The 144,179-nt window shown below is 43.3% G+C and overlaps 1 protein-coding gene across 1 annotated transcript; it reads right to left on the bottom strand.

The window, feature by feature from the left end:
- Positions 1-33,451: 33,451 nt before the first annotated feature.
- LOC120054936 (single-stranded DNA-binding protein 2-like) lies at positions 33,452-123,143 on the bottom strand. The gene is made up of 17 exons (XM_039002695.1): positions 123,046-123,143; positions 79,227-79,299; positions 77,081-77,142; positions 76,629-76,713; positions 45,184-45,273; positions 40,200-40,259; positions 39,900-39,963; positions 39,741-39,811; positions 39,450-39,517; positions 37,260-37,308; positions 37,044-37,079; positions 36,615-36,669; positions 36,245-36,315; positions 36,074-36,152; positions 35,788-35,816; positions 35,494-35,592; positions 33,452-35,162 (listed from the first exon to the last, which is right to left on the bottom strand). Exons 1-17 carry the CDS (start codon positions 123,099-123,101, stop codon positions 35,133-35,135), a joined length of 1,077 nt encoding a protein of 358 aa, XP_038858623.1. The 5' UTR covers positions 123,102-123,143; the 3' UTR covers positions 33,452-35,132.
- Between the last annotated feature and the right edge of the window lie 21,036 nt (positions 123,144-144,179).

Raw genomic sequence — 144,179 nt, 5'->3', positions numbered from 1 at the left:
AGTTGACGTACCCTAAGTTGACTGTGCCTTTAAACAGCTTGGAAAATTTCAGAAAATGATGTCATGGCTTTAGAAGCTTATGATAGGATAATTGACAGCATTTGAGTCAATTGGAGGTGTACCTGTGGCTGTATTTCAAGGCCTACCTTCAAACTCAGTGCCTCTTTGCTTGACATCATAGGAAAATAAAAAGAAATCAGCCAAGACCTCAGAAAAAAATTGTAGACTTCCACAAGTCTGGTTCAACCTTGAGAGAAATTTCCAAATGCCTGAAGGTACCACGTTCATCTGTACAAACAATAGTACGCAAGTATAAACACAATGGGACCACGCAGCCGTCATACCACCCAGGAAGGAGACGCGTTTGGTCTCCTAGAGATCAACGTACTGTGGTGCAAAAAGTGAAAATCAATCCCATAACAGCAAAAGACCTTGTGAAGATGCTGGAGTAAACAGGTACAAAAGTATCTATATCCACAGTAAAACGAGTCCTATATCGACATAACCTGAAAGGCCGCTCAGCAAGGAAGAAGCAACCGCTCCAAAACCGCCATAAAAAAGCCAGACTACAGTTTGCAACTGCACATGGGAACAAAGATCATACTTTGAGAAATGTCCTCTGTTCTGATGAAACAAAAATAGAACTGTTTGGCCATAATGACCATCGTTATGTTTGGAGGAAAAAGGGGGAGGCTTGCAAGCCGAAGAACACCATCCCAACCGTGAAGCATGGTGGTGGCAACATCATGTTGTGGTGGTGCTTTGCTGCAGGAGGGACTGGTGCACTTCAAAAAATAGATGGCATCAAGAGGCAGGAAAATTGTGTGGATATATTGGAAGCAACATCTCCAGACATCAGTCAGGAAGTTAAAGCTTGGTCACAAGTGGGTCTTCCAAATGGACAATGACCCCAAGCATACTTCCAAAGTTGTGGCAAAATGGCTAAAGGACAACGAAGTCAAGGTATTGGAGTGGCCATCACAAAGCCCTGACCTCAATCCTATAGAAAATTTGTCGGCAGAACTGATAAAGCGTGTGCGACCAAAGAGGCCTACAAACCTGACTCAGTTACACAAGCACTGTCAGGAGGAATGGGCCAAAATTCACCCAACTTATTGTGGGAAGCTTGTGGAAGGCCACCCGAAACATTTGACCCAAGTTAAACAATTTAAAGGCAATGCTACCAAATACTAATTGAGTGTATGTAAACGTCTGACCCACTGGGAATGTGATGAAAGAAATAAAAGCTGAAATAAATAATTCTCTACTAATATTCTGACATTTCACATTCTTAAAATGAAGTGGTGATCCTAACTGACCTAAAACGGAATTTTTACTAGGATTAAATGTCAGAAATTGTGAAAAACTGAGTTTAAACGTATTTAGTAAAGGTTGTCTATTGTTCAGCGAATAGCCCATCCTGCTTGTGAAAAACTAATAATAATACTTTTTCACCTTTACACATGTTAAAAATTCCAATTGATAAAATGTTTTTAGCCACAATCGGCCCCAAACCCAATTAATACATTTGGGCATTCGGGCTAGAATGTTGAGGGTTTGAAACCTCCTTGCTTGTTTCATTACATTATGCCGGTCTCAGAGCAAATAGCCTGGATTGTTACTCCCATCTCGTTCCTCGCTCTCTTCCACGCGTCATTCTCCACCTGAGTGGCTCGCTTGTGGGCGTGCTGGCAGGATGTACTGTTTTTATTCTGTATATATGAATTACAAATCAGCCTTTACTTAAATCATGTTTCTAGTCTATTGCATAGTTACAATGTGTAATCATTGATGTCCCAGGAGCAGGAGTGGTAAACACTGTTGAAGTGTATAATTGTAATACATACATGCAGACACAGCATCATTCAAAGAATGGAGTTTGATACACCTAGTATTGGATATGACTGAGAAAAAAAACGTGCAAAATAGCAATTATCATAACAAAAGAATATGCACAATTGTTTGTATCTACATTAACTAACATATTCCTCGCAATTGTACATTTTTTGCTTGACTAGTTATGATGTTAGAATAAGTTAAATTTACTTCCAACAATGTTTTGTCAGCCATTTTTGCTGAAGAAAGTCACCAGGAACGGGTGGCTCGCGTCAAATTCGTCATTGGAACCACTCGATATGATCGGTCAAATAACAACCGTGGGACTCAAATGCATAATGAGTGCTCTAACTCCCCCTTGTGGAATGAAGGCGTGACGCTGGGTACCTCTAAGTCCCGCGGTGTAAGCTCGCAACTTTTAAAGGAGGAACCACTGTATTCTACAATGTAGAAAACAGTAAAAATAAATTAAAATCCTTGAATGAGTAGGTGTGTCCAAACTTTTGACTGGTACTGTACATTCATGTGTTTTTATAGGGAAAATATGATCTATACAATATTTAAGTTGATTATAGATCGTTAAAAAAAACCATTCCTGGTGGCACACACCATTAATGTGATTGACTCGAAAACAACAGCGCTCATTAACACTCGCTTCAAGCATTTTTGTTAAGAAAAACACTGTTCACTGCTGGGTCCATGCATATGTGACGAAGTGGATGATTATAATAGTGCATATGAAACATTGTAAGTGTAGGCTTACACATCTATGTAATATAGCCTATAGTAGCAACAATTATTTATGTAGCAGTGTACTGGTCTGCAAGAGGGGCTCCAACAAGAAGCTCCTCATTAAATGTACTTGTAATCTTGAATTACAAGGTTGACTTCCCTGCTCTTCTCCCCTCCCCCCCCAAAAAAAATCACCAGGCTCACAACACTGTGAGCTAATCTTCCAGGGCCTGGTTTCCCGATAGCGTTGGAACTAAAGGCGTCCGCATACATAGGTTCGGTTAGCTCCTAGCAGAATTCAGCTAGGCGAAGTGAACGTCTGTGCTCGCATACTCCCTTAAAATACCTTTGCTTGAAAAACAAGGAAATATTGCTTGAAAAACAAGGAAATATTACTGCCGTAGCCAGCACACTTCCTCAAAATAGTATGATTTAATCTAAGATAACGCAAGAAATCTAATTCATTTCAAAGTTTTTGCAGAGGAGGTCTTAGTCGCTCAATTTACATCTAACTAAGATGTTTGGTGCAGTATTTCTCAAGTGAAAAAATGTGCATGAAAACTAGTCATCTGCCGTTGAATTAATTGAAGAATCCCTACTGTTGACCAATCACCCACGAAGGGGCGTAGACTTCAGCTCCTGAACTTCGACAAGCCTCAAAACAGCTGAAGAAACCCCCTGCAGAACACCAAAACGTCACAAAATGTCATAATATATGCATTACCTGTTTTGACTGGGAAGCATGCGGTAAGCTTTAGACTTTTGAGTGTTTTAACGATGCAGCTTTCCTGCACTGGCCGAAGATGTAACCAGCTTTCCCCAAAACACCACACAGGAAGAACGTTCGCTATGTGTCGTTGAGTCATGTGTCGATACTGATAGAATCGAAAGAAAGGCAGCACTGCTCTCAGATCATCTTTCTTCATTTAAATCTTACCTTAACATTATAATTATTGGCGATGGATTATTCAGCTCCTAGAGCAACCTGGTCTAGGAGCATTTTGTATTATTGTGTACGGAAATCCGAGACACTCCATTAACCTAGGTGCCTAACGCTAATGTTAGGTAGGCTTTGTCTTTTAATGCAGTCATCTCGGTTTTCATTTTAAGTATAATTTTATCCTTTGCTTGTTTGTAACAATTGGAAAGACATTGGCAACTTTGCAGTTGTAGTCAATTTTGTTGTGAAGTTGTCAGTGGTCACAGAGAGACAAACATCTTGATTCTGTTTAGAGGAGATAATTCTGTGTATAAAGTGACACGGTAAGGAAAAACGCATCTAATGACACACTTAGCTGTCCTATGAGTGGTCTGAGGCAGTCGGTAAATAACGAGCTTTTTCAAGTGCAACTTTAATATTGATGGTTTTGGAAAACAGCTCAGAGATTTAATGATGCTCCTACAAATGTTCTAACAATGAACTTAGCCTAGATGCTTTTGGGGAACCGGACCCAGGTGAAAATTGGTGTGTGCTTTAGTAACTTTGATTAGCAGATGGTGACGTTCGACTGCTGTTAATGCTGCATTCAAAACAACTGGGAACTCGGAAATCTTCAGACTTCAGTGTGTTCAAGACAACTGGGAAAAATCGTTTTGAACGTTCATCCAACTCAGAATTCCAAGTCGGAAAGTCAGGAATCAATCTAGAGCCCCGACTTTCCGACTTGATGACTGATGACATGATTTTACCTCGTTTTTATCTGAGTTTCTGAGAAATGCAGAGTTCATGTGCTAGTCCCAACTAGGAAAGTCTGACATTACCAACTTGCTAACTGGTTGTAATTATACACGTGCCGCATTCAATAAATCAGCAAGTCAGAAATGTCTGAGTTCCGACTAGCATGTGAATGCGGAAATGGCACCATAAGGAGGATCCCACAGAGTTTCTAAACCCAGAGGAGCAACATCACAAGACTTACGGGAACGCTTGCGAAGCAGACCAGGGTTTGGGGTTAGAGAAGTCAATACGAGAACTGAAACATTCTTCCACAAATACAGGAGTTGTGTGTGTCCTATCAAATGAGAAGAAAAATGCATCTCCAAATTGAAGCGTAGGACTGGCTCTTGGGCTGCATTTACACATTTTGCCACTAATTGGTATTTTGACCAATCAGGGTTCCCTGTGTAAAGGCAGCCTTAGAACCACAGTCTGTATGATTTTCAGTCACTTAATTAAAAAAATATATATATAGGCAATCACTTTATATATCCCTTGAAAATGCCTACCAGGACTATTTGTATTGTCCTCCCTAGCAGTCAGAGACCACTATGATGACACACAAAATGCGTTTGATGGATCGCTGGAAAAGAGCAGGAATATGCTTTTGTAGACTACAGTCCAAGCTGTCTTCCAATGGTACGACTGCTGTCGGCATCTAAAGATGATCCAACTTGAATAAACACTTGGAGTTAAGGATGACAGCAGTGGTGTAGTCTACGGCGATATGGATATAACTTATTATTGTTATCTACATAGTACATTGATGTGAATCACTGCTGCTCTCATTTAGCTATTTGTGCCTTACGGATTGTGGTGGTTGTGGATGGCTGTTCACAAATATAAATATTTGAACCCAATAATGGTTGATTTTAAGAAGTTAACGGCCTACCCTGGCCAAACTCTCCCCTAAACCGGACACCGCTGGGCCAATTGTGCGCCGCCCTATGGGACTCCCAATCATGGCCGGTTGTGATACAGCCCGGGATCGAACCAGGGGCTGTAGTGACACCTCTAGCACTGAGATGTACCGCTGCGCAACTAGGGAGCCTATCAATAATTTTTTTGAAACCAGTGGACAGCCAGTGAAAAATGTGCTCTTACAACAACTGCACAGTGCGGATCCCAGCCTGTGGAATAAAAGTGGGACTTTTATTGCGCAATCTAATTCATGCTGATAAAAACATTCAATCCATAGGCCTAATGGACACATGTTCAAACTCTCACACTTTTGATAGACTTAAAAGGGCAATCTGTAGTTGCTACATCCATTTTTGGACTTGGATATATACACCGCTCAAAAAAATAAAGGGAACACTAAAATAACACATCCTAGATCTGAATGAATGAAATATTCTTATTAAATTCTTTTTTCTTTACATAGTTGAATGTGCTGACAACAAAATCACACTAATGATCAATGGAAATCAAATTTATCAACCCATGGAGGTCTGGATTTGGAGTCACACTCAAAATTAAAGTGGAAAACCACACTACAGGCTGATCCAACTTTGATGTAATGTCCTTAAAACAAGTCAAAATTAGGCTCAGTAGTGTGTGTGGCCTCCACGTGCCTGTATGACCTCCCTACAACGCCTGGGCATGCTCCTGATGAGGTGGCGGATGGTCTCCTGAGGGATCACCTCCCAGACCTGGACTAAAGCATCCGCCAACTCCTGGACAGTCTGTGGTGCAACGTGGCGTTGGTGGATGGAGCGAGACATGATGTCCCAGATGTGCTCAATTGGATTCAGGTCTGGGGAACGGGCGGGCCAGTCCATAGCATCAATGCCTTCCTCTTGCAAGAACTGCTGACACACTCCAGCCACATGAGGTCTTGCATTGTCTTGCATTAGGAGGAACCCAGGGCCAACCGCACCAGCATATGGTCTCACAAGGGGTCTGAGGATCTCATCTCGGTACCTAATGGCAGTCAGGCTACCTCTGGCGAGCACATGGAGGAAAAGAAATGCCACCCCACACCATGACTGACCCAACGCCAAACCGGTCATGCTGGAGGATGTTGCAGGCAGCAGAACGTTCTCCACGGCGTCTCCAGACTCTGTCACGTCTGTCACATGTGCGTGTGAACCTGCTTTCATCTGTGAAGAGCACAGGGCGCCAGTGGCGAATTTGCCAATCTTGGTGTTCTCTGGCAAATGCCAAACATCCTGCACGGTGTTAGGCTGTAAGCACAACCCCCACCTGTGGACGTCGGGCCCTCATACCACCCTCATGGAGTCTGTTTCTGACCGTTTGAGCAGACACATGCACATTTGTGGCCTGCTGGAGGTCATTTTGGAGGGCTCTGGCAGTGCTCCTCCTTGCACAAAGGTGGAGGTAGCGGTCCTGCTGCTGGGTTGTTGCCCTCCTACAGCCTCCTCCACGTCTCCTGATGTACTGGCCTGTCTCCTGGTTGCGCCTCCATGCTCTGGACACTACGCTGACAGACACAGCAAACCTTCTTGCCACAGCTCGCATTGATGTGCCATCCTGGATGAGCTGCACTACCTGAGCCACTTGTGTGGCTTGTAGACTCCGTCTCATGCTACCACTAGAGTGAAAGCACCGCCAGCATTCAAAAGTGACCAAAACATCAGCCAGGAAGCATAGGAAACTGAGAAGTGGTCTGTGGTCACCACCTGCAGAACCACTCCTTTATTGGGGGTGTCTTGCTAATTGCCTATAATATCCACCTTTTGTCTATTCCATTTGCACAACAGCATGTGCAATTTATTGCCAATCAGTGTTGCTTCCTAAGTGGACAGTTTGATTTCACAGAAGTGTGATTGACTTGGAGTTACATTGTGTTGTTTAAGTGTTCCCTTTATTTTTTTGAGCAGTGTATATCCATTGATTCTTGAAGAATATAACTTATAAATGCCTCATGAGCTTAGTTCAACTGTCACACTCCATGAGAACCCAACATATAAGCTTGTTTTTCTTCAATGTTTGTAAACATTGTAAATGTAAACAATGTATAGCCTCATAACATGGTTAAAACAATCATTTTGATATCATGGATGGTCAGTCATTGCATCCATAGTTCTGTCTATTCATTTGAGTGGTTAGATTTCTCCATGCCCATCCCTCAGTTTTTTTTTACCAAAATTTGCCCTTTAAACAGCTGCATATTATCAAGATATCAAAGTGTCACCAACAAAAAGTGAAACAATAGACCTATAGCAAATGCAGAATTCATTTTTCACATGTAAATAGCACTTTCAGAAGTGCTCAAAGCATGCCATTCCATAAGCGCAGCATTTATTTTTCAACTCAAATCAATGAGCCCAATCTGTCCTCCGTAACAAAATCCTAAAGCACAGAGTAGGGCTGGCTAATAAATCCTTAGTTTTGGTGTTATGCTCCGGTAAAACAACTAGGCTAATCTATACTTCCAGTCATTCCAATAAATGTTATACTCCTTGATCTTGTAAATATGGAATTCTGATAGACTTTGGTTTTTAATGTAAAGATATAATTGAATTGTATTATTATTATATGTAGTAGAAAGCAATGGATTAGAAGAAGCCTACATAACCAACCCATGAAGTTAAATTTAACATCCATATATGGCCAGCTATGTAAACTTTAACATTGATTTATCCTGCAATAGATGTGGTTCAATTGGTAACATACATGTGTGTCTTCTAATGCCGCTTAAGGGCAAAGTAATATAAAAGTAACTGAATGTAATCAGTACGTTACTGGGTTTGGGTAATCCAAAACTTGTCACTGACTACAATTTTGGACAGGTAACTAGTAACTGTGACAGATTACATTTAGGAAGTAACCTACCCAACGCTGGCTATCAATCATGTTAACCATATTCAAGCATGTGATAAAATACCATATAATAATACCAATGTAATAAAACACAAGTAATAAAATACCAATAAAGCTAAAAGACTAGTGGGGCGTTCACATGCTATTGGAGTTATCGGAAGCTCAGAGTTCATACTGGAAAGTTTCACTTGAAAGACCTTCCAAATTGTAATTACAAGTGGGAAACTTGGAGAAAATGTTACCCGAGTTGCCGAGCCGAGTTGTGACGTTTCACCATTTTAACCAAAAGATGACAACGAATCAGTTTTTGACAGTTATCAATGTGGATAATGCAGATAATTTGACCGTATTGTGAATGTTAGGTAAACTAGCTAAATGTATATGGTTGATGAATTGGCCCGACCTCAAAAGCGCTTAATCATGTCGGTCTTACGACTTCCCACATACGCCCCAGCTCAGCACAGCTGAAATCTCATTCTTGTAGGCTAATTAGCTATATACTTAAACTTACCATTTGCATGGGAAAAAGTTCTGGGATAGGCTACATACAGTAATTTGTGGCGCTTAAAAAAAAACGCACCCGTTTAAGACATATTATGCTTAAAATAAACTATAACCGTAGGAAATAGGGATTGTCTTTGTGTCCGGACAATAAACATAGGCAGAAGAACAATGACATGCATCAAAAGCTACTTTCACATTATTTAGGCAGGCGCCCAGTGCCTTAAAAGGATGATCATTGGATTGGGTCCAAGAGTCATAACCGAGCAACAGCTCGGTTAACCGCTGAATTGCATTGAATTCTACGACGGGCAGAAATCTTAGTTCGAGTCTGGAAGTTTTCCTCGCAACCTATACATGCCAGAATGTTGAATAAAATGACATGCTGCTTTACCGGTTGTCCATGCGGCTGGTCCTTTAGGCCGTGGGCGCGTGAGCACATATCCACAAGAAAGTATAACTACATCAACTTTTCAAAGCACTGGTAGTGCATTCAGATTTATATCACCTGGAGCATGAGCACAAGATACAAATTCATGCGTACCTGCCGAACACATGCATACATCGTTCTGCGCATGCTTCAACGTCGGGTTTCCAAGCAAGGCTAACGGCAATATACTGTTTTAGAAATACTTACATTTAAAGGTGTTACCACATCAAAGTAAGGTGTGCATACAACTTACCTAGGTAAATAATAATGATCGTGAGTCAAGTTGAGGTAGTCAACATCTTTCTTTAAACAATGCTCAGCAAGTGTTGAGAACACTCAAAGTTGAGCATTAGTGCACTTTCGACTGGATAAGTTAAGTTTCACTTTGAGATGTCTCATCATGTGCTAATATTTAGCTTGTGTCAGCTGATCATCATAATAATAACTGCGTGGCGAATATCAACGGGACTTTCCTTGTAAACATGTTTTGATTTGGGCTTTGAAGTAGTCCAGCAGTCAAATTGGTGAAATGCTCGCTTGATTTACTTTCACCCAGCCAACTAACGTCAACTTCATAAATGGCCTAAATTTCAACAACATAGAAGAAACAATACAGAAAAGGTTTGTAGGTCATTTTATGTCCTACACATGAGAAACATGAGCTGTCAGAGCTGCCAATTCTCATGCATTGGCCGTGATATACGCATTTGACCCTCTTCTCACGTTCTCACAGCACACCTCTTATATCTCATTGAAAATTACTGCTTTTATTTGTCTAATTAGTCCATTAACTTTTCAACTAGACGCGGAGGGGTGGACATCTCCTGCTCTGACTGCAGCGCGAGGACTTGACCGCCTGTGAGTGCTTTGGGACGGGGCAGCACCCGCTGCTCGTTGAGAAGAGTAAGAACGATACGTGCTTTCACGTCAAAGTCTCCAATAACACCAGAAAAAGTCGCTAGATTTGTCGCTAGTCACTTTTTGGAAAATGTGTCGCTAGAGGGGTCTGAATATTCGCTAAATATAGCGACAACGTCGCTAAATTGGCAACAATGCGCATTGCGCATGTTGCGGTGTCACTACAGCCTGGGGTTCATTGACCGGGAGTTCCATTGAGGCGGCACATAATTGTCCGAGTTAGGGGAGGGTTTGGCCTGGGGGGGCTTTACTTGGCTCCCCGTGCTCTAGTGACTCCTTGTGGCAGGGCTGGTGCCTGCAGGCTGACACTGATCATCAGTTGAACAGTGTTTCATCCGACACATTGGTGCAGCTGGCTTCCGGGTTAAGCGAGCAGGTGTTAAGAAGTGCGGTTTGGTGGGTCATGTTTCGGAGGAAGCATTACTTCACCTTTGCCTCTCCCAAGCCCGTTGGGGAGTTGCAGCGATGAGACAAGATCATAATCACGAAAAAGGGGGTCAAAAATTAAATAAAAATAGTTTTATTATCTATTTATTAATTTAGTCTGATCAGTGGAACAATTCTCATTCTTAACAGTGGACTAAATAATAGGGTAATTACCGTCAGCAAGAACACTACTGTTATTCCCCACACTTATTTTATTATTCCACTTCTTCCCAATTTTCCCAGTGTAATCACATATTTGAAATCTGATATGCCTACTTGTGTCTTTGAAAATTAATGATATAAAGCTATGTATTATTGCAGCTATTTATGGAAAGTTTTGGATAAGTCTTACAAAAAAAGCATTGGATATGAAATGCTCAAGGAATCAAATATAATTTTTGACATTTTAGTATTGTGCACAAGCTAGGCAGTAAGTAGGGGGACTCACAACTCATAAACACATATTTTGTCTATGTCGAGTAAGATGATGGCAAGGATCTTCAACTAGAGGCACAATTACCTTGACTAACCTGTACCCCCGCACATTGACTTGGTACCGGTACCCCCTATATATAGCCTCGTTATTGTTATTTTATTGTGTTACTTTTAATTTTCTAAATATTTTCTTAACTCTTTCTGAACTCTATTTCTTGAACTGCAAGTAAGTTCTTGAACAAGTAAGTAAGCATGTCACGTTAAGGTCTACACCTGTTGTATTCGGCGCATGTGACAAATAAAATTTGATTTGATAAGTAGTAAGTAAGTAGCTTTGCACGAGCCTTCCCAGTGGGCAAAACCTGGTTGAAAAGACGTCAGTATTACGTATTTTTATGAAGTCTTATTCTGTTCACAAACTTGTTGAAAAATGAAGATTTTTTTATGTCTTTTTACTGAACAGCATATGACTTCTTTTTCTTACCGCCATAAGACCACTTGGTCATAATTGCTATATTATGTAGCCTACTGGTCATAGTTAAAACCTCATCATAACCTGGTAACTTATTACCTACACTCTTAGAAAAAGGGGTTCCAAAAGGGTTCTACAGCTGTCCCCATAGAAGAACCCATTTTGGTTCCAGGGAGAATACTTTTTAGTTTCCATGTAGAACCCTCTGTGGAAAGGGTTCTACCTGAAACCAAAAGGGTTCTACCTGGAACCAAACAGGGTTCTTCAAAGGGTTCTCCTATGGGCACAGCTGAATAACTACTTTAGGTTTTAGATAGAAAAAAAGGTGCTAAGAGTGTACTGTAACAATTATTGCAGAGAATAAAGTTGGATATTGAAAATATTGTTAATTACATTTCTATTTGTTTCCATAATCAACAATTAAAGTTAATCTGCAACACAGTCTTACATTTAAAATAGATCAAGCAATGGCAAAAACAATATATATATATTTTTTCACACATCGGCATACAGTAATTGTTTCATAATTCACCCACAGCAATTGCATGCATAGAAATACTGGGAGTATATAAAGACCCAATGTTTATGATAAATAAGAGTGGTGATATAGGGTAGATCCTCATCAAGGACCTCTGAGCACAGAAGGCGATCAGGAGTGTCGTGGCCCTCTTGAAGAGTCGTGTGATGGGTCAGATCTGCAGTGAAGAGAATCAGCGCATTACAACTTTATCCATTTGAAAAGTACAAGCTAGAAAAGGACATTCTTGAAGAAACTTCGTGGACTCAGCTGCATAAAAGTATTTCCATGGTACTAGTTCAATAATTTTGTGGCAGTTATAGCTTAGATGTCTTTAAAAAATAGTACTTTGCTCATATACTATACAGTTGAAGTCAGAAGTTTACATACACCTTAGCCAAATACATTTAAACTCAGTTTTTCACAATTCCTGACATTTAATCCCAGTAAAAATTCCCTGTTTTAGGTCAGTTAGGATCACCACTTTATTTTAAGAATGTGAAATGTCAGAATAATAGTAGAGAATTATTGATTTCAGCTTTTATTTCTTTCATCACATTCCCAGTGGGTCAGAAGTTTACATACACTCAATTAGTATTTGGTAGCATTGTCTTTAAAATGTTTAATGTGGGTCAAACATTTTGGGTAGCCTTCCACAAGCTTCCCACAATAAGTTGGATGAATTTTGGCCCATTTCTCCTGACAGAGCTGGTGTAACTGAGTCAGGTTTGTAGTCCTCCTTGCTCGCACACGCTTTTTCAGTTCTGCCCACTCATTTTCTATGGGATTGAGGTCAGGGCTTTGTGATGGACACTCCAATACCTTGACTTTGTTGTCCTTAGGCCATTTTGCAACAACTTTGGAAGTATACTTGGGGTCATTGTCCAGTTGGAAGACCCATTTGCGACCAAGCTTTAACTTCTCGACTGATGTCTTGAGATGTTGCTTCAATATATCCACATAATTTCCCATCCTTATGATGCCATCTATTTTGTGAAGTGCACCAGTCCCTCCTGCAGCAAAGCACCCCCACAACATGATGTTGCCACCCCCGTGCTTCACGGTTGGGATGGTGTTCTTTGGCTTGCAAGCTTCCCCCTTTTTCCTCCAAACATAACGATGGCCATTATGGCCAAACAGTTCTATTTTTGTTTCATCAGACCAGAGGACATTTCTCCAAAAAGTACGATCTTTGTCCCCATGTGCAGTTGCAAACCGTAGTCTGGATTTTTATGGCGGTTTTGGAGGAGTGGCTTCTTCCTTGCTGAGCGGCCTTTCAGGTTATGTCGATATAGGGCTCGTTTTACTGTGGATATAGATACTTTTGTACCTGTTTCCTCCAGCATCTTCACAAGGTCCTTTGCTGTTGTTCTGGGATTTATTTGCACTTTTTGCACCAAAGTGCGTTCATCTCTAGGAGACAGAACGCGTCTCCTTCCTGAGCGGTATGACGGCTGCGTGGTCCCATGGTGTTTATACTTGCGTACTATTGTTTGTACAGATGAACGTGGTACCTTCAGGCGTTTGGAAATTGTGGACTTGTGGAGGTCTACAATTTTTTTCTGAGGTCTTGGCTGATTTCTTTTTATTTTCCTATGATGTCAAGCAAAGAGGCACTGAGTTTGAAGGTAGGCCTTGTAATACATCCAGGTACACCTCCAATTGACTCAAATGATGTCAATTAGCCTATCAGAAGCTTCTAAAGCCATGACATAATTTTCTGGAATTTTCCAAGCTGTTTAAAGGCACAGTCAACTTAGTGTATGTAAACCTCTGACCCACTGGAATTGTGATACAGTGAATTATAAGTCAAATAATCTGTCTGTATAACAATTGTTGGAAAAATTAGATGTCCTAACCGACTTGCCAAAACTATAGTTTGTTAACAAGAAATTTGTGGAGCGGTTGAAAAACGAGTTTTAATGACTCCAACCTAAGTGTATGTAAACTTCCAACTTCAACTGTACATACTTTGCGTCCTTCTCCAATACGGCTCAGTGGCATATTTCGGGACTTTCCAGAGGGCCTGCAACACATCAACCTCCTGAGTTTTCTGGCTTTTCATGACACGTACTGTAAGATTATTATTTCTTTATTTTACGATTGGCATGTTGTGGGCATGCAGGACATGACATAACAGTAACGCACAGTAAAATATCTTTAACAGTCAGAATCTACTAAAAGTGGTAGCAAAGGCATGTTTTCTCCTTTGTCCCTTCATATTGAAGTGGGACATCAATCTGAAACATTTTAAGAAAGATGATATCAAAATTAGACAGTAGTTGGATAATAAAAGTGCTCAACTCCTCTCTAAATGGTAAAGTTTTGTAATATTCAAACCACTTTTGATAAACACACCGCTCCATAATCCTGAGGACATTGTCCCGGACAGAGGTTCCCCAATTGAGGACAGCTTGGCAATTAAAGTATGTGTAAAGAGGCAATAAAGATATAATAAAATATTATATTGTTCAAAAGTTATGTCTGTCATATCATTCCTGCAACAAACATTGTTAGAAATGGGTGAAATTTGCAAATCTCTTCATCTTCTCTGCAACTGCACACATGTGATAGTTTGAGTGAGCGACAGAGCGAATGAGCAAGAGAGAAATGGGAGAAACTTTACATGACTCACCTGGGAAAAAAGGCGAGTTAAAATTGTACTTGATTTGCTTTACAATCTTATATTATTAGAAGCTGTGCTATTTCAATTGGATCTACTTACACAAAAGAGTTCCAAAAGGGTAGAACCATTTTTGGTTCCAGGTAGAACCGTTTTGGGTTCCAGGTAGAACCCTCTGTGCAAACGGTTCTACATGGAACCCAAAATAGTTATAACTGGAACCAAAGGGTTCTATCTGGAACCAAAAGGGGTTCTTCAAAGGGTTCTCCTATGCGGACAACCGATTAACCCTTTTAGGTTATAGATACCACCTTTTTTTCTGAGAGTGTAAGCTCAGACAATCATGAGCAGCTGAATAGCATGTCTCATGGGGAATCCTGTCTCAGTGAGACCTGATGCAGAGAAAAAACGTTCATGATCATCAGCATAGCTAGTACAAACCTAGCTCTTACAAAACTGGTTAATAGGAATCAATACACATTGAAGATCAGAGTATCAAACATAAATATTTTGCAAACAACTTACTGTCAGTGAGTATGGATTTAAGGAGAGGTGGTTCTGCTCTCTCCTTTCCCTGGGATGTGGCAGAATAGGTCAATGGTAACTGAGTGGGTGGCCACACAGCTGTAGAAGCCATGCATCAGGCCATTGACATGTTTCAGGAATTGTAAAGATATGGTTAATCATGATTCATCTTACCTACCTATCAGGCCTGACCTACCTACTTGGCCTGGCGGCCGGACATACCTACCTGTCAAACTGACTGGACCTACCGACCGACCTACCTATCTGGCCGGCCGGTCGGACCTAACTATCTGGCCGGCCGGTCGGACCTAACTATCTGGCCGGCCGGCAAGACCTAGCCATCTGGCCGTCCGGACCTAGCTTTCTGGGCAGCCGGCCAGACCTAGCTATCTGGCCAGCCGGACCTAGCGTTCTGGCTGGCATGGTCGGACCGAGCTATCTGGACGGCCGGACCCATCTATCTGGCCGGACAAAAGGTATTATCTAAGTGCGTTTCAGAGATATCAAATCAAATCAAATGTATTTATATAGCCCTTCTTACATCAGCTGATATCTCAAAGTGCTTTACAGAAACCCAGCCTAAAACCCCAAACAGCAAGCAATGCGGGTGTAGAAGCACGGTGGCTAGGAAAAACTCCCTAGAAAGGCCAAAACCTAAGAAGAAACCTAGAGAGGAACAAGGCTATGAGGGGTGGCCAGTCCTCTTCTGGCTGTGCCGGGTAGAGATTATAACAGAACATGGCCAAGATGTTCAAATGTTCATAAATGACCAGCATGGTCAAATAATAATAATAACAGTAGTTGTCGAGGGTGCAGCAAGTCAGCACCTCAGGAGTAAATGTCAGTTGGCTTTTCATAGCCGATCATTAAGAGTATCTCTACCGCTCCTGCTGTCTCTAGAGAGTTGAAAACAGCAGGTCTGGGACAGGTAGCACGTCCGGTGAACAGGTCAGGGTTCCATAGCCGCAGACAGAACAGTTGAAACTGGAGCAGCAGCACGGCCAGGTTGACTGGGGACAGCAAGGAGTCATCATGCCAGGTAGTCCTGAGGCATGGTCCTAGGGCTCAGGTCCTCCGAGAGAGAGAAAGAAAGAGAGAATTAGAGAGAGCATACTTAAATTCACACAGGACACCGGATAAGACAGGAGAAGTACTCCAGATATAACAAACTGACCCTAGCCCCCCGACACATAAACTACTGCAGCATAAATACTGGAGGCTGAGACAGGAGGGGTCAGGAGATATGAATGTCATCTGTTACTAGCAAGTTAATGACTTCATGAATCTTGTTTCTTAGGCTACATGTGTTAATGTGGGCTATTTAAAAAAAAAATCTGTCCTGCTTGATTGTTTATATTGCATTTTGTTGATAACTGGGATGATCTGATGCTCAAATAATGTAAAACCATTCCCATACATCTTCAAATTACAGGGTTTGAGAAACAAATACATTTGTAGTAAAACAGTTTTTAAAATGATTAACTCCTCAATTTGTATTTACAGAGCTGTTGCTTTGGGTTCAGTGTAAGTATTGGACGGTCGAAGTCCAATAGAAGTAGTCTGGGAAGTCAATTGGGTATAGCAGAGTATGGCAGTCACCATACCCTAGATCAGTGGTCACCAACCTGTTGATCGCGAACGCCTGGTCGATCTCCAAGGCATTCCTAGACATTCACAAAATACACTGCTCAAAAAAATAAAGGGAACACTTAAACAACACAATGTAACTCCAAGTCAATCACACTTCTGTGAAATCAAACTGTCCACTTAGGAAGCAACACTGATTGACAATAAATTTCACATGCTGTTGTGCAAATGGAATAGACAAAAGGTGGAAATTATAGGCAATTAGTAAGACACCCCCAAAAAAGGAATGGTTCTGCAGGTGGTGACCACAGACCACTTCTCAGTTCCTATGCTTCCTGGCTGATGTTTTGGTCACTTTTGAATGCTGGCGGTGCTCTCACTCTAGTGGTAGCATGAGACGGAGTCTACAACCCACACAAGTGGCTCAGGTAGTGCAGTTCATCCAGGATGGCACATCAATGCGAGCTGTGGCAAAAAGGTTTGCTGTGTCTGTCAGCGTAGTGTCCAGAGCATGGAGGCGCTACCAGGAGACAGGTCAGTACATCAGGAGACGTGGAGGAGGCCGTAGGAGGGCAACAACCCAGCAGCAGGACCGCTACCTCCGCCTTTGTGCAAGGAGGTGCACTGCCAGAGCCCTGCAAAATGACCTCCAGCAGGCCACAAATGTGCATGTGTCTGCTCAAACGGTCAGAAACAGACTCCATGAGGGTGGTATGAGGGCCCGACGTCCACAGGTGGGGGTTGTGCTTACAGCCCAACACCGTGCAGGACGTTTGGCATTCGCCAGAGAACACCAATATTGGCAAATTCGCCACTGGCGCCCTGTGCTCTTCACAGATGAAAGCAGGTTCACACTGAGCACATGAGCACATGTGACAGACGTGACAGAGTCTGGAGACGCCGTGGAGAACGTTCTGCTGCCTGCAACATCCTCCAGCATGACCGGTTTGGCGGTGGGTCAGTCATGGTGTGGGGTGGCATTTCTTTGTGGGGCCGCACAGCCCTCCATGTGCTCGCCAGAGGTAGCCTGACTGCCATTCGGTACCGGCATGAGATCCTCAGAGCCCTTGTGAGACCATATGCTGACACATGCACATTTGTGGCCTGCTGGAGGTCATTTTGCAGGGCTCTGGCAGTGCGCCTCCTTGCACAAAGGCGGAGGTAGCGGTCCTGCTGCTGGGTTGTTGCCCTCCTACGGCCTCCTCCACGTCTCCTGATGTACTGGCCTGTCTCCTGGTAGCGCCTCCATGCTCTGGACACTACGCTGACAGACACAGCAAACCTTTTTGCCACAGCTCGCATTGATGTGCCATCCTGGATGAGCTGCACTACCTGAGCCACTTGTGTGGGTTGTAGACTCCGTCTCATGCTACCACTAGAGTGAGAGCACCGCCAGCATTCAAAAGTGACCAAAACATCAGCCAGGAAGCAGGAACTGAGAAGTGGTCTGTGGTCACCACCTGCAGAACCATTCCTTTTTTGGGGGTGTCTTACTAATTGCCTATAATTTCCACCTTTTGTCTATTCCATTTGCACAACAGCATGTGAAATTTATTGTCAATCAGTGTTGCTTCCTAAGTGGACAGTTTGATTTCACAGAAGTGTGATTGACTTAGAGTTACATTGTGTTGTTTAAGTGTTCCCTTTATTTTTTTGAGCAGTGTATTTCTGTAAATCAAACGATAAAGCCTTGCGTTCCTATTTTTTGTTTTGCGCTGTTGGTGGTAGGTGCATTTGATTCAGCAGCCCTAGTGCCAGGTGTAAGGACCGATGCTGGAGTCGAGAAACAGGTACGGGGAATCAAACATTTAATGAGGAACAGACAAGGACCAAGACAGGAACAGCGTCAGCACACGGGTAACAAAACGACATATGAACATTAATGTGGAAGCGAGGAACAGAGCTGGGGGACAGACAGATATAGGGAAGGAAATAACACAGGTGATTGAATCCAGGTGAGTCCAAATGATCGCTGATGCGCGTGACGAGGGAAGCAGGTGTGCGTAATGATGGTGGCAGGAGTGTGTAATGCTGAGGAGCCCGGCGCCCTCGAGCACCAGGGGGGAAGAGCAGGATCAGGCGTGACACCAGGAAGTCAAAGTGTTCCCATTTTGAACCATTTCATGGGTGCATTCCAAACACTTAAAAGACACACCCTCTCCCCTCAGCCCTCAAATTAAGTGGACACTTCTGATGACGTATCATGACGTCTGACGAGTTTACACTTGCAGGGCAAGGGGCGAAGGAGGAAGGAATTCATTTTTAAATGAACCGCCTTGCCCGGAAATTCGTCACTTGTTCATCCTGCGACGATTGTGTTTTCAGCCACCGGTAGCTTTATAAGCGCTAGAAGTCAATTCATTGCATTTCCACTTATATTAACTATATCATTATTTATATACGCCTACGGTATGATAGCTAGCAAATTAATTAGCTAACTAACGTTAGCCTGCCTAGCTGGAACTTCTAAAGAAGGAAAATGTTTATTTCTACAATTTCCAAAAGCTAACCAAACAAAAACATAATTACTTTTACGAGACGTGTTTGTGCATTAGTAGCACAATTTCTAACGTGGGGTGGCTGAGGATTTTAACAAAGCAAATTTGAGGAAAAGGCTGCCGAAGTTCTGTCAGCATATCGACTATAGTGCTTTGAGAGACTATTCAAGGACCATATCACCTCTACCTTACCTGTCACCCTAGACCCACTTCAATTTGCTTAACACCCCAATAGATCCACAGACAATGCAATCGCCATCACACTGCACACTGCCCTATCCCATTTGGACAAGAGGAATACTTATGTAAGAATGATGTTCATTGACTATAGCTCAGCATTCAACACCATAGTACCCTCCAAGCTCATCATTAAGCTCGAGGCCCTGCATCGGAACCCCTCCCTGTGCAACTGGGTCCTGGACTTCTTGACGGGCCGCCCTCAGGTGGTGAAGGTGGGAAACAACACCTCCACTTCGCTGATCCTCAACACTGGGGCCCCACAAGGGTTCTTGCTCAGCCCCCTCCTGTACTCTCTGTTCACCCATGACTGTGTGGCCAAGCACGCCTCCAACTCTAATCATCAAGTTTGCAGACAACACAACAATAGTAGGCTTGATTACCAACAATGACAAGGCAGCCTACAGGGAGGAGGTGAGGGCATCAACAAGACAAAAGGAGATGATCGTGGACTTCAGGAAACAGCAGAGGGAGCACCCCCTATCCACATCGAAGGGACTGCAGTGGAGAAGGTGGAAAGCTTCAAGTTCCTCGGCGTACACATCAATGACACACTGAAATGGTCCACCCAAACCGACAGTGTGGTGAAGAAGGTGCAACAGCGCCGCTTCAAACTCAAAAGGCTGAAGAAATTTGGCTTGTCACCCAAAACCCTCACAAACTTTTACAGATGCACAATTGAGAGCATCCTGTTGGGTTGTAGCACTGCTTGGTACGGCAACTGCACCTCCCGCAACCGCAGGGCTCTCCAGAGGGTGGTGCGGCTTGCCCAACGCATCACCGGGGGCAAACTACCTGCCCTCCAGGATACCCACAGCACCCGATGTCACAGGAAAGCCAAAAAGATCATCAAGGACAACAACTAGCCGAGCCACTGCCTGTTCACCCCGCTATCATCCAGAAGGTGAGGTCAGTACAGGTGCATCAAAGCTGGGACAGAGAGACTGAAAAACAGCTTCTATCTCAAGGCCATCAGACTGTTAAATAGCCATCACTGCTGCCTATATACATAGACTTGAAATCACTGGCCATTTTAATAAATGGAACACTAGTCACTTTAATAACGTTTACATATCTTGCATTACTCATCTTATATGTTGATATACTTTATTCTATACTATATTTTAGTCTATGCCGCTCTGACATTGGTCGTCCAGATATTTATATATTCTTAATTCCATTCCTTAGATGTGTGTATACGTTGTGAAATTGTTAGATATTACTGCACTGTGGGAGCTAGAAACACAAGGATTTCGCTACACCCGCAATAACATCCGTTAAACACGTGTATGTGACCAATAAAATATGATTTGATGATTTGATTTGAGAAGGAGGCAAGGAGAGAGGACGTGAGGAATCAAGGAAATGCAATGGAGATTCTCCACTTTCCCCCATTCCTCACCTCCCTCTTAAAGTACATTGGAGGAGAGGAGTGAAGGTTCCTCCCCTCAGGCTACAATGTACATTCAAGGAGCGACAAGGAATGGATTAAACGAGGACAGAGGAAGCAAGAATTTGCCAGCTAGATTTTAGACACAGACACACACATAATGCTTGAAGAGTTTACTGATTATAATGATTTCATAATTGGTTATATTATTGTCAGTGATTTTGTTGACAGAACCCATTGTATTATATCAACTATTAAAACATAAAAATGCTTTTGATTATCTTTTCCATTCTTCAGGAATGTTTAGCATGGCCGTAAATGATAGAGAAGTTGACCTGGCAACTAGTCATGACAAAGAAACATGTGGTATCCATGTTTCTTGTGACATTTTGAATGACATGTAGATGTTTTATTGTTGCTAGGTGGAGCTACGGTCTCATTGCGCCTACATTGCCTTGCAAAAGTATTCATCCCCCTTTTTCCTATTTTATTTCATTACAGCCTGTAATTTAAATAGATTTTTATTTGGATTTCATGTAATGGACATACATAAAATAGTCCAAATTGGTGAAGTGAAATGCTAAAAATGACTTGTTTCAAAAAAATAAGTAAATGGAAAAGTGGTGCGTGCACATGTATTCACCCCATTTGCTATGAAGCCCCTAAATAAGATCTGGTGCAACCAATTACCTTCAGAAGTCACATAATTAGTTAAATAAAGTCCACCCGTGTGCAACCTAAGTGTCGCATGATCTGTCACATGATCTCCGTATATCTCCACCTGTTCTGAAAGGCCCCAGAGTCTGCAACACCACTAAGTAAGGAGCACCACAAAGACCAAGGAGCTCTCCAAACAGGTCAGGGACAAAGTTGTTGAGAAGTACAAATCAGGGTTGGGTTATAAGAAAATAAATATGAAACTGAACATCCCACGGAGCACCATTAAATCCATTATAAAAAAAATGGAAAGAATATGGCACCACAACAAACCTGCCAAGAGAGTGCCGCCCACCAAAACTCACGGACCAGGCAAGGAGGGAATTAATCAGAGAGGCAACAAAGAGACCAAAGATAACCCTGAAGGAGCTGCAAAGCTCCACAGTGGAGATTGGAGTATCTGTCCATAGGCCAACCTTAAGCCGTACACTCCGCAGAGCTGGGCTTTACGGAAGAGTGGCCAGAAAATGCCATTACTTAAAGAAAAACATTAGTGTTCGCCAAAAGGCATGTGGTAGACTCCCCAAACATATGGAATTGTATTCATTTATTTCACCTTTATTTAACCAGGTAGGCTAGTTGAGAACAAGTTCTCATTTGCAACTGCGACCTGGCCAAGATAAAGCATAGCAGGTCGACACATACAACAACACAGAGTTACACATGGAATAAACAAACATACAGTCAATATTACAGTAGAGAAAAAAAAGGAAAACAAAAAGTCTATATACAGTGAGTGCAAATGAGGTAGGATAAGGGAGTTAAGGCAATAAATGGGCCATGGTGGCGAAGTAATTACAATATAGCAATTAAACACTGGAATGGTAGATGTGCAGAAGATGAATGTGCAAGTAGAGATACTGGGGTGCAAAAGAGCAAGATAAATAAATACAGTATGGGGATGAGGTAGTTGGATGGGCTGTTTACAGATTGGCTATGTACAGGTGCAGTGATCTGTGAGCTGCTCTGACAGCTGGTACTTGAAGCTAATGAGGGAGATATGAGTCTCCAGCTTCAGTGATTTCTAAAAAAAAATGTTTTATCCCCTTTTCTCCGCAATTTTCGTGGTATCCAATCGCTAGTAATTACTATCTTGTCTCATCGCTACAACTCCCGTACGGGCTCGGGAGAGACGACGGTCGAAAGCCACGCGTCCTCCGACGCACAACCCAACCAAGCCGCACTGCTTCTTAACACAGCGCGCCTCCAACCCGGAAGCCAGCCGCACCAATGTGTCGGAGGAAACACCGTGCACCTGGCCCCCTTGGTTAGCGCGCACTGCGCCCGGCCTGCCACAGGAGTCGCTGGAGCGCGATGAGACAAGGATATCCCTACCGGCCAAACCCTCCCTAACCCGGACGACGCTAGGCCAATTGTGCGTCGCCCCACGGACCTCCCGGTCGCGGCCGGCTGTGACAGAGCCTGGGCGTGAACCCAGAGACTCTGGTGCAGCTTCAGTGATTTTTGCAGTGATTTTTGCAGGAAGGTACTCTGGTCAGATGAGACAAAAATGTTGCTTTCTGGCCATCAAGGAAAACACTATGCCTGGCGCAAACCCAAAACCTTTCATCACCCTGAGAATACCATACCCACAGTGAAGTATGGTGGTGGCAGCATCATACTGTGGGGATGTTTTTCCGTCGGTAGAGACTGGGAAACTGGTTAGAATTGAAGGAATGATGGATGGCGCTAAATACAGGGAAATTCTTGAGGGAAACCTGTTTGTCTTCCAGAGATTTGAGACTGGGACGGAAGTTCACCTTCCAGCAGGACAATGGCCCTAAGCATACTGCTAAAGCAACACTCGAGTGGTTTAAGGGGAAACATTTAAATGTCTTGGAATGGCCTAATCAAACCCCAGACCTCAATCCAATTGAGAATCTGTGGTTTGACTTAAAGATTAGCTTCTGGGATTGCGGAACCCATCCAACTTGAAGGAGCTGGAGCAGTTTTGCCTTGAAGAATGGGCAAAAATCCCAGTGGCTAGAGGTGCCAAGCTTATAGAGACATACCCCAAGAGACTTGCAGCTGTAATTTCTGCAAAAGGTGGCTCTACAAAGTATTGACTTTGGGGGGGTAAATAGTTATGCATGCTCAAGTTTTCTGTTTTCTTGTATGTTTCACAATAAAAAATATTTTGCATCTTCAAAGTGGTAGGCATGTTGTGTAAACCAAATTATTCAAATCCTCAAAAAATCTATTTTAATTCCAGGTTGTAAGGCAACAAAATAGGAAAAATGCCAAGGGGGTGAATACTTTCGCAAGCCACTGTACCTATACTTTTATTCCTGTAACTACACATGTGAATCTGTAAGAAACTATCAAACCATTTTGAACTTTTGACCTTGATGTCACACATTGGCCCCTTTATTTATAGGAAGACCCACATACAACAATTGCACATTGACCCACTTATGTGGCTTGATTTGTGGGTTAAATTTGTGACCTGAAAATAAAGCTGCTTATTTTAATTTTCAGTCCTTTAAATTATTTAGAATTGCTTTCAGACTTTGTCCCAGATACCTAGAACAGTTTGTCTTTCTGTGTTCTCCCTCATGTAAAGTGAAAAATGGACTGTCAGAGGTGGGTGCTGGAAACACTTCAAGAGGTGCAGATTCTACACATTTCCCGTAGGCCTAGTCCTAGAGGAGTTGGAACTTGATGTTTTATCTATTGTATTGTGGTACATGTTTGCTCCCATCTAGTGTACTTTTTATATTTTATATATGGCTCCCCTGTTCTCACTATTTTTGCCAATTCTTATTCAAGGCTAGAAATGTTGTGTATCTCTTATACTTCTAACATGCATTTTGATAGAATATATTTATTTCACCTTTTTTTATTTATATTGCCTACTGTTATTTACTATGTACTGTCCACCAATGAACATTCTGTAACAACTCCCTCTTCAATCAGGGTTGATTGGATCATGATTTGTTTAAAAGAATGCATGTTGTGTCATAGTATCATTGTACTCCCTGACTAAGGCCATGCTGCTGAAACATGTCAGAGTTTTAAAGGTTTTGTTCTATTGAACATGCCATAACAATAAATACATTTTAATTAAATGAATTGTCCTAATATTAAACAAATAAAAAGAGTGCCTTGGTCCTCTTTTTGGGGGGTAATTTAAAACCCCTGTAACGCTCGTCTTTAGGTGGAAGAGAGGAGGATCAAGGCGCAGTGTGGTGAATGTTCATGATGTCGAATTTTAATGATATCCAATAAAACAGAACACTGACAAAATACAAAATAACAAAACGACGTGAACAGACCTGAACTTGAGAACATAAAACATGAACGCACGAACAGGTAGGAACAAACGAAACGAAACAGTACCGTGTGGAGAAACAAACACAGACACAGCAACAATCACCCACAAACAAACAGTGAGAACAGCCTACCTTAATATGGTTCTCAATCAGAGGAAACGTAAAACACCTGCCCCTGATTGAGAACCATATCAGGCTAATACAATGAACCCAACATAGAAACACATAACATAGAATGCCCACCCAGCTCACGTCCTGACCAACTAAACAAGGCTAAACAAAGGAAATAAGGTCAGGAACGTGACAACCCCTTTACCAAAGAGCACTTTCAACCTACAACGTTCTACTGTATCCCAGTAGTGCTTCCCTTCCTTTTTTCTACAAGTTGATCTGTCCAAGCTTTTACGGTAAACTTTAAATTCATTTTCTGAGAATGATAGAGCACCCCCCCAATGTCCATTTGCCATTTCAAGTAAGTACATTGGAATATATTCAATTGGAACTTTTACATCTGTGTGCCCGGACACAATATGTATCTTTGCTGATCACTCACTGTGCACTGTAGTGTAATCTGGCTGCACATCAAGTAAGCATTGACCGACTCCATGTTTAGGTCTTGTCCAGACCGACGTCTTTTTTTGGGGGTCTGTTTTTTGGTGCAGTAGACTTCTATGATTGGTTCAGATTTGGTCCAGTCCAAACCAATCATAAATATCTATGTTTAACAAGTTTGGACAGCACAGTACAGGACAACAGAGTACAGTACAGTAAAGAAAAGTATAGTTCAGTACAGTAGAGCAGGGGTTCCCAAACTTTTCCCCTCTGGCCCCCTTCCAGCATTCTGGAACATCGATCAGATTTGGTCTGATTCACCAAATGTGTACTTGTTTGGGGGCGGAGCTAGGGTTGTGGCAGTCATTAAAATTTGTCAGATGGTTTTTGTCATGCAAAAGTCTGCGGTCTCACAGTAATTGACCAGTAATTAACATAAACATGTTTAACATCTCCAGGCTCCACTCATACAAGCAGCATACACGCCTCTGATGCATGTCATTGGAACATCTACATTTAAAAAAGTATAATAAATACAGAATTCATTTTTGGCAGGTCTAAAGAAACAACATGATATTGTTGGGTTCTGAGAATATGAAAATATACTTATTCATGTCACTGATGGAGTACTAAGGTTTAGAGGGTCTACACCAGAAGTTAAGGGTTATAGGAGGAAGGTATATAGTGTGTGCAACTAAGCTTGGAATGTGTTGAGTGCAGGGAAGTGATTACATGTGGCAGGCATCGATAAGGGCAGAGAGCCATGAATTAGTAATGGAGTGGGGTTGAGGTCAGGTCACCTTAAATATCAGTGCTTGTGTGAAATGGTTTTTTTGTCTGAATTACAGCTGTATCGTCCCTTTAGGAAGAATTAAACTTGGTTAAGCTTCTCCAGTGTCCATGAGTTATTTACTCTGAAAATAAGAACCTAACAATATGAAGAAAATGTATTTCAGAAGAACAAAACATTAGTTGGCCTGCTGTATGTTATCTGGCTATAAGCCATGCTGTAGGCTTGTTCACATTTTGCAGACAAGATCTGCATATAAGTACAGTGCCATTATTTTATATTATATGATTTTATAGTAAAAATAATATAATTGAACTTAGCTGAATAAAATATAATGGATATTTTTCCCATTCCGGAGCAAGTGTGTGCATATGAAGTGGCTATGTTGAGCGTAAAAGTGATCATTTGAAGCAGGTCCTATGTGCTAGATTTTTAGTTATTTGGCAAATTTAGTTGTGAATGATACAAACCTTAGAATGCCTTAGAAATAAAAAGATGATATATGGGCTGCATGATGCGTTTATAGGCTATTTAAGCAATAAGGCACGATGGGGTGTGGTATATGGCCAATATACCACGGCTAAGGGTTGTTCTTATGCATGACCCTAAGCGGAGTGCCTGGATACAGCCCTTAGCCTTAGTATATTGGCCATATACCACAAACCTCTGAGGTGCATTATTGCTTTTATAAACTAGTTACCAACGTAATTAGAGCACTAAAAATACCCTGTACTATATGGTCTGATATACCACGGCTGTCAGCCAATCAGCATTCAGGGCTCAAACCACCCAGTTAATAATAATGATTTGAGAAAGTTGGCAAAATAAACTTGCACTCTAGTCCTTGCCTCAGGCACACGCTGTTCTCTCATCAAGTGATCATATTTTCACCCATCAGACTATCCTCAATTTAATCATGTCTTTCCTAATATGTAAAATTAGTTTAGATTTAGAATGGCACATTATCAAATGGGCAAGAACAGGGGCAAGACAAGAAAGACGTCATCCGTATGCCCTGGATTAGTGAATGGAGGCCACTTTCCCACGTTAAGTTTTTCGCTCAGGTAATTTTGCTGCGCCACAGGTAATATTTCGCACACACTATGTATACCATGGGCTCTCCAACCCTGTTCCTGCAGCTACCCAGTGCTTAATTTCGGAAACCCAAGTGAAATCTGTTCAGGAACATCGATTGTAATATGTTTTCACAGCTAAACATATGTAATTAAACTGACAGTCCCTCTCTCTGAAGTAGAGGGGAGGAGATGGAAACTCACCATGATGAGATATTCTGTAGCTAAAGGTAATGCGTGAGTCTATTATTTATGAAAAAAAAAAAAAATCCCTATTACTTGACTATTCAAAATCTAAGTCACAGAAATGTTTAACTTCTTATGGCTGGTGGCAGTATTGAGTAGCTTGGATGAATAAGGTGCCCAGAGTAAACTGCCTGCTACTCAGGCCCAGAAGCTAAGATATGCATAGTATTATTAGATTTGGATAGAACACACTCTGAAGTTTCTAAAACTGTTTGAATGATGTCTGTGAGTATAACAGAACTCATATGGCAGGCAAAAACCTGAGAAAAAATCCAACCAGGAAGTGGGAAATCTGAGGTTTGTAGGTTTGCCTATCCAATATACAGTGTCTATGGTGTCATATTGCACTTCCTAAGGCTTCCACTAGATGTCAACAGTCTTTAGAACCTTGTTTCAGGCTTCTACTGTGAAGGATGAGGGAATGAGCTGTTTCAACCAGGTGTCTGGCAGAGTGCCATGAGCTCACTCAGGCGCGCCCTCGTGAGAGGTAGCTGCGTTCCTTTTCATTTCTAAAGACAAAGGAATTCTCCGGTTGAAACATTATTGAAGATTTATGTTGAAAACATCCTAAAGATTGATTCTATACATCGTTTGACATGTTTCTACGAACTGTAATGGAATTTTTAGATTTTTCGTCTGGCCTGCCGTCATGAATTTGGATTTTTGAACTAAACGCGCGAACAAAAAGAAGGTATTTGGACATAAATTATGGACTTTATCGAACAAAACAAACATTTATTGTGGAACTGGGATTCCTGGGAGTGCATTTTGATGAAGATCATCAAAGGTAAGTTAATATTTATAATGCTATTTCTGATTTCTGTTGACTCCACAACATGGCGGGTACCTGTATGGCTTGTTTTTGTGTCTGAGCGCCGTACTCAGATTATTGCATGGTGTGCTTTTGCCGTAAAGTTTTTTTGAAATCTGACACAGCGGTTGCATTAAGGAGAAGTTTATCTAAAGTTCCATGTATAACACTTGTATCTTTTATCAATGTTTATTATGAGTATTTCTGTAAATTGATGTGGCTCTCTGCAAAATCACCGGATGTTTTGGAGGCCAAACATTACTGAACATAACGCGCCAATGTAAACTAAGATTTTTGGATATAAATATGAACTTTATCGAACAAAACATACATGTATTGTGTAACATGAAGTCCTATGAGTGTCATCTGATGAAGATCATCAAAGGTTAGTGATTAATTTTATCTCTATTTCTGCTTTTTGTGACTCCTCTCTTTGGCTGGAAAAATGGCTGTGTTTTTCTGTGACTAGGTACTGACCTAACATAATCAGATGGTGTGCTTTCGTCGTAAAGCCTTTTTGAAATCGGACACTGTGGTGGGATTAACAACAAGTTTATCTTTAAAATGGTGTAAAATACTTGTATGTTTGAGGAATTTTAATTATGAGATTTCTGTTGTTTGAATTTAGCGCCCTGCACTTTCACTGGCTGTTGTCAAGTCGATCCCGTTAACGGGATCTCAGCCGATCTCAGCCGTAAGAAGTGAACTGCTGCTCAGGGTCAGCTGGCTGGCTTCACTCTGTCAAAGTACTGGACAGCAATATTACAGACAGGAAGAAGAGACATTAGAAATGTAGGAGTAAAATAATGGTAAGTAAGCATGTTATAGGAAATTTGTCGCAGCTACCTTATTGGAGGAGCAATTTTCTCAACAGCTCTTTTTTCTCCAACTCTATCGATCACCATGTCAGTATCCAGGGCCATTAGCATGCCCTTCTCAGTGGAAATCAGCATGAAGGCCTCTAGGTGTTCTTGTGAGAGATTGCTCCTGAGTCTGCTCTTGATATACTTTAAGGTAAAGAAACTTCGCTCACAAGCTACCTGGGTCACTGAGAAAGTGAGTAGGAACTTGTATCCAAGGCCAAGGATATGGTATGCATCAGTCAGCAGGTTGTACCGTCTCAGCATCTGGTAACAACACAGTCGATATTCTTTGCAGGATGAGCAGCATTTATTCTTCATTTCCACCTCATCTTCATTTCCATCAGGGACATCCTCCAATGTCCTGGTCATGGAGTCCTCCAATCCTGAACTTTTCAGTCTTTTCTACTGTACAGCGAGGCTCCTCAGCTCACACTGCAAATTGTCAACAGTTGCTCGGCTATCAAATCGAAGCAAACATTTGCTGAAGCTTTTGAAGGGCTGTCTCTGGAAGACCATTGGATGTTATTTGGGAGAAGTTTCTAGGGTCCAAAAGGGCTAGGTCAACATATAGAGTGCCATGAGACAGAAATCTCCTGTGGATACTATCTGTGACTGTATCCATAATTTGGATTGTGGACTTTATAGGCACTCTCTGCCTCTGTCAAAGCTTCATCTTGAGCCATCTCTCCAGACATGATTTTCTTCTTTCTTGCCCTTTTCTGTGGCAGAGTGGCTTCCACCTCCTTCAACTCTGTGTCTTCATCCTGTTCTTTGATCTTCTTATTTGCAAACTGAACAAATGTGTCTGTAGTTGCCTTAATGGTGTCAAAGTCTCTTGACATGCCTTTCAGGGTTTCCTGTGTAGCCACAACCATTCGATGGGCAGACAGGATGTCCATCCCACTTGTCTGCAGTTATTTGGACAGTGGTGACGTGTTCTCAAATATCCAATGAAATATTTGAGCTGTCAGTATTGTCTCATACCGGAGAAGAGCCTCAGTAAATCCTCTTGCCTTCACCCGAACAGTTGTCTTCATGTTGGCCTGTCCTTGTATGGCTGATAGTGTGAGGAGTACTTCACCATAGAGACCCTGGTCTGGTTTTCCAAAGGATCCAAAGACCTTCTTCAAAGCACTATCCTTAGCCCACCAGTGTGTTTCTCCGATTGGAGATAGGTGTCTGTGTCGCCTGTCCTGGCTCTTCTTCTCCCACACATCCATCCTTTGGTAGGATTCACGGAGTAACACAGCAATGTCGCTAAGGAGAGCAAACAGTGACCCACTTGCTAAGATTTCAGTTCAATTTCAGTTGTGTCAGACAACCAGATTAAGGACATGTGTATAGCACCATACATGCACTTGATTGGGGGACTTTGAGGATAACAGAGTAGAGAAGCCCTTATTTTTGCCCTGCATATTGGATGCTCCATCCGTAGCATTGCCAATGCACTTGCTCATGTCTAATTTTAGTTTATCCACGGCATGTGTCAACAACTGGACAAAGTACTGTTCAGTGGATGCCTCACACTTCACAACAGCCACAAGCCTCTCTTGTACGACGTCTGTCACATGTCTCACAATGACAGAGCACTGGTCTTGAGAAGTTATGTCCTGAGTTGTGTCGATCTGGACAGAGAACATTCCAGCTTGCTCAATTTCACTTGACATGGTCTCTTGGATAATGCTCTGAATTGTGTGAATGACGGTTTTGAACGTCTTTTTTTGAGAGGAGTGTGATTAGAGAACCTCTGCTTCTTGCCCCAGACCGATGTAGGTTCTTGCTTTTCTCAATGCATTCAGTGAGATCTTCTTTCAAGCAGACGTCATACTTTCCAAGGCGGTATTATCATCTCCAAGAAATTACTGTGATCGATACTGGTGTCCTCTAATGTATACGCAGCCTCAGACTGATTCCCCTGTAACTGAGCCCCCTCTTGCCAATGACTTTCACTCTATGTCTACGACACGTTCCAGCACCTGCCTTCTCCTGCATACCTGCTCTCTGTGGGACATAAATTATGGACTTTATCTGCCACCGACACCTGACTGCCACCGAGCAGACTTTGAATGTCTGCTTTGGAGGACCTTAAAAAGTATGCTTCAGCACTACTTCTGTGTGTGTTGCCCTTCTCATGCTCTTCTACCCTTTGGTGAACATGTTTCCAATCTGTCATTCCACTCATAAAAATACTGCTGTCAGTAGGCTTCGCAAATGCCACACAAATTGAACAGTATAACGCATGGCTTTCTTCATTGTATGACAGCCATTTCCGATTGGTGCCGTCTTTAAAACAGAAAACTCTCTGTACCACAGAGTTTTTTGATTTCTGCAAAAAAATGTTTTTAGGTCATCTGACTGGGGTCTCTTGAAATAATCAAAAGTTGGTCTGGCATCCTGGCATTCCCTGACTCTCTCTTCCACTGAAACTGGACTGGGCCTGTCATCAACCCCAAAGGTCCTCTCTTCCACTGAAACTGGGCTGGGCCTGTCATCAACCTCAATGCTCTCTTCCACTGAAACTGGACTGGACCTATCATCAACCTGAATATGAATAAAATAGTGTAATGACCCTGGGTTTATAAGCCGGAAATCAACTCTACCGCTTGAGCATGCTTTTGCGGAACAGTCGATAGCGCGCCGGACTTCGGGCTAGAAGGTCGAGGGTTCGAGACCTGCTCCCTGCTGTTTCATTACATTGGTGTCAGAGGTGATCGGACCTTGCATCCACGACAGTGCGTGTGCCTGGCCGGTGAGCGCGTTCCTGTAAGACGTAGAGTCGCAAGCTAGCGCGAGGACGCGCTCTTTGAAAAGAGGGAGTAGTGTAACGACCCTGGGTTTATTAGCTCGGATATCAACTCTGCCGCTTGAGCATGCTTTTGCGGCACAGTCGATAACGCGCTGGACTTCGGGCTAGAAGGTCGAGGGTTCGAGACCTGCTCCCTGCCGTTTCATTACAATAATATATAAATTAACTAATAAAGGCGACATTTTGAAAAACTATAAAAACACAGCAGCAGCCAACTATTTCATGTCAAGTGAATGAATGACAACTTTTTTGTGTGTGGCTTTACTCGCCGTTCACACCGGACTGTTGGCATGATGATGAGTTTCAATGCATTGTCTAGTAAGAGGTGAAGTGGTAGGAACTGTGGCGATGAGGATCATAGCTAGCAAATCACTGTAGCCATATTCTCAAGCACAAAATATGAATTTGAGAGGGAAAGGACTTGATTCGATTTACAATATGTATACTATTTGCAACCAATGGCTGTATAGACATGAAATAAAATTTGCTAATTAACGTTTGTATATGTCTAATGCAATTTAGCGTTTAGAACGACAAGGCAAAAACAATCAGAATCAAATGAAAATGCTTATTTTAGCTAAGTAAAATTATACGACAGTAAATCACTGATACTCAAGTGATTGCCATTTCCCACAAAAATCCCCATAGGATGGCGAAATCTAACGTTAGGCATTCAGAGCTTTACTAGGCGTCAAATTTGAGTTTTTCCGCTGGCGGGTTTGAACACCAGTAAAACACCAGTAACTGTACGTCTTTACCTCAATTCTTTCTTTCTGGTACATTTACACATCTGTAGCTGACCAATAGTATTTGCATTTCACTCATAAATTCTGATATAACATGTTGTATTTGTAACACATATCTACCACTTCGGTGGCACTGTCTTTGGCTTCGCTGTTCTCTCCGTCTACTCTTTTACCTGCGAACCGGGTTGTGGCATCTTCCTCTTGCCAGTCTAGCACGTCGATGTTAGCGGCGGTGGCAATGGTACTAGTACTACTCCCGAATAAGTCGGTTAGTTTTTTACATTTACTTGCTTTGAGTGAAGACTTTTGAATCTTTTGTCTCTTAACTTTTCAGCCCCACCCTTACGTTTTTTACTTTGCTTTTCCATTTTCTATTGTAGCTAGTTCTCGAGCTGTTGCATAGACGTTCGTTTTCAATAGACCATAGGGCCTGGGGGAAAGGAGCCCATTGGCCCGTGTCGCTCAACCTTCAGCCAACTTTTTTATTAGTAGTAAAACATGTATAAGGCAGGCGGCCCACCGGCCCAGAGGTCCCAGGCTGTAACCGGGAGACCCATGAGGCAACGCACAATTGGTCCGGGTTAGGGGAGGGTTTAGCAGGCAGGGATTTCCTTGTCCCATCGTGCTCTAGCAACTCCTTGTGGTGGGCCGGGCGCCTGCAAGCTGTATTCGGTCATCAGTTGGACAGTGTTTCCTCCGACACATCCCGAGTCTGTATGGGAGTTGCAGCGATGAGACAAGACTGTAACTACCAATTGGGGAGAAAAAAGGGGTAAAAAGTAAAATAATTGAGCTGCCTGTGTAAACACATGCATGCACATTAGACATACACAAGGAGTCAACATTTTTAATGAGGGAAGAGAAGCTTTATACCAGCATATTCAAAACCCATGTAGTACTTCTCAGTGTATTTACAAAACATAAAGAGGTAAAAAAAAAAAAAAAAAAGAATAACAGAAAAAGGAAGAAAATGAACACATCACAAATGGAAATAAACATAACCAACATTTGGAATCCAAAAATGTGTAAATTGTCAAATTTAAACGAAAAAAATATGCATCTTTCATTATTCATACTTGTGACTTTAAACTAACATTAAAACAAACGGCTCTGTATTGGTGTCCCCTAGTTCATCTTTCCACTCTCTCTTTCGTTCTCTCTTTCTGTCCATCCCTCCATGTGTTAGATACATAAAGAAGAGGAGTTAGATTCATGAGATTTAGATCTACGGGAGGGAATAGTAAAATCCTGGACTAAATAATATCGTCACGGACTAAATATTATCGTAATAAACTAACATGGGCTGAGGATTAGGTTTAAAATAATACAAAACACAGCTATTTTACCTCTACACATACTCTCAAATACATTAAGATCACAGTTTTTCCGGATGACAATAATAAATTAATTAAGAGAATGATTTAAATGCATGTTTTTAATAATACCTTCACACAAAAATCCCTACAACCATTGTCACCAATTGCTGCACTTTTAGTTTTCCTTTTTCGTTCAATCTACAGTCTTGCATTCTTTGAAAAATCATAACAGACATTGCATCCTTTTGACAAGGCAGAAAATAGTTCTCTTTCAGACAACCAACTGCTTGCATTTTCTCTGTTCTCTCCATCTCAGATGTGTCATCGTTAGATTGGCAAATCTCTATTTGTTTTTAAGTGTTGATGCCCGTAGTCAAGACATAGATATAAGATATATGAACATTGCTCCCAGTAAATGATAAGATGTGACCTTACAGTACTCTCTAGCCAGTACACTTACACCGTGTACAACTCAACAAGCAGGAGTACATTCTCAAACCATTCACCACGCCAAACAAAATCAACCAACCAATAAAAAACGAAATTGAAAACATGGCCCATACTGTACTGAATGATCTCTCTCTCGCTCTCTCTCTCTATAGCACATCAGATTCAAGTGTATGGAGGTGAAACAAAAAAAACATTGGTGAATGTTCACTGTGGGACAAAGATCTCATATCACTGAAGCTGTCACCCCTCTCCAATCAAAGACTGTGGTTGCCATAATCTTCATCCAATGAGAGACGGAGGATACCATTAAATAGGCTTTATCCCAGGTTGTTGTATATCCAATGAGACTGAAGTTGTCATCTCAATATAATTCATCCAATCATAGACTGTGGTTGCCATCATGCCCATCAAATCTCAAGACTCATAACGAATGCAGGTGGGGAGACAGGCCAGAAAGCTATCCGCTCAGATTTCTTTACACTTGAGGGTTTTCAGTGTCTTTTCCACAAGATGGTGGAGCATGGTACATCTTTCTGTGTTAGCATGACTGAGAGTATGCACAGTGACATACATTTATAAATATACAGGGATTTTTATTTCCTGGTTTGTTAGAATGGAGGTTCCTTTCATACAGTCTCTGATGGTAGGTGATGAACGAAGCAGAAGGTCACAAGTGTAAAAGTGAGAGGAAACAGAAGAAGAGAACAAACACAGATCGAGAGAGGCCAGGGGGAGAACGAGGCCTGGGTCCACTGTCCTGGTAGGGAGGGCACAGAGAGGAAGAGCCACTGGGCATAGATGACATCACGTCCTGTCTCTTCCACCAATCCACACCACTAACTGACCAGCTGGCGGAGCCTTCACACACTCATCGTCATGTTTGGAGAATACTACAGAGAGAGAGATGGACAAAGGGGGTTATGTAAATATTATCAATACTCTTATGAAGCCAAACATCACTTTTTATGGTATGAACAAATAGGGTACACGCACTGAAATTCCCCTGCACACACCTGAGGTGGTTGGTGAAACATTGTGTTGGTAATGGGGCCTTTCAGTGTCCATGCCCTTTAATATTTATTATCAACACCATGTAAAAAATGTACAGTTGGTAGGCTAATGTTCATTTTGAAAGTTGGTAAAGATAATCTTTAGTCCTACTGCTAAAATGTGTGTCGCTGGCCCTTGGAATAACTTCTGTGGGTGCGGGTATGGACTCACGCTCTCGTTCTGAAAGGGGTTGAGGAAGTTGCCCCCCATCTCGCCGTCATCTCTGGGGGTCCCCGGCTGGTTACTCATACTCAGGCTACCAGGAGAGTTCTGATCAGGACCAATCACACAACATAGATAATAGATGATATTTCTATCTGTATACCATACATATGAAATAGGGTAGATTAACCATTAACGGTAGTACCAATATTTCAACCACATACAAATCACTACAAAATTCTGCCTGATAATTGATTGGTGCAAATGACTAATGGTATGGGTTGGGTTGGAGTCTTCTCCTACCTTAGGGAGGCTATCCATGTCACCAGACCCTGGGTAGTTGGGAGAGAGAAGGGCATTACTACTATACAGTCTCAGTAAACACATCAAGTTGCCCTTCAAAAGACTAGTGTAGTGAGTTAAGAACAAGCTCAAATTGTGTGTGTGTGTGTGTCTGTTTAAGGGTTCTATTCAGCTTCATAGCGTGATTGAAATTTAAAGGCAATGTTCCTGCTTTAGAGACTGCATTCATGGTAAACGCTCCATAAATGCTTCAGCTTTACAAATTGAATAGAGCCCTAAGTGTTACCTAGCGATCCATTCATGTGATGTGGCTCCATTCCTGCCATCCCTCCCATTGGACCGTCTGCACCGGCACCCATCGGAAACTAAGTCCAAAACACAAGCAAACAGTATTAAACAGTTAAATCACACGCACGCACACTCACACACACACATAATGATGGTTAAGTTGTCTTACATTTGGTCTGTTTCCACCAGGGGGGACTGTGTTGATCATGGTGTATATGTTGTCACCGGAGTTAGTCGAGTCTGACAGGAAACACAGTGTACACAACTCATACATACAGTATACATATATACACACACACACACATCCCCTCAGGTTAAGTACCCACTAGAAACTTTAACATACTATAAGCCAAATAGGCAACTGACTTCAGGTAAAGTCACACTTTAGGCCAGATATATACAGTTAAGTTGTTTCACAGACCAAATCGCTGAAGTCAGTTTGTAACATTGTGAATGCATCCCTGTCTAACCCCACACATACATCCATTAGCCCCACTCAGGTCAAGGCCCCCAAACACACACACACACGCACACACTACCTGCTGGGCTGGGCATTATTGGAGTACCAGGTGGCCCCCCTCCTCCCGGCGGACCCTAAAATGAGAGTTGATAATTGGGAGATTAATGCCTCACAGCAACTACACACCAACAATACAATGCTCCTAATATCTATAAAGACAATACACTATATACTGCCTTGTAACTAACAGGCAAATACAGACAACCAACTTCCAGTCACATAGTTTCAAGTATCAAGTTTTAATGTCACATGCTCAAGTACAGTGAAATGCTTTTCTTGCTAGCCCTAATCCCAACAATGCAGTTATCAATAACAATGTAATGCCAAAAATAACAGGGTAGAACAAAAACACAAGATATAAAAATAAGAAATAAGAAGAACACAATAATGTAAATAAGAATACTATATACAGGGTCATACTATACAGAGGGTCATACTATATACATACCACATAACTCCCCGGAGACGCAGAGGAATAGGGGATCTACAGACAGACAAAGAGAGAGAGAGTGAGAAAATAACATTTCTCTTTATTCAAATCCTCTCTTCAGGAAATGTATGTTTAAAAAAATATATAGATATATTTGCTGTTTTATTGTTATTGTGGTTTATTTAGGTATCTGTCTTGGTGGTTGTGTTAAAGTTTGTTTTTCTGGTTACTCACTGAGTTGGCGTTTTGAGGATTTGGCCAAGGTCTACCCCCACCAGGTCCCCTAAAATACACACACACACACACACACACACACACACACACACACACACACACACACACACACACACACACACACACACACACACACACACACACACACACACACACATTTTAGTTCACTCTGTTCTTACACAGTCCTGGGTTGTTCTATTTCCCGTCAACAGTATTGGCAAGAACACATCATTTAGAGGCCAGAGAAAGGAAGAGAGGACACCACATCCAATCATAATCAGCTCTGAGGGTAGTGATCGTATCTAGTGAGGGATTGAGGAAATATTGTTTTTATAGAACTCTTGCGTAACCACATCCTTTGGGGGGAAGAGTTAAAGGACGGTGTGGATTGTATGTTTACAGTGCTGTGTCTGTTCATTGTGTGTGTGTGTGCGCGCATGCGTGTGTGCACATGTTTTTGTGTGTAGTGTGTGTATGTATAAAGGGAGGCGCACAATTGGCCCAGCGTCATCCAGGTTTAGCCGGGGTAGGCCGTCATTGTAAATAAGAATTTGTTCTTAACTGACTTGCCTAGTTAAATAAAAGGTTAAATAAAAATAAAATAAATACAAATGTACAGTGCCTTCGGAAAGTATTGACCCCATGACTTTTTCCATTTTTTTTTTACGTTACAGCCTTATTTTAAAATATATATTTTTAAAGTAAAAAATCCTAGGGAATCCACACATAATAGTCCATAATGACAAAGTGAAAAAAGTTTTTGGGGGAAAAACGGAAATACCTTATTTACCGTATTTAGACCCTTTGCTATGAGACTCGAAATTGAGTTCAGGTGCATCCTATTTCTATTGATCATCCTTGAGATGTTTCTACAACTTGATTGGAGTCCACCTGTGGTAAATTCAATTGATTGGACATGATTTGGAAAGACACACACCTGTCTATAAGGTCCCACAGTTGACAGTGCATGTCAGAGCAAAAGCCAAGCCATGAGGACGAAGGAATTGTCCGTAGAGCTCTGAGACAGGATTGTGTCAAGGCACAGATCTGGGAAAGGTTACCAAAACATTTCTGCAGCATTGAAGATCCCCAAGAACATAGTGGCCTCCATCATTCTTTTAATGGAAGAAGTTTGGAACCACACAGACTCTTCCTAAAGCTGATTGCCCGGCCAAACTGAGCAATCGGGTGAGAAGGGCCTTGGTCAGAAAGGTGACCAAGAACCCGATGGTCACTCTGACAGAGCTCTAGAGTGCCTCTGTAGAGATGGGAGAACCTTCCAGAAGGACAACCAATCAGTAAAAGGCACATGACAGCCCACTTGGAGTTTGCCAAAAGACACCTAAAGACTCTCAGACCATGAGAAACAAGATTCTCTGGTCTGATGAAACCAAGATTGAACTCTTTGGCCTGAATGCCAAGCGTCACTTCTAGAGGAAACCTGGCACCATCCTTAGGGTGAAGCACGGTGGTGGCAGCATCATGCTGTGGGGATGTTTTTCGGCAGGGACTGGGAGACTAGTCAGGATCGAGGGAAAGATGAACCTAGCTGAGTACAGAGAGATGCTTGATGAAAACCTGCTCCAGAGCGCTCAGGACCTCAGACGGGGGTGAAGGTTCACCTTCCAACAGGAAAACAACCATAAGCACAGAGCCAAGACAACACAGGAGTGGCTTCGGAACAAGTCTCCGAATGTCCTTGAGTGGCCCAGCCAGAGCCCGGATTTGAACCTGATCAAACATCTCTGGAGAGACCAGAAAATAGTTGTGCAGCAACGCTCCCCATCCAACCTGACCTTGAGAGGATCTGCAGAGAAGAATGGGAGAAACACCCCAAATACAGGTGTGCCAAGCTTGTAGCATCATACCCAAGAAGACTCGATGCTGTAATCACTGCCAAAGGTGCTTCAACGAAGTACTGAGTAAAGGTTCTGAATACTTATGTAAATGTGATAATTCAGTTTTTTATATAAATTAGCAAAAGTTTCTTAACCTGTTTTTGCTTTGTCATTATGGGTTATTGTGTGTAGATTGATGAGGACAAAAAACAATAATACATTTTAGAATAAAGCTATAACGTAACAAAATGTGAAAAAGTCAAGGGTTCTGAATACTTTACGAATGCACTGTATGTGTGTGTGTAGTGTAGTGTGTGTATGTGTTTGTGTGTATTGATGACAGAGTGCTCACATGCTCATGCCAGGCATCCCAGGGCCGACGAGTGCATTTAGAGGAGGTCTCATCCCTCCACCGTAGTTCTGGGAAAGAGAAACCCAAGGTCAAAGGTCAAACTACTGTAAAGTAATGTACACAAATCAAACAGGATCCACAGGTGGAGAGTAGAAATACTACTATTGTATACTACCACACATAAAAACAAATATATTCACCCACCTACAAACACAAACAACCAAACATACGCTAATGTTACAGAAGGAGTTTAAACTTATGCAAACCTGGAGATTTCATCCAATCACATACCTGTGGCGCAAGAGGGACCATCCCTCTGGGTGGAGTCATTCGCTGCATGGGCCCGCCCATATTTGGATGCCCTGAAAAAAACAGAGCGCCATCAGCTCGCAGTCCTTGTATGTGTGTGTATGTGAGTAAGAGTCTGTGGTGTGTATGTGTGACACACACCTTGCTGTCTTGTGGGGTCCATTCCGCTGGGTAGCATAGGCTGGTTACCATGAACCCCCATTGCCTGAGCCGAAATCGTCATCATCATCACAGAATATAACACAACATCATTAACAACTAAAGCTAAGGGGCTATACAGACAATAATGTCCAAACCCGGTCAAAGAGGGTAAGACAAGACAATATAATGTAGTCAAATAAGATATAAAGAGAAGCAGATATAAGTGAAGGGAAATAAAGAAGATGAGGGTACATATCCTATTGTAGCCTGAGGAGCGTGTCTGTGCATCAGTGATCTTACCTGATTAGGTATTCTAAGGGGAGGTCTGGGCCCACCAGGATAACGAGGTGACATGAACGACTGTGAAGGTACACACGCACAAACAAACACACACACAAACATACACACAGGGTTACAAGCATGCACACACATACCAGTACACACACAAAGAGAGAGGGGGGATAGAGGACGATAGAGTTAGGGAGAGATAAAGTCCGATGGAAAGAGATAAAGTATATGATAATGAATGCTAACAATGTTAGTATGACAGTCGGTTATGACACTTCTACACTCCCATGACTAACTACTATATGTATGTTTCAGTGTGTTTCCTGTAGGATTAACACGTTTGTGTTCTGTGATTGAAATATAATGTTGCTATTGTGTGTGTCTGCTATCCAATGTCTACACCACACACAATGAACTGTCCCATAAATGTTGGGGTCAATTCAAACTAAACCAAACCAGTTGTGTGTATTCATGGATGCCAAGGGAAGGCTTCCCCAAATATTAGACAAATTCAAAAATAAAAAGGATCAAATAATTTATCTTTCGTCTATCCGTGTTTTCATAATTTCCCTTCAATTCGCAAGCAGCTGAATCTCACCGGAAAAGTCATCCGAGCAAGGGAAACAGCGCCCCACTGTCTCAGTATGTGTAGCCCATGTATTTGATGCTGTCTGGACCAAAAGAGTATGCCGCCATAACATTTGATTGATTGATGCCAGCAAGCATTTGGCTTCCCTTGATAAAAAAAGTATAAAATAATTAGCCAATCAGCGTTCAGCTGAGCTCAACTTTGGGTTGTCCTGGCACAGTAAAACACCCCCCAAGGGACGGCAGTTTGGATTTGGCTTCACACCAATCAAATCACATTCAACGCAAACATTTTTATTTATTTTTTACGTTTCTGTTTCTGGTCTGTTTTTGTTGTTGTCCTGTAGTAGCTAGCTTGCTAAATCAACCTTTTCCTAAGACATGGATGAAGATGGGGATTTGAACTTGTGGTTTTGACTTAATTCTCTGTACATTCTCTGTATGATTATGAAGGTGATTCTGATCTAACCATAAATTAATATATTGTGCCACTGGCCTGAGACAAATTAAGTTCAATATGTAGCCTAGATGTAGACTAGGCTCACGTTAACTAGCTAGCTAACTTAGCTGGTTCATTGTTGCCCATGCAAGGAAGTTAGGCTAGCAAAATATTTTAGCTAGGTTGCCTATGATAACAAAAACTTAAAGCATACTGTATGACAAAGCGATAGACCATTTTGCCAAAATGAAAGAGAGGTGGATGGCATTGGTCTACAAGTAGGATGAGTCAACATTTTTTACTTACACGCGCACACACACACAGAAAGAAATCAGTACCATGGACAGCCACATGATATATAGCAAGATTGATTGGACTAAATAATTTTCGGTATCTTTAAGTTTGTTTTCACTGTATTATAGCCTGGTTGATTTGATAATGTTTAAGTGTAAATGGTGCTAGAATAGCAGAGGCAGTGCTCCTGTTGTCTTTATGCTGACTTGCGGCAACTCTGCGGTTCTAAATCAGTAGTTATTTAGTAAACTGTCTAAAACATGCCTGGCTGACCATGCTGTGGGTCATGTAACTGTTTGTTACATGCAATATGTTGCTCTCTGGTTTTGTGATGAAAAAAAACTAATGTGTAGTTGAATTTATTCCGCCGCTGTGTGACTTTTGTCTTTTTGTTGTCTCGGCTTTATTGTATATCATGGTGGCATATGAACGAATGGGTTATAGAGAAAATAACACAATTATCACAACATAGGTTGGAATATGGCTTTTTTACTGGCTTGGCTTCCACAGGGATTTTACCCACGCACCGCTATTGAACCAAACGCAACCAATTATGTGAGCTACAGAGAAGCAGTACCATAACACACCACTAGGGAGCAGTATCAAAAGACACCACTAGGGAGCAGTATTATACCACTAGGGAGCAGTATCATAAGACACCACTAGGGAGCAGTATTATACCATTAGGGAGCAGTATCATAAGACACCACTAGGTAGCAGTATCATAAGACACCACTAGGGTGCAGTACCATAACACACCATTAGGGAGCAGAACCATAACACACCATTAGGGAGCAGTATCATTAGACACCACTAGGGGGCAGTACCATAACACACCACTAGGTGGCAGTGACATCCAGTTGACATCCAGTCCCTCTGCTACCTGCTTTCCTCTCTGTTTGGATCCAAATTAAATGGACATTGACTTTACAACACAGAGGAGGTGGTGGAAAAGGGTGAGTTTTGACTCAAGTTTGAGATTTCTGAAAAGCTGATCTGAAAAATTGCCACGAAGGCTATTGATCTTAGAGTCAGACGTGAGCTATTGAGTTGGACTGTTAATGACATTTAATCAATGCGCTACCAGCCGACTGACTAATGTAATGGAGAGACTGACTGCCTAAGAGAGGAAGCTCATAGTGCTCAGACACACACACACTAACATGCACACATACAGTACCAGTCAAAGGTTTGGACACCTACTCATTCAAGGGTATTTCTTTATTTTTTTACTATTTTCTACATTGTAGAATAATAGTGAAGACATCAAAACTATGAAATAACACATATGGACTCATGTAGTAACCAAAAAAGTGTTAAATCAAAATATATTTTACATTTTAGATTCTTCAAAGTAGCCACCCTTTGCCTTGATTACAACTTTGCACACTCTTGGCATTCTCTCAATCAGCTTCAACAGTCTTGAAGGAGTTTCCACAAATGCTGAGCACTTGTTGGCTGCTTTTCCTTCACTCTGCCGTCCAACTCATCCCAAACCATCTCAATTGGGTTGAGGTCGGGTGATTGTGGAGGCCAGGTCATCTGATGCAGCACTCCAGCACTTTTCTTCTTGGTCAAATAGCCCTTACACAGCCTGGAGGTGTGTTGGGTCATTGACCTGTTGAAAAGCAAATGATAGTCCCACTAAACACAAACCAGATGGGATGGCGTATCGCTGCAGAATGCTGTGGTTGCCATGCTGGTTAAGTGTGCCTTGAATTCTAAAGAAATCACAGACAGTGTTACTAGCAAAGCACCCCCACACCATCACACCTCCTCCTCCATGCTTCACGGTGGGAACCACACATGCGGAGATCATCCGTTCACCTACTCTGAATCTCACAAAGACACGGTGGTTGGAATCAAAAATCTCAAATTTGGACTCATCAGAACAAAGGACAGATTTCCACCGGTCTAATCTCCATTGCTCATGTTTCTTGGCCCAAGCAAGTCTCTTCTTCTTATTGGTGTCCTTAAAATAGTGGTTTCTTTGCAGCAATTTGACCATGAAGGCCTGATTCACGCAGTCTCCTCTAAACAGTTGATGTTGAGATGTGTCTGTTACTTGAACTCTGTGAAGCATTTATTTGGGCTGCAATTTCTGAGGCTAGTAACTCTAATGACCTTATCCTCTGCAGCAGAGGTAACTCTGAGTCTTCCTTTCCTGTGGCGGTCCTCAGGAGAGCCAGTTCATCAGTTTCATCATAATGCTTGATGGTTTTTATGACTGCATTTGAAGAAACTTTCAAAGTTCTTGAAATGTTCCGCATTGACTTACCTTCATGTCTTAAAGTAATGATGGACTGTCGTTTCTCTTTGTTTATTTGAGCTGTTCTTGCCATAATATGAACTTGGTCTTCTACCAAATACCAGCTTCTGTATACCAAATACCAGCTTCTGTATACCAAATATACTTCTGTATACCACCCCTACCTTGTCACAACACAACTGATTGGCTCAAACGCATTAAGGAAAGAAATTCCACAAATTCACTTTTAACAAGGTACACCTGTTAATTGAAATGCACTCCAGGTGACTACCTCATGAAGCTGGTTGAGAGAATGCCAAGAGTGTGCAAAGCTGTCATCAGGGCAAAGGGTGGCTACTTTGAAGAATCTCAAATACCAAATATGTTTTGATTTGCTTTTTGGTTACTACATGATTCCATATGTGTTATTTCATAGTTTTGATATCTTCACTATTACTCTACAACGTAGAAAATAGTAAAACTAAAGAAAAACCCTGGAATGAGTAGGCGTGTCCAAACTTTTGACTGGTACTGTACACAAAATCAAATCAACTCCTTGCTACAGAGCGTCAAGTCCATGTATTGCTAAAACATACACAAATGGAAAGATGATTGAATTAGTCTCTGTGAACATGTAGTGTTGTTGTAAGAGGATGAAGTACAGGTAGCCTCCTCTAACCCAACCAACCAACCAACCAACCAACCAACCAACCAACCAACCAACCAACCAACCAACCAACCAACACACACACACACACACACACACACACACACACACACACACACACACACACACACACACACACACACACACACACACACACACACACACACACACACACACACACACACACACACAGAGTTAACACTCTCCCCTTGACATGACCATCTAACAAAGCTAATCTACCATCTAATGCAGCTGGTAGGAGGGTCTATGGAGGGACATGGGTATTGAAGATGGGCTCTGTTATAAGATCAACTAGCAGGGATGATCTCGATTCTACTTCAATCCAGTCAGTTCAGCAGAAGATTTTAGTTTTTTCTGCAGTTCCATGGTAACTCCCAACTCAACTCCTCTAGCCATACCCTTCCACCTCTTCTGCTTCAATTCAAAACCAAAGTCCTGAAGACAAGGGGTTGCCATTAATGACGCATTGGACAATAGTGAGAGTACCTGCCTGGTGTCGGTGGTATCTGTTCTGGCTATAGGACAGAACGTTCTGTTGGTCATAATCTGTAGTTACTAATCTGATAGACAACCATTTTCTGTCTCCCACACAAGATAACACAGCAGGAACTGTGTGGTCACCGCAATGACGCACAGCAATCGGCTGAGTGCCATGTTAAATACTTCCCTGTAGCCCATTCAGCCAGAGCACAGGGAAGATCTGCTTTATAAATTCAACAATGTGTGTGTGTGTGTGTACCTGGAAGAATCCTGGAGGTACAGGACCCACTGGCATTCCCTCTCCTGGGGGAAGGTTCCCAAGGATGGGACTGGGTGCTGCTGCTGCACTCTGGAAGACACACACACACACACACACACACACACACACACACACACACACACACACACACACACACACACACACACACACACACACACACACACACACACACACACACACACACACACACACACACACACACACACACACACACACACACACACAGAGTAAGTGATGTTAGACCATGGTGGTGGTGGTGTATCAGTGACACACCAATCTAACAATGTTCCAAAGACATCCAACATCCCACCACCAGGAGACCAAAATAATTGCCACCAATATCCCACAATATCTTGGCAAACTCAACCTCCCAGAACCCTAGGAATATCCATAATCCAGCGCATGACTCTACTTATTATACAGGATCAAATCATAACAGTATCCCAGTTTCTTTGTTATCATGTCATGATCAAACGAGCCTCCCTCCTCTGTCTCGGTGGTCTCTTTCCTGTGCGTTTCTGCCGGCCTCCCTGGTTATTTTTACTCCTTATTTGTTTTCCCCCAGACAGGCGGTGCGGGCACATTTCACCACTGCCTCGGACTGCTTCCTGTGCTATTTTACAAACTCCCCAATATTACCAAGTCCCAAACATACCACCAGACAATGGCTATGGGCAGGGAGGCAGGGAGATGGCCACAGACAGGAGCGTATTTAAGGGTAGAGGAGGGAAGCAAAATGCTGGTGGTCTGCAAAGAGGTGTTATCAGACACAGTGGTGAGTGACAGGAAAGATAGTTACCGCCCTTCAGTCCTCTCTCTCCCTGTCCATTCATCCTCTCTCTCTCTCGCTCTCTCTTTCTCTCCTTAGGCATAGACTGGGTGTAAAAAGTCGCTGTGAGACAGACCCAAACTCTCTGAAGTTTCCGCTGGCTGACTTTTTAGGTCAGACTGCAACACAGTTACTAATCAGAGCCAAGATAACAGTCAACTACACCCCTTTTCCTCCCTTCCCTCCCCCCGCTCAACTTACCCCCCCACACTCCCATGTCATCCTCTTTTGTATCTCCCACTAATGTTTGGGGACAGCATACATACAATTCTTGTGTTGAAATAGCCATTTAATTTCATAAGGTACTGCTCTATGTGTAAACAGAGTTTGTGTATTTGGCTTAAACAGATGAAGGTATGGATGGATGGCTCAGTGGTGGAGAACATTGTTCAGGAAAGGTGTGTTCAATAATTGTGTGTGTGTGTGTGTGTGTGTGTGTGTGTGTGTGTGTGTGTGTGTGTGTGTGTGTGTGTGTGTGTGTGTGTGTGTGTGTGTGTGTGTGTGTGTGTGTGTGTTCAAAGTAATGCACTCTCTGGAAGTGTTACTGTTCTTTCCCCTGCCTCTGTTTCTCCTCTAACTCCAGTTTACCCAGCATGCTTTTCACTCACTGGCAGCCTGGAGGTCTGCTGAGTCTGCTGAGAGTAAGAGAGAAAGAAAGAGAGCGAGAAAGAGAGGGAGAGAGAGTGTGTGTACCTGTGTTCATGTGCGCAAGAAAGAGGGGGGGAGAAATATCTACCTGACCTGCTGACAAGGCAGCCTTTGCCAAATAAAGCAACAAGAAAAACATTACCAAGATATTCCCTGCCCCCACAGTACAGCAGCCTCCTCCATGGGGATACACAACAACAACAAGCTCCCAGCCCCAAAGCCCCTGCAACACACTACACAGACAGTGTCTACACAACAAGCTCCCAGCCCCAAAGCCCCTGCAACACACTACACAGACAGTGTCTACACAACAAGCTCCCAGCCCCAAAGCCCCTGCAACACACTACACAGACAGTCTCGACACAACAAGCTCCCAGCCCCAAAGCCCCTGCAACACACTACACAGACAGTGTCTACACAACAAGCTCCCAGCCCCAAAGCCCCTGCAACACACTACACAGACAGTGTCTACACAACAAGCTCCCAGCCCCAAAGCCCCTGCAATACACTACACAGACAGTCTCGACACAACAAGCTCCCAGCCCCAAAGCCCCTGCAATACACTACACAGACAGTCTCTACACAACAAGCTCCCAGCCCCAAAGCCCCTGCAACACACTACACAGACAGTGTCTACACAACAAGCTCCCAGCCCCAAAGCCCCTGCAATACAATACACAGACAGTGTCTACACAACAAGCTCCCAGCCCCAAAGCCCCTGCAACACACTACACAGACAGTGTCTACACAACAAGCTCCCAGCCCCAAAGCCCCTGCAACACACTACACAGACAGTGTCTACACAACAAGCTCCCAGTCCCCAAAGCCCCTGCAATACACTACACAGACAGTCTCTACACAACAAGCTCCCAGCCCCAAAGCCCCTGCAACACACTACACAGACAGTGTCTACACAACAAGCTCCCAGTCCCCAAAGCCCCTGCAATACACTACACAGACAGTCTCTACACAACAAGCTCCCAGCCCCAAAGCCCCTGCAATACAATACACAGACAGTGTCTACACAACAAGCTCCCAGCCCCAAAGCCCCTGCAATACAATACACAGACAGTGTCTACACAACAAGCTCCCAGCCCCAAAGCCCCTGCAACACACTACACAGACAGTGTCTACACAACAAGCTCCCAGTCCCCAAAGCCCCTGCAATACACTACACAGACAGTCTCTACACAACAAGCTCCCAGCCCCAAAGCCCCTGCAATACACTACACAGACAGTCTCTACACAACAAGCTCCCAGCCCCAAAGCCCCTGCAATACACTACACAGACAGTCTCTACACAACAAGCTCCCAGCCCCAAAGCCCCTGCAACACACTACACAGACAGTGTCTACACAACAAGCTCCCAGCCCCAAAGCCCCTGCAACACACTACACAGACAGTGTCTACACAACAAGCTCCCAGTCCCCAAAGCCCCTGCAATACACTACACAGACAGTGTCTACACAACAAGCTCCCAGCCCCAAAGCCCCTGCAATACACTACACAGACAGTGTCTACACAACAAGCTCCCAGCCCCAAAGCCCCTGCAACACACTACACAGACAGTGTCTACACAACAAGCTCCCAGTCCCCAAAGCCCCTGCAATACACTACACAGACAGTGTCTACACAACAAGCTCCCAGCCCCAAAGCCCCTGCAATACACTACACAGACAGTCTCGACACAACAAGCTCCCAGCCCCAAAGCCCCTGCAATACAATACACAGACAGTGTCTACACAACAAGCTCCCAGCCCCAAAGCCCCTGTAACACACTACACAGACAGTGTCTACACAACAAGCTCCCAGCCCCCAAAGCCCCTGCAACACACCACACAGACAGTCTCTACACAACAAGCTCCCAGCCCCAAAGCCCCTGCAACACACTACACAGACAGTCTCGACACAACAAGCTCCCAGTCCCCAAAGCCCCTGCAACACACTACACAGACAGTCTCTACACAACAAGCTCCCAGCCCCAAAGCCCCTGCAACACACTACACAGACAGTCTCTACACAACAAGCTCCCAGCCCCAAAGCCCCTGCAACACACCACACAGACAGTCTCTACACAACAAGCTCCCAGCCCCAAAGCCCCTGCAACACACTACACAGACAGTCTCGACACAACAAGCTCCCAGTCCCCAAAGCCCCTGCAATACACTACACAGACAGTGTCTACACAACAAGCTCCCAGCCCCAAAGCCCCTGCAACACACTACACAGACAGTGTCTACACAACAAGCTCCCAGCCCCAAAGCCCCTGCAACACACTACACAGACAGTCTCTACACAACAAGCTCCCAGTCCCCAAAGCCCCTGCAACACACTACACAGACAGTCTCGACACAACAAGCTCCCAGTCCCCAAAGCCCCTGCAATACACTACACAGACAGTGTCTACACAACAAGCTCCCAGCCCCAAAGCCCCTGCAACACACTACACAGACAGTCTCTACACAACAAGCTCCCAGTCCCCAAAGCCCCTGCAATACACTACACAGACAGTCTCTACACAACAAGCTCCCAGTCCCCAAAGCCCCTGCAACACACTACACAGACAGTCTCGACACAACAAGCTCCCAGTCCCCAAAGCCCCTGCAATACACTACACAGACAGTCTCTACACAACAAGCTCCCAGCCCCAAAGCCCCTGCAACACACTACACAGACAGTCTCTACACAACAAGCTCCCAGCCCCAAAGCCCCTGCAACACACTACACAGACATTGTCTACACAACAAGCTCCCAGCCCCAAAGCCCCTGCAACACACTACAGAGACAGTCTCTACACAACAAGCTCCCAGCCCCAAAGCCCCTGCAAAACACTACACAGACAGTCTCAACACAACAAGCTCCCAGCCCCAAAGCCCCTGCAATACACTACACAGACAGTCTCTACACAACAAGCTCCCAGCCCCAAAGCCCCTGCAATACACTACACAGACAGTGTCTACACAACAAGCTCCCAGCCCCAAAGCCCCTGCAATACAATACACAGACAGTGTCTACACAACAAGCTCCCAGCCCCAAAGCCCCTGCAACACACTACACAGACAGTCTCTACACAACAAGCTCCCAGCCCCAAAGCCCCTGCAACACACTACACAGACAGTCTCTACACAACAAGCTCCCAGCCCCAAAGCCCCCTGCAACACACTACACAGACAGTGTCTACACAACAAGCTCCCAACAAGCTCCCAACATAACCTGAAAGGCCGCTCAGGAAGGAAGAAGCCACTGCTCCAAAACCGCAATAAAAAAGCCAGACTACGGTTTGCAACTGTACATGGGTACAAAGATCGTACTTTTTGGAGAAATGTTCTCTGGTCTGATGTAAAAAAAAAAAATAGAACTGTCTGGCCTTAATGACCATCGTTATGTTTGGAGGAAAAAGGGGGAGGCTTGCAAGCCAAAGAACACCATCCCAATCGTGAAGCACGGGGGTGGCAGCATCATGTTGTGGGGGTGCTTTGCTGCAGGAGGGAATGGTGCACTTCACAAAATAGATGGCCTCGTCTTCCAGAGTGCAACAGCAGCACCCAGTCCCATCCTTGGGAATGAGGATGGGAAATTAGGTGGATCTATTGAAGCAACATCTAAGGACATCAGTCAGGATGTTAAAGCTTGGTAGCAAATGGGTCTTCCAAATGGACAATGACCCCAAGCATACTTCCAAAGTTGTGGCAAAATGGCCTAAGGACAACAAAGTCAAAGTATTGGAGTGGCCATCACAAAGCCCTGACCTCAATCCCATAGAAAATATGTGGGCAGAACTTAAAAAGCTTGTGCGAGCAAGGAGGCCTACAAACCTGAATCAGTTACACCAGCTCTGTCAGGAGGAATGGGCCAAAATTCACCCAACTTATTGTGGGAAGCTTGTGGAAGGCTACCCGAAACAGTCCTAGCTAAATTATTGCTTGAGAAATTGCCCTTTGCTAAGAAGCTGTTTGTTTGTTTTTGAAATTTTAATTGAAAACAATCATGGTAAGGTACATAATTGTTACCTAGAAATGATTTGATATTGAGATAAAAATGGCTGCATTGGACCTTTTTAAGTTTTGAGTTCTGAGGTGTGCGATGTGACTGAGGAAACCTGAAGCAGTGGAAACACTCTCACCCCTCCCACTCAGAAGAACACCTGGACCTCCTGGCAAACTCATTTGTCATCTAAATTATTCACAGCACCACTCTGGAGGACAGGGTTACACTACACTAACCATACTGTTACAGGGTTACACTATGCTAACCATACTGTTACACTGATCTCAGGACAGTCTAGTATTACACTAAAACCTCAGCATCCATTCTACAGGTTGACAGAGTGACCTTGCATTCCAAACTCCCTATGCCTCTGGTCAAAAAGTGTTCACACTGTGCTATATACAGTACATTTGGAAAGTATTCAGACCCCTTCCCTCTTTCCACAATTTGTTACTTTATAGCCTTATTCTAAAATTGATTAAATTAACTTTTCTCCTCTTCAATCTACACACAATACCCCCTAATGACAAAGCAAAAACATGTTTTTAGACATTTCTGCAAATGTATTTAAATAAAAACAGAAATACCTTATTTACATAAGTATTCAGACCCTTTGCTATAAGACTCAATTGAGCTTAGGTGCATCCTATTTCCATTAAACATCCTTGAGATGTTTCTACAACTTGATTGGAGTACCCTTGGGGTAAATGTTTTGGAAAGGCACACACCTTTCTATATAAGCCTTAGACCGCTGTGCCACTCGGGAGCCCCCATATAAGGTCCCACAGTTGACAGTGCATGTCAGAGCAAAAAGCAAGCCATGAGGTCGAAGGAATAGTCCGTAGAGCTCCGAGACAGGATTGTGTCGAGACAAGATCTGGGGAAGGGTACCAAAACATTTCTGCAGCATTGAAGGTCCCCAAGAACACAGTGGCCGCCATCATTCTTCAATGGAAGAAGTTTGGAAACACCAAGACTATTCCTAGAGCTGGCCGCCCGGCCAAACTGAGCAATCTGAGGAGAAGGGCCTTGGTCAGGGAGATGACCTGACCGATGGTCACTCTGACAGAGCTCCAGAGTTCCTCTGTGGAGATGGGAGAACCTTCCACAAGGACAACCATCTCTGCAGCACACCACCAATCAGGCCTTTATGGTAGACTGGCCAGACGGAAGCCACTCCTCAGTAAAAGGCAACTGACAGCTCGCTTGGAGTTTGCCAAAAGGCACCTAAATGACTCTCAGACCATGAAAAACTAGATTCTCTGGTCTGACGAAACCAAGATTGAACTCTTTGGCCTGAATGCCAAGCGTCACATCGTGAGGAAACCTGGTACCATCCCTACGTTGAAGCATGGTGGCAGCATCATGCTGTGGTGATGTTTTTCTGCAGCAGGGACTGGAAGACTAGTCAGGATCAAGGGAAAGATGAACGGAGCAAAGTACAGAGAGATCCTTGATGAAAAGCTGCTCCAGAGTGCTCAGGACCTCAGACTGGGGTGTTGGTTCACCTTCCAACAGGACAACGCCCTAAGCACACAGCCAAGACAATGCAGGAGTGGCTTCGGGACAAGTCTCTGAATGTCCTTGAGTGGCCCAGCCAGAGCCCGGACTTGAACCCAATCTAAATCTATGGAGAGACCTGAAAATAGCTGTCCAGCGATGCTCCCCTTCGAACCGGACAGAGCTTGAGAGGATCTGCAGAGAAGAATGAGAGAAACTCCCCAAATACAGGTGTGCGAAGCTTGTAGCGTCATATCCAAGAAGACTAGAGGCTGTAATCGCTGCCAAAGGTATTTCAACAAGGTACTGAGTAACGGGTCTGAATACTTATGTAAATGTGTATTTCAGTTTTTTATTTGTAATACATTTCCACAAACCTGTTTTTGCTTCATCATTATGGGGATATGTAGATTGATGAGGGAAAAAAACTATATAATACATTTTAGAATAAGGCTGTAACGTAACAAAATGTGGAAAAAGTCAAGAGGTCTGAATACTTTCCTGAATGCACTGTATATTGTGCCTTCAGAAATTATTCATACCCCTTGACTTATTCCACATTTTGTTGCGTTACAGCCTGAATTAAAAATGTATTACATGTATTTATTTTCTCACCAATCTACACACAATACCCCATAATGATGAAGCAAAAACATGATTTTATACATTTTTACAAATGTATTTGGCTGGGCTTTCACATTCTTGTTCTGAAGCCATTTCAGTGTTGCTTTAGCTGTATGCTTGGGGATCATTGTCCTGTTGGAATGTAAATCTTTGCCCCAGTCTAAAGTCATTTGCACTCTGAAGCAGGTTCTCATCAATGATTTGCGCTTTTAGGACAAAGACTTAAATGTTTGTCTCATCAGACCACAGAATCTTTTGCCTTATGCAAACTCCAGGCGTGCAGACATGTGCCTTTTTCTCACGAGTGGTTTCTGTCTGGCCAATCTCCCAAAATGCCCAGATTGGTGAAGTGCAGTAGAGATTGTTGTACTTCTGGCAAGTTATCCCATCTCAGCCAAGAAACTGTAGTTCTGTCAGAGTGGTCATTGGGTTCTTGGTCACCTTCCTGACCCATGGTCCTTCTTGCCCGGTTACTCAGTTTGGTCAGACGGCCAGCTCTAGGCAGAGTTGTTCCATATTTTTGAATTGGCCACAGGTGGACTCCAATCAAGTTGTAGTGACGTCTCAAGGATGATCAAAGTAAATTGGATTAACCTGAGCTCAATGCCATAGCAAAGGGGTGTGAATACTTGAGAAATTAGATATTTCTGTATTTAATTTTCAATACTATTGCAAAACTTTTGAAAAACTAGTTTTTTTACTTTGTAATTATGGAGGTATTGTGTGTAGATGGGTGAGAAAAATATATGTAATCCATTTTGAATTCAGGCTGTAACACAAGAAAATGTGGAATAAGTCAAGGGGTAGGAATACTTTCTGAAGGCACTGTATATACTGTATGTCACAGGTGTGACTAATTGCACTCGCTGTGAACCAAGAGCTCCCACTGGCTAATTGATGATCATGTGATTTCGGATGTGCGTATTTAAACCCCTTTCTTTTCTTGTTCTAGACAGCAGCCCACAGTAGGTGATGCAGTCTGGATTCACGGTGGAGCCTTTGTGCAACTATGTTTGGGGAAAGCAAATTAAGTTTGTGTTGAGTTGTATAATAGAGAAAATGGACACCTGCCAACATGAAGTTTGTAGGCTACCCCAGTCACCAGACAAATGCGATGAAGGAGTGGGGAGCGGCAGCAGAGCACGCAGCACAGCAGCTACGTAGGCAGCGGAGTGGACACTCAGCTACGTAGGCAGCGGAGTCGACACTCGGCTACGTAAAAATAAAAAAAAAGGCATGCCTTAAATGATGGAGTGGCTATGGACACAGTTTCTATATCTCAATTTGCCCAGGAAAAAAATATGGATATTTCTGTGCAGGATTTTTTAAAATGTTAACGTAGCCGAGTGTCCACTCCTTCATCGCATTTCTCTGGTGACTGGGGTAGCCTACAAAACTTAATGTTGTACGCAAAACTGTTCGAACTGTCTATTACATTCCCTGGCTCAGTAAGCAAGAGCGTGATTTCATGTTCTTTTTTCAGGAGGGGAGTAGGCTACATGCAGCTATTTACATGTTGTACACAAAATACATTATTGATGGGATCGTACAAAGGTTGTCATTATTGCAAACATAAGCACGACACAAAGAGGCAGTCTAGTAATTTCATGTTCTTCTTAGCTAATGAGTTACATGCAGCTATTTACTCTCACCACGATATCAGCATATATGGCATAACTATGGCACCGCTCAGCTGCCTAGAAGGTGCCCAGAGGTGGAATGCAGCAAGACAGACACGTAGTCTAATTAGCGATTGAATGTCATTTTTTTCATCATCATTGTAAACATTGGCTAAGCTGTGCAGGAGGAAGACAGCCAAGTAGTGTTCTTTTTCCAGAAACAACAATATGGCAGCAATTATAAAGATTAGCCTACATCATCACACAAAATGTGCACAAAGAGTAGGGACTGCGTCCTGCTTGTGCAACTGCGATATACGTTTCAACAGACGGACAGAGAAAGTTTTAGCCTTCATAATATATATGTTTTGGAATGGTCGTTCAAATCGCCGCAGGTTCTTTTTCTTCAGCTGTTCAGAAATGTGAGGCAGAGATAGGCTACATCATCATGGTTCAGAAGAGGGGGAGTGAAGGGAGGGGGAGTATGAGCAGCAGCTATGTTAGAAAAATGAATATGTGTGTAAAAATAACACATGCGCAGAACGTGATCCGAATCCTTAGCTTTAAGAAAGAGGTTTCCGGAGTGGCGTGGGGGCGAATACTCCGTAACCACCGCCTAAAAATGCATGTTTAAAACTGTTCTTTTGTGGTCTGCCTCTACTTCACGCTGCCTGCTCAACCCAGATTCCAAACAACTTGTCAATTCTCCACCCTTTGACATATACTGTATCTATCTACTGTACAGTTTTATCTAACTTTTTATCTCTATCCTTCTCATTACTTATTCATCTATAGCTATTCATTTCTATATGTTTCTATTAATTCCTATAGTAGCACTGTTCTGTGCACCTGCATTCTTTGTGTTTCTCCAAGTGTGTGTGTGTGTGTGTGTGCGTGTGTGTGCGTGTGCGTGTGCGTGTGTGGTGTGGTGTGGTGTGGTGTGGTGTGGTGTGGTGTGGTGTGGTGTGGTGTGTGTGTGTGTGTGTGTGTGTCAGGGGAGAGTGGTGTTCCTCAGGTGTGTTCCAACACTGGGAGGGAGGAACTCATGTCAGCTGATTACAGAAGAGAATAAAGAGACTCGGATAGACGTGAGTGGAATCCCAACACACTGTGTCGTCTCTGTCTCACTGTCTGGATCACTCTGTCTGACTCAACACTGGCTCAAAAAGCCAAACTGTCTCACTCTGCCTTGCTCTTCTTCTATACTACCTAACTCTGTCTCACTCTAACCTGCCTCACCCTGTGTGTGTGTGTGTGTGTGTGTGTGTGTGTGGGGGGGGGGGGGGGTCTTACTGGTCTCAAGGTCACCATTACCACAGGAAATACAAATGACACAGCACAGGAAGGAACTCACTAACAGCTCCCTCCCTCTCTCCTGTGCCCTCGACCCCCACCTTTCTTCTTCACTCCCTCCATCCTCTCAAATGCCATTAGTCCACTTCCTGAATGAGAGAAGAGGAAATGGAGAAAAGATGCCCCTCTGCATGAAACACACACACACTGATGCACATCTGGGTTTGGCGGGTCTGAATTGATTTTGTTGAGGAAAACAACTTGGTGTAAATAAGAGTATCAAGTTACTATTTGGTAATTACTCTGTAGACTAATGGTGTGTGTGGTTGGGGCCGTTCCCTAGAACTGTACTGAGAATGGAAACCAGTAGTGGTGGAAACCAAACGTTAAGACTAAGCCAGGAGAGAAAAGACCGGTTGTGCTTGTCTGAGATGAGAAAATTCCTTTGCTTTTACCATGCATTATTCACCATGCATTATTCAACGTCTCCCATGGCGACCAGAGACATTTCAGCACGCTTCACTATTCACTCCTGAGCCACCGCTCGCTCACTGCCCAACTCACTTTTCAATTTCAAGGCAGAAAGGTTTATAGGGCGACTGCACTTCCTGATTTACCTCATTTTAGATTTGGTTCATTAAGAAATGCTAGTTGTCATGATGACTGAATTGAAACGTGAGTTGGTTTTGGGGTGTGGTTTGATGTGGGTGTCTCTTGTGTTTTCGCAGGTGGGAAGAGTTACTTTAATTATTTCGTCCATTAACTTCAGCCGGCTGGTGTGAGACCGTGGCAAAGTTGGATTGACTTTGGATAGCCTATCGCCGGGGCTAGTTAAAATTACACAATGTAAATGAGACAATATTTTCATGTTGCACATCTTTTAGTTGTCTAAAAGATGTGCTTGGAGAAGCCTAATTACCGGGACTAAACTGTCAGGTGGAATTTGACTGCCTTCATGACTCAAGATCGCCGGTGTGGCGGTAATAGGGTACCCGCAACAGCCCTACATCACTGCATGAGGCGTGTCTGTGTGTGCGTGTGCTGGTCATGGCTCACAACAACACCATCATCCCGGACACCCTGGACCCACTCCAATTCTCATACCGCCCCAACAGATCCACAGATGACGCAACCTCTTTTGAACTGCACTCTGCTCTCTCCTACCTGGACCAGAGGAACGCCTATGTGAGACTGCTGTTCATTGACTACAGCTCAACGTTCAACACCATAGTGCCCTCCAAGCTCATCACTAAGCTAAGAACCCTGGGACTAAACACTTCCCTCTGCAACTGGATCCTGGATTTCCTGATGGGCCGACCCCAGGTGGTAAGGGTAGGCAACAACACATCTGCCATGCTGATCCTCAACACGGGGGCCCCTCAGAGGTGTGTGCTCAGTCCCCTCCTGTAATCCCTGTTCACCCACAACTGCGTGGCCATCATTAAGTTTTCTGACTACACAACGGTGTTAGGCCTGATCACCGACAACAGTGCGACAGCCTATAGGGAGGAGGTCAGAGACCTGGCAGTGTGGTGCCAGGACAACAATCACTCCCTCAATGTGAGCAAGACAAAGGAGCTGATCGTGGACTACAGGTAAAGGAGGGCTGAACACGCTCCCGGGGCTGTAGTGGAGCGGGTTGAGAGTTTTAAGTTCCTTTGTGTCCACATCACCAACAAACTATCATGGTCCAAACACACCAAGGCAGTCGTGAAGAGGGAACGACAATGCCTTTTCCCCCTCAGGAGACTGAAAAGATTTGGCATGTGTCCCCAGATCATCAAAAAGTTCTACAGAAGCACCATCGAGTGCATCCTGAACGGTTGCATCACCGCCTAGTATGGCAACTGCTTGGCATCCGACCATAAGGCGCTAGTGCTTGCGGCCCAGTATATCACCGAGGCCAAGCTTCCTGCCATCCAGGACCCTTATACCAGGCAGTGTCAGAGGAAGGTACAAAAAATGGTCAATGACTCCAGTCACCCAAGTCATAGACTGCTCTCTCTGCTACTGCACAGTAAGCGGTACCGATGCACCAAGTCTGGAACCAACCGGACCCTGAACAGATTCTACCCCCAAACCATAAGACTGCTAAATAGTTAACTAAATTGCTACCCGGACTATCTGCATTGACCCCTTTTGCACTAACTTTTTTTTACTCTTTACATAAGCTGCTGCTACTGTTTGTCTATCCTGTTGCCTAGTCACTCTATTCCAAATACATTCCAGTGCCTTAAAGAAAGTATTCACAACACTTGACTTTGTCTACATTTTGTTGTGTTACAGTCTGAATTTAAAATGGATTCCATTGAGATTTTGTGTCACTGGCCTACACAAAATAGCCCCTAATGTCAAAGTGAAATTATGTTTATAGACATTTTTACAAAAAAATTAAAAGCTGAAATGTCTTGAGTCAACAAGTATTCAACCGCTTTGTTATGGCAAGCCTAAATAAGTTTATGAGTAAAAATATATTTTATGGACTCACTCTGTGTGCAATAATTTTTTAAATGACAACCTCATCTCTGTACCTCACACATATAATTAGCTGTAAGGTCCCTCAGTCACGCAGTGAATTCCATACACAGATTAAACAAGGGAGGTTTTCCAATGCCTCGCAAAGAAGGGCACCTATTGGTAGATGGGTAGAAAAAAACAGACACTGAACATCCCTTTGAGCATGGTGAAGTTACTAATTACACTTTGCATGGTGTATCAATACACCCAGTCACTATGAAGATACAGTCATCCTTCCTAACTCAGTTGCCGGAGAGGAAGGAAGCCACTCAGGAATTCTTCACCATGAGGCTAATGGTGACTTTAAAACATTTAAGAGTTTAATGGCTGTGATTGGAGACAACTGAGGATGGCTCAACAACATTGTAGTTACTCCACAATGTTAACCTAAATGACAGAGTGAAAAGAAAGAAGCCTGTACAGTATGAACATATTCCAAAACATGCATCCTTTTTGCAATAAGGCACGAAAGCAAAACTGCAAAAAAAGTGAGCCCCTAATCAAACCCACAAATGCTGATGCTCCAGATACTCAACTAGTCTAAAGAAGGCCAGTTTTATTGCTTCTTTAATCAGAACAACAGTTTTCAGCTGTGCTAACATAATTGCAAAAGGGGTTTCTAATGATCAATTAGCCTTTTAAAATGATAAACCTGGATTAGCTAACACAATGTGCCATTGGAACACAGGATTGATGGTTGCTGATAGTGAGCCTCTGTACGCCTATGTAGATATTTAATTGAAAAATCAGCTGTTTCCAGCTACAATAGTCATTTACAACATTAACAATGTCTACACTGTATTTCTGATCAGTTTGATGTTATTTTAATGGACAAACAAATGTGCTTTTCTTTCAAAAACAAGGAAATGTCTAAGTGACCCCAAACTTTTGAACGGTAGTGTATATTTAATACATTTTGAATTCAGACTGTAACACATCAAAATGTGGAATAAGTTGAGCAGTATAAATACTTTATGAAGCCACTGTATCTACTTCAACTACCTCGTACACCTGCACATCGACTAGATATTGGAACCCCAAGTTATCGCTACTCATTGTGTATTTATTATTACTTTCATTATTACGTGCTATTAATTTTCTATTATTTCTCTATTTCCTTTCTCTCTGCATTGTTGAGAAGTAAGCATTTCACTGTTGTTTACGAAGCATGTGACGAATACAATTTGATTTGATTTGTTTATGTCCTGTCCTGTCCTGTGCCATAACAGGCAGTGGGAAACACAAACATGTTGAGATGGAAATTAGAGTTCACATGCTCCTCTCAGATCTCTGCTGTTTAGCCAAAATATCCGGCTCAAACTCAGGAAAGGAGTAAATATTTATCACATTCAGGGTGCACGTCCACACAGACAGACCCCAGAGAACCCTTCAGTTAAATAACTTCTCTCTTATCTATCCCTCCATTAGGAAAACAGAGAGAGATGGTTTGGCTGGGTGCATGGGAAATAGGTAGTGAGATTATAACCTCTTTCTTTGACTGTGAATCCTAAATCAGTCTCTCAATCTACCTCTCGCTCTTTTTTTATAGTTCCTTCTTATTTATAGTTCCACCGTCTATGTCTCTCCCTCTCTTGCCATATCTCCCTCGTGTTACATTCCCTGTCTCCTCCCCTATCTCTCCTCTCTTCACTAGTATCACACAGGGTGACCACATTTTAAAATACCCAAATGCAAGACATTGGGATGATTTTGTAGTACATTCAAAAATGTCCTGCAATATCTGGGACTATTTGGCCAAGGAAACATTTCTGGTTGGTCTCAGGGAATGTAAAAGAGTTAGGAAGGGAGACTTTTAAAACGGGATTAAGTGAAGTAGCATGTTCGTTCCACGTAAATAGTTCCTTTTGCGTTCCTCTATTTTAAGTAGAAATTGTGCACCAATATTGAATTTTAAAAGCCTGTTATATTAAATGAATTGTCCTTTAATATAGTCCGCATGGATAATTCAATAAATCAGATTTTTTATATGAATAAAGGCTTGCTAAAGTGCATTGAACATCTAATAGCCAATTCATAGTGAAAAAGCAGGTGAGCTGGTCCTAATCTTTTTGGCCATTTTCTGGTGTTTTATGGCAGAAAACTGAGCGGGTGGAGCATAACACGTCAACCCTGTTACCCATAGATAGACAGGCTAGAAATGTTAAAGCAATATTCTTTTTTTTAATGACGCTTGCATTCAATTGCCACTCCCTGCTGCACACAACATGTTTCCATTCCCCCTGTCACAAGGAGATTTGGCACTTAATAGGCACTTTTCTTATTTAACCTCTTGAGATGGGAAAAATTTAGCTTTTTATGAAGTTGAATATGTGGTCTTTATGACCATGTTAATTATTATTATTTTTTTATACCAAGTTACACTTCTCAAGAGGCACTGAATTGGTGGAACAACCAATATCAGATCTCAACAATGATTGGAGAAATGTTTAAAGGCCCAGTGCAGTCAAAAACGTGATTACCCTGTGTTTTATATGCACTACATGACCAAAAGGTATGTGGACACCTACTCGTCGAACATCTAATTCCAAAACAATGGGCATTAATATGGAGTTGGTCCCCACCTTTGCTGCTTTAACAGCTTCCACTCCTCTGGGAAGGCTTTCCACTAGATGTTGGAATATTGCTGCGGGGACTTGCTTCCATTCAGCCACAAGAGTATTAGTGAGGTTGGGCACTGATTTTGGGCGATTAGGCCTGGCTCACAGTTTCCGTTCCAATTCATCCCGAAGATGTTCGATAGGGTTGAGGTCAGGGCTATGTGCAGGCCAGTCAAGTTCTTCCACACCGATCTCGACAAACTATTTCTGTATGGACCTCACTTTGTGCACGGGGGAATTGTCATGCTGAAACAGGAAAGGGGCTTCCCCAAACTGTTGCCACAAAGTTGGAAGCACAGAATCATCTAGTATGTCATTGTATGCTCATTAAAAACAACCCCAGATCATTATTCCTCCTACACCAAACTTTACACTATGCATTCGGGCAGGTAGCGTTCTCCTGCCATCCGCCAAACCCAGATTCGTCCGTTGGACTGCCAGATGATGAAGCGTGATTCATCACTCCAGAGAACCACTGCTCCAGAGTCTAATGACGGCTAGCTTTACACCACTCCAGCTGAAGATTGGCATTGCGCATGGTGATCTTAGGCTTGTGTGCTGCTGCTCAGCCATGGAAACCCAATTCACGAAGCTCCCGACGAACAGTTATTGTGCTGACGTTGCTTACAGAGGTAGTTTCGAACTCTGTAGTGAGTGTAGCAACCGAGGACAGACGATTTTTACACGCTACGCGCTTCAGGACTCGACAGTCCGGTTCTGTGAGCTTATGGGGCCTACCTCTTTGCGGTTGAGCCATTATTGCTCCTAGACATTTCCACTTCACAATAACAGCACTTACAGTTGACTGGGGCAGCTCTAGAAGGGCAGAAATTTGACAAACTGATTTGTTGGAAAAGTGGCATCCTATTACGGTGCCATGTAGAAAGTCACTGAGCTCTTCAGTAAGGCCATTCTACTGCCAATGTTTGTCTATGGAGATTACATGGCTGTGCACTCGATTTTATACACCTGTCAGTAACGGGTGTGGCTGAAATAGCGGAATTCACTCATTTGAAGATTATATATACAAAAGTATGTGGACAGTGTATATTTTCCCACTATGAGGTTTGAATAATACTGTGCAATTGTGAAAATTATGATAATGCCTTTTTAGTGTAAGAGCTGTTTGAAAAGACAGCCTGAAATTTCAGCCTGTTTTGGTGGGATGGAGTTTTGGACTGCCTGGTGACATCACCAGACTGTACATTTGTTAATAGACCAATAAGAAAGAGTTCCAAACCTTTCTGCCAATAACAGCTAGTTTTCAGTTTTCCCCTCCCCACGCAGACCACTCCCAGACAGTTCTAGAAAAATGTTTTGCTTGAGAAGTTGCATTTTGACTGAAAACAATCAATCACAGTCGGGTACTTAATTGTTACCCAGAAATACTTTGAATATTGAGATGAAAATGGCTGCATTGAGCCTTTAACATCACCAGTACCACATCCTTATGATATACAGTGAGTGTACAAAATATTAGGAACGCCTTCTTAATATTGGATTGCACCCCCTTTAGCCCTCAGAACAGGGTTAAAGGGGTTCATTGTTTATTAAATGCGGGACTGTCCTGCACAATCCGGGACATGTGGTCACCTTAGTCACACTGCTCTCCAGCACAATAACCCAAACAGCCCCTGTACTGTTCCATCACAGGACAATGTTGATATACAGTATGTACTGTACCTGCTCTCTCACTCAGGTAATTGAAGGTGGGTCTACAGCAGCATCAGCAGTAGTTAGGACCCTAACTGACTGCATTCCTTTTATCACTGATGTCATTATCAGCCATCGTAAACATCTCTCAGCTATAAAGCCATAACAGTATCTCTCTCTCTCACACACACACACACACACACACACACACACACACACACACACACACACACACACACACACACACACACACACACACAACACACACACACTATAATACGAGAGGTGGGTCTGTGGGCAGATGCTGCGTCAGATACACCCATCCAGAGATTTATTTGAGTGTAAATGACAGCCACAAAGGGCTAGGAGCTGCACTGAACTGCACTACTCTTCCACAATCTGACCTGGTCTTCCAACGCAAAGAGGAGATAAGAGATTTAGACTGAGCGCAGAGGGGAAGAGATTAAAGTCCTAGTGAGGTGGAGTCAATATAAAATATTTTCAGATGGATGAAAGACACTGTCCTGGGTGGATTCTGTGGTACTATGATACGGTGCATTCGGAAAGTAATCAGATCCCTTCACTTTTTCCACATTTTGGTACGTTACAGCCTTATTCTGAAATGGATTAAGTAAATGTTTTTCCTCATCAATCTACACACAATACACCATAACGACAAAGCAAAAACAGGTTTTCAGAAATACCTTATTTACAAAAGTATTCAGACACTTTCCTATGAGACTCGAAATTGAGCTCAGGTGCATCCTGTTTCCATTGATCATCCTTGAGATGTTTCTACAACTTGGAGTACACCTGCGGTAAATTCAATTGATTGGACATTATTTGGAAAGGCCCGTCTATATTTTTTATTTATTGTTATTTAACCTTTATTTTACTAGGCAAGTCAGTTAAGAACAAATTCTTATTTACAATGATGGCCTACCCCGGCCAAACCCTAACCAGGACAACGCTGGGCCAATTGTGCGCCGCCCTATGGGAGTCCCGATCATGGCCGGTTGTGATACAGCCCGGGATCGAACCCAGGTCTGTAGTGACGCCTCTAGCACTGCTTATGCAGTGCCTTAGACCGCTGTGCCACTCGGGAGCCCCCATATAAGGTCCCACAGTTGACAGTGCATGTCAGAGCAAAAACCAAGCCATGAGGTAAAGGAATTGTCCGTAGAGCTCCGAGACAGGATTGTGTCGAGACAAGATCTGGGGAAGGGTATCAAAAAATGTCTGTAGCTTTGAAGGTCCCCAAGAACACAGTGGCATCCATCATTCTTAAATGGGAGAAGTTTGGAACCACCAAGACGCTACCTAGAGCTGGCAGCCCGGCGAAACTGAGCAATCGGGGGTGAAGGGCTTTGGTCAAGGAGGTGACCATGAACCCGATGGTCACTCTGACAGAGCTCCAGAGTTCCTCTGTGGAGATGGGAGAACCTTCCAGAAGGACAACCATCTCTGCAGGACTCCACCAATCAGGCATTTATGGTAGAGTGGCCAGACGGAAGCCATCCCTCAGTAAAAGGCACAGGACAGCCCTCGTGGAGTTTGCCAAAAGGCACCTAAAGGACTCTCAGAATATGACAAACAAGATTATCTGGAGTGCTTAAAACAAGATTGAACTCCTTGTCCTGAATGCCAACCGTCACATCTGGTGGAAACCAGGCACCGCTCACCACCTGGCCAATGCTATCCCTACGGTGAAACATGGTGGTGGCAGCATCATGATGTGGGGATGTTTTTCAACAGCAGGGACTGGGAGACTAGTCAGGATCGAGGGAAAGATGAACGGATCAAAGAATAGAGAGATCCTTGATGAAAACCTGCTCCAGAGCGCTCAGGTCCTCAGACTGGGGCGAAGGTTCACCTTCCAACAGGACAATGACCTTAAGCACACAGCCAAGACAACGCAGGAGTGGCTTCGGGACAAGTCTCTGAATGTCCTTGAGTGGTCCAGCCAGAGCTCGGACTTGAAAACAATCGGACATCTCTGGAGAGACCTGAAAATAGCTGTGCAGCAACGCTCCCCATCCAACCTGACAGAGCTTGAGAGGATCTGCAGAGAAGAATGGGAGAAAGCTGCCAAAGCTGCTTCAACAGTATACTGAGTAAAGGGTCTGAATACTTCTGTAAATGTAATTTTTCAAATTTTTATTTGTAATATACTTGCAAACAATTCTAAAAACCTGGTTTGCTTTGTCATTATGGGGTATTGTGTGTACAGTCGTGGCCAAAAGTTTTGAGAATGACACAAATATTAATTTTCACAAAGTTTGCTGCTTCAGTGTTTTTAGATATTTTTGTCAGATGTTACTATGGAATACTGAAGTATAATTACAAGCATTTCATAAGTGTCAAAGGCTTTTATTGACAATTACATGAAGTTGATGCAAAGAGTCAATATTGGCAGTGCTGACCCTTCTTTTTCAAGACCTCTGCAATCCGCCCTGGCATGCTGTCAATTAACTTTTGGACCACATCCTGACTGATGGCAGCCCATTCTTGCATAATCAATGCTTGGAGTTCGTCAGAATTTCTGGGTTTTTGTTTGTCCACCCGCTTCTTGAGGATTGACCACAAGTTCTCAATGGGATTAAGGTCTGGGGAGTTTCCTGGCCATGGACCCAAAATATGAATGTTTTGTTCCCCGAGCCACTTAGTTATCACTTTTGCCTTATGGCAAGGTGCTCCATCATGCTGGAAAAGGCATTGTTCGTCACCAAACTGTTCCTGGATGGTTGGGAGAAGTTGCTCTCGGGGGATGTGTTGGTACCATTCTTTATTCATGGCTGTGTTCTTAGGCAAAATTGTGAGTGAGCCCACTCCCTTGGCTGAGAAGCAACCACACACATGAATGGTCTCAGGATGCTTAACTGTTGGCATGACACAGGACTGATGGTAGCGCTCATCTTGTCTTCTCCGGACAAGCTTTTTTCCGGATGCCCCAAACAATCGGAAAGGGGATTCAGAGAAAATGACTTTACCCCAGTCCTCAGCAGTCCAATCCCTGTACCTTTTGCAGAATATCAGTCTGTCCCTGATGTTTTTCCTGGAGAGAAGTGGCTTCTTTGCTGCCCTTCTTGACACCAGGCCATCCTCCAAAAGTCTTCGCCTCACTGTGCGTGCAGATGCACTCACACCTGCCTGCTGCCATTCCTGAGCAAGCTCTGTACTGGTGGTGCCCCGATCCTGCAGCTGAATCAACTTTAGGAGACGGTCCTGGCGCTTGCTGGACTTTCTTGGGCGCCCTGAAGCCTTCTTCACAACAATTGAACCGCTCTCCTTGAAGTTCTTGATGATCCGATAAATGGTTGATTTAGGTGCAATCTTACTGGCAGCAATATCCTTGCCTGTGAAGCCCTTTTTGTGCAAAGCAATGATGACGGCACGTGTTTCCTTGCAGGTAACCTTGGTTGACAGAGGAAGAACAATGATTCCAAGCACCACCCTCCTTTTGAAGCTTCCAGTCTGTTATTCGAACTCAATCAGCATGACAGAGTGATCTCCAGCCTTGTCCTCGTCAACACTCACACCTGTGTTAACGAGAGAATCACTGACATGATGTCAGCTGGTCCTTTTGTGGCAGGGCTGAAATGCAGTGGAAATGTTTTTGGGGGATTCAGTTCATTTGCATGGCAAAGAGGGGCTTTGCAATTAATTGCAATTCAACTGATCACTTTTCATAACATTCTGGAGTATATGCAAATTGCCATCATACAAACTGAGGCAGCAGACTGTGAAAATTAATATTTGTGTCATTCTCAAAACTTTTGGCCACGACCGTAGATCGATGAGAAAAAAATAACAATGTAATCAGTTTTAGAATAAGGCTGTAACGTAACAAAATGTGGAAAAAGTGAAGGGGTCTGAATAGCTTCCGAATGCACTGTATATGGATTCATTTTGTATCAGGGGAAAGTAGATACTAATTGTCAGAGACTGTTATGGTGAGATATGGCCGTCAGTCTACTACACCATCACAGCCACTTTGGGTCACAGAGATAACCTACCACCAATGCCACCAGGGAGGCCCTTCCCCATACCTCTTTCCTGCCCATGTCCTCACTCCTGCCCTCAGTCCTCACCCCAGCCTACCCCTGCCCATGTACTCCCCTTCTGCCATGGCCCTGTCCCCTCCCCTGACCTCAGTCCTCAGCCCAACTCATCTCTGCCCCTGTCCACTCCCCTGACCTCAGTCCTCAGCCCAACCCATCTCTGCCCCTGTCCACTCCCCTGACCTCAGTCCTCAGCCCAACCCATCTCTGCCCCTGTCCTCCCCCCTGCCCTCAGTCCTCAGCCCAACCCATCTCTGCCCCTGTCCTCCCCACTGCCCTCACTCTCACTCCAGCCCACCACTGAGCAGCTGAGTGCAAACACGCCTCGCCGACATGTCCAAACACGCGTGTGACATGACACAGCAGCGGAAAACACACTCCTGGGGACTGCTAGACTACAAGCATGATAGTGCAAGAGACCACAGAGGGAGATGGAGAGAGCGAGAAGAGAGAGAGAGAGAGAGAGAGAGAGGGAGAGAAGAAAGAGAGAGGGAGAACGGGAATGAGAGAGGGAGAGAGATGAGAGAGGTGACTTATCTGAAGATAGTCAGCTTATTGTAACAATGTCTATCTCTTAGAGTGGGTGAAAGACAGACGGAGAGAAAACAGTAAGCAAGCACAAAGTAGTTATTGTAGAGAGAAGTTATAGTTTAACATGATATGAAATTCAGAAAGTTGTAGACAGTGGTTTACAAATCAGCTGCTAACACACAAGCTATCAGCTCTTCAGGTGACATCTCTCTGCTATGGTCTGTGAACTGTTCTCAATGTTAGCACGACTGTCACAAGACAATCACATTCTCATTTTCATTCTGACTAAACTGGTAAAAACAGCTCCATATCTGCTCCCCACCATCAACAAATCTCTCTCTCTCTCCTGTGAGTCACTCTCTCACTGCTCCTCAGCTTGGCTTAAAAACAGGAGAGTCGAGGAGATTGGAGGAGAGAAGGGCTCTGTTGCCTGGAAACAGACTGGGGGTCCCTTCGATCCCCCACACAACCATCTCCTCCACCCCCCATTGGTCCACCAATCAGCTTGGCACCCACAATGCGCTAAGCCAGGAGATCCAAGAGAGTATGTCCTGGTAATGTGCTTATGTGATAAATACAAAATGTATACACACAACCACACATTGATCCTGCTCAGAAAAATATATGTAAAAGCAGATTAATAGAATCAAATGTTACAAACTGAAAGAATCTCTAGGTTTATGTATACAGGTAACTGCCAAAACAATGGAAACACTTGAGTAAATGATGGCTACAAAGTATATTGAAAGCAAGTGCTTCCACACAGGTGTGGTTCCGGCGTTAATGAAGCAATTAACATTCCGTCATGTATAAAAATGCTTTGCAGGCCTTTATTTTGGCCTCCATGACAATACCCCCATCCACAGGGCACGAGTCGTCACTGGATGGTTTGACGAGCATGAAAATGATGTAAACCATATGCCATGGCCGTCTCAGTCACCATATCTCAACCCAATAGAAAAAGTATGGGAGATTCAGGAGCGGCACCTGAGACAGTGTTTTCCCCCACCATCAACAAAACCAAATTGTACGCGCGTACACATGCATACACACACTCGCATTCAAACGCACACACACACACACACATATAAATAGTGCCACACATGCACACAAACACATAAGTAGGCCTTGCTGTTTTGATTTTTGTTGTCCTTGATGTCTTTTGTTTTTACATTGTTGTTTTTTGCTGTTTTCCTTTATTTTTGTATTTTTTCTCTTTTGTTCTGTTTGTTGGTTGTTGTTACACTGGGTCTTTGGTGGGTTTTGGTTGGGTTGAAGGGGGACGGTGGCTTGGGTGGGGGGGCGGGGGTCTTGGATGGTTGATGGCCTGACGGTTGGGAGCTTGGGCCGGTGGCCGAGAGGTCGCTGGTTCGGGTCCCCGTTTCGCCTGGGTGGGGGATCTGTCCTTGTGCCCTTGGGCGGGGCGCTTGACCCTTTTTGCTCCTGTGGGTCCCTCTGGATGGGAATGTCTGCTAGATGACTGAATGTAATGTAAATGTTGAGCGGCTTCACTGCAGGTAGATTGCATCTTTTAAAATTCAATAATAAAAAAACATAATAATAATAATAAAAAATAAAAACAAATTATGGAATGTCTTGTGAAAGAATGGTGTCACATCCCTCCAATAGATTTCCAGACGATATAATCTATGCCAAGGCGTACTGGAGGTGTTCTGGCTTGTGGTGGCCCATCGCCCTATTAAGACACATTAACTTGTTGTTTCCTTTATTGAGGCAGTTACTTCTTTGTGTGTGTTCTTTCTAAATACATTGTGTCCTGGTAAGTACCATGTGATGTCATGATTGGGGAATGTAATAAGGTGATGAGGCCATCACAGCCACAGAAATGCACTCTGGTAGGCTTGTACTAACAGGCAGGAAAATGCAGGCACACACACAGGCAATGAGAGTCATTGGAGTGATTCCTCACAAAACCCAGACATAAAAAGACTATTATTTGAGGGATTTTCACAAAATGTCATTCATAAAATAATCATTTGAAGGAAGGATTGTTGATATATATTCTACATTTTTATCTAAAAGTTTGCATATTTAGGACATTTTGGCCTTACTCAGGCCTCCTTTAAGACTCCATAGTGTTTCATCTGTAGGTGTTACAAAGCAAACGTTTGTGTCATATGAAGCTTTACTGCTCGGTCTGTAATATGAGTAGTATTTTGGATTTCAATAACTTTTGTTTACATAAATTTATGAATATTGAAAAATATGAACATTAATATTGACTTCATTTTATATTTGGCAAATGTTTCCATATATTGTTGAACATAATATATTATACAGGAATATACATGTCCAGAGTGGGATCTCTGCCATTTTTAGAGTTATGATCCAATTTGTAAGCATTACCAACAGAGTGAATGTGAAAATGGATTCAAAATGGTTGCCATCTACTGGTGATTTGCAGGATGTGCAATGATATAAGTAAAAGAAAGGCTGTGATTGGTTACTGTACATTGCCTACTATACCAATTTCTCAAAAAACGGGCCATAACTTTAAAACTAGCAGAGATCCCACTTTGGAACGTTGATATTCCTGTAGTGTATTTATGTTCAATATTTTCAATATTCATGTTTATATTTTTCAATACATATATGTATTTTTGTATTGAAATCAAAATACTACTCATATCACAGAGCAAACGGTAAAGCTTCATATGACATCCATTTTTGCTTAAAAGAGGCCTGAGTAAGGCCAAAACGTCATAAATATGCCAACTTTAATCAAGTATTTCTCAATTATGCTTTTAGATACAAATGTTAAATATTTGTCAACAATCCAATCTCCAAAGGCCTATTCTATGGATTACATTTCGTGAAAATCCCCAAAATCATGATATTTCTTTTCTCTGGGTTTCTTGAGGAATGACTCATTGACTGTTTGCTAGTGGGTGGAGTGTGGAGAGTAGTGTGTGTGTGTGTGTGCGTGTGTGTGTGTGTGTGTGTGTGTACGTAGGGGACAGGGTCATATCAGGACAAGGGTGTTTCCAGTTAAACAGAGCAGTCCCTTGTGTTCAGCTACCACACCCTACTTTCCCTGGATCCCTGGCAGAGGCCCCCAAAAATACCTGTCTGTGTCTGTGTGCGTGCATGGGTGTAGGGGAGGAATGGGGGAGAAAGCGTTTGTAGAGATAGGAGGTGGAGGGGGTAGAAAGGGGGTGTGGGGCTTGAGCAGGTATTGGAGTTGGTTGAATATGTATGCATGTGTGTGTATGTATCATTCCTGGCCCGTGTGTCTGTCTATGCATGAGTATATTAGTGTGTCTGTATGTGTGAGTTCTTGTACTTCGAGAGAGATCGCTTCATCAGAGGAGGTTGCTTTGTGCTTGATCTGCTCTCCTCCCTAACAGCACAGTGTCAGAGCTAACATCCCCCCAGTGATTAAAAAAAATAAGTATTTAATTTCACCTTCATTTAACTAGGCAAGTTAGTTAAGAACAAATTCTTATTTACAATGACGGCCTACCCCCCTATGAGACTCCCAATCACGGCCGGATGTGATACAGCCTGGATTCAAACCAGGGACTGTAGTGACACCTCTTGCACTGAGACGCAGTGCTTAGACTGCTGCGCCACTCGGGAGCCTGCCTGATACCACAGGCAGGTTCCCCACCGCACCGCAGCACCTAGCCTAGCAGCCTGAAGCCTGATTGGCAGTACAGACTAAAGGGAGAAAAGCTTAGAATGGATATGACTTTTTTCGTAGCAGGTTAGGAGAATTTACACAGCAGGTTAGGATAATTAACGTATAAGGTCAGGAGACTTAGGTTAAGGTTAGTAAAAAGGTTAGGGTTAGCAAACACCTAACCTGCTACGAAAAGTCCCTTCCTGTCTTAGCTGTACTCCTTCTAGTTACAACCCTGATTGGCACTTGTTCTTGTCTGACTGAGAAACAGCGTTTCATGCTGGATGAGCACTGCTCACACAAACACACATTATTACGTTTTACTTTTCTATTATTTCTCTATTTTCTTTCTCTCTGCATTGTTGGGAAAGTCCCGTAAGCAAGGATTTCACTGTTAGTCTACACCTGTTGTTTAAGGAAGCATGTGACGAATCAAATTTGATTTGATTTGACATACACACACACAGTTGAATTTATAAAGCACACGCACAATAACAACCAACAGCTGAGGAACTCTTTATATTGTACTGTACATACATCCTCACACACATACACCAACATATATACACACACACGCATAGCCTTTGTAAAATATGCAATTCTTCCATAAGAAAACCAGTGTTTAAATGTCAGTTTCTACCCAAAGTTGTGTGTGTGTGTGTGGTAGGGGCTTTGTTAACATGCTTGAGTTGCTTTTACAGGTCTTACAAGCAATTTCATGCTGGCATGATTCTCTTTCCATCCTGTTTAATTTGCTCATGTTTGTGTTCAACTCCCTATGATCACAAAGAAATGAGTTCTGATAATAGTGTGATATCAATAAAGCAGAACAAGTATAGACCATTGTTTCAAAAAGGTAGGGGGATTAACTTGATAAGAAATGGGATAGAAGTCAGCTAGATGAGTGGTGCCTATAAGAGCTGGACAAGGAGGCAGGATTAGCTGGCAAGAAGTAGGGTATAGTTTAATGGTGTCTACATAGCCTGGCCTGGCTTGCTAGGCTTATAGTGGTACTCTGCATGATGGAGATTGGAGACACAGCTACAAATGAGACTAGTACTTATCATGGCTCTAAAAAGAGCTGGATTAAATGTTAGAAAATGGGTCAGAAACTAGAGAGGTGAGTGATGCTACATGGTTCTCTTTACAGGCCCAATCCAGAGATCAAACTAATGGAGTATGACTGTTGTGGACCTGATATGGGAGAACATTGGCACAGCATTATAGTGTCACCACATAACACTGAGAATCATCCCGCTTCTTTGTTACCTTCCAACCTCTCAAAGAATCCTCAGGAACAATCTCACTGACCTGCGTGGATCGAAGTCTTATTCTTAAAAGCAAGGTTATTATAGTAAACGAAAACAGAACAGTGAATTCAGCTTACTGCAGTGGCCTGCCCAGTCACCAGATCTCAATCCAATTGAGCATCTGTGGGAGGAGATGGAACGAGCTAGAGATCCACTCCCAGCCAACTTGACACAACTGTGGGAAGCATTGGAGTCAAAATGGGCCAGAAACCCAGTGGAAGGCTTTCGACACCTTGTAAAGTCCATGCCCCGACAAACTGAGGCTGTTCTGAGGGCATAATGGGGAGCAACTAAATATTAGGAAGGTGTTTACTCGGTGTAAATTGGCATTCCAGCAACTTTGAGAAAAAAACTGTTATATCAGCGTTGTTCCTGTTGTTCACACGTGTCTGCCCTGTCATTGGCTAGAATGTCCCCTCCTGATCCTGCCCTCTCCCGCCTGCCTTCTGCCTTTCTGGACATTTATTCCCATTGTTAGAGCGGTCAGTCCAGTATCTTGTCAATATATAGATAATCTGATCACTATCACTAGCTAACAGGGGGAAAAAATAGCTACATAGCTAACTCGATTCTTACATGTACTACTAAAGTTAAAAAGCATTGGATTGGTGTAAACATGGGCGAGAGGAAGTTTTCTTCATCCTTATTTTTGCTCCAGTCTCAGCGCTATTCTTTTTAAATCCAAGTCACAATGAGACTGACTTAATAATTTAAACTTAACCCATCACCTTATGTATTACTGCCCCCCAGTTGAAAGTAGTGACATCCCAAAAAACTATACAACATCAATGGCTCCTAGCCTCCCACGCATGCTTTCCACCCCTAACACTAAAAGTGAAAATAAAAATATAAAAACTAAATAGAAATAGTTTTATACAACTAAAAATAAATCGAAACGAGCAAATACGGTGAGCAAATACGGTGTGAAAACGAACTGAAACTAAACTGAATTTGAAATAAAAATCTAATAAAATCCCAAAACTATTATAACCTTGTTTGAAAGACAGAAAAGCAATATTCTGTGAGTTAGCTTCTAATTGGTCCATTTCCAAGCTGATCGAAATAATGTAAAAATAGCTTGTTTTGATGACTCCGTGTCCCTCCTCGAATGAAATTTGCTCATTTAGCATGGAGAAGTCAATTTAAAAAGCACTTAGCAGAACTGTAAACGTTGTTTCCCTGGCTGAAACACCCAGACTGAAGATGAAATCAATACAGCAGGACTCTTCACTTCATTCATCACTCTTTCTTCCCTCACTTTTCCCTGGAGTTCCTGGAATACCGGCTCACGTCAGACACATAATGTATACTCTCATACACACAGTTGCGCATGCGAGCACACACGCACGCACGCACACACACACACACACAAAGTACACACACAGACACACAGATAATACAATAGTATAGTAATACAGATGGAGACCAAAGCCTTGACACCATGGAATGAGCTGAGCACAGGAAGTATCTTAAAAGAACTGACTCAACTCTCTCTATCCATCCCGAACAGTAATTAGCTGTCTGAAAAGAATTACCACAAATATGCTTGATTACATCTTCATCAGCCTCAAAGTCAGACGATTGAAACAAATGATGAGCCGCATCAAATCAAGGTGTTTTCCTTTTTCAATAACGCCGACCATAATGGTCTCCCTATCTCTGTTAATTGAGCTGTGTAAAGTAGCTACAGTATCTGTGTGGTAGATTGGTTCTGATTGGATCTCACAATCACCGTTAATTGAAAGTGACCCTGGCTAATTACAACCCACAGATTACATCCAGAAGAAGAACATGGACAAATTTGTGCCATTTATTTTGCTCACCATATGCATGCCTGTACTTAATTTATGCATTTACCGAAAGTAATAGAAGAAGCTGAAATTGTGGAGTTTTCTAAAGATTAATTGTTGCCAGTAATTGTGTTTCTCTCTATGAAGTTATGTAATTAGACTGTGTCTGGTGTTGTTACCAGTAAGATTTAGAGGAGGCAGGATGAAAAGGGAATAGGCAAGATTAGAATCCTCTCTTCCTTCCATTCCTTCCCTCTTTCTGTGACTCAGATTCATGCTGCCTCTGTCCAGCCCCCCCCCTCTCCATCTCCATCTCCCTCTCTCTTTCCATCTATCTCTCCCACTTTCTCTCTCTTCATAGCTCTCTCCCTTTCCATCCCCCACTCTCCCCCTTGTTCTCTCCCCCCTCATTGTCTCTCCCTCACCCTCCAATTTCCATTCCTCACTCTCTCACTCCCCCCACCCCACCCTTCTCTCTCAGGGCTCAGAGGTCGGGCCGCCCTCCAGCGCTCCTCTCCCCAGAGCCAGGATGACATCATCACAGTGCTGCTGCTTCGTTTCCCAGGAGACTATTCATCACACATCATCACCAGAATCAGCATCATCTTCCTGCACACACAAATACACGCACACCTCTTCCACACACTGTGCACCGTGCCCCCACCTCCCTATCTGCCTCCAACTACCCTGAGAGGGGGTCTGTGGGGGGAGTAGTTGCCCACTAGGCCTGCAGCGAGAGAGAGAGAGAGAGAGAGGAGAAAGCAAAAAGCTACGACCTGTGCACTCTCAACAATGCGTCTCAATAAACCACGCCACACAAAATCTGATGAGTCAGACTGGCTCCAGAGAAAGAACAAGTTCAAAAAGCAGGAGACCCCTCCACCTCCACCTCCCTCAGGCGAGAAAGAGAAAAGACAAAGGAAGTGTTTATACACATCCCAGCTCAGGCTCTGGACATGCTTACATGACTTTCCCTGTTACGACCGAGAGTCGTCTGTTCTTTTGACCAATTGATTGGTCAACATTTTTAAATGTGTATTTGTCTATATATAGACACACCCTATGTTTGAATAAAATCAACTATATGTAGGCTACTTTGCCTGATGCTTTAAGAACTGCAATTAAAACCAGAAGAAAAAAACCTGTTCCCGTCCAGACCCTCCTCCTCCTCCCGCTGCTGCTGGCCTTGGCAGATTCTGCTGTTATGCTCCTAATAGGCCACACCAGCGGTCGGCAACCTTTTCCATTTGGAGTGCCAAGTTATCGTACCATTCCTACTGATCTGCATGCCAGTTATATGCACATTTTCGTGGAATAGTTTCATTTCATTTATAATAAAGTTGTCATATCTCAAAATCAATGTCCTGTGGTTAATCCATCTAAATGAAAATGATACAAATGTAAAACTAACTTCTATTGCCATTGCCAATACGTAAAAATAGCCTACATAAAGCCAATAAATAAAAACATTGCAGCCAGCCAGGTAGAAAATATCCTGATAAAAATAAATATCCTATAAATCACATTGGCTATGCATGGTCTGTCTGAAACGAACTTGAAACATTGTATCAACTATTAACTTGGGTCCTGCCTGAAGCTGGTGCTAGCAAACTTGCAACATTGTATAAAATATTCTGGAACCTCAGTTTCCTGCACCAGTGAGCTCCAGACAGACCGACACAGCTGTAGGCTATTTGCGCAAGCATAAGAAGTAATCAGGTAGCCTTTTTTTAATGACATTTCCATCATCCGAGCATAACATTTTTTCCCCTTTCATGCTGACTGGTTATGGAAAGGGAGAGAGTTGGAAATATTTTTCAAATAGGCTACGTTAAGGAACTATTGTCATTCTCAATGGATGTAAAAACAGACTTGGTTAACTTGCTTTTCGAAGCGAAGACAAAATTGCTGTGAGAAGTTCCACAGTAGTTTCACAGGCTCCTGAGTGACACAGCGGTCTAAGGCACTCAGTGGTAGAGGTGTCACTACAGACCCTGGTTCAATTCCAGGCTGTATCACAACTGGCCGTGATTTGGAGTCCCATAGGGCGGTGCACAATAGGCCCAGCGTCGTCCGGGTTACGGTTTGGCCGGGATAGGTTGTCATTGTAAATAAGAATTTGTTCTTAACTGACTTGCCTAGTTAAATAAAGTTTAAATATATATATATTTTTTAAAGTAATGGTGAGTTAAGACAATCAGAAATAGTATCAGATCCTCAAATGGGCACATTTATGAGTCTACATTGGCGCGCAGGCCAGGTAGTCTAGGCCTACTTCTATGCGTGATCAGGTGCGTGTTCCAACTCAAGAATGACAGGAGTGCTCCAAACAAAAGACAATTAATAAACTGACAACTGGAAAATGGAATGAAATAAACCAAAATGTTTTCCTCACAAGTTTAGCATAGGTTGTGCACTCTGCAAACAACGTGTCCACTCCTAGAATGAAAAATGGTAAGACTGTAATAATAATATATTAAACTCATTAACATATATGACCGTAACCAAACAAACATTGTAGATTAGAAATTATGGGAATTAACGGTAAATGTACTACTGGTGATAATAGTGTGCCATCCTCGTGGCCTCCACAATAGATTAGTCCACTCAGAGAGGCTTGAATCAGACAGGTGTCTCGATGTAGGCTACATCCAGGTAGCTAAACTCCTATACATTGTACATCTATTGAAGAATACTGGCAGAACACTGGTTAGCACCAGTGTAAGGCAGCAGTAGGCACCAGTGTGGGGCAGCAGTGGTTGAGGACGGGGTGAGGTAATGTAATGTTGATGGTGACTCACATAGTCATGGAAGGCCTTGGCCTCACTAGAGTGCTCACATGTTTCTCTCCTCTCCGGGGCTGCACAGTACAGGTCCCAGAACACACTGCAGCACAGGGAAGGCAGGGGAGGTTAGATACATAGAGGTTCTGAACAAACAAAAATAACAATATCTTTATCATTAGCAATGTTATCATTCTGATTATTCCAGAATGTTACCAGGGCTCGTATTCACAAAGCTTCTCAGAGTAGGAGTAGAATAGCCAGGTGCCCCTGTCCATTCATTATAATTTAAAAGGGAAAACTGATTCCAGATCAGCACTCCTACTCGGAGAAGTTTTTTTTAATACAGGCCCAGTAAGGTCGATTGATAAGTCATTGTCATTTAAAACAAGTTGTAATAGAGAAGAGAGAAGGATGAAGATAAAGGAGAGGGTGAGGGAATGGAGTGAAGGATGTAGTACTGTACTCACCACCACCAAGAGTGGAGGAACCCTGGGGGCTCTCCTAATGTGATGTTCTTCTCCCATCGGATCTACCCAAGAGACAGACAGAGAGAGAGAGGTTTCAAAGGTGAATAATGTGTCGGGTGTAGACCCCATTGTACTGCAACTGACGTCCTCAAGTATGTGTGTGTGTGTGTGTGTGTGTGTGTGTGTGTGTGTGTGTGTGTGTGTGTGTGTGTGTGTGTGTGTGTGTGTGTGTGTGTGTGTGTGTGTGTGCGTGCGCGCGTGCGTGCGTGCGTGCGTGCGTGTGCGTGTATTGTGTTCTATAAACCTGACAGAGCCCATTGTTAGTTGTGGGGCTGTTCTTAAGGACATGTACCAACCTGAGAGGCCAATCTGTCCTTTGTACAGGCCACACACTGTGAACCCTGAAACACTCCTGTGTTTGCTTTGCCCCATCACTATCTTTCTTTCCTTGCTTTTGCTCGGTCTCTCTCTCTCTCTCTCTCTCTCTTTCAAACCTTAGCATGCCATCTCCTGTGCCTCCACACAAGGTCAATGCAAGCAGTAACATCATCCTCTGGACTAAACCTGATTTATGGACACACACACACACAGGAAAGCATGCACACTTGCGAGCACGCACGCATGCACACACACACACACACAGTAAAACCATGTGATTGAGCGGTGGTGTAGAGTGGATGTCTACGGAAACTGTACACAATGGGGCGACTGTCATGGTATTGTTTAGGCTGGCTCTGAGAGTGACATCACCCTGCTGTAGAAGGTTTACAGAATGACTCAACTCCCCTGTTAACCTGACTTTCCAATCCTTCTCTCTGTCAGTCTCTATCTCTCTATCTCTACTTAGTTGAGGAGCCCATTCGAAATAAACAACTACAGTCGTAGCGTGAACATTCTGTTCATCGTAGCCAATGTTTGACAGCGTCAACAGTGAGCACCATCCAACTAACCCATGTTCCCTCAGCAGCAGAAGAAGTGGTCTGTCTGTATTTGGCCAATCTAAGGTTGGGTTGTGGTTGTGTTGGGTCTCAGGGTCTCAGCCTGGAGGTGTCAACAGACGTGCGTGGTAAACACAGCTCTATGGAGTGGCTAACAGCTATTTAAAGCCTTGTTCCTCTCCTGCCCTCTACTCCAGTAGGAGCCATGGTGGGTTGGGTAGTGTAGGGGGATGGGAGGGACGGCTGTGTCTATACACATCCCTCTCTCAGCTAATGTGCTCGGCTCCCACACTCAAACCCACCGCCTCCCTCTCTTCTCATTTCATCTCCACCATCTCCGGAAGACAGACGGAGTGATATGCCATGGGATGCCAGAGAGGAAAGGGTGTGTGTATTTGTGTGTGTATTTGTGTGTGTGTGTCCGTGTGAGGGGGGAGAGGGGGGGGAGAGGTGGAGCCAGCTGATGCATCCTCTATCGCTTTTTTCTTTCTTTTTTTCTTTTTCATTTTAATTTAGAGTGATTTGGAGAAAATTACTGGTTTCAACTTTCTAAACTCCTTACCTGCAAACAGAGAGAGAGACAGGGAGACAGAGACAGGGAGACAGAGCGACAGAGACAGAGAGACAGAGACACACAGAGACAGAGACAGAGAGACAGAGACAGAGAGACAGAGACAGAGAGACAGAGAGACAGAGAGACAAGAGACAGAGAGAGAGAGACAGAGAGACATAGAGACAGAGAGAGAGAGACAGAGAGACATAGAGACAAGAGACAGAGAGACAAGAGACAGAGAGAGAGAGACAGAGACAGAGACAGAGACAGAGACAGGGAGACAAGAGACAGAGAGAGAGACAGAGAGAGAGAGAGAGAGAGAGAGAGAGAGAGAGAGAGAGAGAGAGAGAGAGAGAGAGAGAGAGAGAGAGAGAGCAACCTGTCAGCTAGGTGGTCTATCGTAACTCTCTGGGCTGATCCCAGTAATGGAGGCTAAATACTGAACCCCCTACTGCCCTGCCAGCTCAGCACTGTGCTCCTCACTAATTCAATTACACACACACCAGACACTGCATAGGAGGCAGAATCAGCCCTGCTCTAGGGGAGTGGACACACACACACACACACACACACACACACACACACACACACACACACACACACACACACACACACACACACACACACACACACACACACACACACACACACTTACCTCTGAGAGGAAGGTCTGTGCTGACTTCTGTGCCCCTACGTGCAGCAGGTACTCATACACATAGAGAGCTAACCTGCACAGAGAAACATAAGGATGACGTGTTAGTACGATGATCACTAGAGTAAAGTAGTGTGGCCACACTAGGCTGTGTCAACTGGATAACACAATTCGACCTCTCCTGTTCAATTCCAACTAACCATTTCAACTTTGGGCCATATAAGACAGAGCCAATGAGAAGGCTTCTATACCCTCGACAGAGTCTGCTAAAGCTGAAAACACACAGGCAGTAGAAGAACAAACATCATGCTGAGATGAGTTGGCACAGAGGGAACACACAGGAAATGCCTCTGTTTTACCCCAGGCACTCTATACCCCCCAAAACACTCTGCTTTTCCCACACTGGGAATTCATTACACGCTTGATTCATTCATTGATTCTTTACTCTGTACTGCTCTGTTGATCAAACTAACTTGGGGGGCAGGCAGGTGGTCTACCTGATCCACAGATACAAGATATCCATTGATCTGTCAGGGATCAATGCAGGATCAGTCAGTTTCTTAACAGTACAATTCAGGCTTGGCTGGGTCTCGGAGTTACAGAACCGTAGAAATATGGATTCAGTCTAGAGCAGCGGTCTTAAACATAAGGCCTGTGGGCTGGATCCGTCCAATCCAGCCCGTGGGGGGTTTGAGGAAAAAAAAAAAAAACATTTATACATTTTTTTAAGGATAAAAACAATCCCAATTGACAATGAAATGACTCAAACCATTGTCCATAAATGAAAGCGCCCATTGACGCCATGGTAGGAGAGCGAGGTTCTTGTCAACATAATGCAACCATCTTTTTTCTGCTGAAAAATGGTACGCAGCCTCATCTGGATATGTGTCCAACAAAAGTTCAGCATTCACCTTCTGATACCATTTCTTTCAAGCCGTCTACGCATACAGTTTGACGCATACGTTCGATAAATCCAACGTATGTACCACACAGAACATACCGCAACTGCCTCTGCAACGCAATGCTGCAAGGCAAACGCACTGTTCCATTGGAAATGAATGTACTTCTGGTGTACCAAAATGCAAAGCACCGTCGGTGTGATCGAGGCGTAAGTCCAGCAAGCCATATACGTTTTTCGTGATCAGTAAGGTTCAAGGAAGAATCATCAATCAGAAGAAGTGTAGTTAGTGAAAAGGGAAATCTTTTTAGCAGCAATGGTGGATATAAACATGGAAATCTGTTTCCAGAATGTGGGGTATTTTGGATTTAGAGCCTCTTCACACTTACTACACTTTTCGTAAAAATACCGTCGGCTAGACAAATTACTCAAATGTGAACTTGCGTACTTGCTTACGTCTCGTCCGCTACCTCCGGAGGAAACGCAAGACATAGCCCGACATTTGCCCCCCTTGAAGCAGAGCAGTGTAAACAGAATTGTCTCGTTGAGCCAGAACTCCTACAGTATAAATGGTAATAGCAGAGCAATGTTTTTGAAACAGCTGAAATGTACAGCATGTTCAATTCTGAAATTGTTGCCGTATCGGCCGGCTGCACTGAGCCACACAGTGGTGTAGTGTATGTAGGGTATAGGCCTACGCAGGGATACGCCATATACCCACTTATTTTTCAGTGGGCATTGCCTACACCCACTTCTTAATCCCCACTGATATTTATCAAAGTAGTGGAGTGGTGGTATACGCCCGTATCAATTAATAGGGTTGATGGAACAGATCGGAATGTTTAGCTTAAAATGTTGATAAACTATTATTTTCTCACATTTTAGGCGCAGCAATGTATACACGGCAGTAGGCCTACGCGTGAAAGTTACAAAATGCAATTTGCGGGAAAACACTGTTCTAAAATGAAAGCGGTTTCATGGACAGAGATGGACATATCCGGTAGAAAGCGGGTGGATTTAGAGATGCAACAACTATCACGGGTTGCTAATATGATTAGAATAATGCCTTAGAATAATGAAAGAAAGTTGAAAGAAAACCAATAGAACAGGAGAACGCATATGAGTAATATGAGCATATGAGCAAGCCAATAAAAATGATTGCCTCCACGTTTCTATAGTGGGATTTTGGCTATAGGCTACTTTGTCGCAAGGTTAGACATGCCTCATAATATGAAGTAAAATGTCTATGTTTCAAACAATTAAGGAACAGGAAAATATTATGATGCTAATGATGCTATGATGCTTCATATCTCGTAGTAGGAATAGGGCTTTAGAAGTTCACTTGACTTTTCTCCCTGGTGAGGGTAGTATGAAAGCTCACCAGCTCTCTGGATGTGTCCCAAATGGCACCCTATTCCCTTTATAGTACACTACTTTTGACCAGAGCCCTGTATGCCCAGGTCAAAAGTAATGCACTAATAAAGGGGAAAGGGTACCATTTTGGATGCATCCTGTGTCTGTGCCCAGCCATGCAGCGTAGCAGGCAGCAGCGTAGTGTCTCCTCAGTCTAGACGAACATCTCAGACTGGGACAAAAATAAACCCTCCAGACACCTCTAGTCTACCTCTCTGAAGATGATGGACTGCACATCTCTCCAGACTCTCTCTCTGTGCCTCTTGCCCTCGCTCGCTTTCTCTACCTCTCTCTTCGCCTCTTTCCCTCGCTCTCTCTACATCGCTCTTTTTCTCTCTGCCTCTTTCCCTCTCTCTCTCTCCAACTCTCTCATCTATCTTTCTCTTGAGAGGCCTTGTGTTTAATGATGAAGGGATGAGGTGTGAAAGGAGAGGAGAGCACAAGGAGCAGCACAGTGTCTGCAGCAGGCGGCGAAGTGGCGTGATGTTTAACCACAGAGAAGACAAAGCTTTTCACAGGGACAAGGTTAAAGCAACGACGTTCCATGAATAAAACATGGTGATGTTCTTAAGGCTGTGTCTCTTTCTCTGCCTATCTCTGTACTGTCTGTCTGTCTGTACAATACAATATACTTTATTGATCATTTACATGGAAATTAATTTTGTGAAGTCAGCATACAAATACACAAACAAAAACACACTATAATACATGCAGTACGGAAAACTGGAAAGTTAGTACACAAGTCACACATATTAATGTCTCTGCGGCCTACTGTCCGACCGTATATTGGTCCCTGCATCTGGCCTATGTCCCACTGTTCGGCCTAATGGCCATCGGCATGAAACCTCTCTCTCTCTGAAATATGATGGGTTATCAATATTACGCTGTGACTCTACTGTGTAGCCCTAAGAGACACATCTGCCCATTGACACAACATGACAGAGAGGAGACAAGAGGAGAGGAGAAGGAAGAAAACCAAGGAAAGGAAAGAGAAGAAGAGATTAAAAAAAAGGATAGGAGAGCTCTGGAGAGGTGAAGAGAAGAGTGGGGAGAAAGGAACAAGAAGAGGAGAAAAGGCTGCGTATAAAGAGGTGCTAATTCCCACAGTGGTGTTTCTACTGACCTAAGAAACGCAGGTTTAAATGCGCTGAGGCTTGGAAAAAATATACCTATAAATCACACTTATTAAAATGGCCCTGTCTGTTCCCCCATTATTTTGTGGAGCTCTCTCTCTCAATTCATTTCACAGGGGTTTTATTGGCAAGGGAAACATGTTTACGTTACCAAAGCAAGTGAAAAAAGCGATCAACTAAAGTGAGAAGACACAAAACATTGACAAAAAATCTTGAATTTAACAGTAAATATTGCACTCAAAAAGGTTTAAAAAAGATAGACATTTCAAAATGTTATATTAGCAGCTATTTACAGTGTTTTAGCAATGTGCAAATAGTTGTAGTACGAATAGTAGGGGAAGATAAATAAACAGATAAATATTGGTGGTATTTACAATGTTGCTCCAATGTTACCCTTTTCTCAACAGGCCACAGCTCTTGCTGCTGCAATTGCACACTGCGGTATTTTGCCTAACAGATATGGGAGTTTATCAATGTTTGATTTGTTTGAATTTTTGGGGGTCTTTGTGCTCTGTGGGAAATATGTATCTGTAATGTTGTCATACATTTATCAGGAGGTTAGGAAGTGCAGCTCAGTTTCCACTTCATTTTATGGGCAATGGGCACATAGCCTGTTTTCTCTCGAGAGCCAGGTCTGCCTATGGCGGCCTCTCTCAATAGCAAGGCTATGCTCACGGAGTCTGTACATAGTCAAGGACTATGGGTGTTAATTGTGGGTCAGTCACAGTGGTCAGGTATTCTGCCACTGTGTACTCTTTGTTCAAGGCCAGATAGCATTCCAATATGGTCCGTTTTTTTCAGCGCTCTCTCCATCACACACACACACACACACACACACACACACACACACACACACACACACCAGTGGCGGTCGGTGCCGTTTAAGATCAGAGAGGACAATCTTCTTCTTTTTTTATGACCGTGGCATTATTTCTATTACAGCATTTTGGGTGACTGTCATTCATATTCCATTCACCCAGCTCAATGTAACATTAACAGGTTTAGGATATTACACTAATTTTCCCTATACCCATCATGAGGTTGCTACAACCTAGCCTACGAATGAAAGTTTACAACGTAGGCGCAAAGGTCAAGAGAAAAATTTGAGTCATCAAGGTGACAGACGGTGACACATTCCATACCGCCTTGCACACTCTTGCCTGCATCTAGCTGATACAGGGTGTAATCATTAGTCCAAACAGTTGCAAACAAGAGTTTCTACTGGCAAATTCAGGTATGTTTATCCCACACACACAGTTCACTTTCATAGCAGCCACATAAGAACAGGATGATCACTTTGCTCATTGTATAATCCCTTCTCGCATCTACGACTACGCACTCTCGTTCTCTCACCTTCTACCTTCACTTCTGGACTTCAGTCCTGTGCTTAGCTCCATCCCATTTTTATAAGTCTTTGCTGATGTCCAAGCATACCCATACCATGATGCAGCGACCACCATGCTTGAAAATAAGGAGGCAGTTACCCATGATGTGATGTGTTGGATTTGCCCCAAACATAAGGCTTTGCATTGAGGCCAAAAAGTGTATTCCTTTGCCTTGTTTTGTTTTTCAGTATTACTTTAGTGACTTGTTGCATACAGGATGCATGTTTTGGAATATTTATATTCTGTGTATTTTTATTTCCACTCTGTCATTTAGGTAATTATTGGGGAGTCAGAACCATGTTGTTGAACCATTTTCAGTTTTCTCCCACCACAGCGATTCAACTCTGTAGCTGTTTTAAAATCACCACTGGCCTCATGGTGACATCCCTGAGCAGTTTCTATCCTGTCCTGCAGCTCAGTTCAGAAGGACGACTGCATCTTTGTTGTGTCTGGGTGGTTTAAAACATCATCCACAAAATAATTATTAACTTGACCATGCTTGAAGAGATATTCAATGTCTGATTTGCTATTGTTACCCATCTACCAATCACTGCCCTTCTTTAAATCAAATCACATTTTATTTGCCACATGCGCCGAATACAATGCTTACTTACAAGCCCTTAACCAACAATGCAGTTAAGAAAAAATACGTGTTAAGAATGTATTTACTAAATAAACTGAAGTAAACAAAAGAGCAACAATAAAATAACAGCTATATACAGGGGGTACCGGTACAGAGTCATTTCATAAGTGTCAAAGGCTTTTATTGCCAATTACATGAAGTTGATGCAGAGTCAATATTTGCAGTGTTGACCCTTCTTCTTCAAGAACTCTGCAATCCGCCCTGGAATGCTGTCAATTAACTTCTGGGCCACATCCTGACTGATGGAAGCCTATTCTTGCATAATCAATGCTTGGAGTTTGTCAGAATTTGTGGGGTTTTGTTTGTCCACCCGCCTCTTGAGGATTGACCACAAGTTCTCAATGGGATTAAGGTCTGGGGAGCTTCCTGGCCATGGACCCAAAATATCGATGTTTTGTTCCCCGAGCCACTTAGTTATCACTTTTGCCTTATGGCAAGGTGCTCCATCATGCTGGAAAAGGCATTGTTCGTCACCAAACTGTTCCTGGATGGTTGGGAGAAGTTGCTCTCGGGGGATGTGTTGGTACCATTCTTTATTCATGGCTGTGTTCTTAGGCAAAATTGTGAGTGAGCCCACTCCCTTGGCTGAGAAGCAACCCCACACATGAATGGTCTCAGGATGCTCAACTGTTGGCATGACACAGGACTGATGGTAGCGCTCACCTTGTCTTCTCCGAACAAGCTTTTTTCCGGATCCCCCAAACAATTGGAAAGGGGATTCATCAGAGAAAATGACTTTACCCCAGTCCTCAGCAGTCCAATCCCTGTACCTTTTGCAGAATATCAGTCTGTCCCTGATGTTTTTCCTGGAGAGAAGTGGCTTCTTTGCTGCCCTTCTTGACACCAGGCCATCCTCCAAAAGTCTTCGCCTCACTGTGCGTGCAGATGCACTCACACCTGCCTGCTGCCATTCCTGAGCAAGCTCTGTACTGGTGGTGCCCCGATCCCGTAGCTGAATTAACTTTAGGAGACAGTCCTGGCACTTGCTGGACTTTTTTGGGCACCCTGAAGCCTTCACAACAATTGAACCGCTCTCCTTGAAGTTCTTGATGATCCGATAAATGGTTGATTTAGGTGCAATCTTACTGGCAGCAATATCCTTGCCTGTGAAGCCCTTTTTGTGAAAAGCAATGATGATGGCACATGTTTCCTTGCAGGTAACCATGGTTGACAGAGGAAGAACAATGATTCCAAGCACCACCCTCCTTTTGAAAGCTTCCAGTCTGTTATTCAAACTCAATCAGCATGACAGAGTGATCTTCAGCCAGGGTTGAAATGCAGTGGAAATGTTTTTTAGGGATTCAGTTCATTTGCATGGCAAAGAGGGACTTTGCAATTAATTACAATTCATCTGATCACTCTTCATAACATTCTGGAGTATATGCAAATTGCCATCATACAAACTGAGGCAGCAGACTTTGTGAAAATTAATATTTGTGTCATTCTCAAAACTTTTGACCACGACTGTATATATTTTCATTTTTTATTATTTTATCCTAACCCTACCCCTTCCCTAATTGGAGTAAACTGATGGACAACAATACTTAGGCTTCTACCTCCAGCTTATACATACAGTTGAAGTTGGAAGTTTACATACACCTTAGCCAAATACATTTAAAAACTCAGTTTTTCCCAATTCCTGACATTTAATCCTACTAAACATTCCCTGTCAGGTCAGTTAGGATCACCATTTCATTTTAAGAATGTGAAATGTTAGAATAATAGTAGAGAGAATTATTTATTTCAGCTTTTATTTCTATCATCACATTCTCAGTGGGTCAGAAGTTTACAGACACTCAATTAGTATTTGGTAGCATTGCCTTTAAAATGTTTAACGTGGGTCAAACATTTTGGGTAGCCTTCCACAAGCTTCCCACAATAAGTTGGGTGCATTTTGGCCCATTCCTCCTGACAGAGCTGGTATAACTGAGTCAGGTATGTAGGCCTCCTTGCTCGCACACGCTTTTTTAGTTCTGCCCACAAATTTTCTATGGGCTTGAGGTCAGGGCTTTGTGATGGCCGCTCCAATACCTTGACTTTGTTGTCCTTAAGCCATTTTGCCACAACTTTGGAAGTATGCTTGGGGTCATTGTCCATTTGGAAGACCCATTTGTGACCAAGCTTTAACTTCCTGACTGATGTCTGGAGATGTTGCTTCAATATATCCACATCATTTCCTGCCTCATGATGCATCTATTTTGTGAAGTGCACCAGTCCCTACTGCAGCAAAGCACGTCCCACAACATGATGCTGCCACCCCCGTGCATCACATCGCAAGCCTCACCCTTTTTCATCCAAACATAACGATGGTGATTTTGGCCAATCAGTTCTATTTTTGTTTCATCAGACCAGAGGACATTTCTCCAAAAAGTACGATCTTTGTCCCCATGTGCAGTTGCAAACCGTAGTCTGGCTTTTTTATGGCGGTTTTGGAGCGGTTGCTTCTTCCTTGCTGAGCGGCCTTTCAGGTTATGTCGATATAGGACTCGTTTTACTGTGGATATAGATACTTTTGTACCTGTTTCTTCCAGCACCTTCACAAGGTCCTTTGCTGTTGTTCTGGGAGTGATTTGCACTTTTCGCACCAAAGTACGCTCATCTCTAGGAGACAGAATGCGTCTCCTTCCTGAGCGGTATGACGGATGCGTGGTCCCATGGTGTTTATACTTGCGTGCTATTGTTTGTACAGATGAACGTGGTACCTTCAGGCATTTGGAAATTGTTCCCAAGGATGAACCAGACTTGTGGAGGTCTACAATTCTTTTTCTGAGGTCTTGGCTGATTTCTTTTGATTTTCCCATGATGTCAAGCAAAGAGGCACCGAGTTTGAAGGTAGGCCTTGAAATACATCCACAGGTACACCTCCAATTGACTCAAATTATGTCAATTAGCCTATCAGAAGCTTCTAAAGCCATGACATAATTTTCTGGAACTTTCCACGCTGTTTAATGGAACAGTCAACTTAGATGTCCTAGCCAACTTGCCAAAACTATAGTGCGTTAACAAGACATTTGTGGAGTGGTTGAAAAACAAGTTTTAATGACTACAACCAGTGTGCATGTAAACATATGACTTCAACTGTACTATATACATTTTACGTACACAATATATATTTTGTTTGTTTTCAGTCCCATCCTTCAGCTATCTTCAACCCTCCCATCTAACTCTGAAGACCATCCAGTTTTGATTTCTAGCTGCCATATATTTTTCCACATGTAACTTATTATCTGATTTGTTAAGCCAAAGTTTACTCCTGAACTAATAAGGCTTGCCTAAAAAGGGGGGGGAATTCTTCTGCAATGACTATATTTTAGTTATTTAATTTGTAAACATTTGTAGAATTTTCACTTTGAAATAATGGTGTAGATCAATGACAAAAAAAGCACAATTAAATCCATTTCAATCATATTTTTTCAAACGCAACAAAATAAAAATAAAATCCAAATGGGTGAATACTTATGATACCCACTGGGCCTGTCAACTGGATGTGATAAAGGAAGCAAACACACCAAAAGCTCTTAGAATTACCCAATAAACTCCCCAAAATGACTAGCTCTCCTGACCTGATCTGTGAATGATTCAATAGGACCTGAAGAGCCAGAAGAAGGAAGTCAACAAAGTCAAATACTTTTCAATTGTATACACTAGGCCTATGATCGATCATAACAAAATATATTTTCTATTTTCAGTAGCATTTATCCTTGCTCTTGAAATTAGCCTATTGAAGACAAACTGTTATCTTTGTTTCCCACAGTAGCTGCACCAGCATTCTACTTTCACCAATCTGTGAAGCCAACGAGCTCCACCTTACATTAATCACGGTGAATCAGGATTGAAACAGGATCGAGTGTTTGTCTCGTCTATATGAGTGTGTGTGTGTACGTGTGTGTGTGCGTGCGTGCATGTGAGTGTGCGTGTGAGTGTGCATGCGTGCGTGTATGGGACCTGGCCTCCTTCAAATTCAAGTATTGTCCTCAGCACTCACATCTAATTCAATTCATTTGTTGGTAGCATGCTCCTCTGAGTCTACAGTAGTGCAGCAGAAGTCTCCAGAAGGCTCAGCAGCCAGGACCAGGCTAGCTGTAGCTTAATGAAGTCAGGGAGCTGAAATGCTGCTGATTCTCCATTTTCCCTTTTTCACTGAGCAGCACTGAGAGAGGAGAGGAGATGAGAATTCTTGCTGTTTGGGCAGACCTCAGCACCTGGGCCTGTGAAGTTACCCTACTTTATAGAATCAGCTTATGAGACCAGCAGATCACTGCTAATCAATTTACTGCCACCGTAATCACAACTGGAGTTAGAAATCAAAAAAGACAATTAATTTGGCACTTAACTATTAAAGATGAAATGGAAATGGGCCAAAAGTCATTATGTTCCTGATAGTGTATCAGCACCTGTGACAAAACACAACATTATCTGTAAGACATGCTCAATATGAGTGCAGGTGTACTGTATGGGTCAAACAGCCTTGCAGCTACCCTTTGACCTCGTCATAACACTCTTAGAAAAAAGGGTTCTAAAAGGGTTCTTCGGCTGTCCCTATAGGACACAAAATCATCATGCGTACCCGTATCCATACCCACACATGCAGTTAGAGCCGGCCCTAGCCTTTTGGGGTAATTTAGTTGGGTGTCCCCCTTCACCTTGCGAGCATAACATTTTAGCAGCTCTCCTCTTGACAGCGGAGAGAACAAATATACGTTTTAGAGTTCATTTCCTGCAATTCTACACATCATGTCATATGCATAGAGAAAGTGTTGCAGTTTTAAAGAAAGTTTGATGCAATTCTACACATTTTGCCATGGGGTGGAGAGAAATGTTTGCAGTTTTTAATATGATATCTGATTGAGAGTGACTAACAAAATCAATGGGGACCACCTGCTTTCTACAAGTTTAGATAGCTGGTTAGAATAACAAGAGAAAAACTCCTGATGCATAACCTAATAAAGAACTTGCACCTTGTGTATTCTACTATTCTAACTCTCAAAAGTAAGTTGAGACCCCGACAGACGGATGGACGGACAGACGGACGGACGGACGGACGGACGGGGGCTGTGGCAATTGATCCGCAGGCCTACAAGAAGGGGTCCCAGACCTTTTTGGTTCCAGGTAGAATAATTTTGGGTTCCATGTAGAACCCTCTATGGAATGGGTTCTACATTGAACCAAAAAGGGTTGAGACCCCCTTTTTGAAGAACCAAAAGGGTTCTTCAAAGCTTCAAAGGGTTCTCCTATGGGGACAGCCAAAGAACCCTTTTAGGTTCTAGATAGCACCTTTTTTTCTAAGAGTGTAGAGCAGACAGTGCTGACTGGTGTTGGACAGAGAGGAAATGGATCCAGAGATGGGGAGAGAGTAAGAAACAATGGAAGGGAGAGAGAGAATGACAACAAAGGAGAGAAAGAGAGTTCCCAGTACCACAGCTGTAGTACAGCCTCCAAAAGGAGGATACAGCAGTTTCGGAATGGTGACAGTTAATCTTCCACAGATTTGCAACAGAGATGAAAGGTTCTGGTAAGGAGAGGGAGAAGGAGGTGGGGGATTAGAGGAAGAGAAGACAGACGGGGGTCTGAAGGAGGGGGTTAGTGGGTGAGCCACACAATTAATACTCCTGAGGTCTGGAAACGTTAATATTCTAATAGTGACGGATCTGACAGAGCAAGCACCGGCCTAGCCAGGCACCCCTGCTGTGCCCTCCTTCTGCAAATTAACACAAACCCACACTGGAACAAGTAGCAGGGAAAAGTAGGCTCTTTCTCCTGCCTTTCTTCCAAATACACACTAGAAACACAAATACAGAGACCTTCAGGAGAAAACAACGGATTGCATTTCTGCAGTATGGAAAATATGAATTTCCACATGAATAGTAATTTCTGAGAAAGTAGTAAGAGCGAGAGCGTGAACATGAGTTAAGACCAGAGCTGACATTTTTAAAGTGCATATGGAGTTCAGTCAAAGGGTGTCTGTCTGGAAGACAAAAACAAAATAAAAGTGAAAATGGGGTGTTAAAAATGTTGCAAGACGTGAACCTAAATCTGCTTAATATTTTCTTTCTTATCCCAGAGAACTCTCCGTGTCAATTGTCAAATCAAATTGTATTAGTCACATGCGCCGAATACAACCGGTGTAGACATTACAGTGAAATGCTTACTTACGAGCCCCTAACCAACAATGCAGTTTAAAAAAAAATACAGATAAGAATAAGAGATAAAAGTAACACGTAATTAAAGAGTAGCAGTGAAATAACAATAGCGAGACTATATATAGGAGGGTGCTGATACAGAGTCAATGTGCGGGGGCACCGGTTATTTGAGGTAGTATGGACATGTAGGTAGTTATTAAAGTTACTATGCATTGATGACAATAGAGAGTAGCAGTGGTGTAAAGAGGGGGGTGAGAGGGGGGGTGCACTGCAAATAGTCTGGGTAGCTTTATGACTAGATGTTGAGGAGTCTTATGGCTTGGGGGTAGAAGCTGTTTAGAAGCCTCTTGGACCTAGACTTGGTGCTCCGGTACCGCTTGCTGTGCAGTAGCAGAGAGAACAGTCTATGACTAGGGTGGCTGGAGTCTTTGACAATTATTAGGGTCTTCCTCTGACACCGCCTTTTATAGAGGTCCTGGATGGCAGGAAGCTTGGCCCCAGTGATATACTGGGCCGTTCGCACTACCCTCTGTATTGCCTTGCGGTCAGAGGCCGAGCAGTTGCCATACCAGGCAGTGATGCAACTAGTCAGGATACTCTCAGGTGCAGCTGTAGAACCTTTTGAGGATCTGAGGACCCATGCCAAATCTTTTCAGTCCCCTGGGGGGGAATAGGTTTTGTTGTGCCCTCTTCACGACTGTCTTGGTGTGCTTGGACCATGATGATGTGGACACGAAGGAATTTGAAGCTCTCAACCTGCTCCACTGCAGCCCCGTTGATGAGAATGGGGATGTGCTCGGTCCTCTTTTTCCTGTAGTCCACAATCATCTCCTTTGTCTTGATCACATTGAGGGAGAAGTTGTTGTCCTTGCACCACATGGCCAGGTCTCTGACCTCATCCCTATAGGCGGTCTCGTCGTTATCGGTGATCAAGCCACTTGTGTCATCAGCAAATTTAATGATGGTGTTGGAGTTGTGCATGGCCATGCAGTCATGAGTGAACAGGGAGTACAGGAGGGGACTGAGAACACACCCCTGAGAAGCCCCTGTGTTGAGGATCAGCGTGGCGGATGTGTTGTTACCTACTTTTACCACCTGGGGGCGGCCCGTCAAGAAATCCAGGATCCAGTTGCAGAGGGAGGTGTTTAGTCCCAGGGTCCTTAGCTTATTGATGAGCTTTGAGGGCACCATGGTGTTGAATGATAAGCTGTAGTCAATGAATAGCATTCTCACATAGGTGTTCCTTTTGTCCAGGTGGGAAAGAGCAGTGTGGAGTGCAATGTATCATCTGTGGATCTGTTGGGGCGGTATGCAAATTGGAGTGGGTCTAGGGTTTCTGGGATGATGGTTTTGATGTGAGACATGACCAGCCATTTAAAGCACTTCATGGCTACAGACGTGAGTGCTATGGGTCGGTAGTCCTTTAGGCAGGTTACCTTAGTGTTCTTGGGCACAGGGACTATGGTGGTCTGCTGAAAACATGTTGGTATTACAGACTCGGACAGTGAGAGCTTGAAAATGTCAGTGAAGACACTTGCAAGTTGGTCAGCGCATGTTCGCAGTACACGTCCTGGTAATCCATCTGGCCCTGCGGCCTTGTGAATGTTGGCCTGCTTCAAGGTCTTACTCACATCGGCTGCGGAGAGCGTGATCACACATTCTTCCGAAACAGCTGGTGCTCTCATGCATGTTTCGGTGTTATTTGCCTCGAAACGAGCATAGAAGTAGTTTAGCTCGTCTGGTAGGCTCGTGTCACTGGGTAGCTCTCAGTTGTGCTACCCTTTGTAGTTTGTAAAGGTTTGCAAGCCCTGCCACATCCGACGAGCGTCATTGCCGGTGTAGTACAATTCGATCTTAGTCCTGTATTGACGCTTGCCTGTTTGATGGCTCGTCGGAGGGCATAGCGGGATTTCTTATAAGCTTCCGCTCCTTGAAAGCAGGAGCTCTAGCCTTTAGCTCAGTGCGGATGCTGCCTGTAACCAATGGCTTCTGGTTGGGGTATGTACAGTTGAAATCGAAAGTTTACATACACCTTAGCCAAAAACATTTAAACTCAGTTTTTCACAATTCCTGACATTTAATCCAAGTAAAAATTGCCTATTTTAGGTCAGTTAGGATCACCACTTTATTTTAAGAATGTGAAATGTCAGAATAATAGTAGAGAGAATTAATTATTTCAGCTTTTATTTCTTTCATCACATTGCCAGCGGGTCAGAAGTTTACATACACTCAATTAGTATTTGGTTGCATAGCCTTTAAATTGTTTAACTTGGGTCAAGCGTTTCGGAGAGCCATCCACAAGATTTCCACAATAAGTTAGGAGGAATGGGCCAAAATTCACCCGACAGAGCTGGTGTAAAGAGTCAGGTTTGTAGGCCTCCTTGCTCGCACACGCTTTTTCAGTTCTGCCCACAAATTTTCTATAGGATTGAACCATAAAGTCTATACATTAGAAACTCATGGACAATATGGACACCACTGTAAAAAATGAATACTACCATAGATTGCCATAGATTACCTTAACTTTGGTAAATTACCGGTAGTTTTGCAACCCTAGTCAATAAACACACACACAATGAGAGGTGTAATCATGAAATTAGAGAAGCACATGACTGTTATTAAATTGACACCACAACACAACTTTAGGGCTAATCTCCTCTCCTCTGCGGCATCCCAAACCACCAGGAAGTAAACACCACAGACTGGGAAAGACTGGAATGGCCCAGGGCCTTCATGTCATTTACAGCCATGTGTGTGTCCCAAATAGCACCCTATTCCCTATACAGTATAGTACACCATAGGGATCTGGTCAAAAGTAGTGGTCTTTATAGGGAATAGGGTTACATTTGGGACACACCCTTAGAGAAAGGGATGAGGCTATAAAGGAGAGCAGCAATGAAGGTAGAAGAAGGGATCAGGCTTTAAAGGGAGAGCAGAGCAGTGAAGAAGGAATGAAGGGAGAACAGGGGTGAGGACGGAGTGCAGCCTCTGTGCTCAGCCAAACATTTTGTCTGATTAATCATAGCCCAACAGCAGGGCTTTATGTGCCATTAAAAGGCTCTCTAAATGTCCTGACTTCATTCATAGAGGGGAGTATCTTCAGCAGGGAAGAGGCTCTGCCAGATAGAGAGCAAAGTTTTATTTGATTTATTGATTTATGTTATTTATTTAACCTTTATTTAACAAGGAAGGGCTCATTGAGATTTAACATCTCTTTTTCAAGAGCGTCCTGGCCAAGATAGGCAGCACCAAGTCATTACAAAAATTACAGACAGACAACATGAAAAACTACAAGTAATCTAGTAAAAACCATAGAATTCACAAGAGTATAACAAAAATCAAAAACAGCAAATTAAAAACATTGACAGGTCAGGGAATCATTCTCAAGATCATTCATCAGTGATTTAAAATATCAATCGGGACAAGTTCTTCCAGTTTAAAAGTATTTTGTAAGGCGTTCCAAGACGATGGCGCAGAGTACATAAAAGCCCTTTTACCAAATTCAGTTCGGACATTTGGAACAGTTAGCAGGATAAAGTCCAGCGAACGAAGAGAGTACCCACCACATTTCTGAACAATAAAATGCCCAAATAAAAAAAATGCCCAAATAAAAAGGTAGTAAACCCAAAACGGCTTTGTAAATAAAAGTATACCAGTGACTGAGCCTACGAGTGACTAGAGAAGGCCAGCCAACCCTGGTATATAAAGTGCAGTGGTGCGTAAGGGTTTTGCAGTTTAAAATAAATCTCAAAGTGCCATGGTAAAGGGTGTCAATTGATCTCAAACACTGAGCAGAAGCATTCATATATAAAATATCCCCATAGTCTAGTAAAGGCATAAATGTAGCTGATACTAGCCTCCTTCTGGCTTCAAAAGAAAAACAGGCCTTATTCCTAAAATAAAATCCCAATTTCAGCTTCAATTTTTTTTGTAAGTTGTTGAATATGCTATTTAAAAGACAGGCCGTCATCAGTTAAAATTCCAAGATATTTATATGAGGTTACAACCTCAATCTCCTTGCCCTGACAGGTAGTAATAGGTGAAAGGTTCAGAGGTCTATTTCTTGCTTTAGAAAACACCATTAGTTTAGTTTTGTCAGTATTGAGGATAAGCTTCAATTGACACAAGGTATGTTGAACAGTATAAAAAGCAGTTTGCAAGTTCTGGAAAGCTTTTGTAAGAGACGAGGCACAACAGTAAATAATAGTATCATCAGCATAAAAATGAAGTTGCGCATTTTGGACATTTTTGTCTAAATCATTTATATAAATAGTGAATAAGAGAGGACCAAGTACAGAGCCTAGGGGCACACCATTAAAGACAGACAATTTAACAGACATAAGCCCATCAAATTGAGTGCACTGAGTTCTATCAGACAGATAGTTAGCAAACCATGCAACTGCATGCTCTGAAAGACCTACACTCGACAATCTCTGCCTTAGTATGGCATGATCAACTGTATCAAAAGCCTTAGAGAGATCAATAAAAAGTGAGACACAGTGCTGTTTTTTGACAAAGTGGCAGAGAGGGAGAGAACAGGGGTATTGAGCTACAATGAACAACCACAAATATAGAACCATTACAATGGTGAATCATTGATCTAATACATAGAGGGCTGCACAACAACAGCAAAACAACACCAACAACAACTGGTGAACGTATACATAGACCTATTACGCTACTAAACCGTGACATAAAAACATAAAGGTGTTTGGGTGGGTACGCTCTCTCTGAGAAGCTGTGTCCTACAGCAGGCTCAATCACAGATCACTTTATGGTGTTAAATCTAGCTCAATGCAACTAATCCCTTTTCATTAGGGGCGCATATTGTCTTAATGAAGCAGCAGAGAGGAGCAGGACAACCAGGAAACAAGTATTACGCTGAATGCATCGTTAGCCCCATGCTGAGACTGCCTTGCTGTTATTAGGGGAATTCTCCTCACCATTTTACAAATAGATTGGGAAAGACCTCATTGGCAATCTCTCTCTCTCTCTGTCTCCCTCTCACAGACACACACACATACACACACACACACACACAGGCAAACACAAATGCAAACACACACACACTTAATACACTGGGGAGGGACACCGAGACAGAGGAGCAATGAGAAAGAAACTGAAAGTGGATGAAATAGAGAAGATGAGGAAGAAAACATTTAGGAGAGATAAGATGTGTGCTGATAATATTGACGGAAATATATGGTAATACAAAGTAGTAAAAGAGAGAGATAAAGACGGCGATAGAGAGGGAATGAGAGAGAGAGAGAAGGAAGGATGGTAAATGATTAATGATGAGGGGATGGCAGGCAAGGTCAGGGCAGAGCATGGAAGAAAGGAGTGATGATGCAGCCAGTGAACAAAACCTAAGGACAACAAGACTAACATGCGGGTCAGGCACTCTCTCCATACCACACTTAAAGGACAATGTGTCTCCCAGGCCATACTAAACAATAGGACATAAAGTCACAACATAAACAGTGGAATCTGAGGTAAATAAGTGCTGCTGTCAGTGAGTGTATGATGATCTGGGGGAATATCTAGTCAAGTCCATGCACTACACAGTATATCACGCTATAGTGACATTATCACATAGAAAGTTGTACCTTGGTCACATAAACAAACTGGCAATCTCAAAGGGTTTATGTCGTTTGCCTCACCTCATAACTTCTGTAAAGGACAGTAATGTGCATGTACGTAAGCGCCCACATACGCACGCAAGTACTCTAACACACATTCACACAGAGGTTTATAGACCACTCTCCATCAGTTTGGCAACCTGTTCTGATTGTCTTGTAGCAATGTGGCTGAAACGGCCCTCCAGTGAATTCCCAAATGGCTGTAGCTGTCCGTTGATGCATTTCTAATTGGCATTTCTGCTGATAGTCACGTCAGATCTATATTCTCCATTATCCTATACCAACGTCCCCAGAGACTTCTCTAATGGCTTCTCCTCAAGGCAAAGATATGAAGGAAAGTTTTACTGTAATATAAACTTGACTCTCATTGAGTCTTTGTATAATCTGAGGAGAGGAGAGTTTGAGAAATAAAACTTCCACGTTGAAGATTAACATAGCACACGTCATAATCCCGCTTTAGAAGGGCCTGAGTGAGGAGAGACACACGTGTTTATCTGTCTATGTTCTCTGTTTTGTCTCCACAGAGAGGGGTCTCGCACTGCTTTACTGTGTCAATGTTTGTACGGCGCTTTATCCCGCTCACTTCCAGCAAACATGTTAAACCCCTCAGCAGTGAAGGCCTGGCCATGTGACAGAGATACAAACAGAGGGCTCGCTAAACTGGCCTACAGCCCTCCCTGGAAGAACACCAGACACAGTTAACACAGCCAGGTCACACCAGATCAAACTCACAGTAGCTGATAAAAACTATTATTAAGGTTATCCATACAGTGACAGCGTTGACACAATATATACAATGTCAACATGAGCTTCTGTGTATTATGTCAACATGCATCATAATCATCTCGACAATTTGTCATTTCATACAACAATGGACTACAGTACACAGAGGGCCCTGGCAGGCATGTAATATTGCAACAAACTAGAATTCCCAGTCAAATCTAACCCCTCAGGAGAGGAATTTTGAGAGTAAAAACATGTTCCTCTGGTCCAGTCTTGCGTACCAAGGTAAGTCATAAGAATGAAGTTCATATCCGGTGTAGAGTTCTGTGTTCTTTGGCGCACCTCAGAGCATCCCTCCTGTTTGCATTTCATTAACTCCTGAGCCCCCCCCCCACCCCACCCCATCTCCTGGGGTCGCTCCAACTCAGGCCACAGGTCACGCAGACACCATTCACAAAATCGTCACTCAGGAGAGACAACAACGATAAGGTGTTGAAGGGATGGGGATGATGAAGTGACAAATGTACACTTATCCTCTTCTAAGTTGGCCTGGTGTTGTTACACTGCCTCCTGTTACACAAGTGACACTATCTATGACAGCTTATTATTTGTTTCTGCAGAAGACGACTGATGTACAGTGCAGAGGCTACATTGATGCATGGCACATAGAGCACGGGACCAACGCCCCAGTTTATTAGAAGCACTGTAACAACCTACCCTTACTCACAACCAGTGGCGTAGTGCTATTGTGTTATAAAAACATTTAGATGCGGGAGCATTTATTTTTATTTTTATGACGTCATCATTTCTCAGTCAAAGTTTGTTACCGACAGATGTAGCCTATTTAATATCATTACAGAATATGCCTAAAATGCATCCTCCAATTGCAACGTCTGGCTATGGCCACACATTGTTGTCTCAAGAAAATGTTATATTTTTAATACCCTCAAACACCAAGTTAGGCATTGCTATTTCAAAATTGGCCATCATTACTGTCAATTGTGAATGATAATTCTTCCCATTTTACCGGTTCAAACTCCAAACTGCATCCCAATCATGACTATTCAGCTTCAACGAGCTAACCATCCTAAAGTCTCATAAGAAATGAGTGAGGAGGTGTTTTTGGTGTAAGACTAATATAGGCATACTATTCTATTATATTCGGGTTTTGTTATGTAAAATTCAAATTAATCATGAGACCTATGTGATCTTGCAAGACATACACCTTTAATCATGAGTACCTACAGTTGAAGTCGGAAGTTTACATACACCTTAGCCAAATACATTTAAACTCAGTTATTCACAATTCCTCACATTTAATCCTACTACAAATTCCCTGTCTCAGGTCAGTTAGTTTATTTTAAGAATGTGAAATGTCAGAATAATAGTAGAGAGAATGATTTATTTCAGCTTTTATTTCTTTCATCACATTCCCAGTGGGTCAGAAGTTTACATAACCTCAATTGGTATTTGGTATAATTGCCTTTAAATTGTTTAACTTGGGTCAAACGTTTCAGGTAGCCTTCCACAAGCTTCCCACAATAAGTTGGGTAAATTTTGGCCCATTCCTCCTGACAGAGCTGGTGTAACTGTGTCAGGTTTGTAGGCCTCCTTGCTCGCACCCGCTTCTTCAGCTCTGCCCACAAACTTTCTATAGGATTGAGGTCAGGGCTTTGTGATGGCCGCTCCAATACCTTGACTTTGTTGTCCTTACGCCATTTTGCCACAACTTTGGAAGTATGCCTGGGGTCACTGTCCATTTGGAAGACCCATTTGCGACCAAGCTTTAACTTCCTGACTGATGTCTGGAGATGTTGCTTCAATATATCCACATCATTTCCCATCCTCATGATGCCATCTATTTTGTGAAGTGCACCAGTCCCTCCTGCAGCAAAGCACCCCCACAACATGATGCTGCCACCCCCATGCTTCACGATTGGGATGTTGTTCGTCCGGCTTGCAAGCCTCCCCCCTTTTTCCTCCAAACATAACGATGGTCATTATGGCCAAACAGTTCTATTTTTGTTTCATCAGACCAGAGGACATTTCTCCAAAAAGTACGATCTTTGTCCCCATGTGCAGTTGCAAACCGTAGTCTGGCTTTTTCACGGTGGTTTTGGAGCAGTGGCTTCTTCCTTGCTGAGCGGCCTTTCAGGTTATGTCGATATAGGACTCGTTTTACTGTGGATATAGATACTTTGTACCTGTTTCCTCCAGCACCTTCACAAGGTCCTTTGCCGTTGTTCTGGGATTGATTTGCACTTTTCGCACCAAAGTACATTCATCTCTAGGAGACAGAACACGTCTCCTTCCTGAGCGGTATGATGGCTGCGTGGTCCCATGGTGTTTATACTTGCATACCATTGTTTGTACAGATGAACATGGTATCTTCAGGCATTTGGAAACAATTTTTTTTCTGAGATTTCTTTTCATTTTCCCATGATGCCAAGCAAAAAGGCACTGAGTTTAAAGGTAGGCCTTGAAATACATCCACAGGTACACCTCCAATTGACTCCAATTGACACTTTTCCTGGAACACGTTAGGTCCCTTGATACCAATTGAGCAACGAATGTTTCCGACACCGTATAGAATCCATGCCCTGAAGAATTCAGGCTCTTTTTGAGGCAAAGGAAGGTCTGACCCGGTAAAAGATGGGTGTGCCTAATAAACTGTCCGATGTGTGTTATTTATAAAAAGCCTATTGCCAGAATGCTAACAAAATTATAAAGCCAGTCAATCCAGCTAATAAAGCTATACGTACAGTTGAAGTCACAAGTTTACATACACTTAGGTTGGAGTCATTAAAACTCGTTTTTCAACCACTCCACAAATTTCTTGTTAACGAACTATAGTTTTTGCAAGTTAGTTAGGACATCTACTTTGTGCATGACACAAGTAATTTTTCCAACAATTGTTTACAGACAGATTATTTAACTTATAATTCACTGTATCACAATTCCAGTGGGTCAAAAGTGTACATACACTAAGTTGACTGTGCCTTTAAGCAAAACAGCAGGTTGGCCTTGAAATACATCCACAGGTACACCTCCAATTGACTCAAATGGTGTCAATTAGCCTATCGGAAGCTTCTAAAGCCATGACATAATTTTCTGGAATTTTCCAAGCTGTTTAAAGGCACAGTCAACTTAGTGTGTGTAAACTTCTGACCCACTGGAATTGTGATACAGTGAATTATAAGTGAAATAATCTGTCTGTAAACAATTCTTGGAAAATTGACTTGTGTCATACCGACTTGCCAAAACTATAGTTTGTTATCAAGAAACTTGTGGAGAGGTTGAAAAACGAGTTTTAATGACTCCAACCTAAGTGGATGTAAACTTCCGACTTCAACTGTACATGCAAAATAGTTATTTACAAACATTATTATTCTATCAATATAATAACAAAACATATATGGTCTTCAAATAAGTATATTTTTTTGTATTTGACATTCAGTTGAATACCTGAAGTCCCACCAAAATGTCTGGATTCCATAGATTTTGTGTCTCTCATTATACAAATTGTTTATGTGCTTTAAGACAGTGCTTAAGTTCTAACTCTCTTAGTTGCACCTCTATGGGATGTACTCTACTACCCGTAGCACCCTTTTACCAACCTCTCTCTTCCGGAAGGTTCTCCTCCTCCACCAAATCAGTACCAATCAACTCTTTCACTACTGCTTTTAGAACACCAGATACCACTTTAATATCGTAATGTTTTGCAATAATGACCATAATCCCTTTCGTACATTTATCTAAAATCTCCCGTCTACGGTTTTCCAAAAATTCTTCCAACTTCAAGTCCATGGCTTTAATTTTATGTGTGTTTATGCAACTTTCAAAATGATTCCCCCAAAAAACAGTTGAGTTTTTATTTATTTAGGCAAGTCAGTTAAGAACAAATTATTATTTTCAATAATGGCCTAGGAACAGTGGGTTAACTGCCTTGTTCAGGGGCAGAACAACAGATTTTTACCTTGTCAGCTCAGGGATTTGATCTTGCAACCTTTATGGTTACTAGTCCAATGCTCTAACCACTAGGCTACCTGCCGCCCCAGCTATTGTATAATGAGTATCTTACTCCATTATACATCTGTTGCATTTATCAGAACTGTATTTTTTACCTTTTATCAATTTTGACGACCGTTGCGACAACTAATTAACACCGGTCTCCCCTGGTGGTCTAGGATTAAAAGACAAAAATGAAAAGCACCATACACTACAGCCTGTGAGGATCGCAGTAGTGCAACTCTGCCCTAGAGTCTAATTCCAAGCATGCATCATCATCTGTTCAGAATTAGCTGGTCATGGAAGGAGAAGCCCTCCCTCCACCGTCAGAGACTGACCCTTTAAACAGGAGCCTGTGACCATGGCCAGGGCAACATGTCGGCTCAGTGGTCTGTGTCAATGTGATAGACTACCAAACACCCCCCCCCCCCCCTCTCTCTCTCTCTCTCTCTCTTAAGAACATGAGCAGGAAATCACCGTCGTCTAGCTCCTTCCGGAAAATAACAAATGAGTGGAACTGCAATTAAGAACGGAAAAGTGGGAGGGGACTCAGCGACCCCCCTGTCTTTTCTACTGTTTCTCTTAAAAACAGACAAAACAGAATGTTGAGGGGCTTGAAAATGAAAAGTAGTTCTAGTTCATTGTCGTTGGTTCAGATAGGCTTTGGCCTAACATGGGAGACAAAAATGTTCTTGGCAAGGACAACAGGAAATACCAGCTTACCAGACAGGGAGAGGTGAGGATCTATTTGAAGAGGTGACCCTTCTAGACAGATCCATTATATTTTTAAAAAATCATTTAATTTAAAGGAGTATAGTATAGTTCCTGGTCAGGATGACCAGAATGGACAGAATGTTGACAGCACTGTAGGCTATGTGAGTCACAATGAAAGGTCAATGATAACTTGAGACAAAGTATGGAGTACGTCACAGTCTGGCACTGAATGTCTTAAACACATGCTTACACAGCATGAGTGCACACAAACACACACACACACACACACACACACACACACACACACACACACACACACACACACACACACACACACACACACACACACACACACACACACACACACACACATACACGGACACATTCAAACACACACACAGAGAAACGCTGGTCTATCCTCCCTCTTGGTTTTGTTTATGAGCGGTGAGAGAGCCCGGTGTGTTCTCTACCGTCGCCTGCCTCCTTGTCTTAGAATGTCAGACCTAGAATGTGTCTGCCAGAACGTTTTCCCGCTAGCGCCGGAGCTTCATGAATTCCAGAGCCTATTGTTGAGCTCACACAATGTAACATTCCACACTACCACCAAGAACACCCTATACAGAAAGCTGTGAGGAGCTAGCTGTTATATGTAAGGTTGTTCCAATACCGGTAGGCTACATTCAGTGGCACAATTAGATCGTGGCAATTGAACTATGTGACGAAAATGGTGATAGAAATAATACTATTAGGTCTACAGAACCCTATTTCAGACACTTGAAATGCCCATATATAACCTTATTCCTGTACTACCAGTGATATTGAAGATTGAAGCAGAGGTTTGTCACAGACAACAATACCCAGTGTTGCCCAGCTCTGCACTGAAATCGGTCTATGATGTCATCCATCCCTCTCCTGCTTTTCTCTCTGATTGGGAAATAACATTATGTGGATCTTATAAATGCCAAGCAGTCTCTGCCAGCCATTTAAGTCCTGGACAGGAAAATTTACAGCCCTGCATGCAGGAGGGAGAAAATGTCGTATAGGACTTTATAGGGTTCAGTGGCAGTCATATGTATGTTGTAATATAAGAGGAGGGGGTAGGAAGGTACATTTATGGATGATTAAAATGAAGAACTCTGTGGCCTAACACTCAAACACAGAGGAGGGAAATGAGAGAGCAAAAAAAGACAGTGAGAGAGAGAGAGAGAGAGAGAGAGAGAGAGAGAGAGAGAGAGAGAGAGAGAGAGAGAGAGAGAGAGAGAGATACTGAGGCAGTTCCTAAGCCTGGCCGCCACGCATGCTTAACCTTGCGCCTGGGCAATGCGTCTTGCATATCAATGATGGAGGAAATATCAGAGGATACAGGCCTACAACCTCCACTGCTGCAGGAGACACAGGGAAAGAGAGAGAGAGAGAACAGGAGCTCAGCAACAACAGCAGTATAGCAGTATAGAGGTTGCCAATAGAGGTCTAATCATAGACACACACACACACGCGCACACAGCATAAACATTGAAGATTCTTGACAGACACACCGCAACTAAATAGAAATGTGACATGCTAAATAAGAAACACACATTAGAAGAGACATGAAGATCTAATTAAGAAGTATAAAAGCTAAATAAGCAAACAAGAGAAAATACAACAACAGATAACTGTCGGTTTCCCTGACTGACCTGTGTGTGTGTGTGTGTGTGTGTGTGTGTGTGTGTGTGTGTGTGTGTGTGTGTGTGTGTGTGTGTGTGTGTGTGTGTGTGTGTGTGTGTGTGTGTGTGTGTGTGTGTGTGTGTGTGTGTGTGTGTGTGTGTGTGCGTGCGCGCTGCGTTTACTTCTAGTCTGTTCTCAGGTTACAGGACATGCTTACCGTGGTTACTGAGCATTTAGTGTCACCAACTGTGGTTACTGGGTATTTAGTGTCACCATGGGCAACACAAAACTTTCTGCCAAAACCACGACCGCTAGTACCGCTAACTATCAGGATGGTGAACACGAGACATGGAGACTGTTACACTCAAACAGACTATAATTTCTCTCCATCTACTACATCTCTTTGTCGCGCTCTCTCTCTCTCTCTCTCCCCCCCCCCACACACACACACTAAACACAGAGTAGACTCAAAGTGAGGAGTTACAGGATGCAGAGAGGAGGAGAGAGTCAGAGTGTGTCTAATTAAAACAGGCGTGTTCTGGGACGCCCCCGGGGTCCGGAGGGATGTGCTAGGTGATAAACTCAGTCATCTGTTCCCCCTTCTTTTGAACAGAGAGATGAAAGACTTTCAGGATCCTTCTCCCTCTTATCCTTTCTTCTCCCTCCTCCTTTCATACTCTCTGATAGAAACGGGGGGCTTGTGTCACGTCCGGAGGACCCCGAGGCGTCCACTGAGGATGCCTGATGAGATGTGGGGTGCTTTTTGCTGAGTGACACATTGCCTCCCTGTTCTGTGTGTCGATCAAGGGCTGGCTCCCTGTTAGAGCTCAGTAAGACGCAGCTGCTTTGATAGTTGCTGTACATCTTTAGCAGGGAACACGATCAAAACAAGGAGGGCTCTCTACTGATAAAAGAGGACTTTAAGAGGCTATACAGCAGACTAATGTTTTCTGCCAAAGCCTTGTCATGCTGTCATCACTGCTATTTGCAGAGGCTTTGTGGGTATGTTAGATACAGGGTTTTTCTTTTACTTTGATCTTGTAATCCGAGATTGGCGCTAATCTGAGGGACCGGTGGATTAAAACATTTAGACAATCATGGCTTTCATAGTCTCTCATATCTGAATGACAACAACATTGAGTGGGTGACAATTATCTCTGTTGTCGTTGCTTCTCACTTGAATTCCCAGGAGAGCAGATAAACTATCAGCACTACAATCATTACTGGAGTTGAACTGAAGTACCATTCATAAAGACAGCCTGTCAGACAGATGGGGTTTGTTGTGAGGGGGATGAACCATATGGGAAAGTGGTGGTCTAGGCAGACAGGAGCTCAGACAGGCTTACTGGATGGACAGTTTACCAACAATATGTTCTCCACTGATCTAGCAGAGATGAGTTTAACTGGTGCCCAAACCCTCAGTGTCTGTATGGTCTTTCACTGATGTTTTCACATGAGTTCTGTCTGGACCTTGGCCAGCAGAACCAGGTGTGGTCACATCCCAGTATAAGCGATCTATGTGTAGGAGATGTGTTTTAAGTGCTGGGGTCTGATGAGCAGCCATTAGAAAGCATCAGACCATGAAACCAGCTACCCTCATCTGACCCTCATCTGACCACAACCACACAGAGGACATTTCTTCTCACTTATTTTTCTTTCTCACGATCATTCACTTACTTATCTCTCTTTCCTTCTTTTTCTTACACGCTCACCTCTCACTTTCTTACATATACGTTCTCTCCAAATAACTCAGATTGAGCACCCAGCGTCTTTCAATTGGTTTCAATTTGAAACATAAAACAGGTAAACAGAGCCAGAAGAGTGGCAGCCAGCAGGAGGCTACGTAGCTAAAACAGTATATGACGTACAGTGCGGCCTACAGTAAAGATCCTCAAGGTACCCTGAGCAGGTCCTGTGGTGTATTGTGATGTCTCAGTGCAGTCTTATGAGTCACTGTGACAGCCAGATAGTAGCAACCAGAACTGGCTCTGTTGGGGAGGATAAACACTCGAAACATGCACTGCTCTGCCTCAGTCGGAGCAATGCTGCGTCGGCAGCTTCCTGCCAGGAGCGGGAGGTGTCTCAGGAATGAGGGGAGAGCCAGGTGCCTGTCACTAAGCCAGGAGATAGAAACTTTCTCTCAGAGGTAAGTGTGTGTGTGTGTGTGTGTGTGTGTGTGTGTGTGTGTGTGTGTGTGTGTGTGTGTGTGTGTGTGTGTGTGTGTGTGTGTGTGTGTGTGTGTGTGTGTGTGTGTGTAACTATGTGACAGGCCACGGTCCAAGTTGAGGATCCAGAGTGAGTACAGTCAGTACCCTACTTGTTTGTTTATTTGTTTGCATGCTAATCTGCAGAGGCAGATGAATAGAGTCCAAAGAATAAGCTTACCAAGCAACATTGACTATCCAGCAAGCATGGATACAGCTGTATCAACGGCTACATTTCAATCACAATTCTGCATCACACAAGTGCCATGACGCTCTGATCAACAGCAGATATTGAACTCAACCGAGGAAAACCCCTGTTGGTTTTACAACAGGTTCTTCCCTAAGCAAATTATACTAGGAAGGGAACAGTGTACCGATTATACTAGGAAGGGAACAGTATACCGAGGGTGGAGTGTTTCAATTGCATTCTCTTGTTTTCAAAAAAAGAAAACTTGATTTATAATCATGTAACCCTGGGTCTCACATTTTCAAACCTTTTCAAACTGAAATTCTATAGGCCTATGCAAATATTTAAAGATATGTTGAATCTTTCTGAAACCGGCACGGAGAAGTGCACGACCCTGGTTTGTCCTCTCAGAACAATTCCTGCACACAGTCAGTGGTGCTGGGCTGTCACTTGTCATTACATCAGGCAAAGAGAGCGAGAGCAAGAGAGCGGGGGGGGGGGTTACGAAGAGCAGGCAGACTCCACAATCAGACACCAACATGTTGACACCTGTTTTATTCACTTTACTATAGCAAAACACAAACACACACACACACACACCTCTACATAAGAAAAAGCATTGAAGAAGCACAATGGGCCCAGCATCGTCCGGGTTAGGGGAGGGTTTGGCCGGGGGGGGGGGGGCTTTACTTGGCTCATCGCGCTCTAGCGCCTCCTTGTGGCGGGCCGGGCGCCTGCAGGCTGACCTCGTTCGTCAGTTGAACAGTGTTTCCTCCGACACATTTGTGTGGCTGGCTTCCGGGTTTGGTTTGGCGGGTCATGTTTCGGAGGGCGCATGACTCGACCTTTGCCTCCCGAGCCCGTTGGGGAGTTGCAGTGATGAGGCAAGATCGAAATTGGGAAGAAAAATAAGCTAATTACGGACTTCTCTTTGAATAAGCATATTTCCCCAAAACTCTTGTCCTGAGTTTGCACAGAACTGCCAAGACCTCAGATCAATGGAGACAATCAAGTTTTTTTTATCCTGTATCTCTCGACACATTCACGAAAATAGCCATGGCCTCTAAACCTTCCAGCTGCCTACTGGACTCTATTCCAACTAAACTACTGAAAGAGCTACATCCTGTGATTGGCCCTCCTATTGGCCCTTGAACATAATAAACGGCTCCCCATCCTCCGGATGTGTACGGAACTCACTAAAAGTGGCAGTAATAAAGTCTCTCCTGAAAAAGCCAAACCTTGACCCGGAATTTTTTTGTTAAACTATCGGCCTATATTGAATCTCTCATTCCTCTCAAAACATTTTTTAAAAGCTGTTTGTTAGCAACTCACTGCCTTCCCGAAGAAAAATAATGTATAAGAAACGCTCCAGCCTGGTTTTAGACCCCATCATAGTACTGAGATTGCACTCGTGAAGGTGGTATATTACCTTTAAATGTCATCAGACCAAGGCTCTGCGTCTGTCCTCGTGCTCCTAGACCGTAGTGCTGCTTTTGATACCATCGATCACCACATTCTTTTGGAGAGATTGGAAACCCTAATTGGTCTACACGGACAAGTTCTGGCCTGGTTTAGATCTTATCAGTCAGAAAGATATCTGTTTGTTACTGTGGATGGTTTGTCCTCTGAAAAATCAATGCTAAGTTTGGGTGTTCCTCAAGGTTCCGTTTTAGTAATACTATTGTTTTCAATATATATTATACCTCTTGGGGGTGTCATTCGGAAACACAATGTCAACTTTCACTGCTATGCAGATGACACACAGCTGTACATTTTAATGGAACATGGTGAAACCCCAAATTTGCCAACCCTGGAAGCCTGTGGTTCAGACATTAGGAAGTGAATGGCAGCAAATGTTTTACTTTTAAACTCGGACAAAACAGTGATGCTAGTTCTAGGTCCCAAGAAACAAAGAGATCTGCTGTTTGATCTGACAATTAATATTGATGGTTGTACAGTCGTCTTAAATAAAACTGTGAAGGACCTCTTCGTTACTCTGGACCCTGACCTCTCTTTTGATGAACATACTGTATAAAAAACAATATTTCAAGAGCAGCTATTTCCATCTTCGTAACATTGCAAAAATCTGAAACTTTTTGTCCAAAAATGATGCTAATCCGTGCTTCTGTCACTTCAAGATTAGACAACTGCATTGCTCTACTCTCCGACTCCGATAAAGCACTAAATACATTTCAGCAAGTGCTAAATATGTCTGCTAGAATCTTGACTAGAACCCCAAAATTGCGTCATATTACTCCAGTGCTAGCCTCTCTACACTGGTTCCCTGTTAAGGCAAGGGCTGATTTCAAGGTTTTACTGCTAACCTACAAAGCATTACATGGACTTGCTCCTACCTATCTCTCCGATATGGTCATGCCTTACATACCTAAACGTACGCAATGGTCACAAGACGCATGCCTCCTTATTGTTCTTAGAACCTCAAAGCAAACAGCTGGAGGCAGGGCTTTCTCCTAAAGTGCTCCATTTGTATGGAATGGTCTGACGATGTGAGATGTAGACTCAGTCTCGACCTTTAAGTCTTTACCGAAGACTCATCTCTTCAATAGGTCCTATGATTGAATGCAGTCTGCCCAGGGGACCGAAGTTGAATGGCAAGGCACTGGATTGACAAACCAACTTTGCTGTCTCTGCCTGGCCGGCTCCCCTCTCTCCACGGGATTCTCTGCATCTGACCTTGTTATGGGGGCTGAATCCCTGGCTTGATAGTGCTCTCCCATACCGTCCCTAGGAGGAGTGCATCACATCGTGCCAGGCTTTTATCACTATACTCAACTTGAGTGTGTTGAATCACTGACGTGATCTTCCTGTCTGGAACCCACTTCCCAGATAGTATTATAATTTTGGGTTAGGCACCCCCGGAGGTCAGGCCCCCCAGATAGCATATGAACACGTCATAAGCCATGAAAGAAATGTTTAGAATTACAGGAAATTAGCTTAAAAACTGCAAAAGTTTCTCTCAGCCTCACAGCAAAATGTATAGAATAGCAGGAAATTAGCTCAAAGATTCTTGAAAGTCGGGACAATCCTTGTCCGGCGGGGAAATCATTTCTTAGTAGTTGAAAATGTTTGATTTTGTTGCATTATTTTTGTTTACAATGTACATTGAAGGGAACAGATTTGTTTTGGGAATTTAAAAAAAACGTTGGAATTGCCCTTGTCCGGATCAAAGGATCCCAATATCAAACTCTCCAAAAGCACTCTCAAACAAACTGCCAATAACGTATATTAACTGAAAAATTATCTAATGTCGTTAAGTAGTTGCAATTGCCCTTTTTGACTTTAAAGAATATTTATCTCAAAACTGTGATTCCAAAAAGATGTGTCCGGGGACTTGATAAACTCCATCAGATTTGTCTAAAATACTAAATGAATCAGGAATGTGCATGGTCAGCTATACCATAAGGACCCCTTATTCATGTCCTCATTACATGTAGTGCAACAAGACCACTCATGGTCTGGAAAGTTCTCTACTTTTCATAGATTTAAATTAACATTATTGTCATCACCATGATCAAAACCATAAACTGTCAATTCCATCTGCCTGATAGATTAAGATCACGCCCCCATCCACATCGACAGGGCCGCAGTGGAGAGGGTGAAAAGCTTCCAGTTCCTCGCTGTGCACATCACTGACGACTTGAAATGGTCCGTTCACAGACAGTGTGGTGAATAAGGCGCAACACCACCTCTTCAACCTCAGGAGGCTGAAGAAATTTGGCTTGGTCCCTCAAACCCACACAAAATTCTACAGATGCACCATTGAGAGCATCCTGTCGGGCTGTATCACCGCCTGGTACGGCAATTGCAACGTCTGCAACCGCAGGGCTTTCCAAAGGGTATCAGCCTACACATCACCGGGGACAGCACAGGTGCATCAGAGCTGGGAGTGATAGACTGAAAAACAGGTTCTATCTCCAAGCCATCAGACTGTTAAATAGTCACCACTAGCCGGCCTTCCGCCCAGTACCCTGCCCTGAACCTTTGAGACTGCTGCCCTATGTACATAGTCATTGAACACTAGTCACTACCATCAGTCCTGTGTCATGCCAACAGTAAAGCATCCTGAGACCATTCATGTGTGGGGTTGCTTCTCAGCCAAGGGAGTGGGTTCACTCACAAGTTTGCCTAAGAACACAGCCATGAATAAAGAATGGTACCAACACATCCTCCAAGAGCATCTTCTCCCAACCATCCAGGAACAGTTTGGTGACACCACAATGCCTTTTCCAGCATGATGGAGCACCTTGCCATAAGGCAAAAGTGATAAGTGGCTTCAACCACTCCACAAATTTCTTGTTAACAAACTATAGTTTTGGTAAGTCCGTTAGGACATTACTTTGTGCATGACACAAGTCATTTTTCCAACAATTGTTTACAGACAGATTATTTCACTTATAATTCACTGTTCACAATTCCAGTGGGTCAGACGTTTACATACACTAAGTTGACTGTTTACAGACGTTTACATACACTAAGTTGGTTAGGACATCTTGCAAAAAATATAGTTTGTTAACAACAAATTTGTGGAGTGGTTGAAAAACGAGTTTTAATGACTCCAACCTAAGTGTATGTAAACTTGTGACTTCAACTGTACGGATAGCTTTATTAGCTGGGTTGACTGGCATTATAATTTTGTTAGCATTCTGGCAATAGGCTTTTTATAAATAACACACATTGGAAAGTTTATTAGGCACACCCATCTAGTACAGGGTCAGACCCCCCTTTGCCTCAAAAAGAGCCTGAATTCTTCAGGGCATGGATTCTATAAGGTGTCGGAAACATTCGTTGCTCAATTGGTATCAAGGGACCTAATGTGTTCCAGGAAAACATTCCCCACACCATTACACCACCGCCACCAGCCTGTACCAGGCAGGATAGGTCCACGGACTCATGCTGCTTACGCCAATTCCTGACTCTGCCATAAGCATGACGTAACAGGAACCGACATTTGTTGGACCAGGCAATGTTTTTCCACTCCTCAATTGTCCAGTGATGGTGATCGCGTGCCCACTGGAGGCGCTTCTTATTGTTTTTAGCTGATAGGAGTGGAACCCGGTGTGGTCGTCTGATGCAATAGCCCATCTGTGATGAGGATCGACGAGTTGTGCGTTCTGATGCCATTCTGCACACCGCTGTTGTACTGTGCTGTTATTTGTCTGTTTGTGGCCCACCTGTTAGCTTGCACGATTCTTGCCATTCTCATTTGACCTCTCTCATCAACGAGCTGTTTTCGTCACAAAGGACTGTCATTGACTGGATGTTTTTTGTTTGTCGCACCATTTGTTTTCGGTAAACCCTAGACACTGTTGTGTGAAAAACTCCGTTTCTGAGATACTGGATACTGCGCGCCTGGCACCGACGATCATACCATGCTCAAAGTCGCTCAAGTCATTTGTTTTGCCCATTCTAACGTTCAATCGAACAGTAACTGAATGCCTTGATGCCTGCCTACTTTATATAGCAAGCCACGGCCACGTGACTCACTGTCTGTAGGAGTGATACATTTTTTCGTGAACTGGGCAGTGAGTGTATCATATATATATATATATATATATATATACAGTGGGGCAAAAAAGTATTTAGTCAGCCACCAATTGTGCAAGTTCTCCCACTTAAAAAGATGAGAGAGGCCTGTAATTTTCATCATAGGTACACTTCAACTATGACAGACAAAATGAGAAAAGAAATCCAGAAAATCACATTGTAGGATTTTTAATGAATTTATTTGCAAATTATGGTGGAAAATAAGTATTTGGTCAATAACAAAAGTTTATCTCAATACTTTGTTATATACCCTTTGTTGGCAATGACAGAGGTCAAACGTTTTCTGTAAGTCTTCACAAGGTTTTCACACACTGTTGCTGGTATTTTGGCCCATTCCTCCATGCAGATCTCCTCTAGAGCAGTGATGTTTTGGGGCTGTTGCTGGGCAACACGGACTTTCAACTCCCTCCAAAGATTTTCTATGAGGTTGAGATCTGGAGACTGGCTAGGCCACTCCAGGACCTTGAAATGCTTTTTACGAAGCCACTCCTTCGTTGCCCGGGCGGTGTGTTTGGGATCATTGTCATGCTGAAAGACCCAGCCACGTTTCATCTTCAATGCCCTTGATGATGGAAGGAGGTTTTCACTCAAAATCTCACGATACATGGCCCCATGCATTCTTTCCTTTACACGGATCAGTCGTCCTGGTCCCTTTGCAGAAAAACAGCCCCAAAGCATGATGTTTCCACCCCCATGCTTCACAGTAGGTATGGTGTTCTTTGGATGCAACTCAGCATTCTTTGTCCTCCAAACACGACGAGTTGAGTTTTTACCAAAAAGTTATATTTTAGTTTCATCTGACCATATGACATTCTCCCAATCTTCTTCTGGATCATCCAAATGCTCTCTAGCAAACTTCAGACGGGCCTAGACATGTACTGGCTTAAGCAGGGTTTACACGTCTGGCACTGCAGGATTTGAGTCCCTGGCGGCGTAGTGTGTTACTGATGGTAGGCTTTGTTACTTTGGTCCCAGCTCTCTGCAGGTCATTCACTAGGTCCCCCCGTGTGGTTCTGGGATTTTTGCTCACCGTTCTTGTGATCATTTTGACCCCACGGGATGAGATCTTGCGTGGAGCCCCAGATCGAGGGATATTATCAGTGGTCTTGTATGTCTTCCATTTCCTAATAATTGCTCCCACAGTTGATTTCTTCAAACCAAGCTGATTACCTATTGCAGATTCAGACTTCCCAGCCTGGTGCAGGTCTACAATTTTGTTTCTGGTGTCCTTTGACAGCTCTTTGGTCTTGGCCATAGTGGAGTTTGGAGTGTGACTGTTTGAGGTTGTGGACAGGTGTCTTTTATACTGATAACAAGTTCAAACAGCTGCCATTAATACAGGTAACGAGTGGAGGACAGAGGAACCTCTTAAAGAAGAAGTTACAGGTCTGTGAGAGCTAGAAATCTTGCTTGTTTGTAGGTGACCAAATACTTATTTTCCACCATAATTTGCAAATAAATTCATTAAAAATCCTACAATGTGATTTTCTGGATTTTTTTTTCTCATTTTGTCTGTCATAGTTGAAGTGTACCTATGATGAAAATTACAGGCCTCTCTCATCTTTTTAAGTGGGAGAACTTGCACAATTGGTGGCTGACTAAATACTTTTTTGCCCCACTGTATATATATATATCTCGTTCTGATATTTCTTAATTTATTTGTTTACATTTTTGGGATTTGGGTATATTGTTTTGCATTGTTAGGTATTACTGCACTGTTGGAGCTAGAAACACAAGCATTTCACTGTACCTGCGATAACATCCGCAAATACATGTACATGACCAATAACATTTTATTTTATCTGTCTTGTGTCGATAAGAACAGCTGGACGTAATGATGTTACACCTTAAAAAACTAATTTTCTACATTTTCTTTATGTCTAATATAACTTATATGGTTGAAGGGTTTCCATTATCCTATTAGGCAAATTGCGCATTAATAAGGTGACGCAACAGCCTGTATGCCCTGCCCACAAATTTGTTATGCTTCAGGTAGCCCGCAAAAGACAGCATAGATAGAAGGCAAGAATCAGTTGCGTAATTTTATTGAAATGATGTGGAAACAACGTTGATTCAACCAGTGTGTGCCCAGTGGGTTGCTTCCTGTGGTTTTACACTACACAGTAGTACTCAATTCCCACCGCCAATTACGCTTTTGGTTAGGCCTGTTCCTCAGAGGCCTTGGTTTGTGAAGGGAAAAAAGTTGCGCAAGGCTTGTAAGGAGAACAGAGCAATAGCTCCATTCTTTCTCTCTCTCAAACCATTAATTCTGTGAGATAACTTGTACAAATAAAAATGTACAGTCACATTTACCATTTCATAAGCACGAATAAGAATTATATAGAAAAGTATATGTTTCAAATGGATAAAGTTTCTATTGCAAAGTGACGAGATGCGCGTGTGAGAGTACTATTTCTCAAAACGAGTGATAATTGGTTAACACTTCTATTGGGCTCAATTTTGTGAGTTCAAAGGGAACTTTGTTAGTATTATAAACTTTGAAACAACTACAGAGAAACAGCCCTTCTCTAATTCTGTAGCCTACTAGAAAGTAATTCTTTCAAAGTTTATTCTAGTAGGCTACAGAATTAGAGAAGGGCTGTTTCTCTGAACCTCAAGCAGTTTTCTCAACCAAGCCTGTTCTCTCCCCAGCCTGTCTCAGACTCTGACCAGCGGCTGCAACCTTTCCTCCTTATTTATGTTTAGAACACACATTTAAAGGACAAAATTGTATGGGGGGGAGGGGTGACTCATCATGTTTATACAACCTAATAGTCACACTAAGAATACTTCTAGAACCACCTTTACTGTATATTTTATTTAAATTGAGAAAATCTACAAAATAAAATAATAGTAGCAGTTCATTCAATTGGTGGAGGTGAGGGGGCATAGGATGTTCCCCCATGATGAAAGGGGGCCATGACTGAAAACGTTTGGGAAGCACTGATTTAGACAATGATCAGCACAAATACAGATTGGCAACCACATGCTTCAGCCTATTTATTTATAGAGCACTGCTACCTGCCCAGAGCCCGACGGGGCCTGACACAATACATCGGGTTAGGGTAGGGCCTGCTTTTTCATCAATAACTAGGGTAAGGGGAGGGCTCGGGTATCACTAAATGAATCACAAACATTTTGAAGCTGAGCCATTTGCTTGTGCTTTGCTGCTAAGATCATAACATGGTGTCAGAAGTTCTTCAACCTCGTCAAATATAAGACAGAAGAGATTATTTCACATAAAATAATGTTTCTTAAATTGTCGGATTTTAAAGTGACGGAAAGTAGCTAACAGCTTACTGCTCTCTCATGTCTCTTCATTGAGCAGCCCAAGCGGAGCCGTTGCTATGGATACTCACACTCATTTTGGAATAGTCATTTACAACATTAATAATGTCTACACTGTATTTCTGATCAATTTGATGTTATTTTAATGGACCATTTTTTACATTTTCTTTCAAAAACAAGGACATTTCTAAGTGACCCCAAACTTTTGAATGGTAGTGCATGTATTTTTTTTATTTATTTAACCTTTATTTAACTAGGCAAGTCAGTTAAGAACAAATTCTTATTTACAACGATGGCCTAGGAACAGTGGGTTAACAGCCTTGTTCAGGGGCAGAATGACAGATTTTTACCTTGTCAGCTCAGGGATTCGATCTAGCAAACTTTCGGTTACTGGCCCAACGCTCTAAACACCAGGCTACCTGTCGCCCCATGTATGTATGTATGGAGCATAATGTATTAACAGTCTTATTCACATCTTTTCAAGTACTGGTGACAAATAATGTATTCTGAATATTGAATAGATTGTAATGGACACCTATGATGTGTGTAAAATACTTTTATGAAGTTTGTACTGATTATAATGAGCTAATGCTAAGCTATTTGCCAGCTATGTGTGGTGCCATGTTTCTTTATATAAATACATTAAAAAAAAATGTAAAGTTAGTTATTTTTTTAACCCTTTTTCTCCCCAATTTCATGGTATCCAATTGGTAGTTACAATCTTGTCTCATCGCTGCAACTCCCGTACGGACTTGTAATGGACACCTATGATGTGTGTAAAATACTTTTATGAAGTTTGTACTGATTATAATGAGCTAATGCTAAGCTATTTGCCAGCTATGTGTGGTGCCATGTTTCTTTATATAAATACATAAAAAAAAAATGTAAAGTTAGTTATTTTTTTAACCCTTTTTCTCCCCAATTTCATGGTATCCAATTGGTAGTTACAATCTTGTCTCATCGCTGCAACTCCCGTACGGACTCGGGAGAGGCGAAGGTCGAGAGTTGTTCGTCCTCCGAAACACAACCCAGCCAAGCCGCACTGCTTTTTGACACAATGCCCTCTTAACCCAGAAGCCAGCCGCACCAATGTGTCAGAGGAAACACCATACGCATTACGCCCGGCCCGCCACAAGAGTCGCTAGTGCGCAATGGGACAAGAACATCCCTGCCGGCCAAACCCTCCCCTAACCTGGGCGACGCTGGGCCAATTGTGCGCTGCCCCTTGGGTCTACCGGTCGCGGCCGGCTGCGTCAGAGCCTGGACTCAAACCAGGATCTCTAGTGACACAGTGTCACGCCCTGACCTTAGTATTCTATGTTTTCTGTATTATTTTGGTCAGGTCAGGGTGTGACGAGGGTGGGTATGATTGTTTTGTATTGTCTAGGGTTTTTGTATGTCTAGGTGTGTGTGTGTAGTCTAGGCATATGTAGGTCTATGGTGGCCTGAATTGGTTCCCAATCAGAGGCAGCTGTTTATCGTTGTCTCTGATTGGGGATCCTATTTAGGTTGCCGTTTTCCAGTTTGGTTTGTGGGTTATTGTCTATATGTAGTTGCATGTCAGCACTTGTTATAATATAGCTTCACGTTCGTTTTGTTAGTTTGTTTAGTGTTTATTCGTTAATTTAAAAAGTATGTATTCATATAACGCTGCGCCTTGGTCTCATCATTACGACGAACGTGACACACAGCTAGAACTGCGATTCAGTGCCTTAGACCACTGCGCCACTCGAGAGGCCTTCCGCCATGTTTGGTGACATTATACACTGCTCAAAAAAATAAAGGGAACACTTAAACAACACAATGTAACTCCAAGTCAATCACACTTCTGTGAAATCAAACTGTCCACTTAGGAAGCAACACTGATTGACAATACATTTCACATGCTGTTGTGCAAATGGAATAGACAAAAGGTGTAAATTATAGGCAATTAGCAAGACACCCCCAATAAAGGAGTGATTCTGCAGGTGGTGACCACAGACCACTTCTCAGTTCCTATGCTTCCTGGCTGATGTTTTGGTCACTTTTGAATGCTGGCGGTGCTCTCACTCTAGTGGTAACATGAGACGGAGTCTACAACCCACACAAGTGGCTCAGGTAGTGCAGCTCATCCAGGATGGCAGATCAATGCGAGCTGTGGCAAGAAGGTTTGCTGTGTCTGTCAGCGTAGTGTCCAGAGCATGGAGGCGCTACCAGGAGACAGGCCAGTACATCAGGAGACGTGGAGGAGGCCGTAGGAGGGCAACAACCCAGCAGCAGGACCGCTACCTCCGCCTTTGTGCAAGGAGGAGCACTGCCAGAGCCCTGCAAAATGACCTCCAGCAGGCCACAAACTACCCAAATAGTAATTGCTATTAGCCAATTCATATTGTGGTTTCTGTCAGTCGAGAGTTATCTAAATATGACCGCTTGTGTTAAGTCAATCTTTCCTCAGTTAGCGCTGTAGGCTACATTTTCCGGTTTGGATGATAATTGTGTTATTGTCACGTTCCTGACCGGTTTTCTGTTATTTTGTATGTGTTTGACGGTCAGGGCGTGAGTTTGGGTGGGTAGTCTATGTTATGTGTTTCTATGTTTGTTAAAGGGTGACCTGATATGGTTCTCAATTAGAGGCAGGTGGTTTTGCATTTCCTCTGATTGAGAGCCATATTAAGGTAGGTGTTTTCACATTGATTGTTGTGGGTGGTTGTCTCCTGTGTCTGTGTTTGTCGCGCCATACGGGACTGTTTCGGTTTGTTTGTCAGTTCGTTCTTTTGTGTAGTCATTTTTCCTGTTCGTGAGTTCTTCGTTTTATGTAAGTTCGCATATCCAGGTCTGTCTACTCCGTTTTGTTATTTTGTTAGTTATTCAAGTTAGTTCGTTTTTTGTCTTGTTAAATAAATTCATTATGTCCTATTCCAACGCTGCATTTTGGTCGAATCCTTGCTCCTCCTCTTCGGATGAAGAGGAGGAGGAAATCCGTTACAGAACCACCCACCGAACCAGGACCAAGCAGTGTGAGTTCGAGCAGCGGCCAAGTAATCAGGACTCGTGGACTTGGGAGGAAGTATTGGAGGGAAAAGGACACTGGGCTCATATTGGGGAATATCGCCGCGCTCGTGAGGAGATGGAAGCAGCGAGAGCCCAGGAGCGGTGGTATGAGGAGGCAGCAAGGAGACGTGGCTGGAAGCCCGCGAAGAAACCCCAAACATTTCTTGGGGGGGGGCTAAGAGGTAGTGGGCCAAGGGCAGGTAGGAGACCTGCGCCCACTTCCCAGGCTAACCGTGGAGAGCGGGAGTACGGGCAGACACCGTGTTACGCAGTAGAGCGCACGGTGTCTCCTGTACGTGTTCATAGCCCGGTGCGGGTTATTCCACCTCCCCGCACTGGTAGGGCTAGATTGGGCATTGAGCCAGGTGTCATGAAGCCGGCTCAACGCGTCTGGTCTCCAGTGCGTCTCCTCGGGCCGGCATACATGGCACCAGCCTTACGCATGGTGTCCCCGGTTCGCCTACATAGCCCGGTGCGGGTTATTCCACCTCCCCGCACTGGTCGGGCAACGGGGAGCATTCAACCAGGTAAGGTTGGGCAGGCTCAATGCTCAAGGGAGCCAGTACGCCTGCACGGTCCGGTATTTCCGGCGCCACCTCCCCGCCCCAGCCCAGTACCACCAGTGCCTACTCCACGCACCAGGCTTCCAGTGCGTTTCCAGAGCCCTGTTCCTCCTCCACGCACTCTCCCTATGGTGCGTGTCTCCAGCCCAGTGCCTCCAGTTCCGGCACCACGCACTAAGCCACCTGTGCGTCTCCAGAGCCCTGTACACACTGTTCCTTCTCCCCGTACTCGTCCTGATGTGCGTGCCCTCAGCCCGGTGCCACCAGTGCCGGTACCACGCACCAGGTCCATAGTGCGTTTTGAGAGTCCAGTGTGCCCTGTCCCTGCTCCCCGCACTAGCCTGAAGGTGCGTGTCCTTAGCCCGGTGCCTCCAGTTCCGGCACCACGCACCAGGCCTACAGTGCGCCTCATCCGGCCAGAGCCATCCGTCTCCCCAGTGCCATCTGAGCCATCCGTCTCCCCAGTGCCATCTGAGCCATCCGTCTCCCCAGCGCCATCTGAGCCATCCGTCTCCCCAGCGCCATCTGAGCCATCCGTCTCCCCAGCGCCATCTGAGCCATCCGTCTCCCCAGCGCCATCTGAGCCATCCGTCTGCCCAGCGCCATCTGAGCCATCCGTCTGCCCAGTGCCGTCTGAGCCATCCGTCTGTCCCGAGCCATTAGAGCCGCCCGTCTGTCCCGAGCCGTCAGAGCCGTTAGTCAGTCAGGAGCCGCTAGAGCCATTCGTCAGTCAGGATCTGCCAGAGCCGCCAACCAGACAGGATCTGCCAGAGCCGCCAACCAGACAGGATCTGCCAGAGCCGCCAACCAGACAGGATCTGCCAGAGCCGCCAACCAGACAGGATCTGCCAGAGCCGCCAACCAGACAGGATCTGCCAGAGCCGTCAGCGAGCCATGAGCGTCCAGAGCCGTCAGCCAGCCATGAGCGTCCAGAGCCGTCAGCCAGCCATGAGCGTCCAGAGCCGTCAGCTAGCCATGAGCGTCCAGAGCCGTCAGCGAGCCATGAGCGTCCAGAGCCGTCAGCCAGCCATGAGCGTCCAGAGCCGTCAGCCAGCCATGAGCGTCCAGAGCCGTCAGCCAGCCATGAGCGTCCAGAGCCGTCAGCCAGCCATGAGCGTCCAGAGCCGTCAGCCAGCCATGAGCGTCCAGAGCCGTCAGCTAGCCATGAGCGTCCAGAGCCGTCAGCCAGTCATGAGCTGCCCCTCAGCCCAGAGCTGCCATTTATCCAGAACTGCCCCTCAGTCCAGAGCTGTCTCTCTGTCCGGAGCTGCCCTTCAGTCCGGAGTTGCCCCTCTATCCTGAGCTACCTCTCTATCCTGACCTACCTCTCTGTCCTGAGCTATCTCTCTGTCCTGAGCTACCTTATCCCGGTGCTGCCCCTTGTACCGGTGCTGCCCCTTATCTTAAGGTTACCATTTAAATTAAGTGGGTGTAATATGAGGGTGGTCATTCTAAGGGGGAGACGTAAGCTGGGATTGACTATGGTGGGGTGGGGACCTCGCCCAGAGCCTGAGCCACCACCGTGGTCAGACGCCCACCCAGACCCTCCCCTAGACTTTTGGTGGTGCGTTCGGAGTACGCACCTTGAGGGGGGGGTTATGTCACGTTCCTGACCGGTTTTCTATTATTTTGTATGTGTTTGACGGTCAGGGCGTGAGTTTGGGTGGGTAGTCTATGTTATGTGTTTCTATGTTTGTTAAAGGGTGACCTGATATGGTTCTCAATTAGAGGCAGGTGGTTTTCATTTCCTCTGATTGAGAGCCATATTAAGGTAGGTGTTTTCACATTGATTGTTGTGGGTGGTTGTTTCCTGTGTCTGTGTTTGTCGCGCCATACGGGACTGTTTCGGTTTGTTTGTCAGTTCGTTCTTTTGTGTAGTCATTTTTCCTGTTCGTGAGTTCTTCGTTTTATGTAAGTTCGCATGTCCAGGTCTGTCTACTCCGTTTTGTTATTTTGTTAGTTATTCAAGTTAGTTCGTTTTTTGTCTTGTTAAATAAATTCATTATGTCCTATTCCAACGCTGCATTTTGGTAGAATCCTTGCTCCTCCTCTTCGGAAGAAGAGGAGGAGGAAATCCGTTACAGTTATGCTGTCGCTACTTCTGTGAATGAATGTCGGAACAATCAACCAGAAGAAGGCAGTGATGCCGAAACGTTGGAGATTTACCCAATAAATTACTGGGAGTTTATATATAGAGTGTGCGACTCTATTTTTAGAGCTTATAGTTTATTCACTGTTAGCACCTCTACATAAAATAATTTCCCCTGTGTATGAGCCAGCTCATGTTTTTATTCTAACATTGCATCCAAAAATAAACTGGTCACATTCAGGACATAACTTTGTATGGACTCTGTTTGTGCAAAATGTTTCTGTGAAAAAACAGTGTGGCCAGCTCAAATGCTGACTGCTGCGTCAATCGAAACTGGACGTTCTAAATAAGCGTTCTAATCACACCGGTTTAAGTGTACGCTGCTAGGACCGCTGTAGAATGATCACACCCGTTTGTTGGTACGTGTGAAAGGGTTACATTTGGCAGAAGCAATCGGGCCTGGGTAGGTTAGGGCCTTGAATGTCTCGGGCGTGGGTAGGACTCTGGCTTAAAATTCAGGGCTCTATGCTGTGCAGGGCTCTATGCTGTGCAGGGCTCTATGCTGTGCAGGGCTCTATGCTGCATCAGTTGGGCTACAGGTGATAATGCTTATTCCTAAATAACACACCAGCCTGATAATATGGTCCATTTTAGGCTCAATTTTGGAGCATAAAATTACCATTTTAATGCTGTCACCATAATTACATTTTTATTAATTTTAGAGTAGAAAAGTCACCAAGGCTGCGTTCAGTATGAAAAAACGTAATGCAATATTCAATTAAACGGAAACTGTGCTGTTCTGAACGACCAGTTGAAAAACGGGGTGGGGTTGTGTTGTGGGTTAAAAATGCACCACTATCCTTCAAATACCACACTCATTGCTTCAAGCCACAACCCCCTCACATCTGCCAAACGGAGCAAAGGTAGGCTACCTCAAAGTCTGTTCAAGAACGTTGAAGAACATTGTTCAGTACAAGCCATTACGCAACGTAGCAAACATTCAATTGAACTGAACACACCTCAGAACTGACTTTCTCACAGTCGTTCTACAAAATAATTGCCAAGCGTAGTTAACTACTGAACTGTTAGTTAGATCAACAGTTTAAAGTAATATATAAATTATTAGTATTTCAGTTGTGGTTGGGATACATTGACCAAATTATCGGTAACGTTTGTTTATTTTCCCTTCAAAATTAACCAGAAACAACCATTTTACATTTATTTAATTTTTTCTCCTGGGTTGGGGGCCCATGACCCCCATGTACGGGTGTTGACCCCGGAAACAATTGACCCTAACCTCCCCAATATGCAACACAAAGTTAAGCCCTTGGCAAGAATTGACTAATATTAGCAATAGTCTAATAATTTCCATGTGCCTATGACAAAAGAAGAACCCACCCCTGTCGAACAGATAAAAATGTATTCGATTTTTTGAAAATCTACGTCAATTCAACCAGTGTGTGCCAAGTGCCTGGGTTAATAGAAACCTGCCTAATGTAACCAAGTTCTCCTGTCTGTCTCCCGGGAAATTGTTTCTTCTTTAGACAAGATGTGCTCACTCAACAGAGACATTCATCGGAAATAATTCTGAGGCTACAGTATGCATAAAATTATATAAATGTTTTATAAATCTTTGACAGAAATTACATTATGTTGTAGGCTATTTTGACAGAAATTACAATTGAAAAGCCCCCGGCCGGACATTGGTGTCAATACCTTAATTATTTGCTCAACTGAAAAACACATTGGTTGCAATGTGCATGCATTGTATAACCATGTAGTTATAACATGTTTTTCGAAAATGTACATACGCATATTGTTTAGGCACCTTGACCTGTAGGCTACGCTAGACTATGCAAGTAAAAATTCAGGTAATGTTAATGATAGCTTAATAATGATGACAGATACCACATTAGGCTATGCTGGCTATTTAATAGCCTGTCTGTCTGTGTCAGCTGCTGCGAGGTACTGTAGCATGCAATGGATGGGTTGATTGAACTAACAGCGATAGTGTTACCTGCTTGTCAACTTAATGCAAAGATAACTTCTACTCACAACAATATGCACGACGTGGGCATGTAAGCGTGCATAAAGCTCCACTGAAAAACTTGAACATAACAGTTGCCTAGGCTTTCCAACAGCTACCTCTACAGACAGTATAATGTTTTTGCATACTATATAGCGAAATATCGCTAACTGACAAACTGTAGATTGATAAGCATTGCTGTCAAAAATGTAGGCTATGTCGCAGAAATACTAGCCTAGTATAACGGTAAAAGGTGTCCTATGAACCACGGTCATGTAAGTCGGCTAGCCTCGTGCATATATTCTATTTTCCCATGATGTTCTATTGTAATCTTTCTTGTAATATCCAGAATTTACAAAGAAATTGACATAGTCAACTTTTAAAGCCGTGCAAAGCCTCAATCATGCATTTATGAGTCTCTCGCAATGTCTCTCTTCTCCGACAGCTCCGTGTGACTGACCCGGACGTTCATTAACTTTCTCAATCCTCCCTCATTGCTGCGGTTTCCCCCCATAAATAAAACTTACTTTTCTCTGGCTTGGCTGTCGGACGGCACGTTGTTACTCTTGCCTTTGGCGTACATGCTTGCAGAGAGCTCCGATTGTCACGCACCTGTCAACCCATCACAACCTCCCTGAGTACAGCCCCATCACCATGGTGACACAAGCAACGTCGCTTGCCATTGGATGTCCTTGTATTTGAGCACACCCATTTTGTGTGGTAAACGGCAGTGACTGACAGTTTGCTGGCCACGCCCTTCCTTATAACTCCCCCAGAACCTCCCTCCCCTCCCTCCCTCCCTCCTCTACATTATCTCTGTCTCTCTGTTTTTCTCTCGCTCCTAGCTCTCTCTCTCTTTCTCTCTCTCCTTCCGTCTGCCTTGGCTGTGTGTGCCATTCTCCCTGGCGCTTGCGCTCACATACACGCATACACACAGAGAAGCACACACTCACGCACCCTCACCTTCACCCTCACACACGCGCGCACGCAGACACACACACACATCCACAAGCGCTCAAGCATGTACACTATCACAGATACACACTCTCTCTCTCTCGCTATCTCTTTCTCTCACACACACCCGCACTCCTCCCTCCTCCCTCCATTATACTCTCTGAGTGCAAGGGGGGATTTGAAACAGTCCGAATAGGATTGTAAACAACTGGCTGCCCCTTTAATAGACAATCACCCCCTCTACAATCACACCCGACGCGCAGACAACGCATTGCGCAAACAACCCTCGCAAATATGAACTGGAATTACATGGATCTATTACATAGCCAATGTTGAATTTGGGAATGGGTGTAGAATGGGAAGAGACTGACAAACAGAGGTGAGAGATCCAACAACATTCTGTAGTGTTGTATCCCCTTCTCATGTGAGCCAATTACACACAAAGTAAACTAAACAATGAAATGCATCATTCTCACAATGGCAATATTTGAAATAATCCACTTTAGTAAGCTAACTCATTTCTTGTCTGTGCTGTTTTCTGTTTAATCCGTTCAAGGCAATAGTGTAGATCACTCCACCCTCTTAGATGCCACAAGTTGACACCTTGTGAATTACTGTAACCGGGAGCAACAGAACCTGAAGTGTTGGGAACAGAAACCATTACAGACTTATTTGTTCATTTGAGTCCCCTCTCATCAGTTGATTATCAATGGATTTGTGTAATACAAAATCTTGCTATATCTTCCCATTTTTAATTGGGATTTAGACAGCACCGATTCGATAAAGTACAAGGAGACATCCAGTCTGAAACATGTGTTGCAGTATGTAGCCTGAGCTGTTGCCAGACAATTGAATGTTAATTTTTCAACGATAAGCTGCCTCCAACAGCGTTTTAGAGAATTTGTCAGTATGTCCAACCGGCCTCACAACCGCAGACAACGTGTATGGCGTTGTGTGGGCTAGCGGTTTGCTGATGTCAACATTGTGAACAGAGTGCCCCATGGTGGTGGTGGTGGGGTTATGGTATGGGCACGCATAAGCTACGGACAACGAACACAATTGCATTTTAGCGATGGTAATTTGAATGCACAGAGATACTGTGACGAGATCTTGAGGCACATTGTCGTGCCATTCATCCGCTGCCATCACCTCATGTTTCAGCATAATGCACGGCACCATGTCGCAAGGATTTCTATACAATTCTTGGAAGCTGAAAATGTCCCATTTCTTCCATCGCCTGCATACTCACCTGACACGTCACACATTGAGCATGTTCAGGATACTCTGCATCGACGTGTACAACCTCATGTTCCAGTTCCCGCCAATATCCAGCAACTTGCACACGATGCACCCGAGCCACTGTCTGTTCACCCCGCTATCATCCAGAAGGCGAGGTCAGTACAGGTGCATCAAAGCTGGGACCGAGAGACTGAAAACAGCTTCTATCACAAGGCCATCAGACTGTTAAGCAGCCATCACCAACATAAAGTGGCTGCTGCCAACATACAGACTCAAATCTCTGGCCACTTTAATACATGTTATAAATGGATTTAATAAAGGAATCACTAGTCACTTTAAATAACGCCACTTTAATAATGTCTACATATCCTACATTACTCATCTCATATGTTTATACTGTATTCTATACCATCTACTGCATCTTTCCTATGCCGCATGGCCATTGCTTATCCATATATTTATATGTACATATTCTTATTCATCCCTTTACATTTGTGTGTATAAAGTAGTCGTTGTGAATTTGTTAGATTACTTGTTAGATATTACTGCACTGTCGGAACTAGAAGCACAAGCATTTTGCTACACTCGTATTAACATCTGCTAACCATGTGTATGTGACCAATATCAGTTGATTTGATTTGACTTCACACAGCCAGTGGAGAGGAGTGGGACAGCAATCCACAGGCCACAATCAACAGCCTGACCAACTATGCGGAGGAGATGTGTCGCGCTGCATGTGGCAACTGGTGGCCACACCAGGTACTGATTGGTTTTCTGATCCACGCCCCTAACTTTTTTTAAGGTGTCTGTGACAGATGTATATCTGTATTCCCAGTCGTGTTAAATCCATAGATTAGGGGCGAATGAATTTATTTCAATTGACTGATTTCCTTATATGAACTGTAACTCAGTAAAATCTTTGAAATTGTTGCATGTTGCTTTTATATTTTTGTTCAGTATACTTTGGCAGAAATGAAATGCTAAGTTATGTTGACCGAGAGCTAACATCCAGGGTTCACTTCACTGTCATGATGTACTTATCGTAAATCCACTGAGAGACAGTGATGGCTTTCGTTTCAATTCAGTGCCTCTGCAAATTTGGACCTAGTATATAACTGAAAAATGTAAAGTGCTGCATCCCAACGGGTAGTCTCTGGAGGAGGACTGCTCCTCCTGTGTTTGTGTGTGTGTGTGTGTGTGTGTGTGTGTGTGTGTGTGTGTGTGTGTGTGTGTGTGTGTGTGTGTGTGTGTGTGTGTGTGTGTGTGTGTGTGTGTGTGTGTGTGTGTGTGTGTGTGTGTGTGTGTGTGTGTGTGTGTGTGTGCGTGCGTGAGTTTGTGTAATCAAGGGCACAGAACAGGGCAGCAGTGTTTACCCTTACATAAAGCTCCGGCGATGTGACCCAGTTGGAATGGATGCACACTGTCTCTCTCACTCCCTCTCTCTCTATCTCTCACCACTTTCTGCTCCTCCTCTCGCTCTCTTCACCCTCTCTCTCTCTACTTTATGTATCTCTCTCTCCCTCTTTCTTCCCCGCCTCTCTCTGCACCTTCTCTCTTGTCCCTCTCTCTGTTTATCTCTATTCTTCTTTGTCTCTCCTCCTCCCCTCTCTTTCTCTCTTTCTCCCCCCCCCCCCCCCCCTCTCTCTCTCTCTCTCTCTCTCTCTTTCCTCTCTCCTCTCTCTGTTCCTCTCTGTTTCTCTTTCTCCATCTCTGGTTCTCCCCCCTTTCCCTCCTCTCTCTACTTCCCTCTATTTTTCTCCCTCTCCTCTCTCCTCTCTCCTCTCTCCACTCTCTGTTTCTGTCCACCCCCTCCCACCCTCCCCTCTCTCTCTCGCTCTCTCTCTGTATCTAGCGAACCTCATCCCCCAGGAGAGAGACGGCGGTTCTATTTCAGACTAGCAGAACTTTCGGTTTTGGGATGAGTCCCTTGGGGGCTGATCACCATGACAACGAATCACAGGCGACAACCGTGTGTTTGAGAAGATAGAAAGGAGGAGAGGAGGGTTTAGGGAAAAGGAGGAGGTGTGTGGGGTTCAGATTATACTGAACAAAAATATAAACGCAACATGCAACAATTTCAAAGATTTTACTGAGTTACAGTTCATATAAGGAAATGAGTCAATTGAAAACAATCTATGGACTGGGAATTCAGACATGCATCTGTAAATCACAGATACCTTAAAAAAAGGTAGGTGATTGGATCGGAAAACCAGTCAGTATCTGGTGTGACCACCATCGTCTAATGCAGCGTGACATATCTCCTTCATATAGAGTTAATCAGGCTGTTGATTGTGGCCTGTGGATTGTTGTCTCACTCCTCTTCAATGGCTGTGCAAAGTTTCTGGATATTGGGAGGAACTGGAACACTCTGTCGTACATGTTGATCCAGAGCATCCCAAACATGCTCAATGTGTGAAATGTCTGGTGAGTATGCAGGCCATTGAAGAACTGGGACATTTTCAGCTTCCAGGAATTGTGTACAGATCCTTGCGACATTGGGCCGCGCATTATCATGCTGAAACATGACGTGATGGCGGCGGATGAATGGCACGACAATGGGCCCAGGATCTCATCATGGTATCTCGGTGCATTGAAATTGCCAGGGATGAAATGCAGTTGTGTTCATTGTCTGTAGCTCATGCCTGCCCATACCATAACCCCACCGCCACCATTGGACACTGTGTTCACAAATGTTGACATCAGCCAACCGCTTGCACACAGAACGCCATACACGTGGTCTGCATTTGTTAGGCCGGTTGGACATACTGCCAAATCTCTAAAACGAATTTGGTAGAGAAATTAACATTCAATTGTCTGGCAACAGCTCTGGTGGACATTCCTGCAGTTAGCATGCCAATTCCATGCTCCCTCAAAACTTGAGACATCTTTGGCATTGTGTTGTGTGACAATACTGCACATTTTAGAGGTGTACCTGTGTAATGATCATGTTCTTTAATCAGCTTCTTGTTATGCCACACCTGTCAGCTGGATGGATTATCTTGGCAAAGGAGAAATGCTCACTAACAGGGATGTAAACACATTTGTACACACAATTTGAGAGAAATAAACTTTTTGTGTGTATGGAACATTTCTGGGATCTTTAATTTCAGCTCAGGAAACATGGGAAAGGGAAAGGGGGATACCTAGTCAGTTGTACAACTGAATGCCTTCAACTGAAATGTGTCTTCCGCATTTAACCCCTCTGAATCAGAGAGGTGCGGGGGGCTGCCTTATTAATCGTCATCCACGTCTTCGGAGCCCAGGGAACAGTGGGTTAACTGCCTTGCTCAGGGGCAGAACAACAGATTTTTACCTTGTCAGCTCGGGGATTCGATCCAGCAAACTTTCGGGTTACTGGCCCAAAGCTCTAACCACCAAGACCAAGACATTACATGTTGCGTTTATATTTTTGTTCAGTGTATATACAAGCATATTTGGAGAAAAGACAGCAAGAGTTAACAATATTTAAGGCATGAGTAAATGTTTTGCTTCTGCCAAGGGTCAAACACTGATGTAGTAATGACTCCCACTCAGGTTCACAAATCATTAGGCCGAATCACCAGAAAATTGTTAAATGTCCCTCTGAAAACAGGTGTGTGTGTGTGTGTGTGTGTGTGTGTGTGTGTGTGTGTGTGTGTGTGTGTGTGTGTGTGTGTGTGTGTGTGTGTGTGTGTGTGTGTGTGTGTGTGTGTGTGTGTGTGTGTGTGTGTGTGTGTGTGTGTGTGTGTGTGTGTGTGTGTGTGCGTGTGGGTATCAGTGACACATCACTGCTATCACAATAGCTTGAGGGCAGTTAGAAAGGAGAGACAGAAAGTGGGAAGGAGAGATAGAGAGATATAAATAAGGAAGAAGAGATAGAGAGATATAAATAAGGAAGGAGAGATAGAGAGATATAAATAAGGAAGAAGAGATAGAGAGATATAAATAAGGAAGGAGAGATAGAGAGATATAAATAAGGAAGAAGAGATAGAGAGATATAAATAAGGAAGAAGAGATAGAGAGATATAAATAAGGAAGGAGAGATAGAGAGATATAAATAAGGAAGGAGAGATAGAGAGATATAAATAAGGAAGGAGAGATAGAGAGATATAAATAAGGAAGGAGAGGTAGAGAGATATAGATCAGGAGGGAGGGAAGGACGGAGGGATCATTCTCTGCCCTCCCTGTCAAGATGGCTCCTGTTAACGATGTGTTGCTCTGATCTTCTGACTGGTAATGAACAGCTCCTCTCTACAGAGTTCACCTCCATGTCCACCTGGGCTGTTGAGTGGCTTCTACAGAGGGTACTAGAGAGGAGGAGATCGTGGGAAATCGAAGGGGATCACCATAACCCCATGGACGGGGCCTGGGCAGAGGCCCATAGAGGCTGCTGGGGTAATGGTGTGAAGCCTGGCATCTGCAGATATACTCTATCGTCTGTGCCTTAGCTTCCTTCCCATTGAGTGGCCCTGTGTAATCCCTGAGCCTGCAGTAGATATCAGGGCTAAGACCCAGCACGTAACACTACAGCTCCAGTTACTGCTCAGAACAGAACAGCCACACTGGAAAAGAAGCCATCCGCTACAGAGAGAGAGAGAGAGAAATTGTATCCTAGTAGGGCTCTGTTCAAAAGTAGTGCACGATGTAGGTAATAGGGTGCCATTTGGGACGCAGACACAGAGGGTGTGATGCCCTGCATGGAGACTTACAGTCACAATGTGAAGGGAATGTTCAGACTCACTCCCATCCCAATCACACACTTACTGTAAGTGCTAAAGATTGTATAGCAGAGGAGGCTTGTGGGAGTAGCTATAGGAGAACGGACTCATTGTAATGGCTGGAATGGAATAAATGGAACGGTATCAAACACATCAAACATATGGAAACCACATGTTTGACTACGTTCCATTTATTCCATTCCAGCCATTACGATGAGCACATCCTCCTATAGCTCCTCCCACCAGCCTCCTCTGGTGTATGGTATATTGATGTTGAATCATGCTGTGAACTCAGTACAGATGTACAAAAGGTTATATGTTGAGGGTTCAATACTTTACTTCAATGCAATTGTTACCTAGTTCATTTTGGACTCTTCTGCAATAAAGAAAAAATATAGTCAAACTCAGTTAAACCCCCTTACATTGTGTTTGGGGTCAAACTAACAATGACATTTTACAATAGCTCTATTCCATTATAATTCTACCATGATGTACTAAGTATTGGTAACAGGCGCCAAATGCAACAGTGAAATTGACTCGCAGGATTGTTATTGAGAAAAGACCCAAATCATCTGTGTATCTATATTTGGACCACTTTATCTTACCCACCAGATTCTCCTCCTGAAATGACATGGGAATAGGCAAATAAACAACGATGTGAACAGTCTGGGACATGTTGTCTCTCTTCTTTCCCCGCTCCCTCCTCCTCTCTCTCCCCTTCTACTCTGTCTTTCTCTGTCTCGCTCTACCTCCTGGTTTTTTCTTCCTTCACATCCTCTCTGTTTGTTTCACTCTCCCTTACTCACTATCCCCCCACCTTCGCATGATTCGTTTCAGTATGCTGGGGTGACCTGCAACTGCAAAATGAGAGCCACAGAGAGTTGTGGAAAAAATAAAGACAGTGAGTGAGAGAAAACATCTCTGAAAACTGAGCCCACCATCTTCTACATTCATTAGTAGATTGAGTATTCATTGAGATAAGAATCTGATATCATGTATTTTCATGGAGGTGTGAGTCTGTGCACAGGATCTGGGGCAATACATTTTGTCATCTTTCTCTCTCTTCTCTCTCTCCATCCAAGGCCTTTCCTTCCCCTTTGGTTTCCACCAAGCCACAGTCTGCAGAACCCAACCCACGGTCTTGTCTGAGGTCATCTATTTTAGGGTGTCTAGACTCTTCAGATTGTCACAATTACGCCAACTTTTTAATTTCGATTTGGGGAACAGCTACACGTCAGAAAGCTGAGCTGCACTAGAGGCACAGACCAAGACACGAACACAATGGATCTGTCATCTGTCTTTCAGCAACTGCTGCAACATTTGGCAAACAGCCCTTATTAAAAGAGAGGGTAGATATGTGATCATATATTTCCTCTGAGAGTGACTGTTAGCAAGGACGCCAATTAGCAAACGATTAAGTGTTCACATGAAAGAGTTACTGGAGAATAATTTGCACTGAAGTTTACAAGAGCTTCAGGGTCTGTAAATAATTTAGAGTGAACAATAATACACCTTGTCACACAGTGTCTTTATTTGGTTAAACACACACAAGACACAATGGAGAACATGTCATTGTTTAATTTTAACCCCCATGACTGGATTCCGTGACTTATGTTTGCTCAGTTCAAGAATGCTGGCGCAACCTACCTAAGTGTTAGGCAAGGTGTATGTTAGGCAAGGTGTTAACATATTCATCGACTGACATAAATAGGTTCCCACTGGGCAACAAAAATTTTGAATCAACGTTGTTTCTGCGTAATTTCAATCCCCCAAAAATTGAATCAAACTGATTGGATTTGCAAAAAGTCATCTACTTATGAAAATAAAAAATAAAAAATTCACCTATATCCAATGACATGGTGAAATGTTTTGTTGATTTCCCATTGAATTCACCTTAGTTAAAAACTCAACCAATGTAAATCAAAACTAGACATTGAACTGTCTGTGCCCAGTGAGTTATTATTAAATGTTGAGAGGAGAAAGTATTAGTTAGTACTATAGTACAATATAGACAGGTATCTATAGAAGAAGATAGTAAAATTATTTCACAGGGCCTCGGCCCAGGGCTGGCAGCAGGGTTTTCAGGCAATCTGCAAGGATCTCTGTGTTCTGCTGGAAGTAGAAGTCCCAGTCTGGGGCGTGTTGAAACTCCCGGCTCTAAACAACATCTGCTGTTCTCCCCTCCCCCTTTCCTCCCTCAGACCGGAAGCTCCTCCTGTTTGCAGCCAGAGTTGTTTTCTTCTTCTGAGGGCGGGAAAGTTACAGCCAGGGCTTCCTGTCTGCGACTGTGTTCATGTTGGTGATTTGTATTAAATTGACAGCATATAGTATGGGTAAGCATCTAACAGTGTGCGGAGAAAAACACTTTTTAATCAGTTTAGGTCCAAGAAAGGTACTTGGATGTGTGCATGTTTTTTACCTCTAAAAGCACCCATGTTGTGATATTCCACAGTACAATCGCTGCCTGCCTGTGATGTGTGGTTGTGGTAACAAAGGCTGCAGATTGATATGTGAAACATTCCTGAGTAATTTCTGGTAGCAAGTTCAAAATTACTGTGACTTACTGGATTTTGTCCCATGTTGTGAAATGGTCATAGACCGAAGTTCCAAGGAGACTTCTGTATCCATGCCCGAGCCATAGAAAAGCCAGAGATGGGCTATAACTTCAAAAGAGTAATATCGTATCGTTACTCTCCGTCTTCTGTTTACACAGTTATGCAGCCTTCAAAAGATCAACCCAGTGACCCCAACTCTTTGTTGCTGTCTGTGCTCACGGATGATTCATAGGATACTGTCTGTGTGCTGTATGCCGTCGATTTCCTGAAATACGAAAAACAAGAGAGCATCCTTGAGAACTTAATTGAGAAAGTTCTGTTTGGAGGAGGAGGCCTACTGTAAAGTCTGTCAAGTACAGTCTGTCTATAAAATGCACATGTTGGACCTGTCTGTATTCTCAGCTGCACAGTGTAGGCAATCTGGAGAAGCCATTTTGAATTCCAGCCCCTTTACAGTGAAGTGTTATTACCTGCGATTGGGGTGTTTGGGAAGAACCTTAAACTCAGCTCTCAACCGTGTAAACAATGTATCATCAGGTCTACGTGTCACATCTCCATCACACTGGGTGTAAATGGGCTTTAACGCTTCCCAACCATTTCCAGTGTGGTTTATTAGAGTGTAGTGATTCTCTGTAAGCTGTTCCCTTTCTCTGATCAGCATTTAACAGCACTGGGGTTGAGGGGGCAGCATTAGTGGAGGTGCTGCTGCTTCTTTCTGGTTCATCATGTTAAGTATAGCATGCTAATTAAGCATCTGTTTAACAAGATATTATTGTAGGTCCTCTAGTGTTGCTGAACAGATGTTCAGACAACATGACTTTATCTCTAATGGAATGGAAACCTCATAGTGTTTGCTGTTTATGGCCATGTGTAGCACAGAAGTCATGCATCATCTGATCATCTATGTACTGATAGAAATCACTATCTGCATTTTCAATTTGTTTCATTTAGCAGACGCTCTTATCCAGAGCAACTTACAGGAGCAATTATGGTTAAGTGCCTTGCTCAAGGGCACAGCAACAGATTTTTCACCTAGTCAGCTCGGGGATTCGAACCAGCGACCTTTCTGCTACTTGCCCAACGCTCTTAACCGCTAGGCTACCTGCCACCCTATCTAGGCTGCTAATATGTGTTGACAGTCTGTCAATATGGATTGGTAATCTAAGAATGGAAATCATAGACAGTCTGATGAGCACAAATCTCATTGTGATCATGATCAAATTGCCTTGAGGGAATATTCTTGGGAGGGGTGAGGTAGCAAAGTTTGAGATTGTACTTTTGAACCCATAAGACTAATAAGTATTGTAGGGGTTGGGATCAAAACAGAAGATGAACTTCTGTAGACAGCAAGGAAGTATGGATCAAAATATATTCTTCTTCTTCCAAGTATTAAACAGCTACATGTGTTGATCCATCTCTGCTGATAGCCAGAGGCAAATAGAATCTTAGTCTTACTATTAAAATGTATTTTAAAAAAAAATTCTTATTGTTACACTATGGGTGAAAAGCCAAACCTCCCTTATTAATCATGTAAAACAGCGTGTTCCATGTATCGGTGGAGCTAATTTTCTGTCTTGATGAAATAGTGTTGCATCCAGAAAAGGCCGGTTGAGCAGAGGTGGGAAAACTCCCGTTACAATTAGATGTATGCACAGCCTTCTTCTGAATTCCAGGCAGGTTTTCTGTTGGTGAAATTCCTGATGATTTGAAGCGTTCCAAGCGTGCGCTGGGTGCTGATGTGCCCGACGGAACATTGGAGTGCAGGCTGGCAACCGCAGAGGATTCTGGGTAATAAAGCTGCAGATGAGTGTGTGTGCGCACGCGCATGTCCGAGTTAGTGTATCCTCAGTCACAGCTGTTCCTTGTCTCTCCTCTGTCTAATGTGATCTTACTGACAGACCTTCTCCTCAGTGCAGATGTCTACTGCCGACAGGCCAGTGCCTTTGGGTGTAGCTCAGGTGTGGCTGGAGGTTACCGAGGTTAGAGTGCCCTCTGGCTAGGCTAACCTATTTCTCCTTTCCCCCTCTCCAGGCCAGGATAATGGATCGGTGTGGATTGAGGTCAGGAGGGGAAGTTTTCCCTGTTTTCTCTTCTCCTCCTCTATAACTGGACCTACAGTTAGTCTGTCTGGACGTTCATCTCTGGAAGCTTCCCTTTTCCCCTAACGTAAACAACATGGGGCACCAGTCTTTCAATGGATAAGATGGTCAGAGTCGAGTTAAATCGAATCCGCCAATGCTACGTTTACGCAGGAATGTACTACTGCCTGGACACACGCTTCTATTCGATTGACTATTTATTCCTTTGCGTGACCAAGTCACTTTACTATATATTTGTAAATACAGTGTAATAAAGTCCATTATTACTACATACTACCTCTCTTATTACTTCTAGTACTTGTTAATTTTGACTACACTATTTTTTATTGTTTTTATTGTTATTGACTAATGTACTGCACTTCTTGTACCTGCAGTAAACTGTGTATGTGACAAATAGAATTTGATTTGATTTTTTGTTCCGAAGAAAGTGAAAGCATCAGAGCCCAAGACCATTCTGTGATTGTATTTGACCAGGGAGAAAAGAGTTACTGTATAAATCTAGCAATGCGGGTTTGATTGAATCTGGTTCTGGAAGCGTTCATGTCTTTCAGATGAGTGGGTTTACTACCACCTGTTTTTTACTATCCTTAGTGCCTATCCTCATTTTCCAATCAGGAAACGTGTAAAACTTGAGTAAGAACAACAGTTCTTTCAATTGGGTGATGCCGTCTCTATCTGCAGTTACTCATAAAGTAACAGCCTAAGAGGCTGAGGAGGTCGGCTGGATTTGATTTCAAGGATCCCCAGATGGGGGAGCGGTGGTTGTAAAATGACAGATTTGTTTTGAAACGGCAGGAAAGCTCAAAGCGAGTATTTGACCTTCCATGTACACTCCACGTGAGGAAGCTAGCTACCAGCCCTAAATGAGACATTGCTTCCTGTAGTTGTGTAGTACTGATATACTGAACGTTGTTTGTGCATTTTGGATCACCAAAATGTGTGTGCATGTGAGTCTGTTTGTAATTTGTTTTGTAAAGTGCTAATGAATAACAGTTCTGTAGGCTACACACGCTTTCACACACGCACGCACGCACACACGCAAGCACACACACGCACACACACACACACACACACACACACACGCACATACACACAGAGACAGACACACTCACACACACCATAAAAAATCCAAACTTACCAACTCCTTGTTTACTGAATGGAGTAAATACCATCACATGCCAGGATCATTTTCCCTTGGTAACTGAAAACATATGTGCAGACAGGCCAGTTTTGACACTTCCTACAGTAAGGTCTGTATTCCTTCCTTCATTCATTCACTTTCTTATGTTCTCTTCAGCAGTCAGCCTATCATAGTCAGCTAGGTAGGCCGTCCAATATTAATCGGTTTAAATAGAGATGTCTGCAAATACAAAAGAACTTCAGAGATAACAAGAATACATTTGCACAGACAATTCAAAACACATCAGTGCTTTCTGTGGACATCCAGTAGAGGAGAGAGAGCCAAGAGATTCCATGGCTAGGGAAGATGGTTCAATACAGGTAAAGGCTGTCTCTATCGCATGTGTGTTTCCATGCATGCCCCTCACACACACACTGGAGTGATTAGCCCCAGAGAGCAGAGAGAGAGGCCTTTACCCAGGGTTCACCACAGTCAGCCCAGCTGCCACTGGAAAATCGTGCCAATGCCGCAGCAGAATTGTATGTGTCTTGTATGTTTTTGCACATCCACTTCCCTATGTGTGTGTTTGTGTGTGTGTGTGTGTGTGTGTGTGTGTGTGTGTGTGCGTGCGTGCGTGCGTGCGTGCGTGCGTGCGTGCGTGCGTGCGTGCGTGCGTGCGTGCGTGCGTGCGTGCGTGTGATATACCCCACCGCCTAAAAACGATAAAGAGGGAGCGCTATTATTTTCTAAAGCACACTCTTTAGACTCTAGCTTTTAATGACAACTAGCCTCGGGGGCATGACAACAACGTGATTTCGAGGTATGGCTACGCGAGACTAGATGACAACAAACAACCTGAGAATATGGACAACTGACAACAAAGGTACTTTTTCCATTTCATTAACTCACACCTGGCTTGAAGATGAGCTGTGGGAGGATGAAAATACCACTGTTGTGGTTAACCGAGTCAAAGGTTCCTGAAAGCCACTCTAGCACAGGTGGGATTGCAGATGTTCATAAACGCATGTGAAACACAACTGCTTTCAAATGTGCATCTTTGGTTGGGTCTTTTGCTCATTTATTAGCTGCAAGATAAAACAATAGCAATACTTTCATATAGGCAGATTCAATTACCATAATCGCGTATCGTTGTTCCAAGGTGAGCAGGTTAAGAACTGAGAAAAGTCTAAACGGGTTCCTTGGGACGTCCAACTCTGACATCACCCCATTGAAGTTGAAATTGAAAACAGTTACGGTAAGGGTTACGGTTAGGGTTAGGTAAAGGTTAGGGTTAAGGGTAGGGTTAAGGTTAGAGTTAGGATTTTGGGTAGGGACCCAAGAACGTGCCATATTGCACTAACCGTAAGAACTGTAGGTTCTCCATACCTGTGCATTCCCACTTCCTGTGTGCATGTGACCAATGGCCCATGACACATCATATAGTGCCCTCTGCTATACAAATTACATGGCAAATACAAAAACAAACTATAGACAACATAAGTAGGCCAAATGACTCTTACACAACATAAAAGTTACATTTATTCCAGAGAATTGGGAACAGCTCTGCAATATACAGTGCATTCGGAAAGTATTTAGACCCCTTCCCTTTTCCCACATTTTGTTACTTTACAGCCTTATTCTAAAATGTATTCAATTGTCCCCCCCCCCCCCCCCCCCCTCATCAATCTACACACAATACAGCATAATGACAAAGCGAAATACTGTATGTACGCCTACCACGCTGCACCTTGGTCCGATTACTATGACGAACGTGACATCCAGAAGGATAGTCATCTCTGCAGCGCTCCACCAATCAGGCCTTCATGGTAGAGTGGCCAGACGGATGCCACCCCTCAGTAAAAGGCACATGACAGCCAACTTGGAGTTTGCCAAAAGGGACCAAAAGGACTCAGACCATGAGAAACAAGATTCTCTGGTCTGGTGAAATCAATATTAAACTCTTTGGCCTGAATGCCAAGCGTCACATCTGGAGGAAACCTGGCACCATCCCTACGGTGAAGCATGGTGGTGGCAGCATCATGCTGTGGGGATGTTTTTCAGCGGCAGGAACTGGGAGACAGGATCGAGGGAAAGATGAATGGAGTACAGAGATGAAAACCTGTTTTACAGAGCGCTCAGGACCTCAGACTGGGGGCGAAGGTTTACCTTCCAACATGACAATGACCCTAAGCACAATGCCAAGACAATGCAGGAGTAGCTTCGGGTCTATGAATGTCCTTGAGTGGCCCAGCCAGAGCCCGGACTTGAACCCGATCAAACATCTCTGGAGAGAGCTGAAAATAGCTGTGCGGCGACACTCCCCATCCAACCTGACAGAGCTTGAGAGGATCTGAAGAGAATAATGGGAGAACTCCCCAAATTCAGGTGTGCCAAGCTTGTAGCGTCATACTCAAGAAGACTCAAAGCTGTCATCACTGCCAAAGGTGCTTCAACAAAGTACTGAGTAAAGAGTATGAATACTTATGTAAACGTGATATTTCAGTTTTTTATTTCTTAAAAATTCTATCAACCTGTTTTTGCTTTGTCATTATGGGGTATTTAATGCATTTTAGAATAAGGCTGTAATGTAACAAAATGTAGAAAAAGTCAAGATGTCTAAATACTTTCCGAATGCACTGTATATACAGAAAAACATCTAGATCTGATCCATGTTTGGAAACCACATCTGTCGTTGAAGATCCTTACCTCGGACCTTCCATTTGTTATTTGTGTTTTTTTTCCATGTTGTGTCGTGCAGATGTACAAAATAAAAAAAAATCTACCAACTTAGAAGACCCAACAAAATGTATAACTAATTGATAACTACAAAGCTATTGAACAACGTCTTACAATACAATGGAACCGACTCATGTTCCCACAACAAAAGACTGTATTTTTCTGAAACACATTTTTTACAGGGACTTAATCAGTGGGTATGAACACTGTCCCCAGGCTTGATGTCTTCTGTAGAGTGTCCATGCGCTCAGGCCTCGCTGCTCCTGTTAAACGCTTTCTTCCTCTTCAAGGTCTTTGGAAGGTGAACGGTAATTGCTGAGGGAGGATTTAGCCCGACGACGAAACAAAGCAGCTCCTTTGTTTTACCAAGGTAACCCACTGGGCACAGATGTCAATTCAACATCTAGTTTTGATTTACATTTGGTTGAGTTGTCAACTAACGTGAATTCATCAAAAAATGTCACGTCATTGGATTTACGTTAAAAGTTGGATGAAAAAATTATGAAAAACCCTTCTGTTGATGACTTTTCTCAAATCCAATCAGTTTTCCACTTTGATTCAATTTCGTCACATTACATTTTTTGGTTGAAATATGTGTGTGTGTGTGTGTGTGTGTGTGTGTGTGTGTGTGTGTGTGTGTGTGTGTGTGTGTGTGTGTGTGTGTGTGTGTGTGTGTGTGTGTGTGTGTGTGTGTGTGTGTGTGTGGACGTGTTTAACTATTTTTGTGAAGATCAGAAGTCCCCACAAGAATAGTAAACTGACAAACATTTCACCAACTGGGGACATTTTGTTAGTCCCCACGAGGTCAAATGCTATTTCTAGGGGGTTTAGGGTTAAGGTTAGAATTAGTGTTAGGGTTAGAATTATGTTACTAGGGTTAGATTTAGAGTTAGGAGCTATGGTTAGGGTTAAGGTTAGGTTTTTGGGTTAAGGTAAGTATTAGGGTAAGAGTACTGTGTGTGTGTGTGTGTGTGTGTGTGTGTGTGTGTGTGTGTGTGTGTGTGTGTGTGTGTGTGTGTGTGTGTGTGTGTGTGTGTGTGTGTGTGTGTGTGTGTGTGTGTGTTTTTTTGACCGAGCTTGATTTGAGCAGAAACCTCACCAGCATTGTTTTAGGAGAAGAAAGTTATCAAAGGATCTGGACCAGATTAGGGTTGCCAACTGTTCTCTCTGTGGTTTCCTGTTTTGCTGCAGGAATTCTTTGGGAAAGTGCAAAAGGCACAGAACTGAACAAATCTGACAAGGTTAACCCTTTTATTGCCTATTTTTCAAGTGTCCCACCTTACATGCATATACATTATTGACTCCTTTTAATCAGCACCTCATCTCTACAGTCTTAGAAAAAAGGGTTCAAAAAGGTTTCTTCGGCTGTATTGTATGTAGATGTTTGAAACTTTTTATATTTAAATCAACAAAATGTGGAATAAGTCAAGGGGTATGAATACTTTCTGAAGGCACTGTATATCTTTCCTTTTTATCCCACGCATCCTTTCCCAATTTCCCCCTCCTCCTCTCGCCCTCCTCTTCTTCAGCCTTCCATCTGAATTGCAAATGGCAGTAGTGCACTACCAGTGTAGCTTCTCAATATCATCAGGCCTGACCCTGTGGATCAGTGGTACTCATTGCGCGGCCCGCAGGCCGAATGCGGCCAACGAGCCCTTCATTTTCGGCTCGCGGGATTTTCCGATTTTCCATTCATAATACATAACAATGATACAATTTCAATTCAATGTGTTTAATGCAGGCCTGAATCACTTCATTGAATATATATATTGTTCCCTGGGCAGCAGATAGATGGCAGTATAGTGCAGCTGTTGAACAGAAAGGCCGAAATAGAACGTTTGCCGAAATAGAAAGCAAGTGCTCAGCTACAGCGACTAGCTAATTTTGCAGTTTGGTCGACATGGATCGATTTATTGTAAAAAAGAAACGTAAATCTATTGACAATGAAAATGAGGGGGAAGAGCTGAAGAACAACGTGACAGCTATGAACGAACAACCACCGGAGAACCAGGAAAATCAGGAAGATGGCGGTGGGGAAATGCAGCTAGCTAACGTAGCTAACGTGGCTAACATGGCTAAGAAAAGGATATGGTCGATTCAAGAAGAACACAGAAAGTTCCAAGAGAAATGGACAGACAAGTATTTTTTTGTACTGCATGATGGGACTAGCTCACTCTGTCTTATTTGCCAGAAGGCAGTCAATTGTTTTAAACAACAACATTTTTAGCGACATTTCCAGTCACATCATGCCCACTTTGACAAAACATATCCGCCACAAAGCAACCTCAGAAACAACAAAATAGCGCAACTGAAAGGACAGCTCAAAGGACAACAACAAATGATGGACAGATCTAGCACTGTCGCAGAGAAAACGACAGAGGCAACATATGAGATTGCTTGGATACTCGAGAGAAACAAGAAGGCCTTCACAGATGCGGAGTTTGTCAAATAATGTTTTTTGGCCTCAGCCAAAATATTGTATGATGATTTCACAAACAAGGACGCTATTTTAAAGCAAATTAAGTGATTGCAACTCTCAGACTCGACCATAACCAGACGCATAGAAGACATCGGTGAGGACATCGGTAAGCAACTGATTACTGACATATCCATGGTGCCGGGTTTTAGTATTGCGGTTGACGAAAGCACTGATGTAAGTGACATAGCCCAATTATGTGTTTGGGTCCGTTTCTCTCAAAATGAGTCGTTCAGAGAATAGCTTTTATGTTTACTGCCCCTTCAGGGACAAACACAAGGATATTCTGTAAGCCCTTGTTACATTTTTTGCTGATAATAATATTGACTGGTGAAATCTGGCATCTGTGTGCACTGACGGCGCCCCAAACATGCGAGGGAAGGAGAAGGGACTCATAGGCCTGATGAGAAAGAGAGAGGATATTCCCAAATTTGTTATGTTTCATTGTATCATTCACCAGGAAGCACTTGAGGCTAAACTCAAAGACTTACTTACAGAATGTGATGCAGCAAGTTGTGCGCGTGGTGAACATTATTATTGCGAGGGCACTGAATCACCGGCAATCCTGGGAGTTGCTGGAGGAATACCAGACAGCGGCGGCTTGATATTTCACAGTGAGGTGAGATGGCTGTCTCGTGGCAGAGTTTTGGAAAGAGGAGCCAGAGCTGGATGATCCACAGTGGATATTAAAGCTGGCTTTTTTAACTGACATCAGCTGCCACCTGAACACGGTGACTCTCCAACTCCAAGGGAAAGCTAAAACCTGACAGACAGTTTGTTAATTTCCCAAAACTCAGAGCAGTCACCACATCCAACCCAGACATACTGCAACATTTTAGCTATGATGCATTTGTGTGTGTTGGAAAAGTTGAAATTGAAGTTTGAATCAAGATTCAAGGATATCATGGAGTACAAGGAGTTTTTCAACTTCATTGAGAACCCCTTTTATGTGCCAATGTCATCTCTGACCCCAGTCATCACAGCCCTCTACTGACCTTGCTGGAATAGAGAGTGAGATAGTGGAGTTGCAGGCAAATGATACATTGCAAGGTGAACTAAGATCAGCTGTTACCCATTTCTGGAGCCTTGTGTCAGACACAGAGTATCCACTTTTGAAGCAGTGTGTGCAAAATACGACATTTTTTGTCCGCACTTATCCATGTGAAGCAACATTTTCAACAATCAACATTGTGAAACAAAAACAGAGAAACAGACTGACCAATGCACACCTGGATCCATTCTCCATTATTTATGCTGCAGTAGTTTATGTGTCGGGGGGCTAGGGTCAGTCTGTTATATCTGGAGTATTTCTCCAATCTTATCCGGTGTACTGTGGGAATTGAAGTATGCTCTCTCTAATTCTCTCTCTTTTTCTCTTTTTCTCTCTTTCTTTCTCTCTTTCTCTCTTCCTTTCTTTCTTTCTCTCTCTCGGAGGGCCTGAACCTTAGGACCATGCCTCAGGACTTCCTGGCCTGATGACCCCTTGCTGTCCCCAGTCCACCTGGTCGTGCTGCTGCTCCAGTTTCAACTGTTCTGCCTGCGGCTATGGAACCCTGACCTGTTCACCGGACGTGCTACCTGTCCCAGACCTGCTGTTTTAAACTCTCTAGAGACAACAGGAGCGGTAGAGATATTTTGAATGATCGGCTATGAAAAGCCAACTGACATTTACTCCTGAGGTGCTGACCTGTTGCACCCTCGACAACCACTGTGATTATTATTATTTGACCCTGCTGGTCATCTATGAACATTTGAAGATCTTGGCCATAATCTCCACCCGGCACAGCCAGAAGAGAACTGGCCACCCCTCATAGCCTGGTTCCTCTCTAGGTTTCTTCCTAGGTTCTGGCCTTTCTAGGGAGTTTTTCCTAGCCACCATGACTCTACACCTGCATCGCTTGCTGTTTGGGGTTTTAGGCTGGGTATCTGTACATCACTTTGTGACATCAGCTGATGTAAGAAGGGCTTCATAAATACATTTGATTGATTGGATTTCCTCACAAGGATAGCAACAACAGACTATACATTTTGAATGAATTCAGTCAAGGAGCAGAAGGGACATTTTTCCTCATCTAACTACTGAGCTAACCCTTAATATGGGTCTTATACATCTGATGTAGCCTATTTGATGTGTGTATGTATATTTTTGTGATGTGCTGTACATCAAATCAATTGCATGTGCTCTATTGCTCTGAATTTGCTTACAATTGATAATTGATAATATTGGAAGAAAAAGTACAATAAATTAAAGATCGGTGTGGCCCTCTGAATGATTGTCTCAACCCAAAGTGGCCCCCTTACAAAAAATTGTGAGTAACACTGCTGTGGATTAACAAAAGTGGAGAGGCAGTACAGAGAAACAAGAGGTCAATAACTCAGCGTATCAATTGGGTGTCACACCCTGACCTGTTTCAACTGTCCTTGTGATTGTCTCCACCCCCCTCCAGTTGTCGCCCATCTTCCCCATTATCCCCTGTATATTTAAACAAGTGTTCTCTGTTTGTCCGTTGCCAGTGCGTCTTGTTTGTCAAGTAAACCAGCATTTTTGTTTTCAGCTCCTGCTTTTCCCAGTCTTTCTTTTTCTCTCCCTCCTGGTTTTCACCCTTGCCTGTCCTGACTCTGAGCCCGCCTGCCTGACCACTCTGCCTGCCCCTGAGTCTGCCTGCTGACCTGTAACTTTGCCCCACCTCTGGATTGTTGACCTCTGCCTACCCTGACCCTGAGCCTGCCTGTCGTCTGGTACCGTTGCCGCTCTCTGCTTTCCTGACCCCTGCCTGCCTTGACCTGTCTATTGCCTACCCCTGTTGGAAGATTAAACCATTGTCAATTCGATGTGTATGCTTTTGGGTCTTACCTTGAGTCCTGATATTGGGTTGTCTTACCCTGCTTTTGATTCAGACATTTCTGAATGAGGGGACTCTTTATGCAAATAAGTTGCAAATAAGAAGATGCATATTGTCCTAAACATGAAATACAGTTCAGTTGGCCTAAAAGCAAGTCAAACGGCCTAAATATTGTTAAGCTCTTAGAATATGGAAGTAATTTGTTTCTGTATTACGTCTCTTCTCTTTCTTTTCCCTCTCTCTGGAAGAATTGCCAATCTAAACCATAGAGATTTTTATGCTATAAACACAAACCAGATACACACCAATCACCACATCAACAATGTCTGGATGATCTACTTTAGACTATGCAATGTGATACTACTACAGATAGAGAGGTGGAGAGACAGGTGTGTGTGTGTCTTGTACCCTGTGTGGTTAGTTTACAGAGCTAACAGGACTAAACCTGATAGGTGCCATTAACAAGACAGTAAAGTCAAAGCCCATTACAAATGCCACAGCCAAGTGTGTGTGTTTTTATGTGAGTCTGCCTATTCATGCGTGTGTAAAGTGTATATAGTCAAAGGACCAGTTGCCTTGGAGCAGGAGCCTCGTAGCAGAGCGTGCCAAACACTCGCCCACAACAAATAGACTTCCACTTTTAAACCAGCCGGTTTCCCTTTCTCATGGATTAGTACCCGTGTACAAAACTGAGGTACCTTTGATACAGACTTCTACCCTCCACTGTTACTGAAAACCTCTCATTGAGTGGAATTAAGCCCCCTGAAAGCAAATCAAAGGCCTCGATTTTCCACTCTTACTAACAGTTGAGTGTTTTATACTGGGGCAAAGGAAATGAACCCAGCTGAAACAATCCAACACTTCAGGTATTAATCATGCACAAATAGCTAGAGTAACAATATTTTGATATTGATAATCCGTTTGCTATTCATAATCCATCCA

This window comes from Salvelinus namaycush, chromosome 1 (genome assembly GCF_016432855.1).
Source record: "Salvelinus namaycush isolate Seneca chromosome 1, SaNama_1.0, whole genome shotgun sequence".
Lineage (NCBI taxonomy): Eukaryota > Metazoa > Chordata > Actinopteri > Salmoniformes > Salmonidae > Salvelinus > Salvelinus namaycush.
Note: the sequence above shows the minus strand (reverse complement) of the source record. Positions and strands in the feature narration are given on the sequence as shown.

Coding starts and splice junctions, on each gene's coding strand:
- LOC120054936 (XM_039002695.1), bottom strand. CDS start 123,101: ATGTACGCCAAAGGCAAGAGTAACAACGTGCCGTCCGACAGCCAAGCC. Junction 39,964..40,199: donor CCCTTAGAATACCTAATCAG/GTAAGATCACTG, acceptor ATTTCGGCTCAG/GCAATGGGGGTTCATGGTAA. Junction 37,309..39,449: donor GGGATGCCTGGCATGAGCAT/GTGAGCACTCTG, acceptor TGTGTATTTTAG/GGGACCTGGTGGGGGTAGAC.